Source organism: Chanodichthys erythropterus, chromosome 18, assembly GCF_024489055.1.
Source record: "Chanodichthys erythropterus isolate Z2021 chromosome 18, ASM2448905v1, whole genome shotgun sequence".
Taxonomy (NCBI): domain Eukaryota; kingdom Metazoa; phylum Chordata; class Actinopteri; order Cypriniformes; family Xenocyprididae; genus Chanodichthys; species Chanodichthys erythropterus.
Window position 1 is genome coordinate 2,366,298 of NC_090238.1, and position 136,423 is coordinate 2,502,720.

The 136,423-nt window shown below is 39.4% G+C and overlaps 4 protein-coding genes across 7 annotated transcripts; 1 reads left to right on the forward strand and 3 right to left on the reverse strand.

Moving 5' to 3' along the window:
- Positions 1-51,266: 51,266 nt before the first annotated feature.
- prox2 (prospero homeobox 2) lies at positions 51,267-68,837 on the reverse strand. Its single transcript, XM_067368077.1, has 5 exons — positions 68,821-68,837; positions 66,928-68,230; positions 64,498-64,605; positions 56,776-56,970; positions 51,267-52,126 (listed from the first exon to the last, which is right to left on the reverse strand). The coding sequence occupies exons 2-5, from the start codon at positions 68,191-68,193 to the stop codon at positions 51,959-51,961; spliced, it is 1,737 nt and encodes a 578-aa protein (XP_067224178.1). The 5' UTR covers positions 68,194-68,230; positions 68,821-68,837; the 3' UTR covers positions 51,267-51,958.
- Positions 68,838-69,737: 900 nt separating this feature from the next.
- Positions 69,738-93,012, forward strand: dlst (dihydrolipoamide S-succinyltransferase). Its single transcript, XM_067367074.1, has 15 exons — positions 69,738-69,882; positions 77,444-77,477; positions 77,647-77,689; positions 77,810-77,871; positions 80,211-80,285; positions 80,367-80,422; positions 81,218-81,326; positions 81,764-81,931; positions 82,706-82,782; positions 83,667-83,764; positions 87,046-87,176; positions 88,708-88,781; positions 88,988-89,071; positions 89,537-89,704; positions 92,361-93,012. The coding sequence occupies exons 1-15, from the start codon at positions 69,820-69,822 to the stop codon at positions 92,493-92,495; spliced, it is 1,377 nt and encodes a 458-aa protein (XP_067223175.1). The 5' UTR covers positions 69,738-69,819; the 3' UTR covers positions 92,496-93,012.
- Positions 93,013-96,574: 3,562 nt separating this feature from the next.
- On the reverse strand, positions 96,575-121,648 carry rps6kl1 (ribosomal protein S6 kinase-like 1). Of its 3 annotated transcripts, XM_067367765.1 has the most exons (12): positions 121,496-121,648; positions 114,776-114,842; positions 114,058-114,364; positions 110,039-110,163; positions 108,673-108,765; positions 108,492-108,539; positions 107,687-107,819; positions 102,478-103,713; positions 101,453-101,542; positions 101,259-101,341; positions 98,826-98,921; positions 96,575-98,222 (listed from the first exon to the last, which is right to left on the reverse strand). In XM_067367765.1, exons 3-12 carry the CDS (start codon positions 114,191-114,193, stop codon positions 98,100-98,102), a joined length of 2,163 nt encoding a protein of 720 aa, XP_067223866.1. In that variant the 5' UTR covers positions 114,194-114,364; positions 114,776-114,842; positions 121,496-121,648; the 3' UTR covers positions 96,575-98,099. The 3 variants fall into 3 exon arrangements, with proteins under 3 accessions (XP_067223866.1, XP_067223867.1, XP_067223869.1); XM_067367766.1 differs by lacking the exon at positions 114,776-114,842 and having other exon boundaries at positions 121,496-121,518; XM_067367768.1 differs by lacking the exons at positions 96,575-98,222; positions 98,826-98,921; positions 101,259-101,341; positions 101,453-101,542 and having other exon boundaries at positions 102,333-103,713.
- Positions 121,649-128,075: 6,427 nt separating this feature from the next.
- LOC137006825 (nuclear factor 7, ovary-like) lies at positions 128,076-134,185 on the reverse strand. Of its 2 annotated transcripts, none has more exons than XM_067367913.1 (6): positions 133,571-134,185; positions 132,549-132,644; positions 132,097-132,327; positions 129,354-129,376; positions 129,154-129,272; positions 128,076-128,706 (listed from the first exon to the last, which is right to left on the reverse strand). In XM_067367913.1, exons 1-6 carry the CDS (start codon positions 133,952-133,954, stop codon positions 128,219-128,221), a joined length of 1,341 nt encoding a protein of 446 aa, XP_067224014.1. In that variant the 5' UTR covers positions 133,955-134,185; the 3' UTR covers positions 128,076-128,218. The 2 variants fall into 2 exon arrangements, with proteins under 2 accessions (XP_067224014.1, XP_067224013.1); XM_067367912.1 differs by having other exon boundaries at positions 129,354-129,439.
- Positions 134,186-136,423: the final 2,238 nt, after the last annotated feature.

The window sequence follows — 136,423 nt, forward strand, 5'->3', positions numbered from 1 at the left end:
ATGTGGGTCTACGACAAACGGTGCGGGACGAGTTACGCGCCAAAGTTTTGTTCAGGTGAATAGTAATTACAATACTAGAATGTACATTTCCTGAAGAAAATGTGAATGGTGCTTGCAGTGGCAAAATTCACCATTCGGTTGCTAGGATGCTGTAATTGGTTGCTAGGGCGTGGCCATGAAGTCACTACTTATTGGCGGCGTGATAGGCCGAGTCAAAAGAGCCCAGCCCCAAGTCTCTATGACCTTCTAAACCAAAGATATGATCTCACAGATTTGGCCCCCATGTTAAGTCTATGGGAGTTTTTTCAGCCGTTATTTCGTACGCTGTGCGAACATCGTACACCCGATTGCTTAGAAAAGTCATAGCACACCTCTCCTCAATAAGCCGGTCGATTTGACACCTCATTCGTGGGTCTACGACAAACGGTGCGGGACGAGTTACGCGCCGAAGTTTTGTCTAGGTGAATAGTAATTACAATACTAGAATGTACATTTCCTGAAGAAAATGTGAATGGTGCTTGCAGTGGCAAAACTCGGCACTCTTGATTAGCATGATGCTAACATAATTACCGTCCTGCTAGGATGTTTTTAACAAAATGCTAACATGATTAGCATGTTGCTAGCATGATGCTAACACCCTAAGCATGCTGCTAGCATGTTTTAAACAAAATGCTAGTCATGTTAGCATAATGCTAGCAAAATGCTAACATGATTAGCATAATACTAGCATGATGCTAGCATGATTACCATGTTGCTAGCATTATTTTAACAAGATGCTAATCATGTTAGCATTATGTTAACAACATGCTAACATGATTAGCATGTTGCTAGCATGATGCTAACACCCTTAGCATGCTGTTAGCATGTTTTAAACAAGATGCTAATCATGTTAGCATAATGCTAAGCAAACATGCTAACATGATTAAGATAATGCTAAAGCATGATGCTTGCATGATTACCATGTTGCTAGCATGATTTTAACAAGATGCTAATCATGTTAGCATAATGCTAAGAACATGCTAACATCATTAGCATAATGCTAGCATGATGCTAGCATGATTACCATGTTGTTAGCATGTATTTAACAAGATGCTAACATGATTAGCATGTTTGCTAACATGATGCTAACATGATTATCATGCTACTAGCATCATGCTAACACAATTAACATGCCACTAGCATTATTCTAACACATTTTTACTAGTTTGTGTCATGTTTAAACCTTAAGCTAATCACTATTAGCATGTAGCTATTCACTGCTAGCATGTGTAGCATGGTGGAAGTCCAGTTTGCTAGCATGAGTCAAAAGAGCCAACCGCCATGTCTCTATAATGTTCTGATGCAGAAATATAGGTGTTTCAAAACGGTTGCTAGGGTACTCTGTTTGGTTGCTAGGGAGTGGCTTGGCAGCTGCCAATGATGATACTCCAAAGGCTGCTTGACAATATAAACCAACCCCCATGTCTGTACGATGTTCTGACGCAGAGATATAGATCTTGCAAAATGGTTGCTAGGGTACTCTGTTTGGTTGCTAAGGAGTGGCTTGGCAGCTACCAATGATGATACACCAAAGGCTGCTTGCCAGTATGAATGATATAAACCAACCCCCATGCCTCTATGATATTCAGATTTGAAGATATCTGCCTATGCTTTGGGTTGCTAGGGTGCTCTATATGGTTGCTAAGGCGTGGCTATGATGTCTTTAAGGTGATTTGTGATTGGCGGTTTGCTGCCTCGAGTCAAATGAGCCCACCCTCATGTTTCTATGACACTCCTATCCAAAGATATTCCTTTGATCTTTTTCAATGGAAGTCTATGGAACTTGTTGCTATGGTTCTCTATATGGTTGCTAGGGCGTGGCTTGATAGCTTTACAATGATCCTGAGAGACTGATTGGTTGCCTGAGTAAAATGAGCCCACCCCCTTGTCTCTATGACATTGTGATCCAGAGTTATGTTCAATACAAAATCCCTATGTAATTTCCCATAGTAGGAAAAACACAGTACTTCCTGGTTCATGGGCACGGCTTCACCATAGTATGTCTATGGGGCAACTTTGGGCAGCTCTTGCGCCCCAGGGGTACAACTTACACCCCATTTTGAGGTATGGTCTGAGAGAGCCTATCAGGCTCTTCAAACGTGGTAACCCACATGTTTCTATGAAATTCTCGTTAGGAGCTATTACTCATCAAAGTTTGTCCCAATGCAAAGTCTATGGGATTTTTTTCGCTACTTTTTCGCCCGCCGGACGAACATCGTACACCCGATCGCTTATAAAAGTCATAGCACACCTGTCCTCAATGAGCCGGTCGATTTGACACCTCATTCATGGGTCTATGACAAAAACTGCGGGAGGAGTAGCGCGCAGAAATTGTGTCCAGAAGAAGAAGAAGAAGAATAATAAGTATGCAGAAGAATAAGAATGGAGCTTTGCCTTTGGCAAGCACCATTAATAATAAGTATGCAGAAGAATAAGAATGGAGCTTTGCCTTTGGCAAGCACCATTAATAATAAGTATGCAGAAGAATAAGAATGGAGCTTTGCCTTTGGCAAGCACCATTAATAATAATACACTATGTAGAGCTGTTACCAGTCAATTGAAATTCACTAACAACAAAGTTCATCTTTACACTGCAGAGGTGGAACAGAAGTTGCATCTGAATTGGTACAATTACAAATGCATAAATAATGTTGAGATTAAAGGATTAGTTCACTTTCAAATTAAAATTTCCTGATGTCATCCAAGATGTTCATGTCTTTCTTTCTTCAGTCTTATCTAGAGAAACCATCACTAAATTATTATATTTCAACAACAAATTGGAGAAACAGAAGTTAATGCAAAAACTGCCTTGTGTAATTTACATGTTTACAATACATACATTTTTTATTATTATTTGAATGTTGATGATTATATCTCAAAATAAATAGCAACTGAATTTAATCATTTACGCTCTGTTGTTAATTGTAACCTTTATTATAGTAATGTGCAAGTAAAGGCTCCCTAAAAGTTTAAAGTTTCCTTCAGAAAATTTTAATTATAATTGAATAAATTTAAAGACAAAGACACAGTTGGTTCAGTAAAACATTGTTTAATTAAAAAAAAGAGTTTTTTCTGCTGTAAAGTTGGGCATTTTAACATGCGGGTCTATGGGATTGACTCCCTTTTGGAGCCTGTCTCTAGCGGCCAGTCGATGAATTGTAATTTAATCCATGTTGGTTTCAAGAGAGAGAACGGAGGTTGCCGCTTGGTAAACGCTCTAGACGGACGTGCAGCACCTCGCACATGAGCATCGTGTTTTTAAGACGCAGTGTCAAGAATTTCAGCTTTTACATGTTCCAAAACAGTGGACCAATCAGAAGAACACAGAGGCGGGGCAAGCGTTGGGAGCTTCTGTTTACAGTAGCAAGTTGGCATGGCAACTGTTTTATTTGTTTGTTATTGGCATTATCACATCTCAAAAGCACATCTTGAGACCCTCGCTTTCTGTGCTGCGCTTTTTTTAAAAAACATTCACTCTGTGAACGAGCCCTTAGAGTGAAAAAATGGCATACACCTAATCAGGGCCTAAAACTAACTTTTTGCCACACTTGCCAATGCGCGGTGAATTAAGAAAATTTACCAGCCATAATTATTTTTTATCAGCTATGAACTTATGTGGGTACCAAGGAAAATTCACAATTTTCAAGTACAGAAATTTAATAAAGTAATCAACTGTAAAATAAGTCTTCACTGTATTTATTAAACATAGATCAATCCTTATTAAAGATACAAAAGTTATTCAGTCAAGAGCATTGAGTGATTTTTCTTTGTCTTTTGTTGGTTGGTTAAAGCAGTGGTTCTCAACCTTTTTTCCCAGTGGACTGCAATGGTCCATGTGCAATTCTCACGGGTCGCATATCATTTACATATGACGTCATCAATGAAAACCAACCATATTTAATGTTATGGTATTAGCAGATATTATTATTATACCTAGATGTTGCACACACAGAAGAAGCAGTGTTTTCTGGTGGCACATACAGTATTTTATTACTGTCACACACTGCAAAATCAACAAATACTATAAGAAATTAGTTTTTGTTTCAGTGTGTTGAAATGGCTGGCAGTGTGACTTCTTCATATGAAAGTGAAACTCTCTTGTTCAATAACTCACATTACTAGGGGTGGAGCGATATGCTCAGGTCACGATACGGTACGTATCTCCATACAGAGTTCATGATACGATACGTATCACGATATTTTGAACAAAATGAAACTGAAATTCAAATAAGATTTATTTAAAAAAACTAATTTCAATAATTCTGTACCTTGTTGTACATACAAGATCACATTTCAAGGTTTTATAAAAACCTTCTGTATTCAAATTAACAGCTGAATAGGTCTGTCTGTCACTGAAAAAAAATTTAAATTTAACATGAATTAAGAATCCTAAGGGACGTTCACATATATCGCGTCTAAAAACACGTGCAAGGCGCAGCCACACTGCCTCTCCGCTTGTGCGTTGGTCATTGCTATGCAACCATGAGCTGCGCTCTCCAAGAGGAGTAGGAAGTTTCAGCAAAGGATAAATTGATTTCCAGCCCTTGCATTACCTTTACTACTAGATACATTTATGCATCCTGTACAGCTGATCAGCTGTTCGGCTGAGATTTTTTTTTTGTTACTGAAAGGCTATAGCTGATCGGTTGGTTCTTGTCACATGGCCTGCGGTGCGCTTGCGGCATTCTGAAAAGTTGAGAATTTTTCATCTCGATGCACTTGGAAAAGGCACCACATGCATGTTGCAACTGCGTTGCTTCCATTATGAGCGTGAAAGGTGAAAACACAATGTTCATTATTTGAAGTAACATAAGCAACAAACTCCAGTACTTGTGTCCTGGAGGAACAAAGTCTCCTAATTTTTTGTAATGTTTGACTAAATCTGCAACCAAAGTGTATATCCAGCAGTGGCTCTCAAACTGACATACGAGAACAAAATGCTGAGTTTTGCTGCTCATTTAATTATACTCCACCTAAAATTAACATTAAAACTGAGCATGTATTTCTAGCCTTCTGGGGATGACGATTTGGCGCAGCTGCCTCCTTCGGGAGTGACAACTGTGCCCGATTTGGACCTGGAAATGATGGCTATGCTTCCCCAGGCTGCCAACAGGGTCGGGCTCGTGTGGAATCCTCCACCGTGTCCCGAACCCTCGAGGTTGGATGATTGGTATCTCGGGGTGGAAAGGGCTGGTTCTCAGCCCCCCACCCCAGTGCCATTCTTCCCGGAGGTGCATGAAGAACTCACTGGCACATGGACGGCACCTTTTACTGCCCAAAACCGTGTCGGTGGGTCCTCCTCCCTCACCACCCTTGATGGCGGGGTGGCTAAGGGTTATACGCGCATACCCCCTGTGCTATGCAACTGTGCCTTAACTCCACCTGGCGGGGGGAGCCGTCTCTCCCTTCCCGGGCCTGCACCTATGGCGTTGTTGCAGGTCCATCTGGCCAAGGCACTGAAGGACCTGCACGAGGGTGGTCATGACCCACAAGTTCTTCAGGAACTTTGTGCTGCGACGGAACTCGCGCTTCGTGCGACGAAGGTCACGGCGCTGTCAGTGGGTCATGCGATGTCCACACTTGTGGTCCAGGAGCGCCATCTCTGGCTGTGTCTTGCGGACATGAGGGATACTGACAAAGTCATGTTCCTTAATTCCCGTGTCCCAGACCGGCCTCTTCGGCGACGCGGTCGAGAACACTCTCATCCTCCTCTTCTGTTGTCAGCGGACAGCAGCGAGCTCTCTCTGTCCACCCGTGGAAGAAGGTAAGTCTTGCACAGCACACTGTGACGACGCTTCGGGCCGCCTCGCAGAGAGAGCCTCCCGGGCCGCGTCACTGCGTTCCACCTCGCTGCCCCGCTGCGGGTACGCCTGTGGTCCCTCTGGTCCCGCTGGTGCGGTCTCTGGGAGCCTGGTTAGCGCTCACCAGTCCGTCTTTACAAAGGTCGTGGAGGGAGCCCTTGTTCCCATGAGAGAACAGGGTGTTCGTATTCTCAACTATCTCGACAACTGGCTCATTCTAGCACAGTCTTGGGATCAGTTGTGCGAACACAGGGATTTGGTGCTCAGACACCTCAGCCAGTTGGGGCTTCAGGTCAACTGGGAAAAGAGCAAACTCACCCCGGTGCAGAGGATCTCTTTTCTCGGTATGGAGTTGGATTCGCAGTCTGTGTTGAACTGCCTGAATACATTCAATGGCAGGACAGCGGTCCAACTGAAATTTTTTCAGAGGCTCCTGGGGCATATGGCGGCCGCAGCGGCAGTAATCCCGCTCGGTCTGCTTCATATGAGACCGCTTCAACACTGGCTTCACGGCCGAGTCCCGAGATGGGCGTGGCAACGTGGCACGTTCCGGGTGCCAATCACTCAGGAGTGCCGCCAAGCCTTCAGTCCGTGGTTGGACCCTTTGTTTCTCCGGGCAGGAGTGCCCCTAGAACAAGTGTCCCAGCATGCTGTGGTATTCACAGATGCTTCTGCCACCGGCTGGGGTGCCACGTACAACGGGCATGCAGTGTCAGGGGTTTGGACGGGACCCCATCTGCATTGGCACATCAATTGCCTCGAGTTGCTGGCAGTACATCTTGCTCTGAGCCGCCTCAAAGGGCCGCTACGGGGCAAGCATGTACTGGTCCATACGGACAACACTGCAACTGGCACCCCTCCCTGGCCCATTCCTTTGAGGAAGGACCTTCTTTCTCAGAGACGGGGCACTCTTTGGCACCTGCGTCCAGACCTCTGGAAACTCCATGTCTGGTCCCTGGACGGGACGCGGAGGTTCTAGGTGACTTACCCCCTGAGGTACTTAACACCATCACTTCGGCTCATGCACTGTCTACGAGACGTGCTTATGCCTCAAAGTGGAACCTGTTCATCGAGTGGTGCTCTTCTCGCCGAGAAGCCCCCCGAAGATGCTCGATCGGAGTCGTGCTTTCCTTCTTGCAGCAAGGGTTGGAGCGAAGGCTGTCCACCTCCACCCTCAAAGTCCATACTGCTGCTATCTCCGCTTACCACGACCACATAGATGACAAATCTGTTAGTCAGCACGACCTGGTCATCAGGTTCCTTAGGGGGGAGAGACGGTTAAATCCTCCTCGTCCCCCCTCCATACCCTCTTGGGACCTCGCTCTGGCGCTAAGAGCACTTCAGATTGCTCCCTTTGAGCCTTTGCAATCGGCAGATTTAAAGATTCTGTCTATGAAGACTTTGCTGCTGGTTGCATTGGCCTCCATCAAGAGGGTAGGGGACGAATCGTGCCTGGAGTTCGGGCCGGGTGACAGCCACGTGGTACTGAGACCCCGGCCTGGCTATGTGCCCAAGGTTCCCACCACTCCCTTTAGGGACCAGGTAGTGAGCCTGCAAGGGTTGCCCTCGGAGGAGGCAGACCCAGCCCTGGCTTTGCTCTGTCCAGTCCGTGCCTTGCGACTGTACATAAACAGAACTCGAAGCTTCAGGACCTCAGACCAGCCCTTTTCTGTTACGGAGGCCAGCAGAAGGGAAAGGCTGTCTCCAAGCAGAGGATGGCCCACTGGATAGTGGATGCCATCGCCCTGGCTTACCAAGCTCAGGACGTGGCCTGCCCGCTCAGGTTGCATGCTCACTCCACGAGAGGTCTAGCATCCTCCTGGGCGCTGGCTCATGGCGCTTCGCTAACAGACATTTGTAGAGCTGCGGGCTGGGCGACACCTAACACGTTCGCTAGATACTATAGCCTTCGTGTCGAGCCGGTCTCCTCCCGTGTTCTCGCCTCAGGTCAGAGACACGGAAAGGCCCCGGCTTAGTGTCGGCTTGCTGCGCTACATGCGCGTTCTATTCTCCAGAGAGTCCCGACAGGCAGACCCTTTTGAGTCCTCCGGTTACCCTTCGGCAGCCGACATGGCGTCCGGCGCCAGGCCTAACCGAAGCCTGTGTCTTTCCCTCTGGGAGAACCCATCTCTAACCGAGTTGGAGTCACCCCAGTTCTTCCATATGAAGCACGGCCCTACAGGGTTAGTCCATATGTACTTCTCCATATAACTCCTTTGGGGAAGGATGTGGCGTCCACAGCGTTCCTTTCCTAACGAAAGGTTACGCTTTCCCAGCGTTATCCAATAGTCTCACTGAATGGGTTTAAGAAAAACAGTGATCGACACTCTCTGTGTGTTAGCCCTGTCCCACCGTCCTCAGGCAAGGGGGTTCAGGTGGCTTACAACAGAGCGCTGGAGGAGGGCAGCTCCTGTGGCACTTTGGTAGGGATTCCTATTCGTCGGTCTTTCCGACGTACGTCGAACGTGACCGACTGAATGGGAACGTCTCTGTTACAAAGGTAACCCTCGTTCCCTGAAGGAGGGAACGGAGACGTACGTCCCGTTGCCACAGTCGTTGTCCTGCTGATGCTGCCGCTTGCTTAGTTCGGCTCCTCAGCGAAAACCTGAAGATGCAACGCACCTGCTGCTCATTATCTACCCACGCTGCGAGGCAAGCAGCTGATGCATATGATTGCATGCCAATGTGCATTGGCTCGTTTTAGTTACACTCGAAGTAGATCGGCCTCTCTGGCGAGATTCCTATTCGTCGGTCTGTCCGACGTACGTCTCCGTTCCCTCCTTCAGGGAACGAGGCTTACCTTTGTAACCGAGACGTTTTTAATATTGATCATATTATACCAGCAAGAATGCAATGTTTCCCGAATATCTATACCAGCAGTTCCCAAAGTTTTTTTCCTGCGCACTCCCTTCTATGTCCCAACCGGGTTGGTGCACCCCCAATCCCCACTTCAAAAAAAAAAAAAAAAATCTAACAAAGCTTTGTTTTATCGCCATATAAAGACTCATGTTTAATCATGCGCAAATAACCAGAACATGCATGACAATAACAACATCAACAAAGTTTCAATATAATGCAACAAAAAAAAACGCACAAGCTTCCACTTTTAAGAGGACGAGTGACAGACACAGGCTCAGTAACAGAAAGCACGTTTATTTTCAGCCGCTTAAAAGAAACATTGCAGCAATAGGCTAGGCCTATTAAATGACCGTGGAGCTAGCATCATCATCATCATAACACAATGGTTATGGAAATTAGATTGACAGTACATTGAATTAAATTGCAATGAAGTTACTAACGATACACAACATTAAGAGAATAAGCTCCAAAATAGATAAAATAAATACAAATGAGGATCAATCTGAAACTGTCAGCAGCTGTCTTCTTCTACGTTTCTATCAAAAACTAATAAATTATAGTTATTTTATTTAAAATTAAAGTGATTGCAAAGGAAATGTTAACTGTTCATGTTTTTTTATTGTATGGAAAAATCCCACTTAAAAAAACAGACCGCCATTACATTTTTCCTCTCAAGCACCCCTGGTGGCAGCTCGCATACCCCTGGGGGTACGCGTACCACACTTTGGGAATCCATGATCTACACAATTTCATATGTGACATTGATTTTACACAACAGTTCAACAAACAAAATGGTAATATTAAATCATGTACATTTTAAACAGTATGTAATCAGTATTTTTGCTCTATTTTGCAACGAAAGCCACAGCAGAACTGCAGCACACAAGCTGTGTTTCGTGAAAGAATCTGGCTATGAACGAATAGTCAATGATTCAATGACCCATTTATAAATACAGCCGCTTACTTTGATACTTAATGAATGAATGACTGGATGATTCACTCATAAAAACAATGACTTACCTCCACCTACTAGCGGTTTTAATGTAATATTTAAAAGTATCACTTCTTTTTTATCATCATTGTATTTACTGATTTTTTATTTATTTAAAGCATTATTTATTTTATAAAGTAGGCTATTTATAAAGATTATAAAAAAATGCACTGGAAAAATCAGGGGTGCAGTATACAGTATTTGCATCACTTACATTGTATTATAATAATGATGGTGCTCCATGTTCTAAAAATATAAAGATTCAGAGAGGAAATAAGTTGTTTTATTTTTATTTTAGAGAACCTACCCAACAGCTTGGTGGTAAACACCTGCATTGGGCTAACGCATAGTTTATGAGACCTACAAGCTTCATGGAGCGTACATTGAACTGAAACTTAGAGCCGTGTGGATGTTAGACACTGGATTTTAGTCCTTGAGTATTGCATATTTGTCTAGAAGATTTTTTATTTTATAAAAAACTTGTGCTGTTTCAGTTGGATTGCACATCAGAACAGGTGAGTCTTTTTGTTTGACCTAACCACTTCAAAGGTGCCACTGAATGGCCATTTCACAAGGTGTGATATAAGTCTAAGGTGTCTTCAGAATGTCTCTAAGTTTCAGCTCAAAATACCCCATAGATGTTTTATTATACCATGTTTTAACTGCCCCACCTTGAACTGTCACCTTAACGTGGTGGAGGGGTTTGAGTGCCCGAATGATCCTGGGAGCTATTTTGTCGGGGGCTATATGCTCCTGGTAGGGTCACCCAAGGCAAACAGGTCCTAGGTGACAGGTCAGACTAAGAATGGTTCAAAAAAGCCCCTTATGAAAAGATTTCCACCAAGATCAGTTACGTCGCCCGGTATGGCGCAACCGGGGCCCCACCCTGGAGACAGGCCCGGGGGTTGGGGCTCGCATGCGAGCACCTGGTGGCCGGGTCTTACTCCACGGGGCCCGGTCGGGCTCAGCCCGAAGCAGCGACGTGGGGTTGACCTCCTGTGGGCCCACCACCTGCGGGAGGGATCGTAAGGGGCCGGTGCATTGTGGATTGGGCAGCAGTCGAAGGCGGGGGCCTCGGCGACCCAATCCCCGGACACGGAATCTTGTGCTAGGGACATGGAATGTCACCTCGCTGGGGGGGAAGGAGCCTGAGCTTGTGCGGGAGGCTGAGAGGTACCGACTAGAGATAGTTGGGCTCACCTCCACGCACAGTTTGGGCTCTGGAACCCAACTCCTCGCGAGAGGCTGGACTCTCCACTACTCTGGAGTTGCCCGCAGTGAGAGGCAGCAGGCTGGTGTAGGCTTGCTCATAGCCCCCCAGCTTAGCAGCAATGTGTTGGAGTTTACCCCGGTGAACGAGAGGGTCGCTTCCCTGCGCCTTCGGGCCGGGGATAGGTCTCTCACTGTAATTTGTGCCTATGGGCCGAATTGCAGTGCAGAGTACCCGGCCTTCTTGGAGTCTCTGGGAGGGGTGCTAGAAAGTGCTCCGACTGGGGACTCCGTCGTTCTACTGGGGGATTTCAACACTCAGGTGGGCAATGACAGTGACACATGGAGGGGAGTGATTGGGAGGAATGGCCCCCCTGATCTGAACTCGAGTGGTGTTCTGTTATTGGACTTCTGTGCTAGTCCTTCAATAACATCCGGCTTGCGAATCTCTCTTTGAATGCATTTAGGTTGAAGAAGCAGTCGTCGGTAAAATGATGGGAACACACAGCACAAGGTTTGGGTTCCAAATGTTCCCTGGTCAGACTGTACGACATTTAAGATGAGTTAAAAATGGGCGGGCGCATGAAAACTTGTCCGGAGTTTTACATCAATCCATACACGTTCGGTGACTGTGAGCTGCATTAAACACAGGACTGAAATCGTGGCTAACAAAAGACATCTCTAGGGATAACTTTGATCACAGCTTATCTTGAAAAATGAAGACAATTTGAGAAGTTACACTACAGGACTGTGTGCCAAATCTTCTGACACTGCAAGAATTGGAAAAATTTTATTTCAGCGGTCATTAATCGGCTGTCGGTGAACATGTCAAACTAGCCATCAAAGACTACATATTTTATCCTAGGATTACAGGAATCTCTTAGGATTCTCAAAATTTGTCTTAGATGACCAAATCGTGGCCAAAATTGCACAGTGTGCATGGCTTAAAATATGAAAGACAAAAATGTGACTAAGACTAAAAAGCATTTTCATCTGAAGATAAAGACTAAGACTAAATCAAAAATGGCTGCCAAAATTAACACTGTTTCAGAGTTAACAGCTTGTCAGAAACTGACTCTAATGGTTCAAAGGGGGTCTCAACCTGACCCTCTAGGACTATAGCTAGGTCCCACAAAGGGATCTTTGTGGGACCTACCAGAGTATGCTTTCCCAGTGGTACCCCGTCAATCAAGGCATGGCAAGCCGAAAGAGTGGCCACATAAACCCCAAGAGTGGCATGTGCCTGCTGATAATTTCTCCTGCAGGAAGTCCAGAACTGTAGTAACTGGATCTGTATTGTGTGCAGTACAACACCTTTCAAAGACACCTATTTGTTGACATAACTTTTTCTAGTGAAGGGAGCCCTAGCACTTAAAATAGTTTCAATAACATCAGGTGACATCTCTGGCCAGGGATGAAATATTGTCCCCTGCGCCTGAGACAGAAGGTCCCTTCTATATTATCTCTGAGAACCATATTCCATCAGTAAGAGGCAAGACCCTTGTTGGTAAACTCTGGCTAGAACTCCCAGGAGCAGAGAAACCAGAGGAAATGCATAGTGCATTCTGGGCCATGTATACGCCATTACATCCAGACCCAGGGGGAGCTTGGTGACTCAGGGAGAAGTAGAGGGGACACTGTGCTGACTGTTGGGAGGCAAAGAGGTCCATCTCTGTTTCATAAAATCTTTCCCAGATTTGTTTCACTACCTCTGGTGGAGTTTCTACTCCGTTAGTATTCTCTGTCTGGACTGTAGATCTGCTCCCACATTGATATCTCTGGGAATATAAATCGCCTTGAGAGACAGGATCTTGTCCTGAGCCCAAAGCAGAATGCGCTGCACTAGCCTGTTCAGATGGCACAAATGCAGTCCACCCTGGCGATTTGTATTAGAGGCTACTGCAGTGATGTTCACCTGCACTAGGACATGGTAACCCCTTAACTGGTGGAGAAACTATTTCAGGGCCAGAAATACAGCCATAAATTCGAGGCAATATATGTGCTAATCGAGACGATGACCTTTCAATATCCCTTTGGACTGGACAGCCACCTAAGACCACTCCCCAGCCTGTACGGGAAGCATGTGTTGTAAGCATCTTGCAACGTTTTTTCTGACTGATTTAAGCCCTGCAACTGGACTACCCTAACTGTATGAAAAATACTTATATTTTATTCAGCAGGTAATGCTCAACCTAGAAAAACGTGAGCTGGCACCTAAAATGGAATACTGCCACTATTGTGAACTCAGGAGTGTGAGGAAACCATATAGTTTTGATGCAATTTGTTGTGATTCTGAGACAGACTATTTATGTGCTTAACAATAAGCTGATTTGTTAAAACTAGTTTTTACACATTTTATAAGGAAATGTTTTCAGGACATGAAATGTTGTTGTATTTGGAATTGAATTAAAATAAAACATAAAATTGAATGAATGTACCTTTTATTTGCTTTTTTTCTTAATTTTGTAGTAAAATAGAATAAATTAACTTGCTTAGTACATTGAACTTAAATATACTATGTGTAATAACTACAAAGTAATTAATATTACAAAAAATTTTAAGTTAAATGAACTTGAATTTTTAAGTTCACATTACTTAATCATTATTTAATTTTTTAGGGCAACCAGTTTCCTCAAATTTTTTAAGCAAATTCAACTTATCCGGGCTAACAGTGCATCTTTTTCGAACCGGGAAGTATTGACTGTAGTAGCCTGACTTTCTCTCTGGGTGGGGAACATGTTCTATGATCCCTATGTCCAGAAGTGATGTCCAGAAGCCGTTAAAATTAGGGCGGCAGTGTATTTCTTTTTCTACTGTCTTTAGGACCCAAGGAGAGATACCCTGCAGTAACTTTCACACTGCCAAAGTCTCTTTAAAGGTGTACCAATTTTAATGCTTCCTATTGGGGAGTTAAACCGCTGCCCCCCCAAATCACCAGAGGTGGCGGGGTTGTTACAGTGGTTTTGTGTGGGTGTTGGGTAGAAGCTGATTGATGTATTTTACATGCCCCGTCCCGAAGGGGCACACCCAGGCATCATCTTATAATCACACGCCCTTGCACCCAGGATAGTCGAATAATTTGACATTGAAGGTACAAAGGCACACAAAAAATAAGGTTTTCCTAATGAACGAGTTAACATCATGGAGGTCCTATTTTATTTTGCATACACACACACACACACACACACACACACACACACAGATGGCCATTCTTGTTTCTGTGACCAGTGTATCTGGCCGCTGCATGAGTGACTGCCCAGAGCAGCTCCCTTTCGCTTGGAGATGGGCAAACTCACATTCCATTCCAATGGAAAAACACTTCAGCAGTGCTGTAATGTAGCAAAGTAATAATACACACAAAATGTACACTTTTTTTTTTTGTCATTCTGATTGAAAGATTCGGTGGACTGTTTACATGAGACGTTATCTAATCCGATAAGGTGTTTTCATGTGCCGGCACTTTCAATCAGAATGACTTTGTGACATGCGCACATTAGCCTATGTCCTGTTTGCCACCTTTTATTCCTGTCAACATGGAGTTCCATTATTTCTTATGCGCGCTATTGCTATTGCTATGTAAAGTATTGCTCTTTATCAAGCAACAGTGTGAATGTGTAGCATATTACTGCTAGAAGGTATGAAGAAAAGATGAGCACAGGAAGCTGACTTGTTTGGTGGCTGTGCATCCTTAAGGAGTATCTCAATACTACCCCTCCCTCCTCCGAAGAGCAGACGCGTGTGAATGAAGGTCCGTAGTAATGATACACTGAGTTCCTTCAGTGTATTTAATAAATGTGTTTCATTTTTACTCCAGTTTAATTTTGCTGCCGTCATTTTGCATTCTGATGACCCCTTACCTCTTGACGTGATGAAGTAGACACAAAGTAATCGGTTTAACTTGTTTATATGGCAGACTTTTTATCTTTTTCGGTTTTTAGTAAGGTTTATCCCACCCCTCTCACCTCCCACCGATTACAATTTCATTTGGTTTGGGCATTTTTATTCCGTTTCAGGTGTTTATATGGAGCATTTTCATTCGAATTGGACTTTTAAACCGATTACAATGTTCCATGTAAATGCACCTAATGTGACAAAAACACCAGCTGTTTAATGTCACGATTGTTACCATTCATTTGCATTAGTTTATATCGATTTGTTTGCTGTTATGCATTCGTTATCCAGTGAAGTTGCATATTTAAACTGTATCCACATCATGCAGTGACAGAAACATAAATCAGAAATGTATTAAATTTCATTTCTTTTTTTATCAGCACTGTAACACATATTTTGATTAGATAATCATCAAGTTTTCTAAAATATAGGCAAATATTGTGTGAAAGTATTACATATAATAGACCCATGCTATGCCTTTGTGTGTAAAGATGGAAATTTTTAAGCATGACTGGATTTATATGAAATGCTAAAACTTTAGAGTCCATTTGTAACATTAAATAAGGTTAATAAAAGTATTGTTCATTGTTAATTTCAGCATTTACATTTTAACATTTTAAAGTTGTTTCTTACATTAGTTATAAAGCACTATGAATTAACATGAATGATCAATGTATAATTCATTTATTAGTATTTTATATGTAAAACTTACAATAAACATTTTGCCATTTTTTTATTCAAAGAAAACAAAATGTAAGAAAGAGTTAAAACTAAACACAGTCTTGCTACTCAAACGGTGTATAGAACTATTTTTAAAAATATATATATTTTTTTATTATTTACTTGTACTTTCAATACTTAAGTACGTTTAATATAAAAAAAAATGTTTCATACTTAAGTACAAAAAATGTCACATATTTTAAAACTTTTATTCATATATATATATATATATATATATATATATATATATATATATATATATATATATATATATATGTGTGTGTGTGTTTGTGTGTAAGAAGTAAGTAAGTGTGTGTGATCGCTATTCACTTTTTCTGTACACTGCCTGACAAATCTAACTCCGAACAAAGAGAGAGAAAGAAAGCGCTTGAGCAGAGCTTGTCACACACAAACTTCACAGTATGGCCTCTGAAGACAAAAGACCTGCAGATGCACCTGTGGTTCATCTAATTACAGCCTCTGACACAGCGCATTCTGATGACATCACTATCGAGGCTATCAAATTCTTGGTCAATTTCATTGACGTTTTATACACATATTCGCAGCTGGTCCACCACTAAAGACGTTTCCCATAGTGCTGAATAAAGCGCAGCTCGAGTGTAGCTTTTTGTATGTACTTTTATTTTCATTAAAAGAATGGCTCGTTTAGGCTTGTGTAGGCTCGTTTTGTAAATGTAAGCAATACTGGCAACTATGTGTGTGATTTCAGCCAGTCACAATCAAACAAGTCAAATGTGTGCTCTATGCCTTGAGAACATCACAGCAGGCTCTGAGGACCGGGGTTGCGGTGGGTCTGGGCCTTTAATGCAAAGAGTATCTCTGGGAATTTTAATTAATTTCCCTCCCCCAACCGCTGAATCTGCGGTAATATTCCCCCCAAGGACTTTTATAAATTTCATCATTAATAAAATCGGACATTCAATTAGTCCCAAAATCCAGATTGCCAACTGTTTCATAACAGTTGTGCTATGATTTCCCCTTCTTTGTTATAAGTTATAGAAGGAGGAGAGGTGGGGTGCTGAAAGTTAAAACTAATTTCATTAATCTAATTGTCATCACTTCAAACCATCTCTTAATTAGCACAAATTAATATGATTAATCACAATAATGACAAAGACTCATTCAATTACAGCTTTTGAATGGCGAGGGGGTGTGCTGGGGGTGATACGGCCGGAAAAAAACGGGGGTGGCAGGTGGAATTAGCCGAGCCGGTCAGGATTCGTCCTGATTATTCAAATAACGGACAGGTTATCATTCACCCTCACTCTTTAATAAGTCGAGAAGAGCCACTTTGTCACTCCTGTTTTGTTCTTGGTCTCACAAAAGCTCCATTTTGAGCGTTGAATGTGGCCCATTTGCAGAGAACCGCCTGATTTGACGTGGTGAAACAAAGTGGCGGCTCTACAAGCACTGAACAAACGTTGATATTGTTCACATTTATATTGTGAAATATGTTACTGTCATGACAAACAGATCACAAAAGTCTGCACTTTAATGAGGTGATGCAAGAAGACAAGCATCCTACTCAAAGTTAGTGAGGTGAACAAACTCCTAACTGTTAAACTTTTTTTGACCTTGTAACGTTTGTGCTCCAGAAATGAAGGATCTTCTTTATGTTTAAGGAATGTCAGACAATTTTTCTTCCATGTTTTAAGTTTAACAATAAACCTCTGTTGTGCAGCACTTTGTTTGCCAAGAACAAAAGGAATTGTTTAATTTTCATTTGATTACATTTTTAAAACATTAATTTAATTTAATGTTTTATGCCTTCATTTGATTACCACTGTTTTTTAAAATAAATTTCTATTAATTAATAAACCCAGAAAAAAATTGAATTTCTGAAAAAAATAGAACATTCACAGGGTTCTATTATTGTAAAACTTTAAATAAATGATTCAGTTATATGAATTCAATTGATTAGACATGCTTTTTGATTATTCAAATTTAATTAAACCATTAAAATGGAATCCAGAAAAATTGAAATGGAAAACATGGAATTTGGGAGAAATCATTTTTGTTAAACTTTTGATAATTTGTTGTTAAATTGTAGTTTAACAACAAACTAATCATGTTATATAGCTCAACACTGTAAGTCTTATTGTTTAAATCTTGTTTTCTTGATTTACCGCGAGTACCATGTTTTACCATGACTAATATCGATCTATCTTACTGCAGTGTGTAACAGTGTCTCACAGCAGCCTCCGAGTGAACGCAGAATAGCATTATAACAACTTTCAACACTCAAATGTATCTAATATGATAAACAGAGCTGCGTTACCTCATACTCCTGACCGGAAGAAGCAGAAGCAGCGTCTGTGGCATAATAAAAGCCGTGTGTCGCGCTCGTCTCTCATTATCACTCGCTCCAGCTCCTCGTTCAGCTCCAACAACACTCGGCCCTGCTCTGCTTCATACTACAGTAATGTTAATAATCTCATCCATGAACATGATTTCTGCCCGAATTCATGGGGTCCTACAAATTACTCAAAGACGCTGCACTTAACTAGCGAAGAGTGTATTTCCCGAACCCAACTACAGTCTTAGGTTCCGTCATTACCAACACAATTCAACAGAACTTGCGACCATAGCTGACTAACAATGCTTTTGGGAAATGCACCCCAGGAGGGCAGAAGCATGCCATCATTTGTAATAACAGCGGGTCACACAGATGGGCTCTGGACTAAAATGGGTGCACTGACTCAAGAGACCCACAAACCACGCATGGGTAACATCTGCTGTCCTTCAGTCATTTGGACTTGGTGGTTTAGTGGGAAACGAAGCGACTTAGCTTAAAAACTCAGTTTCTGCTCCCCATTAGTAGTTAGTGTGAAGATCTTTCAAGACACCCTGAGAAAACATTCGTACACAGTGGTTTGCGATCGTGCCCTGCTAATTCCATTTCAGTCGTAATTACTCCTGTCAAGCTTTGATTTCGGAGAGATGCAACAGCAACGCAGTTATTTGATTTTAATTCATAAAGTTCACATGCATTTGCTTCACACACATATTATTGCGTAGTGATTTTAGAGGTTTATGTATAACACTATGATCCCCTGGCTCACCTGTTTTTCAACAAACACGAGGAGTGACCGTCTCCTCTATTCAGTCAGAATATTATTAGGCAGAATTATTTGTTATCCATTATTCGTTTCGAAGCCATTATCCGTGCCTTTCCAAATAAAGTATTCGGCTTCGGGCACACCCCTAGTTGCTGCAATCAGGGAAGAAACTGTGGCTCCCTTATTCCTCCATCATAAATGACTTGCATCTCAGATTAAAAGCTATCATGTTATGCTCCAAGTCTTCTGTGTCTCCAGAGATCCCACCCAGCCTCCCTCTCCCACCTTCTCTTTCAATGACAGCCAGTTCCTTGGCCCCGCCTCCATTGTTTCCCTTCAGCCCCTCATCTCCTCCTCTGACTCTACTCTGGATCTTCCCCAGGTCTTCCAGTTTCCAGCTCCGCCTTGTCAAGAGGATCCCCGTCTCTCCACCTCAGCTCGTCGACCAGTTGGCTTCACCTTGGCTGCTTCCTCCCTCTGCTCCACCTGGGACCAGCCTTATGGCTCCACCTGGCTCCCTTGTCCCTCCGACTACACCTTGGTCATGCCTGCATCATGGACTTCCGGGCCTTCAGCTGCGCTTTATCCCTCGACCCTTTCGGCTCTGTCAAGCTCTGCCTTGGTCCTCAGTCCCACCAGCTCCGCCTCAGTCCTCTTGCACCCTGGCTCCACCTCGGGCACTCGTCGCTACAGCTCCGCCTCAGCCACCAGATCCATTAGTGTCGCTTCGTCTCTTTGGCTCCGCCTGCATCTCCACCTCCATTGGCTCTGTCTCAAGCTGTGTTCAACACCGGCTGTGGCTGGATGCAACCGATCGGCAAGAATAGCCGCATGCAGGCAGGGAGGAGCTGAAAACCGAGAAAGTCAGACACTTTCTGCTTCTCATAGTGACGCTCACAGTGCGTTTGCATACTTTATCACAGCTGAAGTGATATTTGACTAATACACAGACGTTTTAGAGACATTTTCATTCAATACTTTATGTACTGCTTACAGTGTCTCTTTTTACAAGAATACAGTTCAACATAAGCATATATTATTTAAATACCAATGTAGTGCAGTCTACAATTTTTATCAGATTTATTTTGATAAACATGACAATATAACATTGCGACTACATGAAAAGAGCTTTAACTGTTATAAAAATACTGATTTGTGAGCATTAGTGGAATTGAAGGATGACAATCAACACGAAACACGTGATCTCTGTCATGAGGTGAATCTGGCCAATCGTTAAACAGCTGTGTCGCCATCAGAGCTCGTGCTTGAGCTTGAGAAGCTACACTGGCTGACTCAGGCGGCTGATCTCGAATCGCTCTCACAGTACTTTGAAGTCATACACACATACGGCGTACACTCGACGCAGAAGTATAAATCAGCCTTAAGGGACATAGGAAGTTTACTGATCCTCTCACGGTTGCCAAAAGGCTGGGGGGGTGTACATACTGTACATTAGTAATGGAAAGACATGAGGCGTTTCTCAATACCAAAGATGCAACATTACAATTATTATAAAGTATAAGAAGCTATACAATAAGAAATAAAAAAGGTAAACAATTCAGTCAAACATACAAAGTCAGCATAACGGTAAACTGCTTTTAAATCGCAACTTTTTAATCGCACAATTCTGACTTTTTTCTCACAATTGCAAGTTTATATCTCACAATTCAGATTTGCAAGCTATAAACTCAGAATTCTATTCCCCTTTTTTATTTTTTTTTATTTTTTTCATTCTGTGGCAGAAACAAGCTTCCGTAGATTACACTTACCTTGGAAAAGTACCAAAATAATTGTTTTTGTGTGTGGCACTATGGCAGTACCATTACTTTCGCTGAAGTACTGTGGATTAAAAAATTTATTTGGTGTATACAAATTTGAATTATTCAGTACTATGGTGAATAATTAAGAAGGGGAATATTTAAGAAAGGGAAAAGGAGTGAAAATTTTCTCAATATCGCAAATACAATAAAATCCAGCAGAAGGCCAGAAAAAACTCTTTTTCCAATTGTTCATTATAACTAGATATGCATTTATACAAATATAGTATATAGTATGTTGTGCACTAAACAAGAAACATGGTTAAGTGCAGATTTTAAGAGATGCCGATCCAACAGAATTATACAGAATGTGCTTTGGTAGCAAGTAGAAAACATAGTATATTTAATATAGTATATTTACAATAGATTTTTTTTTTTTTTTTTTTTTTTTTAGAGTTACAATTAAAATTGCTCATGCTCATCACAGACTACCAAACTTTCACACACCAGACAAGTTTGCACAATATGCATCATGATATTCCCGCTCTTCTTGCCAAAGTGAACCCAATTTCCATGCTTTCCGGTTTAACTGCCCCCCTCCACTAATAATGTGCTTGAGTGTCCAGTAACTATCTGAGGATGTGATTTATTGATGATGTTCAGGGCAAGAGTAAGTGACAGAGGCTTCAGTGGGTCAATCCTGCCCTCTACTGGCCCATAAACTCATAGTTCAGTTCTGAGCCTGTAACACAAGAGATTAATGCTGTTTTGGGTCCAAAAGAAAGTTGTGGGAACACTAATGTTCTGTCAAAATCATTATTATATGTTTTGTTCTGCCTTAAAACAGAATGCACAGAATAAACTGTATGATAAAAATGAAGATCTGAAACGCACAGACATCTTGTCAGTTGGGAAAGTTTAGAAATAACATTTCTAAATGTAAAATCAAAATTGTGTACTCTCTCTCATGTTGTTCCAAACATAATTTTCTTCTACGAAACACTAAATAAAATAGGCATTTGCAGTCCAAATGTTTCAAGCTCTAAAAAGGACAGAAAGGCAAAGACAACATAAAAGTAACTCAAACAACTCCAGTATGAACAGTGAAATTTAAGTGGTCATTCATTCTCTATCAAATCAAATCATTGATAAAACATACAGAGCTTAAATCAAATAGCCTGTGGCCAGTGGCGCCTCCAGGAAATTTTTATTAGGGTGGCACACTAAAATGTACAATGGAAAAAAAGTGGTAACCTGCATGTGTAATTTATTTCTACTTTATCTAACCCACAAAAATTACTTCTACTTTTATCTAACCCAGAAAATTAAATGAATTTCTTTGATGTAATTTGGTTGATTAGCAGATTAAATTACATTTTGACTTGCATGAAACCTGTTAATTTAGATGTTTTTACATACATTGTTAAGGAATGAACTGTAAAAAAAACAATATTCACTGTTTCTTGCTATTGTAATTCCTGTGTAAATATATTTATACTAGTGATGCACCGAAATGAAAATTCAGGATGCACTCAGCCAAAAACCAAGACCAGAAATAAAAATAATTTTATTATCAATTAATTAAACAAATGTATTACATAATCAACACTCAAATAATACTGGGTTGTATAAACATTTAAATTACACATAAGGCATTTTTTAAATCAACTTTTTTATAACAGAATTATATTTCTACTCCAATTTGTTGGTGAAATGTAAACATTTAAACAGCTTGTTTTCATGACAGATTTATTTAAACATGGGCTAAATAATGAAGTAATCATTACGTTAAGTATAAATATGTGACCCGTGCTGACAAAATTAGTTGGAATGTGCACAGGCTAATTACGAGCTACAGGTGAAAAAGGTGAAAAATGTAATTTTTGGTCAAATTTGAGGTTTTCACAAAAATGAGTTCAGTAAGCCCTCTTCTAGCAATCCCAATACTCCAAATAGCAATTAAACATCTAAAAGTATCTTTATTTGTATGTTTTCTGAGAGGAGTACCTTTCGTTTTTCCATGAAAAATGCTGTTTTTCTCTTCTCACTTCTGGACAACTGGCGCTTCATAGCGGATTCTCAAAGGCATGAGTCTGAACCAATGAAATGTGATTTTCAAACTCATGCTGATGTAAACAAGTGTGCTGCACAAGTCCTGATAAGTGAAGCCAAAGCATTTTGATCGCCCCCAGGTAGCTGGATACAGTATAGCTCATAAACCCCACCCTCTTCATGTAATTTAATGGGACTTGAGACAAACTAAACAATCAAATTATGCTTCAAATAAATTTTTTCCAAAGATGGTTTCTGTCATTTTAGGTAGTTTTTATCACACTTTAAGTAAGTTCAAGTGTTTGGTTTTAGTTATTTGATGCTTTAAAAACTGGAGTGTGACGTCATGATTGACAGCTGAGATTGACAGCTTCTGTAAGTGAAGTAGTCGCTGACTTTTCTCAGGCTTTTCGGGAGGACATTGGAGCTTCAACTTTAGTTTCTACGTTACCAGAACTGTTTATTTCACACGTCATAATGAGTTATTCTGCAGTAAACTGTATTAACCGATTCTGTGGGAGTGTGGGTGGGGCCTTGATACCACGGATCCACTTTGCGCAGACTCTGGCTCTGAGTTCATTACTGCGCAGACCTGAGTTCCAAGATGTCAGCGCCATATTTTTTTTACAATCTATGGATGTAAACAAATCAGTCGTACTCGCACTGACTGACAGATCCGAAGCATCCGCACAAAGACGCCTCAGACAGCGCGTGATCCCTATATACACATATACAAAAGATTTTCAGTATTTCAAAAAATATGTCTTGGTGAGTATTGACGCAAACATTATCTGTTATGTCTTAAGTGAATGTTTTGTTAATTGTTGGGGACAAACATCTGATGTTTAACATTATATTACATCCGTGTGGTACAGTAGGTCTTAATATATAGACTGTCTGTTTCATTAATGTTAACCAAAAAAATTGAGGTATGGAAAAAAAAAAGGTTGAATATGGGCCTATTTGGTTTTGACTTGTGTGCCAAATTAAGTGGTATTACCAGGGATTTTAAGTTATGATTTCCAGGTGATTTTGTTTTGGAACCTTCAGAAAACTGTAACTCGATTTTTCTCAAATTGACTTTGCTGACTCTATCGACTTCAAACAGGTGTAGCTCATTAATTTTTTGTCTGATTCCAACAAATCATACATCATTTATTTTTTTTTTATTAGAGAATGCGAAAATAACTAATTATGGAAAATTGGCTAATTGAGACTCATTTTGCCAGCACGGGTCAAATATATTAAAGTTGCCCTAGAACGTTTTTTCACAAGATGTAATATAAGGCTAAGGTGTCCCCTGAATGTGTCTGTGAAGTTTCAGCTCAAAATACCCCATAGATTTTTTTTATTCATTTTTTTAACTGCCTATTTTGGGGCATCATTAAGTATGCACCAATTCAGGCTGCTTCCCCTTTAAATGAGTATAGTATTTATTTGGATGTTTACCGGGCTAATGCTACACTGTTGGAGAGATTTATAAAGAATGAAGTTGTGTTTATGAATTATACAGACTGCAAGTGTTTAAAAATGAAAATACGACGGCTCTCTTGTCTCCGTGAATACAGTAAAAAACTATGGTAACTTTAACCACATTTAACAGTATTAGCAACATGCTAACGGAACATTTAGAAAGACCATTTACAAATATCACTAAAAATATCATGATATCATGGATCATGTCAGTTATTATTGCTCCATCTGCCATTTTTCACTGTTGTTCTTGCTTGCTTACCTAGTCTGATGATTCAGCTGTGCACAGATCCAGACGTTAATACTGGCTGCCCTTGTGTAATGGCTTGAACATGGGCTGGCATATGCAAATATTGGGGGTGTACATATTAATGATCCCGACTGTTACGTAACAGTCAGTGTTATGTTGAGATTCGCCTGTTTTCTGGAGGCCTTTTAAACAAATGAGATTTACACAAGAAGGAGGAAACAATGGAGTTTGAAACTTAATGTATGTCATTTCCATGTACTGAACTCTTGTTATTCAGCTATGCCAGGGGTTGGCAAGTTCGGTCCTAGAGAGCCGCTGTCCTGCTGAGTTTAGCTTCAATCTTAATCAAACACACCTGAACAAGCTAATCAAGCTCTTCAGGATTACTAAGGCTATAAGCAGCTGAAGGTTTTGTTTTCAGGGTTGGAGCTAAACTCTGCAGGACAGCGGCTCTCTAGGACCGAACTTGCCTACCCCTGAACTATGCCAAGGTAAATTCTGTGCTGAAGCGGTCTCATATGAAGCGGTGTTACTGCTGCTGTGGCTGCCATATGCCCCAGGAGCCTCTGAAATAATTTCAGTTTGACCGCCGTCCTGCCATTGAACGTTTTCAAGCAGTTCAGCACTGACTGAGCACATTGCTCTGTGAGGTGTGCTGCCTGTTTGACTGGATCCAACTCCATACCGAGAAAAGAGGTCCTCTGCACAGGGGAGAGTTTGCTCTTTTCCCAGTTGACCCAAAGATCCAACTGGCTGAGGTGACTGAGCACCAGATCCCTGTGTTTGCATAACTGATCTCGGGACTGTGCTTGTATGAGCCAGTCGTCGAGACAGTTAAGAATGCAAATGCTGTGTTCTCTCATGGTTCTCTCATCGTTGAGACTCGGAGAGACGGACAGGACTTTGTACTGATGTGCTTGACCTTCGAACGCAAAGCGCAGGAATGGCCTGTGTCGAGGGAGAAACGAGACATAAAAGTATATGCATTCTTCAGGTCGATTGCTGTACATGCTCGGATGGCTCTTTTTCCAAGGCGGCCCGCAGTGAGGTCTGAGTGTGCGGTGCAACATCTATCCAGTTGCATGGTTGGGCAGAAGGTGCATGAGAAGGCTTACGTCCTCCAACCACCTTCTGCTGCCTGCTGGCGGAGGCCTGCTTTGATGGAGGCTGCTTTTGTGTTAATATGATTTGTATGCTAAATATGTTTAATAATAAAATATATGTCTGAACTTTGCAGAGAAGCTATATATATATATATTTGCTGAATATAAAATGTGAAATATGGCATGTTAAATGTCACGTGCAATTCAGCCAGTGCTTAATATCATATAATCTTCAAACAATCTTTTCATATTTGCATTAACAATTGATTTCCGGCAAACAAAAATATGTTCTAATAATGTTTTGCTAATGTACCAATTAAGTTATGAGAATGTTATTTCTGAATGTTCTCTTAATGTTCAAAATGTCCAGATTTTAAAAACGGTTAAAAACTGGTTATATGAATGTAAAGGGAACATTCCATTTCATCATTCATGGGAATGTTACTTTTGAATGTTCTGAAACAAGTAGTAACGTTTAAAAAACGTTAGACAAACATCCGACTAAATGTTCCAAATGTGTGCTAACATTTTAAGAACATTATTAAAGACCAGATAACTTTGAACAAATATTTTATTAATGTTACAAGAAGAACGTTTGTTCATAACATGGTGAGAATCTTGCTGGAATGTTGGACAAAGTTCTGAGTTAGCTGGGTTCTTCTGCGTTCTCTTAACAAAGATTCTAGTGTGTTCTCCTGTTTTTAATGGATCCCTGACGCATCATCTCCTTTAAATATCAAGCCAGGGAAGTCTTGCATGCGGCTGAAGACACTACACATGTTGTAAAACACACCACCAGAAGGCAAGAGAAAGATTTTCCCCTTTCGTCTTCATGTGAGTCAGTTGCAAGCGTCCCATTCCCCCCTCTCTCTCTCTCTCTCTCTCTCTCTGCACTCCAGTGATGTGTCGTTACACACTCGGCTAGCTCCTCGTCCATGACAGACTGTTACCTCCTGAAGCGGAAACGCATTTGATTGTTAACATCTGGGCCATTACAATTGCAAACTAGGGCTCTGTACATCAATCAGAAAGTGCTTTCAAAACAAAGAGACCGTCCTCCAATCAATCTATCGGGAAACGGGGGCATTACATGCTCCTGTAATCCTGGCTAATTAGCGGGATAATGGGAATGAGATTTATGAATCCGGTGCTGTTGAGGTGCTGCTGCAAATGAGCAGGGATGCAAGCCAGAGCCGCAATAAATGCAATGAGCTCTTCACCACATTGTTGTTTTTAATCAACTTCTCTCCTCCTTCCATCACTGATGTTCATCCCATCTATCTATCTATCTATCTATCTATCTATCTATCTATCTATCTATCTATCTATCTATCTATCTATCTATCTATCTATCTATCTATCTATCTATCTATCTATCTATCTATCTATCTATCTATCTATCTATCTATCTATCTATCTTAATTAATCTAAATTGATGTGAAAAATGTAAAAACAATTGCAGTGTAAAGCCAGGAAGGCACAAAAATTAGGATGCAACAAAAAATTACTTAAATGTATTGTATTACAGTAATGTAACAAAAAACATATTCAATGTTAATTCCAGCAGACGACCGTACGCATCGATTTGCGGTGGAAGAGAGACCTCTGACCTGACGCATGATGACTGATAAACGCGGAAGCTCAGAGGAGAGAGCAAAACAAAAAAACGGTCATGAATTATAAGTCTAAAATGAGAAATTTTAAAGAGAAAAGTCAGAGGATTTTGATGCAAGAGAAGAGGAGCTTAAATTTGTTGCACAGCTCTATTTGTTTGAACAGCGAGAGGCGTCTGAGCTTACGATACTCCTACATCCTGCGTCATACATCACATCACGGGTTACTCTTGTGGCGCAAGTCGACTTGCACAGTATGCGTACGATCATCTGCTGGAAGCTAGTTATTTTACTTCATAAAGTTTTAAATATGGATATTTTTCCCATCGCTTCACTTCAGAAGGCCTTTATTATATTTATGATGGATTGATTCATTTATTTTGGCCTTCAAAACAGGAGCCAGGATATTTTTAGATATATCTCTGATTGTGTTCGTCTGAAAAAAGATCTACACTCTAAAAAATGCTGGGTTAAAAACAACCCAAGTTGGGTTGAAAATGGACAAACCCAGCAATTGGTTTGTTTTAACCCAGTGGTTGGGTTAAATGTTTGCCCAACGTGCTGGGTAGTTTTATTTAACTCAACTGTTGTATAAAAATGACTGTATTGCTTGCTTAAAATAAACCCAAAATATGCTGGAAATTAACATTTATTAATATGTTTAATAAATGAGCATTTATTAATAAGATAATGAATAATAAACAATAAACATTTATTAAATTGATTATTAAATACTCCTTTTGATTATTATTGTTGCCTCTAGTAATTATGTGTCTGATTTTTAATTTCTCACCTATTTTGGATTCATTTTAAGCCAGCCATATAGTCATTTAGTTGGGTTAAATAAAACTACCCAGCAGGTTGGGCAAACATTTAACCCAACCACTGGGTTAAAACAACCCAATTGCTGGGTTTGTCCATTTTCAACCCAACGTGGGTTGTTTTTAACCAAACATTTTTAGAGTGCACCTAGGATGACTTGAGGGTTTTTATTTTTGTTTGTTTTTTATCATCAGCAGGGGACAATTTTAAACCATCAGCCCCATTACCATGATGTTCCTATTCATCACTGTAAACGTGGTATTTGTAGAAAAAAAAAATATTAGCATCAACTTTCTTACAAACACCTTGAATTGCCGTGACCTTCAGCACAAGCCTGTCGACCCTGTTCGTATATTCATTTCTGTGCTCCTGTAACTAAAGTACAGACAGTCCAGCATGACGCTTGCATCGCCTAGATCATGGGTTTGATTCCCAGGGAATGCATGAACTGATAACATTTAAAATTTCAATGCAATGTAAGTTGCTTTGGATAAAAGGTGTCTGCATAATGCATAAACACAATGCGATGAGATGACACAGTGCCATTTGTTAACACTTAGAACATTTTAAATACAGAAAAAAAAACAAAAATGGAAAAAGCACATTTTTTTTATAGAAAGCCCCCCTTGACAGAGCACTTAAATGCCATCCTATCTGAATGTGGTGATCACTACCATGCTACCACCACAGTACTTTTTTGTAATGGTGTTCCCGTTAAATATACTGTCAGGTTGTCCTCGACAGTTCAGGTCTCAAACTGCTGTCTCTTCATGGCTTGTTGGTTTAATGGGTCTTGTGTAAATTGTCTTTGTGCTGGACTGTGTCTTCTCTGTCCCAACCCCCTCTGTCTAATAAGAGCGTGAACAGGAACAGGTCATGAAAGCCGTAAGAAGGAACAATGACTGGAGTGAACATATGGACACTTCTCAGCTGGCCTGGCAGATGGAGGAGTGTTTCCTCTCTGCTCTTGAGGCTGCTTTAGTTTATCCAGCATCACTAAATAATGGACACACCATCTTTGCCTCTTTTCATACATTTCACATCTGTATTGTTAATATGTTTATTGGCCTTAAATGAAAAGTAATATCCATCCATCCAATTTCCAAACCATTATTCCTGTAGCTCAAACATGGGTTTGATTCCCAGGGAGTGCATGAACCGATTGAGTGAAATGTAAAAGCATCAAACACAAGGATTATATATACAGACAGGGCTAATGAGGGTAACAGGGAAACAAGACAATTAAAGAAAGCCAATCAACTGAGGAACTACAAGGGACTACAAAACTTGCACAGGAAACAGGAAACCAAGATAACAAACTAAGTCCATGTGTGCATTTGGCAGTTTCACCGATGAAACACAAAATGAGCTGCACAAGTGTGAACGAGAGCTGCAGTTTCAGTGAATTACAACTTACAATTACCACATAAAGCTATCATATGACTCCAGAAGGGCTGAGAGTTATTATAATGCACACGTCAGATGGTGTTTTTGAACGTTCACTGTTGTTAGTTTCACTCAAACCATCCTTGTTCACATTATTTAAAAACTCATGTAACTACATGAATGTAGTTTCTACTAAAATGAGTATTGTCGGCTTTACTTCATAAGTGTTTGTTCTGTCAACTTAACATTGCTGAGTGAAATGCACAAATTAATGTTAACATAACTAACTGGAAAGTGGATCCATAGTTCCCAGTAAATTTACGGATTAAATGATATTTTAAATGTTTTTCAGTAAAGGGAAAGGTGTTGTTAGTTTATGTTAGTGTTTAATGTTCAGTTATGTTGGACATTAAGAGGAGTTTCGGTTATACATGTTTAGGATGGAATTCATCCTCTCAGTTTGTTCAATGAGTTATTTTTTTGAGTGCATTTTGTAGAGCAAATAGTTAATTTAGTAAGGTAAATGAAGTTAATAAATGTGCTCACCTTACGTAAAAAACGTAACATTATAAAGTAATCTGCACGTATTAATATTATATAACAGTAACATTTTCAAATGATTCATATTTACTCAAAGAAATTTTGTCAGCTTTACTTGAATTTCTTTTGTTCACACTTCTTTTTTAAGTAATTACAACAATTCATTTTTTGATGCAAGTCACTGTTACACTGTCAGAAAAAAGGAACGGTGCTGTCACTGGGGCTGTACACCAAGGTACAAAGGTAAAAAGGTACTAATATGTATACCTTTAAGGTACTAATATGCACCATTTAGGGGTAAGTAAGGTACAAAGATGTACCTTTTCACTTTTGTACCTTAGGGTACAGCCCCAGTGACAGTGCCATACCTTTTTTTTTTTCTGACAGTGTATTTTAGTATCACTGAGATGTTATTATAGTTTTTTTATAGTTTTTTTTATTTTTGTGTTTTCTATTTCCATTTTAATTTTAGATTTCACTGTAAGTTAATGTTTATTTTATTTCAGGTAAAACATTTTTTTTATGGTTTATGTTTTAGTTAACTATAATACCCATGCTAATTTTGAACCACTAAGAAATTAATTATTGATATATCTGTAACTGCATTTGAATGGCAGATCATTGTGATATTTATTTAGTGATACAATTGCAGATCTCAAGAATTTTTTACTAGTTGAAATTCAATTTTTGATATCAAGAATTCATATTTTACTATAGTGGAAATGTAATTACCGATATCAAAAACAATAATTTTAAATAATGAAATTATAATTGCTGATATCAAAAAGTCACATTGTTATGATATAGACACGGAGGCAGAGATAAAAGCAATCCAGGTGAGTTTATTGGAACAATATGTGGAACACAGAGTGGTAATGGCAGTTATCAGGTTCTTGAGAGATGAATATAAAGTAATACTGTCCTTGTGTGGTTTGTGGATCCAGGAGTTGAGCTGAGATGGAGGGAGACGTTGGAGACACTCACACACACAGATGGGTAAGCACACGAAGGGACCAGGAGACGAAGGAGATGAAGGAGATCGCTGGAGCAGGTAAGTATGTTGAAGGGGAGTCCTTAAGGTAAGCATATACATGGCGTAGTGCAAACGAGACCGGACAGTGAGTGTGTGTGAGAGTGGTGGCTTTGTAGTGCTGGTGATTGCAGAGTGAATGAGGTGCAGGTGGCGGTGATTAATAAGCTGGTGATTGAGTGCGTGGGTACTGTGGTGAGGTGGAGCCTGGCGTGTCTGTGACAGTACCAACCCTCCCACGGCCCGCTCCTGAGGGCCGCGGACCCCGACGTCGTGGTGGTCTTCCCCTGGGTCGTGGGGCAGGTCTGTCTGGATGGTTGGTATGGAAGTTCTGTAACAGAAGAGGATCAAGGATATCGTTCCTGGGAATCCATGAGCGTTCCTCGGGACCATAGTCCTCCCAGTCCACGAGGTATTCGAGTTTACCACCACGGCGCCGGGAATCCAAGATCTCGTGGACCACGTAGGCTGTGCCGTCCTCTAGGAGAAGTGGAAGTGTGGGCTCGGCGGCTGCCACGTCAGGCTCTGTGGAGGGAACAACAGAAGGGTGGTGAGGTTTAAGTAGAGACACGTGAAATGTAGGATGGATTCTACTATACTGTGCCGGGAGTTGGAGACGATAGGTGACGGGGTTGATCTGCCGAAGGATGGTGAACGGGCCAATGAAGCGGGGACTCAGCTTTTTGCAGGGCAGACGCATCCTGATGTCCCGGGTGGACAGCCAGACCTTCTGCCCCGGCTGGTAGACAGGAGCCTCGGAGCGTCGAAGGTCGGCTGCCATCTTGCGTCTGCGCAGGGCCCTCTGCAGCTGGTGGTGAGCTGAGTCCCACACCCTCTCGCTCTCCCGGAACCAGTAGTCGACTGCCGGAACGTTGGAGGGTTCCCCGTCCCAGGGGAACATCGGGGGTTGGTAGCCGAGTACGCACTGGAAGGGTGTTAGTCCCGTTGAGGCTTGGCGGAGAGAGTTTTGTGCGTACTCGGCCCAACCCAGGTACTGGTTCCAGGAGTTCTGGTGGCCGTGACAGAAGGTACGCAGGAAGCGGCCGATCTCCTGGATCTTCCGTTCCGTCTGCCCGTTCGACTGAGGATGGTATCCAGACGATAGGCTGACGGTCACACCCAGGAGGGAGAAGAAGGCTTTCCAGACGTGTGAGACAAACTGGGGTCCTCTGTCGGAGACGATGTCTTCAGGTAATCCATAATAGCGAAAAACATGATTAAACATTAGTTCTGCGGTGGCCATGGCGGTAGGTAGACCCTCCAGGGGTATCAGACGGCAGGACTTTGAGAAGCGGTCCACCACCACCAGGATGCATGTGTGACCGTCAGATTCGGGGAGATCGGTGACGAAGTCCACTCCCAGGTGTGACCAGGGTCTCTCAGGAACGGGCAGAGGAAAGAGCTTGCCGGTGGGAAGATGGCGTGGGCTCTTGGAGATGGCACACTCCCTGCAGCCCTGCACGTACCTCCTGACGTCGTTGGCCATGTTGGGCCACCAGAAGCGTTGTTTGAGCAACGAGAGGGTCTCCTTGACCCCCGGGTGACCAGTGCCAAGTGAAGAGTGAACGTTGTGCAGGAGTGGAGTGCGACGTGTCCGTGTGATGTACTGCAAGCCCGGTGGGCAACCCGGCGGAGTGAGTGTGGAGGCATTGGCGGAGGGAATGGTTTCTTCGGACCACTGGATGGGGCTCATGAAGATGGACTCCGGCAGAATAGTATCAGGTTTTTCGGGCTTTTCCTCAGGAGCATAGAGGCGAGATAAGGCGTCAGCCTTCGTATTCTTTGAACCAGGACGGTAGGAGATGGAGAAGTTGAATCTAGAGAAGAACATAGCCCAGCGAGCTTGGCGAGGATTGAGTCTCTTTGCGGCCTTCAGATATTCGAGATTCTTGTGATCAGTGAGGACTTGAAATGGGTGAGTAGCTCCCTCCAACCAATGCCTCCACTCCTCAAGGGCAAGCTTGACGGCCAGGAGTTCGCGGTCACCGATGTCGTAGTTGACCTCCGCCGGGTTGAGCTTGCGGGAGAAGAAGGCGCATGGATGGAGTCTACTTGGTGTCCCCTGCTGCTGTGAAAGGACCGCTCCCACTCCGGTGGTAGATGCGTCCACCTCTACTATGAACGGGAGGTCCGGGTTAGGGTGGACGAGGAGGGGAGCGGTGGTGAAGGCCTTCTTCAGGGTCTCAAAGGCGTCGGTGGCTAATGGAGACCAGGACAGAGACTTGGGCTGGTGACGGAGGAGGTTGGTGAGTGGACTGACGATTGTGCTGTAGTTTTTGATGAACCGGCGATAGAAATTGGAGAAACCTAGGAATCTTTGGAGTTCTTTGATGGTGGTAGGAGTGGGCCAGGACTGTATGGCGGAGACCTTCCCCTCGTCCATCCGGATGCCACTGTGATCAATCACGTACCCCAGGAACTGGACGGAGGGTTGGTGGAATGAGCATTTTTCAGCCTTGAGGAAGAGATGGAACTGCCGTAAGCGCTGGAGGACCTCCGCAACGTGGTGGCGATGTTCGGCCAAGCTCCGGGAGTAGATGAGGATGTCATCTATATAAACCAGAACGGACTTATGGAGAAACTCCCGGAGCACCTCGTGGATGAAATCCTGGAATACGGAGGGGGCGTTGACCAGGCCATACGGCATCACGAGGTACTCGTAGTGTCCAGTGGGCGTGACGAAGGCGGTCTTCCACTCGTCCCCCTCACGTATCCGGATGAGGTTATACGCGCTGCGGAGGTCCAACTTGGTGAACACAGTGGCACCGCGGAGATGTTCCAGGGCCGCTGGGACGAGGGGAAGTGGGTATCGGAACTTGATGGTGATCTTGTTGAGTGCACGGTAATCGATGCATGGCCTCAAGCCTCCGTCCTTCTTTGCCACGAAGAAGAAGCTTGAAGCAGCAGGGGAAGTAGACGGGCGGATGTAACCTTGTTCGAGTGCCTCCTTGATGTATTCCTCCATGGCCTTCTCCTCCGGTATGGACAGGGGGTATATGCGTCCCCTGGGCACTGGTTCACCCGGCAGCAGATCGATGGCGCAGTCCCATGGCCGGTGTGGAGGAAGCTTGGAGGCGCGTTGCGGGCAGAAGACGTCGCTGAAGGGGCGTAGTCAGGGGGAACATCCACGGAGCGCTTCTCAACAGGGCTCTCGATGGACGTGGCATTCACGAGAAGAGACTTGGAGAGTGGAGGTCTTGGAACAGGAAGCGCTGGGAAGCAGTCTGGGAAGCAGTGATCGCCCCACTTCAGGACTTCGCCCGTGCGCCAGGAGATGTTGGGGTTGTGTTGTTCCAGCCACGGGCGCCCTAGAACCACGTCAGCGGTGGATTCCTCCAGAACCAGCAAATGGATGTGTTCAGTGTGCAGGATACCGATGCTGAGTTGTAGTGGGCCCACGCAGTGACGGATGTGTCTGCGGCTTAGGGGTTTGCCCGTGATGGAGTGGATTTGATAGCTCGTCGGTGAAGGAGAGATCTTAAGGTTGAGTTGTCTACAGAGGGTGCCTGAGATGAAGTTTCCGGCTGACCCTGAATCAAGGAGCGCCACCACTGGAACAGAGATGTTAGCAGCAGTAAGAGTTACAGTTGTAGTGAGTGGTTTCATTTTCTGAATGGAGGGAAATATTGCACTCACCACGGGTCGAGGAGGACGGATTGGGCATGTGGAGAGATTATGCCCCATTGTTCCGCAATAGAGACAGAGATTCAGGGCCAGCCTTCTTTGTCTTTCGTTAGGGGTGAGACGTGAGTGATCAATCTGCATGGGTTCGTTGGCTGGTTCTGGGGAGCTGACGGGTTCGGACCGACGGAGGAGGTTAGTGGTGGATGACTGGCCCTGGTGTTCTTGAATGCACGACTGCATACGGGACCCCACGCGGATGGCGAGTTGGATGAAGCGTTCTAATCCCATGGAGTCCTCGTATGCAGCGAGATGCAGCCGCACGGAGGGTTCCAGCCCCTGACGGAACGTGGTGATGAGGGCTTGCTCGTTCCATCCGCTGGTGGCGGCTAGCGTTCGAAACTGCAAGGCATATTCGTTAACAGATAGGTTTCTTTGCTTTAGATTATAAAGTTTCTCACCAGTCGAGGAATCAGTCAGAGGTTTCCCGAATACTTCCCGGAAGTGGGAGACGAACGCCGAATAGGATTGGACGACTGGGCCTTTCTGGGTCCACAACGAATCTGCCCATTGCAGAGCCTTCCCTTGCAGTTGTGAAATAATGAACGCTATTTTAGCCGTGTCTGTGGTGTAGAGGTGCGGCTGCATCTCCAGGACCAGCTCACATTGGAGAAGAAATCCGCTGCATTCCTCCGCCGATCCAGAGTAGGGCGCCGGTTTGGCCATGGGACTGGCGGTGAATGCAGGTGAAGGAGTGGTGCTGGTGGGTGCGGAGACAGCCGTGTTGTGGGATGACGATGTTGAGGGCTGTGGTGTGAGTGCTCGATGCAGCACGTCCACGAGTTCCTGGAATGGATCGTTTGAACTCATGCCGTTAGTTGTTATGGTCCGGTCTTCTGTTATGATATAGACACGGAGGCAGAGATAAAAGCAATCCAGGTGAGTTTATTGGAACAATATGTGGAACACAGAGTGGTAATGGCAGTTATCAGGTTCTTGAGAGATGAATATAAAGTAATACTGTCCTTGTGTGGTTTGTGGATCCAGGAGTTGAGCTGAGATGGAGGGAGACGTTGGAGACACTCACAAACACAGAAGGGTAAGCACACGAAGGGACCAGGAGACGAAGGAGATGAAGGAGATCGCTGGAGCAGGTAAGTATGTTGAAGGGGAGTCCTTAAGGTAAGCATATACATGGCGTAGTGCAAACGAGACCGGACAGTGAGTGTGTGTGAGAGTGGTGGCTTTGTAGTGCTGGTGATTGCAGAGTGAATGAGGTGCAGGTGGCGGTGATTAATAAGCTGGTGATTGAGTGCGTGGGTACTGTGGTGAGGTGGAGCCTGGCGTGTCTGTGACACACATTCTGTGAATGATTAAAATTCAAAATAGCTTTTTAAAATATTTTTAAAAATCTGGACGTTTTGAACGTTCTGGTAACATTTGGAAACAATGTTTTCAAAACTTAATGGGAACGTTAGCTAAATGAACTTAGAATATATATATATATATATATATATATATATATATATATATATATATATATATATATATATATATATATATATATATATAATTTTGTTAGCTGGAATGATAGTTTACTAAAAAAATGAATTTGTTTTTATTTTGGTATTAATTTTAGTTTAAATTAAAGTTTTAGTAATATTTGTGTTTTTGTCTTTTTATTTATTTATTTATTTTTAAATGTTGATAAAGTTTTTATTTATTTTTTAAATTAGTTTTGTACATCAAGTTAAGCTAAATGAAAATGAGAAATGTTGCTTTAGCAACTAGCTGAAATAAAACAAGTTTAAGTTTGGTTCCTCACATAGTTTGGTGAATTTTAATAATTCATGTCCTGAGAATTATTAAAAGTCAAATCGGCTTGCAATATAAACTCCAATTTCTTCTAGTGAAACTGCAATTACAAATATCAAGAACAATAGTTTTTACTAGTAGAAATGTCATTTGATGTCAGGTGTCATTTAATTCCATATATCAAGAAATGATCATTGTTATTAGTAAAAATTCCATCACTGATATCATGAATAATCAATTTAACTAGCGAAAACTGAATTGCTGGTATCAAAAAATCCTAAGCTGGGAATGATTAAACGCGTAAACGGCTTGCCACAAACAGTGCAGCGACTCTCTGGAGCGTCCGGTGCCCTCGTGTCTCCGTGGACCCTGCGGTCCCTGACCTTGCCTGCCGCCCGGAGGACATCTCACATTAAAGCGCCGCATTCAGATAAGCCCATTTCTTTTCTTGCAGCATCTCTTTAATGTCAGGCCTGAAATATGAAGTCATTAGGCGATATTAAAACAGTGCTGACAAACTAATTAACAGAAGACATTATACGGGATGGGCTCGATTAATCCGCTTTAATTGCTCTTTTAAATGGAGGCCCCAATTAAAATTAATAAAGATTTACCGGTGATCACACAAAACCACGGCGAGGAGTTGCTGTCTGAAGGGCAGGCAGAAGTCAGGCATCTCAGAGCTCAAGTTCTGCTCTCTGCGGCCTCGACGAATCCCATCCTCCAGAGATCAAAACCGTGAGGTCAAAGAAAACACAAACTGGATGACATTAAAGTCTGCACTCATTTAGTCTTTTCTTCCCGTAAGTCCGAGTGAAACGCTTCAGAACAAGAACAAATGTAGGGCGGGGCTTGATTTTGTCTGTGGGGAATTGATTGGATGGTTGTGGTTTGCTATTGGTGGATCTCATGTGAGTGACAGGTTGCCCCGCCCTCATCATCAGAGAAGAGAAGAGATGCAGCAAGAGATTCTGATTCAAGATTATGAGACATTAATTAATAAATAATTTAGTATAAACTACAATATTTCATTAAAAAATAAGAATTGTCCATTTTGATGTCATGGTGACTTTAAATAGGCGGCTGTGCTGTGAATTATTGGCTGCTTGTAATCATAAGTTATTTGTGTTGCCATATTTTAGTTTTATATTCAGGGAATCTGCTAAACTGATGTGTTTGCTCACTTATTCATATCATTCAGAGCAACTATGAATGACAAGAAACGTGTCTATCCGATGCAGATACAGACTGATATTTCATGCAGAATGATGATCCCGCTGTGACATTTACATTGAATTCATAGTCAAGTGTTTCCCTCTTGTGGTCAGAGTTATGAAGCACAAGTTGTTCTTGTATGTATTGGTGTTTGTGTTTATCTGGATCATTTTTGTCTTCTTTATAGGGTCAACTTTCCTTAGCGTGAATATATCAAAACAATATTTAATGTTAATTATATGCGCTGTGTTGCACTTCAGTGATTTGTTTTCAGGTGAAGAGGAACAATGATTTAGTATTTAGTAAAAATATTCCAGGTTCATTGTTTCTATCCCAATTCTAAACCTAACTGATAATAATTTCATAGGTTTTTCCTGTCCTCAAGATCACTCTCTGTAGTCTTAAGACTAACAAAAAGCCTGTTCATGACATCATCCTGCAGGAAGTGAAGTCATTTGGAGGGAAATCAGCAGCACAAGTTTCTGTAAGTAGGCTATCAATGTACTTTATGATTTTTTTTTTTTTTTTCTTCATGTTTTATTATATGCTACAACTCAGGTTGATGATACTAACATTTTCAAAAGCGGGTTAAAATGAACTTCAAGTTGACGTCCTCGTGTAAGTGAACTGTACAATGCCTGACTTCACAGTATCTTTATCAATGTCATTTTCTTGTCATCAATAAAGTCTGAGCTTGATCTGACTGACCAGATTTTTTTTAATGTTTGATAAACCCTTCTATAGAAAAAATAGCTTAAATTACACAAGCATATTTAAAAAAAAAAAATTATATTTTATTTTTGTCAAAATGTTTCGTTTTGGCTTGCTTTCTGTCCTGTGTTAAATACTTTCATTTGTTATATGCGTTTATACAGTCTATTCTTATATGTGTGTGTGCTTCCACATGATGGCGCTATTTTGCTTGTGTAACATCAGTGGCTGTGTTCAAAATGGCACACTAACTTACTGAGTACTGCCCAGTATACAGTGCATACTATTTATCTAAGTATAGTGTGTGAAATAGTATGCAGTAAGTAACAAATAATGTTTTAATAGTATGCTACAGTGTTGTCACATGACAAACAGTAATTCAGCACAGCTGTGCAGGTTGTTATCTTACAAACAAATGTGCCTCCTTTCGACTGTCCTCACCAATGGTTTTGATCTAGATTTTATTTTGCTCAAAAAAAAAAAAAAAAAAAAAATATTTTTAATGTTGACATAAAAATGTGCTTAATGTGGTGAAATGTAAATTAATTGGTTTGACTCAAGTTAAAAATATAATAAGCCAACCATGTTTGAATCAAATTCACTAGGTTAGCTAATTTTAAGGGTTCAGGTAACAATAGTGTGTAGAATACATACTTCAATTATACACATAGGTAAAAAATAACTCATTATAGTTGGGTTTTCCAAAACATCACAAATAATTATCTGAAAGGTGCCGTAGAACGTGTTTTCACAATATGTTATATAAGTCTAAGGTGTCCCCTGAATGTGTCTGTGAAGTTTCAGCTCAAAATACCCCATAGATTTTTTTAAATTATTTTGTTTTATCTGCCTATTTTGGGGCATCATTAACTATACACCGATTCAGGCTGCGGCCCCTTTAAATCGTGTGCTCCCTCCCCCCCGAGCTCTCGACTATAAGTGTAATTATACAGTGGATTTACAAAGTTCACACAGCTAATATAACCCTCAAATGGATCTTTACAGATGTTCGTAAGCATGATGCGTGTATGCATCAGATCATGTGAGTATAGTATTTATTTGAATGTTTACATTTGATTCTGAATGAGTTTGATAGTGCTCCGTGGCTAAAGCTAACATTACACACTGTTGGAGAGATTTATAAAGAATGAAGTTGTGTTTATGAATTATACAGACTGCAAGTGTTTAAAAATGAAAATAGTGACGGCTCTTGTCTCCGTGAATACAGTAATAAACGATGGTAACTTTAACCACATTTAACAGTACATTAGCAACATGCTAACAAAACATTTAGAAAGACAATTTACAAATATCACTAAAAATATCATGATATCATGGATCATGTCAGTTATTATTGCTCCATCTGCCATTTTTTACTGTTGTTCTTGCTTGCTTACCTAGTCTGATGATTCAGCTGTGCACAGATCCAGTTTGAGACTCACTGTATGTCTTTTCCATGTACTGAACTCTTGTTTTTCAACTATGCCAAGATAAATTCAATTTTTAATTCTAGGGCACCTTTAAGATTTATTATGCAAATAGGCTATATTTTGTCTGCATAAAAAAATACCCGGCCAGCGTTGAAAATATAATTTGAAGTTTCAGATAAAGCACATAATTACATTGAAGCACATTTTCCCAAAACAGATTGGTCTTCATTACGAGACCTGTAATTGTTGTGGGAATGTAACAACGTTCTGGTCCAGTATCTTAACTTATAGCCATGAACTACTACGAATACACTTGATCATAAACCATTTCTATTGTTTATTTTGGGACACTTTTGTCTCTAGTTAACATGTATGTGTTCTTATAAAAGTGTAACATGTAAGCAATAGGGTACGAGAGGCTGTGCTGTATCGTGAATAAGTCACGGCTGAAGGGCGTTGTTAGGCACGACGCGAAGTGGAGTAACCCATTCAGCTGTGAATTATTCACGATACAGCACTAGCCTCAAGTACCTCATTGCTTTTACATAACGGTTACCACACAATACAAATATTAAAGCCAGAAATATGTATCAATGCAACTAAACCTTCACTATATAAAGCCTTCCTTCCGCTGGAAAAAATAGTCCCTGCCCATGAACAGCAACAGAAGTTACATTATTACACCATTAGATGGCAGCAAAGACTCTTTATAAGTGTGTCGGTCAGTCTCGAAGACTTTTATATTGAAAAGACTGAATTGTTGTGAACACGGAACAAGACGCAACCGACACATGCTTTGACTCAGTCACAGGAAAACCCCTTAACTGTTAAAAGGAAAAGATAATACATCGGACATTTAAACATAGGACATAGGACTGAGCTGAAGGAAAATGCTAAATCTGAATGTTAATAAACTCGCTCACTTGATGTCTTTCTCACAATGCTCTTCAGTAAACTTCAATGATCAATATCAGCTGAGAAAATACAGTTTACGTTGCTTAAGAGTGGTTGCTAAGGGTGTTGTGTTGTGATACTTATCGTGAATAAAACACAGCTATTGACTAATCAGATTCAAGGACATGAACTAACCGTTTTATAATTATAATTATTCCCCGCCTCCAGTTCACTCACTCACGCCGCACTCTTCACACTGATGAAACGTCACGTGGAGCGCATTGCATTGTGGGAAACGGTATCCCATGCAGTGTCCTCAGATGCATACATCAGATTTCAGAAAATCCAGGAATTCCATGCATACAGAAAATTCACATACTATATACATTGCATTCTGCAGTATAGTAGTTGTTGCATCTCTGTGTGACATTACAAACACAGCTTCCATACTGATTTCAGTGTACTTGAGTTGTATTTAGCAGATTCTGGCAAATATAGTAAGTCATCTGGATATTCCATTCATACAAAGTTTGCATACTACGCACAGTATACATACTGGGTACTGCAGAAATAGTAAGAGTAGTATGATAGTATGCTATTTCGAACACAGCCAGTGTCTCTGTTCTGTGCAAATCAGATCCATGTGTTTTTTTTTTCATCCTGTGTAACCTCTGAACCCTTTTGTTCTACACATACCTCTCATCTTCCTCTGATTTCTCGCCTCTTGTACAGTTCAGTGATTTCAATATCTGTCCTCTAGATTGGCTATGATTTTTGGACCAGGCTGTTAAACAAATGTTTTGCAGTCTAAACTCGTATGGTCTGCATGCACTGGGGAATTGCTAGTAAATTTCACAAATAATTACAAAGAAACTGCAACACATTGAATTAAACTTGAAATTTTGAAGTAGAAAGACTGAAATATTTTCTTGTAAAATGTACTCCAGTAATCTGAAGATCAAATGAAAAATGTTTTTTTTTTACAGTATACTGTACATTTAATCTTATTCTTCATTAGACAGAAACAGACCTGTTGCATCGGTTTCTCAAGTTGGTCTTTATGTGCATGTGAAATACATGATTAATGTTCATATTTCTGGTGATCAGTTGTTCGTTTGAAACTGTCGACTGGCAGATCTTCCTTTTGTTATTGTGTTTTGAGCGCCTGTGGAAAATATGAACGTTGAGAATATGAACTCTTCATAAACGTCTTGCAGTTCACAAAAAAGTCACAACAAATTATTCTGAAAGATACTCCTTGACACAACTGTGTACATTTTAATTGGAAACACAAATCAATTAATGTGTAGTAGATTGATCTAATTGGAAGAGAACGCTGCTTAAATAATTACCACCGTTTGTATTTTGTACTCTTCCTCGCAAACCAATTAAACTAATGTTTTAATTTCTTTAATTTTATCATTTCAGAAGTAATTGCTGCTTGAGTGCCTCGCAGGGCCTCCAGTTTAATGTTCCACTGCCAATATGAATAAAACATGAATGCAAAACATGTAAGCATAAATAAATAAATTAATAGGATTCTTCTGAATGTACATTTTTATTTCGGGGCTAGCTGTCACATTTACTTGACTCCAGTGAATATTCCTCAGGATGAGTCAGTTTTTATACAGACAACATTTTTGCTGATATTAACCAGAAAAAAGAGACACGTTAACATGTTGATGGGGCATGTTGTCACATTATATGTAGGTTGTGTTTGAATCCCCAATAATATCTTATATAATAACCATTTAAAAAAAAAAACACTTAAAAATGCCCCTGTTTATTAGGCACAAACAGGGGCGTAGCAGCCATTTTAAAAGTGGGGGGGACAGCTGTATGGTGATGTGACCCAAAGCTGATATTCATAATAATAAATTCTAAATAGAATACCGATTGGCATTTTACAGCACCCTAGTGGCAATTTTGGGAACATGCCGTGATAGCTTACAGGAACGTATTTTTGTGAAATCATCCTCAAAATTTAAAAATATACTGCAGGACTTTGAGACCAATGTCAGACCATCTATACTTTATTTAGATAAAGATATTTTATGATATTTAAAATATTTCAGTTACACTACATTTGAACAATAACTTTTCTTACTTGTTAATAGTTGTGTTAAATGAGTATACAGATTACATCTACAGTAATTTTATACAGCAAACATTTTATGAAAATATATCAATAGAACCTAAATCAATGTATTTACAAGTTTTTAATATTTTCAAGATCGAAGTGAGATTTTTAATCAAAACTTCCAAACTGAATTATACATTAATTAACATAATTATATTTATACATTAATTAATACAGTAGTTAACACTATTGGAACACACAGCCTTTATACGTAAAACTAATTTTATTTAACAGTTTGAACATAAAATAGAAAATGTTATCTTTTTTTCTAGCGATTATTGTTGATTTGATTACACAGATCCTATTTAAACTGAGCTGACCTAGACAATGACGTCTCTGCATTCAATAATAAAATGCCTTAAACTGGAAATTCAGTGTTTAATCGTGTCATTATAAATTACTCTATTCTCCTATTTGATACTGTTCAGTGCTTTGACACAATCTGTATTATTAAAATCACTAAATAAAGGTGATTGATGGTTGATCTTTTGTTTTAAGGAATTAAATTGATGTGTAATTCCTTAAAATTTTGGCAAGCAGTTCCAATTAAGAAAACACTGCCTTAAAATAGTCAATCTGCTCTTTTTATACAAATCGCACCTGTACACATTCTGGAGAGGTTGAGCAACTGTCCCCTCTCTCTGTCAGTGACGTCACAGCCTGCCTTTCCTACAGACCAGTTAGGACATAAAGTAGAATATTTACATAAAGTATAAAAATATATATATTTTAAATTTGATAAAGTATTTTAAGATATTCGGTGCAAAACAATTTTGATTTATTGTGAAAGGATAATTTTACTCCGCGAGCAGCACGTAGGCAACAAAAGACAGAAGAAACCAATAATTTGTTACGTCTCATTTAGCAGACGCTTTTATACAAAACGACAAGTAGGAGAGCATTTAACACACTGAATCCGGCGCGACGTGACGAGGTCCATACGGGTTCTGTTGTCTTTTGACGTTACAGTAACAGTAACATTTATCGCGTGATTCGTGTCATCGCGACATACTGTAACATACTTACAGTGTGTGTTTGAAAAAAGGATGTAATCGTCCTTTGCTTTTTTCTGGGGTGCATTTTATCCAAGACAGCCTAATAGCAAAGTGAATGAACTAACGAAAACTCACAACAGCAACAAGAGATTTGAAGCTCATAGCAGACGCGCCCAAGAGATGATTCGCTCTGTGATTGGCTGAATGTTAGTTCACTCAAATCTAAGTAACAAATCAGAGAACACTGCCGGTGCCGGAAATATTCACGCTGGATCCAAAAAAATAAAAAATAGCAGGGGTCAGAATCACCTGTTTCTAAAAGTGCGGGGGACGTGTCCCCCCCGTCCCCCCCGGTTGCTACGCCCCTGGGCACAAATGACTTCATTAGTGAAGGTTAAACTAAAGGATTGATGACTTAATATCTGCATTAAGTAGAAGATTGAGCTCACCAAATTTGGTGCAAATTGAACAAACGGTCTAGGACAAGTTTGAAAAAGCAGCGAAAAATCATATGGAAATCTATAAGCATATGACCATGATTCAGCAGAAAGATTTTTATTCTAAATATCATGATTACATTTATTAAAAAAAAAAAAAAAAACATAAACTAGCTTATTATACTGCCACCTTATAGGCAATTCTCAACAACTATATTACACAGCCTCATGTAATTACTTTACATATGCTAAATTTCATAACGATCAGTCATTCACAAAAAGTTAGCTGCTAAAATTTGATTGGCTGCTGGTGGTCATTTTTGTTCAGTTGTACAATTGTTTTTTCAAGGCTTGGTTAGCAATTTTATGCATTAAATTTAATTTTCTTTTATCAAACTTGTACGGAGCCCCGCATATGACGTGCATGAAAAAATATTTGGCTAAATCGTATGCATGCTTTACTGTTTCATTCCCTCAATTCATAATCATCGAGGGAATAAATTTATAAATCATGCAGTCGAGGGAACGAAAAAGTAAATCATGAGCACGATTTAGCAAATCGAGGGAACGAAATAGTAAATTGTGCGCTCGATTTAGTAAATTGAGGGAACGAAATAGTAAATTGTGCGCCCGATTTAGTAAATCGAGGGAACGAAATAGTAAATTGTGCGCTCGATTTAGTAAATCAAGGGAATGAAATAGTAAATTGTGCGCCTGATTTAGTAAATCGAGGGAATGAAATAGTAAATTGTGCGCTCGATTTAGTAAATTGAGGGAACAAAATAGTAAATCGTGCACCTGATTTAGTAAATCGAGGGAACGAAATAGTAAATTGTGCACTCGATTTAGTAAATCGAGGGAACGAAATAGTAAATTGTGCGCTCTATTTAGTAAATTGAGGGAACAAAATAGTAAATCGTGCACCTGATTTAGTGAATCAAGGGAAAGAAATAGAAAATTGTGCGCTCGATTTAGTAAATCGAGGGAAAGAAATAGTAAATTGTGCGCCTGATTTAGTGAATCGAGGGAAAGAAATAGTAAATTGTGCGCTCGATTTTGTAAATCGAGGGAATGAAATAGTAAATTGTGCGCTCTATTTAGTAAATTGAGGGAACAAAATAGTAAATCATGCACCTGATTTAGTGAATCGAGGGAAAGAAATAGTAAATTGTGCGCTCGATTTAGTAAATCGAGGGAATGAAATAGTAAATTGTGCGCCTGATTTAGTGAATCAAGGGAAAGAAATAGTAAATTGTGCGCCTGATTTAGTGAATCGAGGGAAAGAAATAGTAAATTGTGCGCTCGATTTTGTAAATCGAGGGAATGAAATAGTAAATCGTGCGCCCGATTGAGTAAATCGAGGGAAAGAAATAGTAAATTGTGTGCCCGATTTAGTGAATCGAGGGAAAGAAATAGTAAATTGTGTGCCCGATTTAGTAAATCGAGGGAAAGAAATAGTAAATTGTGCGCCTGATTTAGTAAATCGAGGGAATGAAATAGTAAATTGTGTGCTCGATTTAGTTAATCGAGGGAAAGAAATAGTAAATTGTGCACTCGATTTAGTAAATCAAGGGAAAGAAATAGTAAATTGTGCGCCTGATTTAGTAAATCGAGGGAATGAAATAGTAAATTGTGCGCTCGATTTAGTTAATCGAGGGAACTAAATAGTAAATCGTGAGCTCGATTTTTGTAAATCGAGGGAACGAAATAGTAAATCGTGTGCCCGATTTAGAAATAGCAAATCGTACACAAGACTTATAAATCGAGGGAGCAAATCAGTAAATCATGCGCAAGATTTATATATCGAGGGAACGAAATAGTAAATCGTGTGCACAATTTAGCAAATCTAGGGAACGAAATAGTAAATTGTGCACACGATTTAGTAAATCGTGGGAATGAAATAGTAAATTGTGCACTCGATTTAGTAAATCGAGGGAATGAAATAGTAAATTGTGCGCTCGATTTAGTAAATCGAGGGAACGAAATAGTAAATTGTGCACACGATTTAGTAAATCGTGGGAATGAAATAGTAAATTGTGCACACGATTTAGTAAATCGTGGGAATGAAATAGTAAATTGTGCGCTCGATTTAGTAAATCGAGGGAACGAAATAGTAAATCGTGCGCACATTTTAGCAAATCGAGGGAATGAAATAGTAAATTGTGCGCTCGATTTAGTAAATCGAGGGAACGAAATAGTAAATCGTGCGCACAATTTAAAAAATCGAAGGAACGAAATAGTAAATTGTGCGCTCTATTTAGCAAATCGAGGGAACGGAATAGTAAATTGTGCGCACAATTTAGCAAATCGAGGGAACGAAATGGTAAATTGTGCGCTCAATTTAGTAAATCGAGGGAACTAAATAGTAAATCGTGCGCTCGATTTAGTAAATCGAGGGAACGAAATAGTAAATCGTGCACACGATTTAGTAAATCGTGGGAATGAAATAGTAAATTGTGCACACGATTTAGTAAATCGTGGGAATGAAATAGTAAATTGTGCGCTCGATTTAGTAAATCGAGGGAACGAAATAGTAAATTGTGCACACGATTTAGTAAATCGTGGGAATGAAATAGTAAATTGTGCACACGATTTAGTAAATCGTGGGAATGAAATAGTAAATTGTGCGCTCGATTTAGTAAATCGAGGGAACGAAATAGTAAATCGTGCGCACATTTTAGCAAATCGAGGGAATGAAATAGTAAATTGTGCGCTCGATTTAGTAAATCGAGGGAACGAAATAGTAAATCGTGCGCACAATTTAGCAAATCGAAGGAACGAAATAGTAAATTGTGCGCTCTATTTAGCAAATCGAGGGAACGGAATAGTAAATTGTGCGCACAATTTAGCAAATCGAGGGAACGAAATGGTAAATTGTGCGCTCAATTTAGTAAATCGAGGGAACGAAATAGTAAATTGTGCGCTCGATTTTTGTAAATCGAGGGAACGAAATAGTAAATTGTGCGCCTGATTTAGTGAATCAAGGGAACGAAATAGTAAATTGTGCGCCTGATTTAGTGAATCGAGGGAACGAAATAGTAAATTGTGCGCCCGATTTAATAAATCGAGGGAACGAAATCAGTAAATCATGTGACAAGTATATATGAGTCATTGAATCATTCATTCAAGCCAATTTTGTTTTTTAAATAATTCATTCAATTTAAATATCTTAAATGGACTGCAGCAATGAACATTTTGTCAGAACCTCAAGTAAATTATATTTTGATATTCATGATATTTTGTTTAGTTGTCTCTCTTGTCTGTTCAGAATCGTGATCTCTATTTGAAACTAAAGAATCATGATTCACAATTAATTTATCCAAAATTGTGAAGCTCGTAATGGAGGGGATTTGGAACCATCCCGCCAAATTTGAAATGCCTTCCACTAATGGTCTCTTTAGGGCTGGAAAAGAATAATTAATAAAAAAATGTATAATTAATAAGCCAGAGTGTTCCCAAATCCACAGCATTTCCAGATATTAAGCATGCTGAATATTCCACGGGCATCAGTGATGCAATAGGCTTCTCTCAGATCATGCGTGATCGTGGCTATTGTAACTCAAGTTAACGAGCACCGATTTGCCTCCGATTTCGGGCATTTGTCAGCGATTTCCACAACGCTGTCAGTGAGTGAAAACTGGGGATAAACTTGTGCAGTGTGAACCCAGTTTAATTTGCAGCATTTTCAGGACAATTAATAGAATCTGCACTGGCAATGCCAAGGTCATGGGTTCAATTCCCAGGGAATGCATGAACATAAAGTATAGACATTGAATGCAATGTAAGTCACTTTGGATAAAAGCATCTTCCAAAATGCATAAATGTACTAGATGAGCTGAATCAGATGATGTAAATATGAACCAAGTTTCATGTGTTCGTAAGCCAGTGAATGCACCAACAACGGGATGCAGACAGACAGACATGCGCGTCAGACAGGAGTGATGAGTCGACTGCACGGGTGCTTGGAGGAGGAGCAGCTGCGCGGCTGGAATTCTGCAGCGGTTGCAGATCTCTGCTATGAGGTCATGTTGCACATTACTCATGAGGAGAGAATGCATTGTTGTTGTTTTTAAGACACGGCCGTTGCGAGAGCTCGCGTGTCCCTCACAATGAATGCGGCCTTAGAAATGTGCCTTGAATTGGCCACAGGAAACAATGTGAGCAGCATACTTTCCTGCGCAGCCTTTATATCATGGATTAGTTTCACCTTAGTGGCCTGGAATCGGGGAAAGATGTTTTCAATGGAGCTGCACACACTTACATGGGGGATGTCCAGTTAGCAGAACAGGAACACAGCCGTTAGGAGCTTTGAAAGGGTAAAGGAGGCCTAGTGGCATCAGTGTGTCATTGTGCCAAACATGTATGCTGCTATTTGTTCGGTAAAACGCTAAAGGAGAATCTTCACACAGCTCTTTTTCATACAACTATAGTGACCACAACAGTCCGGCTCCAAAAAGGACACGCTCTACAATGCGTTTATACGCACTGAAAGCATTAATAGAACGTTTGTTCAAAGTTAACTGGTCTTTAATAATGTTCTCATAACTTTAGAACAGAAATATTAAATACATTGTTACATTTTTTAATCTGAAACGTTTCGTTTGGACATTCGACTAACATTTTTTTAAATGTTACTGCTTGTTTCAGAACATTCAAAAGTAACGTTCTCATAATCTTTGCAAAATTATAAAATGGAATCTTCCCTTAACATTCACATAACCAAGAAAAAATATTTTCAAAACATAAAAAACTGGACATTTTGAACGTTTCGGAAACATTCAGAAACAATGTTTTCATAACATAATAGGAACATTACCAAAACATTCTTAGAATATATTATATAGCCTATGTAAGCTGGGTTTTTGTCAGTGTGAATAAATTTGCCTTGAAATGCCTTGATATTTTGCGAATATACACACTACGCTTGTGCACAAGGTTCATTTGAATATATGATTCAGAAAGCATTTGAATTCAAATGTTTACATGGCTAATATTTTCCTATTTAAGATCTACACCACTCATTTAAATCAGATTGAAATTCAGATCCAGCTCCTTTGGATCATTTGAGATGTTTTACATTAAGGCTTGGCAGGTCTGGGTCAATTAAAATGGACTCTGGTGAGATTGCTCTGTTAAGTGCAGTTCATTAGAATAAGTGACATCCAAACACTGGTGCACACCAGACAAGCTTCCAATATGAATGTATATGAAATATGAACGCATCAAAGACCAAAGACAATTAAACGAACCAAAAACAGGATGTGATGCCACAAGTCCCTAAAAAGGACTGAATGCTCAAGCACACCTGGTTTTTCTCGTCACATTCGTGAAGTTACAGTTCGGTACAGGTATCGGAAAGGCCGTCTCCTTGCAGATTTTTGTTTGTGTGTGACGGAGTGATTCCTACCACTGTTTTGACTCCTTTACACATTTTATAAACTCTTCACTTGTTTGCAGATGGTAAAAACGCCATCATACGTACGCATATACAATGAACGTATAGTTTTGGATGTTTGGTAAGTTCTATCACAAATTACTTTTTGTTTTTTTTAGGTTCAGTGTTAAAAATGGCACTGTGAATGTTAAGCGAACCAGGACTAAATGTATAATTTTCCTTTTTGGTCAAGAGAACCAAACTACAAGTGTGAACTTTTAAGGCTTCTAAGGCTTTTCAGTCCAACTGAGCCATCAATCTGATTGTTAGGGTGCATGTAGAATTTGCGAATCATTGTATGCATTTTGGTACCAAAGCAAAAAGGCACCATTTTTAAAGGGATAGTTCACCATAAAATGATAATTAAGTTATCATTTACTCACCCTGGTGTTGTTCTATTGCAGTGCAATAGAATAACAGTCGGGGTGTACGCCCCAATATGTGCATATGCCAGCCCATGTTCCCAACATTATGAAGGCATTACACAAGGGCAGCCAGGTATGCAAGCTAGGTAAGCAAGCAAGAACAATAGCGAAAAATGGCAGATGGAGCAATAATAACTGACATGATCCATGATATCATGATATTTTTAGTGATATTTGTAAATTGTCTTTATAAATGTTTCGTTAGCATGTTGCTAATGTACTGTTAAATGTGGTTAAAGTTACCATCGTTTCTTACTGTATTCACGGAGACAAGAGCCGTCACTATTTTAATTTTAAAACACTTGCAGTCTGTATAATTCATAAACACAACTTCATTCTTTATAAATCTCTCCAACAGTGTAGCATTAACCGTTAGCCATGGAGCATAGCCTCAAATTCAGTCAGAATCAAATGTAAACAGCATAACAGTATACTATACTCACATAATCCGACGTATGCATGACAAACACTTTGTAAAGATTCATTTGAGGGTTATATTAGCTGTGTAAACTTTGTTTATGCACTGTTCAAGGCAAGCGCGAGCTCCGTGGGCGTGGAGCACGAGAATTAAAGGGCCAGTAGCCCTGAATTGGCTCATTTATAATGGTGCCCCAAAATGGGCAGTTAAAAAAATTAATAAAAAAAAAATAAATCTATGGGGTATTTTGAGCTGAAACTTCACAGACACATTCAGGGGACACCTTAGACTAATATTACATCTTTTTCAAAAAAGTTCTAGGGCACCTTTAAACGTATCACTGAATGATCCCATGCGACACGTGTCATATATTCAAAGTGTTCTGTGGGTTTATGATAGGGTTTGGTGAAAAACAAACCGAAATTTTATTTATTATTTCTATTTATTAAAATCCTGACCTGGTCCATTGGTCTTCAATGCTCAACTGTGACTATTAGCGCCACAGTTCACTCGACTCGCCCAGAAAAATGTACGTGTGAGAAACATACAAGGGCAATATTTCATTAAATATCCTATCGTATACCTCCAGAACACATGGAATATACAACACGTGTCGCATCAGATCATTCTGTGACTCTTCTGCATCTTTTTTAAAAGCTTCATGCTGGTCGCTATTCACTGCCATTAAATGGATGAGCTTGTGTTTGTGTGTCGACTGCGTTTTTTTTTATTTATTTTTTTTTATTGTAAATAGACTTAGGAATCTGACATTTTTAAAAATTCTCCTTTTGTGGTCTATAAAAGAAAGAAGGGCATTCGGTATTAGAACAACACCATTTGATTTTCATTTTAGGGTGAACTGTCCCTTGAAATCTGAACACAATGGCGAGATTTGAGAGCTGGAAGACTGTCAGTGAATGTCAAAATGTGACTTAAGAAGAGCATAAAACAAAAGAAATGCTGTTATGTTACTTTATGGTGTTTTTTGTTTTTTTGGAGCTTGACAGTCATGGTCACGATGAACATTGCTGTGTGGAAACATGAAGACTCTTTGTTCAGAATATGGTCATTTTTTGCTAGAATAAAATAACAGCATACAGGTTTGGATTGTCAGAATTTATTTTTTTTAGCAAATGAAGTTGAAAGTAAGTCATTATTTCTGAAACCTCAAACAATTAACCCCATATTAACTGCTACAATATGAATCTTTTATTATTAAATGAAAAACCACACACTGCTTGATAATGATAAACAAGAATATGCAAACTAATAAACATGATAAATAAGTATATCGGCAACATTTGAGGGAAATGCTTCTACATGCAATATATTTTAATCTGGGGTCCCACGTAAACAGCAATATTCCACCTTTACTCATATTATACAGCTAAATTATACTTATTTACACCTTTTTTAATAATTATTACAGATGTTTCATGAGATACTTCACAGAAGAAACTTAACAGACGAATCCACATTAAAACACAAATCATAACTGCTTTTCCATTTCATCACCAGGAACATTTGAACTAAAAACACACCACACATTTGTCTACAGTGGCATTATAAAAGCTAAAAATATATTACACTGAAACCCAAACTCCAAACTATTATTAAACAAGCCTATTCCACAGACAAAAATGAAACAAACACGCTTTTCAGTCAACAGCAAAATATTTAGAATATATATTTAGATTTGTTTATAAAGCTGACAGTTCACTTATAAAAAGAAACATTTGTGACTGACACTCATGATAAATAAAGGGCGTGCGGCCACACATAAAGAGTCCTTTAGGTGGCGCTCTGTTTACAGGTAGGAAGGTGATTTGAAGTCCTCTGGAACGTCACTGTCTAGTTTGCAGATAACCTTGTAGATGGCTTTTTTCCAGGAGGGATCGGAGTCTTTGGACAGGGAGATGGCGCTGTAGAACTCCTGAAGTGTGATTTCAGCCACCTCCAAGAATCTGTCAGGAACCTGAGGACAAATGTTTGAAACAGACCTCGGTCAGCATACAGCGTCACAAACACTGACTCAAGCCATACGTACTGCCATGCCTGCTGATTAGTGCTGTTAGTTACACTGAGTGTGTTTGTGCTACAGTCATCAGGGATTCACCCAGAACTACAATACAAGCACATAGAAACCACCCTAGCATCCTAGCGACCACTTAACAACCACCAAAAATATTCCTTGGGAACCACCTTGAACACACTAGCCTTGAAACCACCTAACAATGCCTTAGCAACCACCCAAAATACCCTAGCAATGACCTAAAATGACTAAGCAACCACACAGAACACACTAGGCTTGAAACCATGTACTGTAGCAATGCCTTAGCAACCACTCAGAATGCCCTGGTAACCACCCAGAACCAAGCACCTAGCAGAACACCCTAACAATTACTTAACAAGCATCCAGAATGCCCTATCAACAACCTAAATTGCCTTTGCAACCACCCAGAACACAACAGCCTAGAAACAACCTAACAATACCTTATCAACCCCAGAATTTCCTGACAACCACACAGAAATACAATGCCAGCACTTATCAACCATCCCAAATGCTCTAGTAACAACTTAAAATGCCTAAACAACCACTCAGTGCATCCTAGCACCTAACAACCACTCAAAATACCCTAGCAACAACATAAAATCCTGTGGGAACCACTCAGAACACACTAGCCTTGAAACCACCAAAAATACCCTAGCAATGACCTAAAATGACTAAGCAACCACACAGAACACACTAGGCTTGAAACCACGTAGCAGTGCCTTGGCAACCACTCAGAATGCCCTGGCAACCACCCAGAACCACAATGGAAGCACTTAGCATCCACTCAGAACACCCTAGCAACTACTTAACAAGCATCCAGAATGCCCTATCAACAACCTAAATTGTCTTAGCAACCACCCAGAACACAACAGTCTAGGAACACCCTAACAATCACCTTAGCAACACCAGAATTTCCTGGCAACCACACAGAACTACAATGCAAGCACTTAGCAACCACCCGAAATGCTCTAGTAACAACTTAAAATGTCTTAGCAACCATCCAGAACACCCTATCCTATAAACCACCTAACAACATCACAAAATATCCCAGAAACAACCTAAAATGCCCTAGAAACCACCCAAAACACACATCTAAAACCACTTAACAATGCCATAGCAACCACCCACAACACCCTTGCAACCACCTAGCAACCACTCAAAGCACCGTAGCACCTAACAACCACCCAAAATACCCTAGTGTAAAAACATCAAATCCATTGGGAACCACCCACTTGAAACCACCTAACAATGCCTTAGCAACCACCCAAAATAGCCTAGCAATGACCTAAAACGACTAAGTAACCACACAGAACACACTAGGCTTGAAACCATGTCCCAATGCCTTGGCAACCACTCAGAATGCCCTGGCAACCACCCAGAACCACAATGCAAGCACCTAGCATCCACTCAGAACACCCTAGCAACTACTTAACAAGCATCCAGAATGCTCTATCAACAACCTAAATTGTCTTAGCGACCACCCAAAACACAGCCTAGGAACACCCTAGCAACAACCTTAGCAACACCAGAATTTCCTGGCAACCACACAGAACTACAATGCAAGCACTTAGCAACCATCCAAAATGCTCTAGTAACAACCTAAAATGCCCTAGCAACCATCAAGATCACCTAACAATGCCTGAGCAACCACTCAGAATGCTCTGGCAACCACCCAGAACCACAATGCAAGCACCTAGCAACCACCTAACAACCACCCAAAATACCCTAGTAAGAACTTAAAATGCCTTGGCAACCACCTAGAACACCCTAGCCTATAAACCACCCCAAATACCCCACAACAACCCAAAATGCCTAAGCAACCACCTACAAATCACCCTGTATGTCCTGGCAACCATAGAGAACCAACATGCAAGCACCTAACAACCATCCAGAATACACTAATAACAACTTAAAATGCCTTAGCAACCACCAAGAACATCTAGCCTATAAACAACCACCCAAAATACCCTAGCGACAACCTAAAATGCCTTGGCAACCATACAGAACACACTAGCCTTGAAACCACTTAGCAATGCCTTAGCAACCACCCAAAATTCAATGACAACCACCCAGAACCACCATGCAAATACCCGGGCAACTACTCAAAACATCCTAGCAACAACCTAAAATGCCTTAGCAACCATCCAGAACACACAAGCCTTGAAACCACCTAGCAATGCCTTAGCAACCACCCAAAATTCCCTGGCAACCACTCAGAACCAAAATGCAAGCACCTGGCAACTACTCAAAACACCCTAGCAACCACCGAGGATACACTCAGTAACAACATAAAATGCCTTAGCCAGCACCCAGAACACCCTAGCCTATAAACCACCTAACAACCACCCACATCACTGCAGCAACCGCACAATGTGTCAAAAACCAGCCAGAACACCTTAGCAAATGCATAGCAGTGCCCTGGCAACCGGGCACAACCACCCTAGCAACTTGATGGCAAGTTTGCAGGTCAAGTCTTGATGGTCTAACCCAACCGCAAGTTCAAGTCATGCAGCTCAAGGTCAGTGTCAGAATCAATGCGACCGATGTTAAAGAGCAACTGAACTCTGAGTCAACACCGTCAGCCCTTGATCTTCACGCAGCATCTTTAGTGTTCTCATTTTAAAGCGCAGTGGCAATGAACCAAATACAGTGTCAGAATCATTAGGTGAGCAGTGTGGATGGACGCTTTGATTTCCTGCAGCCTGTTGCTTCGAACTTAACTGCTCGGAAAATGCATGAAAGGACCCCGTTCCCATCGCAGGAATTCAGGCGGCGCATCACTTTGAAGGACTCAGCTTGTGTATGAGGGTGGGAAGAAGGTGGATCTATCCGGCGGCATTATTTCCCGAAGAGTAGCTCCGCTCACTGTTGACAGTTTTGTTTCTCGTGCATCTCCAGACACAAAAGCAGGCCCTGGGAAAGGAATGTCTTGGTGCTGAGGTAAAGACAACTGTCTCCGCTCGTTCCCATCGGGCGGCCCATCACTCTTGGGATTTCTGGCTTCTTTCGCATCAGTAGCAATCCAAACGGCAGTCAGGCGTGGCCGGGGCATAATCTCAAGTTGTTTTAGCAGATGCTGCAGCTTCCTCTTCCCACAGTTTGATGCAGCAGCGCTGGGCTCTGGGATCATGGCCGTCTACAGCCTCACAGCTACAGGTGCGGCTCGATGCGCGGGTCACAGCGAGGACACTCGACTGAAAGGACCGGCTTAGACCAGCATGAATCTCTCTGCTGGTTTATGCTGCAGATCAGCGTCCAAAACACAACATACTATACGCTGGTGAGCAGTAATGCTGGTCTTTAAATCTCTGATGTGCTTTTAACAGAAACTAAACTTTATTTAGCAAACAATCTATGGGTCATTCCGTGTCAACTCAACCAGGCTCAAATTTTTGATTTTGTAAATATTTTTTCTGTAGAATAACAAACATAAATAGTGATGTAAGGCAAAATATTAAATGTCACACAGATGTATTTACTGAGTAATCCACTATTTTATAGAGGGGGTCAAAACGACAATTTTCACCTGAGACTTGGAGGCAATTTTTAGGGGTGTAAAAATGACTTTATAAAGATGGCAGCATCATTATTTTATTTTTACACAGAGATTGGTAGATATATTTGTAAAATCTGTTGACTTTAGCAATCTTTGTCTCGTTATTTGCCAACAGTGACATCTCAAAAATGGGAAAAAAGCACTTCTTGTGCTTTTTTGCCTCAATTTTGCATGCCTGTAACTCAAGAAGTATTAAAGATATCTTAATATCCTTTCAGATTCTGATTCTTAACAAACTTTCCTTTTGGTATCTTCATTTTAAAGGTTCTCAATGGTTCAATCCCAGAGACATGAAGATCTTAATGTGGCTCAGTGAGGTAAATTGTAAACATTTTCAGTGGTCAAAAACCAAATGTGGAAAGTGGGGAAAAATGGCTTATGAACCATTTCTGTTTAAAGTAATATCCTGTTTTACTACTTCACCACCGTAAATCCTAAAACAAATGTAAAAAATTATGATTTAACTCTATTAGACAATAATGTAGAGGCTGTAGTCCATATATTGGTGCCTTCTGCAATGCAAAAAAAAATGTCTTCCTTAGTATTTTTGTCATATTCTAGTACAAATATCTAAACATTTTAAATTGAGATACATTTACTTGAGAGGCAAAATACTTGAGATATTTCTTCTGAAAATTGTATCTAAGATTTTGAGTTTTTGCTCAAAAAAAAAAATGTATTTATTTTTATATTTATTTTTCTGACCCCACTGGCAGATATTGCTTCTTGCTTGTTCTTTTCTTCAGAGCTCAAACAATACACAGGATTTACAGAAACAGAAGAATTAATGAAAACTATAACCTTCACGTTTCTGCTTTTAAAGCCTCCAATAGTTGACCTCATCGTGTCATGCCAAGACTGTAGTTACTCTCAGATGTTTTACATCCATTCCAATGATTTCTGCAGATTTTTCCCTAAATCCAGTGCAGTATCTGCTTCAACTGGTCTACTTAGTTTTAGCAAACATCAAACATTACGTGTGAAGATGTGAAGACTGGTGTAAAGGCGTAAGTACCTGGAAGTCATTGGCTTTGTTGTAGTGCATGTTGAGGGCGCGGAACAGCTCGGACTCTCTGGTGATGGATATGTCTTTCACATCGTTAACGCCGTCTATGATGGCCTGACGAGCAAACTTCTCCATCTGGATGTAGTAGAACTCTCTGAAGTTACTGAACCACTTGATCAGCTGGGACGTGATGCAGCGATTGAACTAAAACAGGGAAATATTCAGAGTGTCAAATGAAGAGGGACAGAACAATGTCAATGAATGATATTGTGTGACGTGTATATGCTGTTTGCATTAATGTAATATATTTTTAGGCTGATTTGCCTTATCTTTCTAACAGCTCTCATCAGTGTCAAAATGATTAAGATGACCAATCATATTAAAGAAGGCGGGGCTTTACTGTTCACAGAACCCGAACATGAATTCCTGCGCAACGCTTCAGGTTTAACGGTGAAAGAGTGCAAGGAAAGATACAGTATCTAAAGAGTTAAAATCTGACAACGGTTTATGATACAAACTACTCAACCTTTTTTCTTTTTTTGCCATTTTGAATTTAAAATATATAATTGACAATAATTCGTAATTGGATGTTACCAGAAAAGAAAGGGTTAGTTCACCCAAACTTATTTATTCATTAATTACTCACCTTCACGTTCCACACCTGTAAGACCTTCATTCATCTTTAGAACACAAATTAAGACATTTTTGATGAAATCCGATGGCTCAGTGAGGCCTCTATAGACAGCAATGACATTTCCTCTCTCAAGATCCATTAATGTACTAAAAACATATTTAAATCAGTTCATGTGAGTACAGTGGTTCAATATTAATATTATAAAGCCACGAGAATATTTTGTGCACCAAAAAAACAAAATAACGTCTTTTTAACAATATCCAGTGATGGCTGATTTCAAAACACGGCTTCATGAAGCTTCAGAGCTTTATGAATCAAATCAGTGGTTCGGAGCGCTAAAGTCACGTGATTTCAGCAGTTTGGCAGTTTGATACGTGATCCGAATCACTGATTCAACACAAAAAATGGCGCACAAAAAATATTCTCGTCGTTTTGTAATATTAAGGTAGAACCACTGTACTCACATGAACTGATTTAAATATGTTTTTAGTACATTAATGGATCTTGAGAGAGAAAATGTCATTGCTGGCTATGCAGGCCTCACTGAGCCATCCGATTTCATCAAAAATATCTTAATTTGTGTTCTGAAGATGAACGAAGGTCTTACAGGTGTGGAACGACATGAGGGTGAGTAATTAATGACAATATTTTCATTTTTGGGTGAACTAACCCTTTAACCGTTTCAGCATATTTTGATTAAGAGTGAATAGTACATATTTTAAAATAAAAATATTATTTGCAAATATTTCAAATGCATTAATTCACAATAAATTCTAGTTCATTTACTGTTTTCTTACTTTTTCTAGATTTCCTTTAAAATACATAAACAAACGTGTCAAATCAGATGACAATATCAATTACTCGATTTCGATCTCTTTATTTTGATGAACCAATATTGATTCTTAAATCCCAAGATTCGATCTTTAAGTCTGTGCTGTTCTCAGGTGATGAATCGAACAAAACTTCACTAAACATTATTTGTAACTCCTGCCATCCAATCACAATAATCTTCTAAAAATGTTCTTCGATACATCGTTCCATCATGAAATTCAAACAATGAATTCAAGTTTTTAGTACAGCCACCGATTAAAGGTTTATCTTTCAACAACGAATTGGAGTAGAAAAATAATTAAAACATTAAAAAGTTAATATAGCAACTGCCTTGTGTGCAATTTAAATGTTTGTATATAGTGTTGATTATTATATCTAAAAATAAATAGCAATTGAATTTAATAGTTTGGACTTGTTGTTCATTTTAGCCTTTAATATCATACTAATGTACCAAATGACAGGGCTCCCTGTGTAGTTTTTGACATGGACTTTACCTGATATTTATCCAAACTATTCGAATTGAATCAAATCAAGAGTTTGTGAATAAATTTGTGAAATCTGTGTCAATATCCAGTGCTAGCTCTTGGATTTGTGATTAAAAAAAAAAAAAGGTAAAAAAAAAAAAAAAACACAGACACACACTGAAGGAGCGGGTCTGGATCTGAGATTGCTTGAACTTGGTGGGACAGACTTGATTCAATTCACGATTCATCATAGGTTTCTGATGGAATTCAAAGGCAATTTTGCAAATTCAGAATGATTCACTTTGAATCGTAACGAAACTGTATTAGATTCAAATAAAAATAATTTAAAGGATTTTTATTACTGCATCTTGAGCAAGAAAAACAAGAAAAACTGGTACTTTATTGCACCAAAAGAAACAGTTAGGCTAAATTTGAGGTCATGAGTTTATCCTTGCAGAATCTGCAAAATGTTAATAATAATAAAAATAATAATAATAATTAGAGGGATCATGAAAATTGCATTTTGTTTTATTTAGTACTGCTATTTAAAAAAAGAGAGCTATTTTACACAACAGAAGTTTACTTATAGACCACATGACTATAATAATAACTGAAATTACACAATGTTTATATAGGCTTCATTCTAAATACTGTGTGTCATTACCTGGATGATCAAAAGCTTCTTGAGCATCAATGAATATATCAATATCACATAGTCACTGCTGGAAAGGGTTAGTGATGGATTTTTCAGTTGAACTTCTCAGGACAAAAAAGGGACTCATGAACAACTATCACAAAACTTACAAACAGCACAAAGAATTAAAGGTATGAAACTTTCATTTGTGTGAATTCAGTTGGTTATTTTGTCTTATGGACTGTGAAATAGCTTATTCAGGGCAGTATTACATAAAAAACAACATGCAATTTATGATCCCTCTTAGTTTTTTAAAATATTCAACATTTTGCAGATTCTGTCCTCAACTACCCATAAAGGCTATTTTGAAAAAAAAAAGAAAAGAGTACAATATGCTGATGAAATATTTTAGAGCTAAGCAAAACCATTTCACTTGAAAAATTACATATTTTTTAATTTTTTCCCACAAATTTTCATGGCCCACTATTTTAAAATTGCCTGATGTTTTGAGGTTTGTTGTGAGAGAGAGAGAGAGAGAGAGAGAGAGAGAGAGAGAGAGAGAGCTGTCATGAGCTCATATAGTGAGTGTCTGTCCTGAGAAGTGATCGGAAGACACCGGAAAACTGCTCATGAGTTATGGATGGAGAGCAGGTGCAATCCCGTAAGGAACACGTGACAAAAAGTGCATTGTACACACTGTCAGGAACCTAGAATCATGACAGTACTCGTTTCCTAAAAGTTTTGTTTGTTGTTGTTATTCTGGAGCTGCTTTCCAAACTATTTTCAGCGACGCAGTCTGTTTAATCGGCTGTAGTCACAACTCGTCTTTCCCAGCCGATGTCTTGCACATAGAATAACATCTATCCAAACAGCAGACGAAACCCTGCCTTCACATTAGCCCTGTTATTATAACTGCTGATCCGATAACAGAGGCGCAAAAAGAGCAAAAACCTGCCCAAGGGCTCAAAGACGCTTCTTTTCGTGGAGTGTGAGAAAGGGGTCAGAAGGAAACTTCCTTCTGATTGACTTCAGCTGACGGGAATGGAATCGGACACTGGGATTAGCCCAGCCTTTGTTTGCTGAGACTTCCCACATCAGGACAGGGAGGAGTTCGGCCGTGACTCTGTGACCCTGTGACGGTCTGGACGGACGCACCAGATACAGTGTCCAGCTGAGCTGCAGCGAAGTGTCCAGATGGTCACTTTTCCAGTGATCTTGATTTTCTGGGCCATTTTTCTGCTTTCTGTGTGTATCATTTGCTTCTTTAAAGTCACCATGAAATTAAACTCGTACTCTTAAACAAGGGCGGGGCAACCTGTCACTCACATGAGATCCACCAATAGCAAACCACAACCATCCAATCAATTCCCCACTGACAAAATCAAGCCCCGCCCTACATTTGTTCTTGTTCCAGAAGCAGCTTCACTCGGATATACGTCACAATAGGGAAGAAAAGACTAACGCAACTTCCGTTTCATGCCAACTTAAAATTTGTCACATGCTGTAGAGCACATATTTGCTGCTACTGTTGGGTGAAGAAATGACTTGACTTATTAATGATATAATCAAACATCACTTTCAAAACCTTACTGAATAATGTTATCAGACAAGCTTTGACGCTTTCCTAATGCTAGTCTGTGGAGGATCTGTGTATTCGGATTATTTAAAACAGAATTTTATAGAAATGACCTAGATACACTTTATCTAGCTGACATTATATATTTAACATTGTCAAATCTGTTTGACCACATGACTCAAACTGAAGTAGATTCTCTTATCTCTCATCAATGTTTCATGTTCAGATTTATATCAGTGATTCAATCACAACCACACAATGTTTTCCTAACACCAACATATTGTTGTGATGTGGTTTAGCAGTGAATTAGGTGACTTTCAACAATGAAACAGGGTTTTACAAAGATAATTTTTTTCTTCAATTATGTGCAATTTATTACAAGGAAAAAAACTGAACTTTATTTAATAATATATAATATAGTACTATCTATGTAATAATGTTTCACTTAAGGGTTTGGCTTATGGTTATTAATTATAACTAATGGCACTTAGGAAGGCTGAAAGCACATATTTAGGACTGTGGATAATATTTTAACCTGTCACTCGCATTTTAGAACGTAGACGTGAAAATGCACACACATTCATTTGAAGCTGATAAACTGTGACGTGAGACTTTGTACCAAAAACAGCCACTAGGTGATGCCCACAGATTATTGATTTTTTTTTACATGTTTTCCTGTCACAAATCAATACATTTTTGTCACAATATCACTTCTATAACAACAGCAACACATAAAATAGTGAAGTCAATTTTGTGATATGAAACTTGGCACCGCCTACAAGGGGGAGGAGCTTGCCAAAAGGTATATAGGGCCAGATTTACTAAATGGCAAAAAAGGCGATGATGGCAGTGGAAAGCTCTGCGCGTGATCTACTGACGACGCTCAAATTAAGAACACAGACGCAGCCGGATCATTTCCACAATAACCAACGCAATCTACCAAGTACAGCGCAAATTAGCGTCTGCTTTTTTGGGCGGTAAATAATGGCACAAATACCAGTAAATTGACTAGCGCAAACCTTAGTAAATCACCTTGCATGATTCATTTAAATACTCTCCTCCCATAAATTTTGCATCTGAAAGGGAAACTCCTACAAATGCATATGCAGAAAGATCAGCAGCAAAAATAACCCTGTCCACGCCTTTTCAGTACTAATTTTTCACTGACAGTAGTTTTTTAATGCCAAAAGAGGGTTTGCGCTAGCCCAAGCATACCATAAAGTACCATTTCATTGGTGTCCAATTTCAAAACGGATTAATACTAAAATATGTGATGGGGAAAAAAGCAGCAGAACAGCAGGATATTTGAAGGATGTGTCATATATATATATATATATATATATATATATATATATATATATATATATATATATATATATATATATATATATATATATATATATATATATATATATATATATATATATATTTTTTATTTATTTATTTATTTTTTCAAAATGATTAAAACATTTTTTTCTTTCTGAAATATGCAAGCACAAATGGAACAGTTTCCTGTCAATATGCCTGACTGCTAACACTGAATATATGTAGTGTCTTTACAGGCATTAATGTGCCATCTGAGGGAGTGAGACGATTGAGAACCAACGAGAGAGTCATGCAATAACAACACACAAGCTTTTTCCTGTTGTGTTGACTCATCACAACACTTGTGCCTCAGGACACGTTACACACTCACAGGATATGCCGCTAGACACACACACACACACACAGCCTGAACTGCCCTCACTATCCGCGGCTCAGCGCTCTTCTATTGTTGTGTGGTGAAAGCTCACAGCTGAAGGGTTAACGCTGAATAGAGGAGGTTGTGCTCCTCTCCACCGCCTCTTTTGTCTCCTTTTGCTGACTTGAGAAACTCTTCTTTTAACTTTGTCAAAGTTAAACCAGCAGTTCAGGAATTGCCACCCCAACATACAGGAATATTTGCTCAAGCGTCTAATTTTGTGTTAATATTCTGTATTTTTGCTAAAGCAACAGAATGTTCTTTTCTTTTATGACTTGATGTGATTTTTTTTTAATGTGTAACTGATCATTAGGATAAATATAGATTAAGATAAAAGAGATAAAAGCTATAAAAATGTATAAAATAAATAACTGATTTACTCTAAGGTTCATGGGACTCAATTTAAAAAAAAAATAAATAAAAAATTAAAAAAAGGTTCTATATGGAACCATAAGGGTTCTGTCAGGAACCTTCCACCATGGGATCGTTTTATGAATTTAGTTTTGAACTTTTTAATTCATTTTTAAGTTTAATAAAATTTTATGAATTAGGCAGCTCATAAGCATACTTTATCACTAGAAAATGTTTTAAATAGCACGTTAAACATGAGAGCATTATGCAATCATGTAAGACATTTCTCCTTACAGTATATAGAACCTTTTTGGCATTTTTTAAAATTGAGTCATGAACCCTAGAGTTCTATTTAGAACCCCAGTTTTCTAATTATGATCACAATATATAGTAATTAACATTAAAAGCACATTCACACCAAGAACGATTGCCAGGTTGCCAGGTTTTCACAACAAAACCCACCCAATTGATACTCAAAATGATCCCAATCGCATTCCAGGGGGGGTCCCCGGTAAAAATCGCGCTCTCGGAGATAAAATCTGCGTTTCTGGCAGGGTTCCCCTAGTAAAATTCACATTCCAGGGACTGAATATCATGTTATTTGGGGTCACTTCAAGTGTTAAAGTAGCCCAATTCTGAGGCAAAAACAGTGGTCTTGGCAACACTGAAGAGTAAAGAAATAGTTCTAAAAATTGTTCTAAATATAAAAGAATAGCAATGTCCACACCACAACTATAACGATATAGAGAAACGATATCAATGGGATCACTTTCAGAATTATGTTTTCCAGCAATTGAACGATAAAACACTTACAACCAATCAGAATCCATCCTAACTTAAGGGCTCGCGCATTTAAAATGGCAGATGATATTGTGGAGAAGTTAATCGCTGAGGTCCAGAAAAATCCACCACTGTTTGACAAGTAAAACCCCCTTTTCAAGCATACGTTAAAGAAAATGGACATATGGAAAACAATCAGTCATACCCTCAGAATAAATAGTGAGAAGTATTAACGATGAGATCATTATGTCAGGCTAGCAAACAGTGTAACATAACATTACCTCAGGGATCCAGCACTAGTTTCAGCAACATTGTCTTGATTCCTCTGAAGTTTCAGTGAAAAAGACTAGGTGTTGCTTTTATTCCACTATATTGACTTCGTCAGCTAAATTCACCGTTAGATTAGATCGATTACACTAGCTATTCACTCCAAACATAGCATGCTGAGGACATCTGCTGGTTAAAGCCATGTGAATGCAACAAGAACAGCAAAAACATGTTGAACACACTTTTGCACTTAGCATTAACAGACTGTTATCGTTCACTGGTGTGGATGCAAATATAGTTATCTTTATAGTTATCGTTCTTGGTGTGAACGGGCCTCAAGAGAGGCATTACTGACCCATAATTTGGGTATAATGATAATTTTGTAAATTAATGTGCATTGTCCCTTTCAAAATAAAATAGACATATTGAGCCATAATTTGGTGAAACACATACCTTGACATCAGGGAAGAAGTTCTTGAGTAAGTTCGAGCTTGGGTAGCGTGTGTAGAAGAACATCAGTTTGGCTTTCTTCAGATGGTTCGGGGTCAGACCTTCCTGAATGTGAAGAGAGTTAAGGCCTCAAAAACCTCACGATAAATGGAGATCTGCCAAATATGACACGGTGACCTAAGCCCTTGATGTGTAGATGAACTTGTGCATTTTCAGACAGCACTGCACATTAACACACCCCCAAACAAATAAGCATCAATTTGCCCTATTCATCGCTCCAAATGAATTAACAGCTCTGTATTGACCAGAGAGAGAGTCGATTAAGCATGTGCTAACTAGAAAAAGAGCCAAACTAATTAGATTAAGAGACCTCCAATCCAAGCCGTTTGCTCCACGTCTGCACATAGTAATTGCTTTGCTGCGAAACACAGAGATGAAATTGTCTCAGTGAGGATGAAGAGGATCGGCTTACGTCCTTTTTTACATTGTGAAATAATCCATGAGAGTTTCTTTTTAATACACATTGTTTAGCACAAAGAAACATGTTGCTTCTTTACGTAAAGCAAAAACAGCTGCTATTATTAAACAATCACTTCGAAACAGACAATCACAGTTCGGCCTCAAAAAGGAGCCGCAATATTGTATAATATAAATCTAATGATGTTTAAAAGCGAAGCGTTCTGCATGCTGCGGTGTATTATATATATATATATATGACACTCTGGCCATTGATGATGGTGTATAATGATGGCTGAGAGCTTGCTTTTCACAAACAACCAAAAGTGACCTCTCTCATCCACTCCAATCACATTGAGAGTGCAGAAACATATTCCGCACCTTTTCAAGTCCGAGGGGGAAAAAAAATCAGAGAATTTCCAGAAGAGAAACTGTTGCTTTTTCTGCCTTTGAAAATTGGCTTTTGTTCCTAACAATTCTTATCAAAGCCTTGTATTCCTTTTTATTTGTCTTTTCCTGGACTTAAAGTCATTACTGAGCCCAGATTAAAGAAGATGCTACAATTTTCTTTGGGGTTACCGAGATCAAAGCAAAAATTCTCCTTGAAGTCTGCGTTAGTGGAACTGCTCACCGCTGCACTCAATTCAACGATTGTTCGCCGAGCTCGAGAGCTGGTCGTTTGTTCAGCAATATCTCAATGTTAACTACTCTATATTAAATAAAAACAGTCAACTAAACAAAGAGAGGGCTTTTTCAAAAGCAGCTGAAGCTAAACAAAGAACATCATCCAGAGATAAAAACGACTCCTGCAACATGAAACGTATTTCTTTTAACACATTTGTTGCGCATCCACTATAAACTATGAAACTGCAAACATACGAAGAGAAAAATCAGCAGTGAGATTTCTTGAATATCTCAGTCTAGGCAGCAACAAGATTAAATCTGTGAAGTTTCTCCTGAAATATCTCAATAAGATTTGTTTGACAACTTTTGACTCTATTTTTATGAAAACACTTTACATTAAGGTAATTTGTTAACATAAATGAGTTACAAACAATGACCAACACTTCTACAGTTGATGTCAACATTTACTTATGTGTTTTTAAAATCAAAAGTTGTATCTGTTAACATTTGTTAATTCATGATGAATTAACACAAATGATTGTTTTTTATTATCAAGCACTAATAAATGCTCTCAAAACGTTCTTATTTTATGTCAGATAATGCATGTTGACAAAATAGACCTTATTGTAAAGTGTTGCCATTTTATTAAATCGAATGAATTTCAGAGAGAGAAAAAACACACTTCAAACTCAACAACATCCAAGCAACACGATTTTCTTTTCACACATCCTAAGAAGAAAAGGTTCTATTACGGAACTTTAAATGGTTCCGTCAGGTGCTTCATCTTATATAGAACCTTTCTGTCATGAAGGGTTCTTTAAAGATGACTCTAGAGTTCTAAAATAGAACCTTTTTTCTAAAGAGTGTCTGAAAGAGAGATTATTTTACTCTGATATATAGTTCTGCTTTGGCATTAAAGGAATAGTTCACCCAAATGGTTTGGTCCAATGCATGCACTAATAAAAAAATAACACTAATGAATTTCACAGAGAGAAAAAACACACTTCAAACTCAACAACATTCACACTCTCTTAGAAGAAAAGGTTCTATTACGGAACTTTAAATGGGTCCTTCAGGTGCTTCGTCTTATATAGAACCTTTTTGTCGTGAAGGGTTCTTTAAAGATGACTCTAGAGTTCTAAAATAGAACCTTTTTTCTAAAGAGTGTCTGAGAGAGAGATTGGCATTATTGGCATTAAAGGAATAGTTCACCCAAATGTATGGCTTTCTTTCTTCTGAGCAACACTGGATATAGTCGCTATCCGAACCCTTTTGGTTTGGTCCAATGCATTGGACTAATAAAAGGAAGAACAATCCCTTTAAAGAGCTACAGACGCAGCATTCAAAGGATATATTGAGGGACATGAAGGAGCTTCTCTCAGCCATGCTCTGCAGATCTCCACACTCCATCTTGACGTGCGGGATGCAGAGCGCATCGACAGCGACTAGTCCGGGAGGTCCGGCGCGATGGTGCTGCTGAGCCAGATGCCCCTTGGATCTCATGGCCACGCTTTCCCACGAATGATCCATGGAGTCTGGCGTCGACCTCTCCAGGGAAGCAGGCAGACAGGGCAGTCCGGAGAAGGCCGAGTGCGGTCCGTACTTCAAAAGGTGCTCCAGGATCTGGCTGTCGTGCAGGGGAGCGTTGTAGCCGAACTGGAATGGACTCTGGTGGAGCGGGTAGGGTCTCTTTACACCCGGGATTAGCTGGGTTGGGGAAGGTTTACGGACTACTAAGGACAAGGCTTCGGTTTGGTGTTCTGGGCTCTCGAAGTGAGACTTGGCGATTTCCTCCGAGTCCGACAGCTCTGAAGGGGAATCGTCTTGGCTTGGCTTCTGGGTTTCTGAGGACTCTGGACTCTGAGGCGATTGATTCGGTAGGGTCGTCGAGAGTTTCTTGAAGACCATATCGATGCTTTCGCTCACAGTCCTGGTCAGCTCGCACTTAAGAGTCTCCTGGAGGTTCTTCACCGCCCTGTCGCTGCTTTCCACTTTAACCTGGTGGTGGATCTCGCTCAAACTCGGTTGCTCTGATCCGCCTCGTTCCTCGTTCTCCGAGTAATTCTGGTCGTACACATGGGAGATCTTCTCCTGGAGCTGATGCAGGAGTCGCTGCATGCTTTGGAGCTGCTCCTTGAGTTTGTGACACTCTTCGTCTTTGCTGGTCTTGGGTCGGACGTCGGGTTCCTGGTGCAACGGGAGCCTCTGCTTGCGTTTGTCTCGTCTAGAGCGAGCGGCTTCGCAGTCCCTCTCCGCCTCTCCTTGCGACCCTGCCATGCCTCGTATGATGTTCTCCACACGGGCACGTTTGGCCTGGAGGTGTTCGCTCATCGGCCGCTCGACGTCTGCGCTCGCCGACAGATCCTCGCTGCTGCTCTGGTCCTCTTGAGAGAAATCATCCGTCGCGTTGGACTCGGAGGGCAGGTACAGGAGGTTGCTGTCGAGGGAGGTCAGTTTGTTGTGAATGGTTTTACGCAGGAGGTGAGATATAATGGAGCCGTTGTGGTAGGAAGCGAGAGGCTCGTCGTACGTGCTTCTGCGAAAGCAAGGGAGCAAGTGCTCGGATTTGTTGCCGTCGCTCGGCTTGTGCATGCTTTGTTCAGGTGGACTCAGATTCATGTTTTTCTGCAGGACTTTCCGTGTGAGCCTTGAAAATCTGTAATATTTTATAAATGAAATTAGGCATTGCATATATACCACGCACTTCTTATATTATTATAAACTGCATTACACATCTTATCCTTAAATACACACAAAACTATTGTTTTATTCAATGAATTCTGGTTTTAAAGAATTGTGAGTATTGTTTATTATATTATTGTCACTTTTTCATATGTTATTAATACAGAACAGAGAAAAAACATAATATTAAATTATAATATTAGATTAAGAGCAAATTCAGTCCATTTCATATTAGTCTAGATTTAATTTAGATTCAAGTAAACCTTCTATTTGTGGCATTCATGCACCATTTTCTATATGCAAATCTGAATATATCTATATTTTCGCACTCTTTTCATGCTTTGAACGTAAATATTCAATGCAAACCCGTGTAATAATTATGAATAATACACATACGTGAGATATGACTATATGCATTTCAAAGCAATATTATAATGAAGAATTACAACGCTCATATTGCAGTTTTTTCACACAAAAAAAGGTAAAAGTTAAGCCGATAAAAGCGCCAGTGTAATGAGAGAAACTTCCGCGCATGATGAGAGAGAGGAGAGAGCGCGCGCTTACCTGTTGCTCTGGAGACGCTTGACTGACAGTGTGTGCTCGCGGCACGCGCTCTGATCTGGCTCCAGTGAAGTGGGCGGGGCCAGAGCCGCCCTTAATCAACATGCCGGCCAATCAGAAACTAGACACACAGCCAAGTATGTAAACAACCGCCTTTCTGTCGTTTCGTGGATTTTATTAAAACTTTTCACTTTTGGTGAATTTCATGTACATAGAATAAAAATGTAGCATATCTAACCCATGTTTCATACTTTGTTTAAATAAGTTTGATTATGAAATGTACTATTTTTAGCTAATAATTGATTTTTAGTAAAGGAAATTATGTCACTTAAGTTATTTTATTTACTATTTTATTATTATTTTATCTTGTTATAGTCAGAACATATTTTTTGTTAATTAATATTACTGGAACTGCTGAAATGACAGACTATTTGACTTTTTTAACTATTTGAGTTTGATATGTGTACTTTGAAGTGGATTTGTACGGTTTTTGCATTTCATAAGAAAAAAATAATAACAACAAATATCTACAAAATAAAAATAATATAAATGGGATCGAAATAAATATTGTAATTTCGTATGGGCGTTTATAACGTTTAATTTATAATACGGAGGAGTATAATTAAGAGTATAATACGGTTATGTGTTACAGATGTTGCAGTGAAAAGAGGAAATTAGTAAAAATGATAAACATTATGTATAACTTTTTTTATTACTATTTGTATTTTATTTCGTGTACTAATAATCCCATTAACAATAAAAACTGTAAAACAGTACACAATATGCATGGTTCACAATTCTATTGCGCATTTATTGTTATAAATCCAGATTGAATTAAAATGAAAAAAAAAAAAGAGTGACAAATAAATGGTACATTCCGTCCTCGCTCACCTCTCTCTGACTCGTGATGGTACGTTCCGCACTCTTTCCGGCTTGTGGCGGCGCTGTTTCCGGTGCTGTGCTGTGAGAGCTGCTGCAGTGCGCGCGGTCCACACCGAAGACATGTTATCCCATTCCCGCTGTCTCACCCGGAGCCTCGGGCGCTCGATCACCGCCCTGCGGCAGGTACGTGTGTCTTTCACCCGTATGTGTCTCGCAGAATGACCGAATGACGGTTAACTGAGCGCGATGACCGTTATGATGACGGCAGCGGTAGGCCGCGCGCAGGCCCAAGGGCAGCAGGACACTCGCGCACAAACACACCGCAGAAGAACAAACACCTTCACATCACATTAATGACACTCACACGGGCTCTTAATGCGTTATGTGGTGCGTTCATCAAACTTTAAATCAATACTGTAGATCACAGGTCATTTGAGAATCGTCTGCTGTCAAAGTTCCCATGTGATCAAGCTGTCACCTCCCTTATGATAGCGCGACACGCGCAAAACCTGTTAATGTTCATGTTTGTTATGATAATGTATTTGTGTTGTCTCTGCTGTTTCTGGGCATCTGTTTTTCTCTTCTTTTGTCGTCATCTTCTGAAGTGACTGCACAAATGCCACATTAATTGTTGATATCTGCCATAATTCGGTCATATGTATCTGCAATATAGCACCCCTTCCCAAATGAACAGAAGTAGTCAATTCATTGTGTGTCAGTTTTTAAGGTCATTTTTAATTTTAGTAATATTTGAGGAAACCTGTTAAAGGATTAGTCCACTTTTAAATAAACTTTTCCTGATAATTTACTCACCTCCATGTCATTCAAGATGTTCATGTCTGTCTTTCATCAGTCGAAAAGAAATGTTTTTGATGAAAACATTCCAGGATTTTTCTCCATATTGTGGACTTCAATGGGGACCAAATTGTTGAAGGTCAAAATGTCAGTTTCATTGCAGCTTCAAAGAGCTCTACATGATCCCAGATGAGGAATAAGAGTCTTATCTAGAGAAACAATTGGTCGTTTTCTGAAAAAAATACAACTGTATATACTTTATACACACAAAATATCGCCTTGAACGTACTTCCGGTTTCTGCATTCTTCAAAACGCTTGTTGAATGTCCTACGCCTTCCCTATTCTACTTAAGGAAAAAAGCGAAACTGGCGCCGCGTTCGTTCTAAACTGGCAATGCCAGTTTAGTTTATTCCGTAAGTATATAAAGCATATACAGTTGAATTGTTTTTTTAGAAAATGAACGATGGTTTCTCTAGATAAGACTCTTATTCCTCGTCTGGGATCATGTAGAGCTCTTTGAAGCTGCACTGAAACTGACATTTGGACCTTCAACCCGTTGAACCCCAGTGAAGTCCACTATATGGAGAAAAATCCTGGAATGTTTTCCTCAACCTTCATTTCTTTTCCACGGAAGAAAGACATGAACATCTTGGTGAGTAAATTATTAGGAAAATTTAATTCTGAAGTGAACTAATCCTTTAAATAAGTGTTTAATTTCAGATTGTGCAAACATCTTATTTGCAGTAATTATGTATCAATATTTATCAGTCCTTTAAAGTAGGCATGGAGCTAAAGTAGCATTTATCTTCTCTATTGTGCCGTATATATGAGTGAAACGCTTCTGGAACAAGAACAAATGTAGGGCGGGGTTTGATTTTGTCTGTGGAGAATTGATTGGATGGTTGTGGTTTGCTATTGGTGGATCTCATGTGAGTGACAGGTTGCCCCGCCCTTGTCATCAGAGAAGAGAAGATGCAAGAGGGAGGAGAAAATATTCTGATTCAAGATTACGAGGAACATGAATAATGATGAGCGCCGATAAATCATTTAATATAAATTAGGGATGTCCCGATCACGTTTTTTTGCCCTCGAGTCCGAGTCATTTGATTTTGAGTATCTGCCGATACAGAGTCCCGATCCGATACTTGATAGCCTACATAAAAAAGAATAAAGAAGAGCGAAAAAAAAACAGATCCAGGAACAGTGCTTTTCAGGTTTTTCAGGTATTCGGTTTTCAAATAGTAATCAAATATAAAATATCACTGCATATTATCTTTACTGTATAAAATAAATAAAGATTAATCATTATTGAAGTTACAAAAACTATTCAGTCAAGAGCAGTGAGTGATTTCTTTGTTGTTTGTTGTTTGATTTAACATTAAATACAGGCAGCAGGAATAGTTGATGTCCCTTTAAGACATGCACGATCCAGTACATATAGCCTACTGTTCCACATGCGCTGTCTTTCTCGACTAATATACGTTCACATAAGACATAACCGACTATGTTTGCTAGGATACTAGCTAGGACGGGCATGTTGACATAATTTTTGTATGAATGTGGCCGCCGAAGCGCAAGGCGTGAAAGAGAACTCAGTATTTGCGCGCTGACTGGAATAAGCGTGTGCGCGCTTCGGATGAGCGCACACAAATCTTCTCACAGCGCGTGCGAGTTCTCTTTCGCGTCTTGTTCTTTAAGGTTTAAATCAGCAAGGCTTAAACGAGTTAGTTTAAATACAGACAGCAACGTGTATCAACACCCGGGTGATTACGGCGTAAATGACTGGACATGAGAGCAGACGGCACTCGCAGTTAACAGTTTACAAAGAGTGACTGTTTTGTCCACGCTTTCTGATTATCGTTGTTGTAACGTTTTGCGCATCCATCGACTGAAACATACATTATCTGAACTCTGTCTGTTTTCCACGTTGCTATTTTAAACAAACCATATTAACACTCTGAGGTCTGACGGTATCGCCGGCGATACCACCGTGGTTTTTTTCTTATCAGTGTGAAAGAGACTCAAAATACTCCGTCAATGTTGCACATACAATTAAGAGTTATACACCATTTTAATCTGTGGAATATCTTCTTTCATTTGTGTACACTCAGAGTAAAAACAGAATTTTGTGCTTTTTGTAAAATAAAGAAAACTAACATGATGCGTGATTTCTCCTCTCCCTCTGAACGAACTCCAATCTGATAGTTCTCAGAAAATGAACTGTAACTTAGTGAATACTAATGACAAAAAAATTACACTTATGTCTAAAAAAACGTTAAGATGTCAGGTTTTAAATCATGTAAGTCAAATCGAAAACAAACCTTCTTTGTTTATGTAATCTGTATGAAAAGAGAGCCATGTCAGAAATCCGTGATTCAGCTCATTATCTGCTAATGCGGCCACGCCCACGGAGCCAGCGCTATTCAGACGCTAATTCAGTCAATACATGCATTTATTATCTCAATCGTGTATTTATTGTCTTGAAAAGTGTTTATCTGGATGTAAAAGTCATGGTTAGCGATCTCTAGAAGACATGCAGTTACTTCCTGTTTACTTGTCTTCTACAGATGAAGTTTAGATGAGTTTTTGTTTCTTTAGCGCCCTCCTGCTGCTGTATGTATTGGAAACTCCATTCATGGAATAGCCTCTTCTTCTTTTAGATGAATTTGTGGACTAAAATGCACAGAGCGCCCTCCGACTTCAAGGATGAATTGAAAACACCAGCGCTCATAGTAATGACAGTGAATATTAAATAAAAATAACTCCTCTGTATAGAAAATTGACATAAGCATATGAGAATCCAATATTTCTCCAAATGTGCATGCTTTTAAACTAAAAGCCTATATTCAGACTCTTTGCATCACAGAAATACATTATATTTTAAAGTATAATATAAAACCATTACTTTATATTGTAATAATATTTTTCTGTATGTTTCATATATCATAATGAGCTTGAGACATCACAGAAGGTTTTTTTTCACAGCCTACCTGACTGAAATGCCTCATTAATATGCAAGTCATTTCAGCTCATTACTATCCAATTCTTTTGTCTTCTCAGGTGAGAATGGCCCATTTTCAGTGGTGATTCACGCCTCCTCGCATACTGTGTTTCTTGGCAAAAAGTGTCTTACAAAAACTAAATCAATATATTGTTTTATATGAAGGAGTAGGCAGCATAATTTTTACATAATTTTGAAGCAAAAACTCTAGTCTACAACCTCCAATACCCTAAAGTCTTATGAACACAGATTTATTATACTTTTTTTGGCCTTATTTCAGTGACTTAAGTTTTTTGTTTTTTCAACAACCACGCATAAATGTTATTCCTTCAAAAACACAAACATGTACATACATGTTCCTCACATATTATTGTAGCCTAGTTTGTGCTGAATACAGTGTAATGACACTTTTTCCATTAATATGTTTATGAACAACTGAAAAAAGCACAAATGTCAGGGCATGTCAAAAGTTCTCCAGGCCCCAAATCAGCCTCAGACTCCAGAGGGTTAACCAATAGATGCGTCGTCATTCGAGATGGACCGCGGTGCAAGTGCGGTCCGTAAGTGGAGAACCGTTGCACCCCTAATACATATATATCCGAGTCCTGATCGGGAGGTAATGTCCGATTCCGATCGAGTCTGAAACCACATGATCGGGCCCGATTTCCGATCATGTGATCGGATCTGGACATCCCTAATATAAATACTGCAATATTCCATAAAAGATGGAAAAATTGATTTCATGGTGACTTGAAAGACTGGAAAATCCCAAAATTTGTCGGTAATTTACCAAAATTCTAAGAGCATTGATAATTTATTCATCTGCTTCATTTTGTAGATGTCAAAGTCCTTCCAGCCGCAGCATTGGTCGTTCTCACTATGACCCTGTGACATAGATGGATCACATGACTCACATGTGTGCCTGACTGTCACTCCAGCCTTTGCTGTTTAATGGCCTGTCAGACGCAGTGATGTATCGGCGCTCGTGTTTGTGGCCTGAAGTTTTTCCATAACTTGTTTTGTTCGTTTGCTCTGGCACAAAGTGTGATCAGATTAGTAGATTGTCATGTCATCATCAACATGTTAAGCTCCTCCCTTTTTATGAGTTATTTATATATTAGACTTTCCACCAAATCTTTAATCAAATGATGATAAAATGAGTAATTTACAATGTTCTTAATCAAAAACAGTCATTCGAACATGGCGTGTTATCCACACACACACTACAAAAGACTCTATCAGGGGTGGGACGGTCCAGATTTCTCACGGTTTGGTTTGTATCTCGGTTTTAGTGTCACGGTTTCGGTACAGTTCGTTCAGCAAAAAATAGGACAATTGTCAAATAAAATAAAGAGAATTAAAACAAGTAATTAACTACAAGCACAAATGAATACATGAGAGCTAAGATAAATGATGCTTTACAGGTTTTTCAGGTATCTAACCACTTTCAGGTACAGAAAGTGAATAAAGTAATCAAATAAAAAATAACATTGCATATAAACTTCTTTGAATAGTTAAATAAAGATAAAACATTATTGAAGTTACGAAAGCATGATTTCTTCATCTTTTGTCGTACGATTAACATTAAAACAGAGAGCAGGAATATTAGACCGCTGTCCCTTTAAGACATAATTCAGAGATCCAGTTCACTGATACACATGCGCTGTCTGACTCGTTTTTCTCAAGACATAACCTACTATGTTTGTTAGGATACTCGCTAAGATGGGCATGTTGACATAATTTTTGTGTGAATTTGTCTAGTACCTGTACTTCAGTATCAAGTTGGTACTGAAATTTTGAAAATGTGACACTATCGCATTTCTGTAATACCGAGAATCCGGGTATATTCGGTACCCGCTGATAGGACTGTGGCAGTATTTACGTGAATATGACACGAGTGAAGAACAAAGCTTTGTTTACAAAAGAAATAATAGCTAGGTTAGCAATTAAATGTGACATCGCAGCCATGGAAACATTTGGATCCGTGCTGAATTAATGAGAGAGATACGTGAGTCCATACATTTAAGCTTTGTCGGGTTTGTATTCTGTTTTGCGAATCACGATCTGGTCTCCTGATTATCAGAGAAGATAAAACTTGATCTTCAGACCTTTTACAACAAGTGTCAGTTGCTTGTTGTAACATCAGGAGATAACATGAAGATATTATTAAAGAGAAATGGTCTCTTTCCTGCTCGTGTCCCACATCCCTCTCAAAGCGCAGAGTGGCTATATGAAGCATCTTTGTGGAAATAAAAACTATTTTTTTTAAATATTTAACCTTCTTATGATTATTTAGGTCACCATTATTTACTGATATTTATTTAATAGTTTTACAGGCTGTAGTGTCATTTCACTGAAGGAATAGCTAAAATAAACATGCACGTCTGTTTCAAAATGGATGTTTGAGCATTTGTTTATTTTTGTATTTATTTCATTGAGGTATATATATATACACACACACACACACAAGCTGAAATATTAAATATGATGGTAATAATACATATGAATATGTTTTTAAAATAGTCTATATAAAATAATAAAATAGTTCCAACAGATTTTGCTGTGGTACCGAAATTGGTACAGAGAACCATAAACATTTTTTGGTATTGGTACCGACTACTGGAATTTTGGTACCGTGACAACACTACTTGAAACAGAATTTGCACGAGAGTATTTGTGCGCTGTGATGCGGCTTCGGATGAGTACACACACATCTCCTCACAGCGTGTGCGAGTTCTTTCGCGTCAAGGTTTAAATGAGTTTATTTTAAACACAGATAGCGATGTGAGATGTTCAGATCTCATTCGTTTTAGAGCATTTGGCATGTCATTGAACATTTCTTTACGACGATTGACTGTTTTGTCCATGTTCTTTTGATCATCGCTGTTGTAACGTATTGGGAAACTAGAATGCGTATCCTTCGACTGAAACATACATTAGCCGAATTCGTCTGTCTGTTTTGAACGTTGTTTTCAACAAACCCTATTATGGATGCGTCGTCAGATTTGGGATGAACCGCAGTGCAAGCGCGTGCCATGGGTGGAGAACTGAATGGTTCGATTTTTACATTGAACCGTCCCACTACTGGATTTGGACTGTGAGCCCAGTAATGACAATAAATGCCAAGAAATAGTTTGTAATATTAACTTGTCCTTTTTATTTATGAAATAAAAATGGCGCTGGAAAGCGTCTGTAATATTAACGTGGGTTCTAAAGCGCTTGCTCAATCATAAACCTTCATTGCAGTGATATTCTTTTGAGCTCTTTTGTATTCTCTCATTTCTCTTTCTGCAGTTTTTCTTCAAATCTCTCTCTTGCTCGTTCTGTCTCCTCAACCGCCATACGCCCCTAATGCTGATTGGTTAGACGTTTGTTGTTGGTGTCAGCCTGACTAACTTCCAAACAGTGTTTTTGAAAAACTACTTACCGCACCTTTCATCGGGCGTGTCATGTGGTTGGATCATGTTCGCCATTTTAAGTGGGTTGATCAGATTCTGACTGACTTACACATCTGATTGGCCATTGCGTTCACACACTCAACAGATATGTCTGTGATTGGCTACAAAAGTGCGACACTGCAAAAACACAGTGTGAATAGAAACATTTGATGCTTACACGAACACTCATGTGAGCGTTTTAAAGCAGAAGACTATCAGCAGGTACCAGTATTGCAGAACACCAGGTGTCGTCACATTAAATGATCAAATAAATCTTTGGCACGACAAAGATGAATTTTGACATCCGCCAAAATATTTTCCCATGCACAAGACTGAGGTTGGTTATGACAGGCGCTCCACTGCACAACAAGCCAGATGTTATGTTGTTTGTCAAAGTCTGGCTAGACGAGATTATCTTGTTCTTTGTTGAACGTTGTCCCTGCTGTTTGATTTGCATAGTTCGGTGCTGTTAGTGCTCATTGATGGATTGGTGTCGTCTTGTTCTTCTAGGGAAACGGTGTTCTCGCGAGACGAGCTACGTCAGGTGAGTTCTGACCCACTCTATCTTATGATTGTTGGTGATATTTCCTCTGTATTGCATGACATGGGTGGTGTTTTTGTAAAGGTACAGGTTTTAACAGTCTTGTATCTTTCTTTTTCTGACAGTGCAAACAAACATGATTAGATGTTCCTGTGTCTCCTTTTTCCTTCAGGTATATCATCAGCTAGTCAGTGCATCAGCTTCAAGAACAGCCCGTAAGTATAAGGCATTTCACTGATCCCAGAGGATTTATTTGGGAAGGCAGATCCGTGGTCACCGTGTGACCCACAGATACCAAATAAAAGATCTCACTGGATTGTGCTGTTGGTTTTCAGGAGGTGTGAGACCCGGTCAAGCGTCTATCAAATCAGATACTTCAAAACCACAGCCGCTCACAGTACGTATCAGCTCATGCGCTGGTTCTTTAAAGTAAGGTTAAAGTTGCTAAAACGTGTTGCTCAGCATCATTAGCTATGTTTCCATCCACCTATTTTTATGCACATTTTGGGATATCACATGAAAAATGCTTGATGGGAACGCATAAAAATGTACATGCTTAATTCAGGCAGATAATTTTTTTATCCGATAAGTCAAAGTCTGTCATCAAAATGATTTGGTTTAATTCCCTCAAGAAGCGTCACACACGATTGTGAATGCAAGAGAACATGACAGCGCCAATCGATTTTGTTCTCTTGAACACATGGGATGGAAATGGTGGTCTATTTCCAAATGATTTATGCAAAATTCCAATTTTGTACTTAAGTTAAATTCACAACTTTGGATGGAAACTTAGCTAATGTACATTTTGCCTTGGTTTTTGGTCATGATGAACTGTTTCCATTGCCTTCAGAGTTTTGTGTTTATGTCATACAATGTCAACACACATTCTTTCACTCATTTATGGCCACGTGTCTGTTGAAGGTCAAGGTCATCTGACACACTAAAGTCTCCATTTCTGAGGTCGGTTACACTTTATTTTAAGGCGTCCTTGTTACAGTGTATTATTAGAGTCAAGAAAAACCTGGAAAAGTCTTGCAATTTTAAAATGGCAATTTCCAGGCCTGGAAAAGATTTGTAAATGCAAAACATTTTGGAAAAGTCATGGAAATTTGTTTCACAAATATCTGTACATTGAAATATGTTTAACATGAATTTATGTAACCGTCTTTTCTGGTGTGCCGGCGTTTATCAAATACATGTTTATTTTGTGTTAAACCGCATTGCTTGTTGTCATTAATTTTAGTTAAAATATGCTGTGGTAAATATGAACATGGATTTTATTATACATAGATGTTTCATGGAATGGTAGGTCATGAATATTGCCTCAAAAGTCATGGAAATTTATTAAAATGGTATGAACCCTCAATTATACATTTAAGTACTGAGTAATATTAATTAACAACATATACTTACTTAGGGCTGCACGATATATCGCATGAGATTGTCACGCGCAATTCATCAATAAAGCCGGTTCCCTGATTACCGCTAAATCGCCATCACCTGCTTTCAAATGGAGCGGCATTTAATAGACAGAGCCGTAGTTCAATGAAAAGCCACGCAATATCGCGTTCATATCGCAGATGAATCGCCTTCGATAATGAACGCGATATTGCGTGGCTTTTCAGTGATCTACGGCTCTGTCTATTAAATGCCGCTCCATTTGAAAGCAGGTGATGGAGATTTAACGGTAATCAGGGAACCGGCTTTACTGACGAAATGCGCGTGACAATCTCATGCGATATATCGTGCAGCCCTATACTTACTATAGGGATAGGGTTTGGTTTAGGGTTAGTTGCATTTAATTATGCATAATTTGCTGTATGTAACAAGGACACTAAAATAAAGTGTTACCCTGAGCTCATAAGTGATTTTGATTGCCCTGTCACTGTTGATAATATTGCTGAAATAACTGAATCTGCTGCTTATTTCAAGTTCAGAATTAGATCAGTTTTTTTTTTAATAAAGAATAAAAAATGCCTTGTTTGAACATTTTCAAAAAGTTGAAAATACTACAAACCTTCAGAAAAAGTAACATTTGAGTCAACTCAACATTTAAAGTGCATATGAATAGATGCAGCCTTTCTATTTCTCATCAGCCGTGAGATCAAAAATGGTTTTGAAATATTTAGCATTATTACACGTCTCTGGAATATTTGATTCTAATTCATCAATCTCAGCATTCAGTGGCCTGATGTTTATTTTCTAGTTTGTCTTGGCTGAAAACTGCGTGCTAGGAACTGTTGTCTTACAAAAACGTTGAGCTAATGAAAGATTTAACGTTAATTAAATCAATATTTTGTGTAAAGTAATAAGCAGAGTAATATACAGGCACAGTGTTGCCGTGGACGCTGATAAATATTTCATATGTGAGGAATCATGTTGCATATATGATGCTAGAATACAAAACATGATGCCTGGCCAAACCTGAAATGTTGGTTTCATTTAGTGATGTTTATTTGCTCTTAATTATTCACCTTACCTGTGATAAACTCTGCTCAATCAAGGCTGCTGCAGACGCACTTACTCGCAGCTGAAGTGTTTGTGTCCACTGCTCTTTTTTTAGTCTAGTTACCTGGTGAAACAAATCAATTTTGTTTTAAATCACACAACCACTTTTAGGCAGGCTTGTCTTTCTGTACAGTCATGTCTTCAGTGGTGTGAACAGTATGGATATATCTCTAGTGGTTAACACATTTTTACATGCCACGCCACATGACATGTCTGGTGTGATTGCAGGGAATGAAGTTATTACAGTAAAAACCCCAGCGTTTGCCGAGTCTGTCACAGAGGGAGACGTCAGGTGGGAGAAAGGTAAGATGTGTTGATCATATGTGCATTACAGACGGTTCACCTTGATTGGACCTTGTTCACCTTGTTTTGTGTCTCTTTTAGCTGTTGGAGACACAGTCTCTGAGGACGAGGTCGTCTGTGAAATTGAGACTGATAAGGTAAGAAGCGTTGATGAAACTCCATTAAAACAATGGGCTGCAACTAATAACTCTTTTAATAATTGATTAATCTTATTTTTCATGCCATTGCAATCAAACAGTGTGCACAATTGAAATCTGCATGCTAAAAATTATTATACAAAAAAGGCAATATAATATAAACTGATTTTGAAAAACTACTCAGTCTGAATACTGCAGAACGGTTGCAAACCACAAACTAAGAAGTGGTTTTGCTCTGAACACAGTGAAATGTATTTTTCAGTACTACAGTTACATTTCATATGCAGACATCAGTTTTTGCTTTGTTTTTTTGCTTACATTTAAATTTTCAAATCAGTTTTAAACCTAAATTTGATGTTTAGCAATAAATGTTTTGATTTAAATGTTTTAATTGAGGTTATGACTAATCAAGGATAATAATCAGAATTTTTCCCACTAATTGTTTATTAGCATTTTTAATTAGTTGTTGTAGGGCTAGATAAATCCTTAAACTATGTGCAAACTCAACAGAAATAATATACCATGTGCAAAATGTAAATTGTTTTCCTGTTATACATCAGGCTGTGTAAGTGTCAAGTCAGATTTATTTCTATAGCGCTTTATACAATACAGATTGTTTCAGCTTTACAGGGATAAACGGGAAAGTAATAATTAATGATGCAGAAAGAATTAAATTCTGCTCTGAAGCAGCTCTAAAAAAGACAATGGTGTCCTTATTCAGCTGAAGTCAGTAGTTTTATTCAGTTTGTGTGAGTGCAGTGTTGGAGTAAAGTGTGTGTTGTGCCCGTCCTGTAGACGTCGGTGCAGGTTCCCTCTCCAGCCGCAGGAGTCATCGAGGAGCTGCTGGTTCCTGATGGCGGGAAAGTGGAAGGAGGCACTCCTCTGTTCAGACTCAAGAAAGGAGGTCAGCCACATTTCTTTTTGCTAATAGCAAAAATGGTCTTGTCACAGGCTGTAATCATTGCCTGCCATGTTCATTTTGTCATGATAATAACCCACATAACTTGTTATATTATAGTTGTATATTACAGCCATATGGACATTACTTTGACTCATGCATTTCTAATAGTAATATTGAAACATGCATTTTCTGTATATATTGAAATAAAATGAATTAAACTTCTTCTAAAACTTTACTTCTAGACATGTAAACTAACTTTTGAAATCTTTATTAGGGCAAAGTATATATATATGTGTAACCACACTTAAAATTTCCATCTTCATAATAACCACAATCAGAAATAAAGTATCAGGTCTTTCTGTCCTAGGAAGTGGTTATTATTGTAAGTGAGTGATGCTCTGCTGCAGTGGTTTCAGCTCTGACTCAATGAAATGTTTCAGCTGGAGCTGCTAAGACAGCGGCTGCACCTCCTCCTGCAGCAGAGACGCCTGCGGCCGCTGCTGCACCACCTCCCCCTGCTGCTCCTGCTCCTGCTGCTGCGGGTCCCATCCCCTCCACCATGCCCCCTGTACCCCCTGTGCCAGCCCAGCCCATCCAGTCCAAACCAGGTTAGTCCCCTTTAGCAGGAGTGTTACTCTGTTAACATGATCAAACCTCACCATAGATTTAAAATGTCATTTCTTTTGTTCTATGGTGCGTATTGTTTTTATTGTGACATTAACTTTGGTTGGTAAATCTAGCACCAATACTCAAGGTCCGTACGGCTCCTTAAAAAATCTCAAATTAAGTTTTATCAAATTTAAGGCCTTTAATGGTATAAGAAAAGTCTTAATTATTTCAAGAGGTCTTAAAATTGGTGACAGAAAAACAGGAATCGCGATATGGCTTAATGTGATTGATTATTAAACTTCAGAAGGCGATAATTTAATCCTGAGCATTGCATGTTTAGAAGTAAAAATGAAAAAAAAAAAAAAAAAAGCAGTTCACAGTCAGTGATTGCTGCACATTATGCCAAACAATGTTTTATTGATCTATTGTTGATGAATTGACATTGTTTACCTTATGGTGTTTATATCATTCCTTCAAACTAGTCACAGATGCTTTGTATACAGGGTTTACCAGGGTAACCGCTATATTTCTGTTGTTCTGTAATCACCATTTTGCCCTGTACAGATGTTTAAATCATCGTTTACAGTTGTTTAATGGTTTAGGATGTTACCATAGACATTGCTCTACCTCATCCATATGGTATTCATTTTATTTGTACAGGTCTTAAAAAGCCTTAAATGTTATTTTAAAAACCCTGCAGATAGCCTGCTTTTGTTAGTAAACATTGCAGACTAAACCATCCTAAAACTCTCTTCTCTTGTGTCTGTTGACAGTTTCAGCCATCAAACCCACTGCTGCTGCTCCTGCTGCTGTTGACACTGGAGTCAAAGCCGCCCGCTCAGAGCACAGGGTAAGACATCCATTAACACAGCAAACCTGCTGTCTGATGAACTCACAGTGCAGCTTATATACTGTATGTCGCCAAGTTTACTATAGAACTACTACTATAGAATGTATTTTTCATACCCCAGTTTGAAAGGCCTTGCTGCGTATGACCCTACTGTGCTCATTCTGTTAGGATCTTTCTTGGGACTAATTACTTTAAAGAAGACTGACTAATTTAGGACTAGTTAGACTGTGTCACAGCATTTCTTCAGTCACTTGTGCAGCTGTTGTGTTTTAGCATGATCATGTTAGACCATAAAATGTCAATGCTTTTAGTTTCGCCTGTGTCTGTGATGTGGCTCAAATTATACCTTGACATTTTTCATCTGTGACGATATTCAGTAAGTAGTCTGTATTTGATTTTGAATGACTTAAGGTAATTTTTCTCTTTTCTTTTTCTTTTCTTGTCTTTTCTCAAAAATAAAAAAGTAGAGCCTGTTGAATTGCTGCCTTTTGATTGAAAATGTTTAATGCAAGGGTACAAATAGTGAAAATAACCAATGCATCTTTTTCATCAAATGAAATGCTCTATTTATGTGTAACAGTGTTAAATGCCATTTGGAGATTTCCATGAACATTTTTTCAGGCCAAATTGTTGAAACAGTTCACAAGAAATAATTTCCGAAATAAACACGATCATCATTTTTATTGCTGAGGTTTAAATCAGAGTTGCTGTTATAAAAACTTTGTCTTTGCTTATTAAAAAAAAACAAAAAACTAATAGCCAAAGAAAAAGGTGCATTAAAAACATTGTTATATTAACATATGAATGTTATCAAAAATGAAACATACTGAAAATGGCATGAATTCAGCTTGAAAATGCTTAGCCCTTCTGTGGTTTTGTTGCAGGTGAAGATGAACCGCATGAGACTGCGAATCGCTCAGCGGCTGAAGGAAGCGCAGAACACCTGTGCCATGTTGACAACCTTCAATGAAGTTGATATGAGGTTTGTTCCTGTGACTTCAGCCTACATATCTTGTTTGCTTGTCTGAAAGTTTAAAATAACTTTTGAAAAGCTTGAAGTTTGAAGATTTTACTTGGACAATAAAATGTTATTAACATGTTCTAGCACATTGCTAACATGTTTTAGCAAGTTGTTAGAATATTTAAACACCTTGTTTTAGCAAGTTACTAACATGTTTTAACATGATTTACCATGTTGCACGCATGTTTCTATCATGAATTATCACATTGTTAACATGGGCCAACATGTTCCCCACATTTTAACTTATCATGATTTAACAGTGTTTCTACCATGATTTAACGCATTGATAACATGTTTCTGTATGTTGTTAAATTGATAGATAGATATATGGTGGATGTAGGTTAAATACTCAGCAAGTTTAAAAGTTTTGGGATTTTTCATAGATTTGTTCATCCTTTTACGCATACTGAAAGTCCGATCAGTTAGAAAAGATACAGCAACCCGAGTCAGAACAGTCTGAAGGTCTGTTTGGTTCTAGCTTGAAAACTCTTGGAGGAGATGCTGTTTAAAATGTAGTCTCAGAAGAAGCAGCAGCATATATAGAATTGCATTATTTGAAAGTGTATGCGCACACTTTATATTTGTGTACAAAACTGATTTCAAGCATTCAGTGAAGTGTGTCCAGACTTGTGCCTGCCAGTGTTCAGAACAGACCACTGACACATAGGAAAGTCTGTCGATGGCCTGTGAAAATTTTGCTTATTGCCCAAACCTGATTAGAAGCTCCGCAATGCCCGTCCAAATGGTTATAGATTGGAATCTGGCCTACAGGAAGAGATTTCTGAAACCGAATCGCCACTTAAAGCACGGAATGTAAATATTTGGTCCTAATGTTTGTCAAAACAAAGATAAGAAGGGTAAAATGGGCTTTATTAATTTACAAGGAAACGTTAATGTCCACAGCCTCCCTCGCTAACCCCTGAAGATGACACTTTGAGGATTTCTCCCCAGCGCAAATGGCCGTATTGCCTTTCAGCTGCTCAGGGTTCGTGTTCTGCCGCTAATCTCGTTGGCATTGATGGGATGGAGGAAGACTCTGCCGGTCTGGAGTCGAAGGAGCATGCTCGTCTGCGGCCTGTGAGCATCTGCCCCGGACGTCCCCTGAGACGGGCCTTCGGAGGGAGCGTGCGAGACGCCCGGAACGTTATGGGTTATTATGACAAGCCAATAAGATTTGAAGGCTTTGGAAAGTGAAGATTTTTATCGCGTCTTCTCTCCTTTCTCTGAGAGCGCGTGTCTTGGGACAGTCCTAATTCCGTTAGCGGAGAAACCGGAGAGGCTAAACGGTGTTAGAGACAGGAAAATGGAGAATTACAGTCTCGTCCCTTTTCACTCAAAACCTGGGCAGACTGTTGTCCACAACATCCTTGATTGGGTTTTTAGTAAGGAAAGTTAACCTTAAATGCCACAGACCACACAAACGGAGGATTTTGGTTGTTGCAGATCATTGCTGAAGAGTTATTAGTGGGATTATTTGCATTGGATTGTGCTTTTACATTTCAAGGAATTTTAAATCAAAATTAGGGGTGCTCATTTTTGTGGGTATGCATGTCGTCAAATATTCCAATTATATTCTGTAATGTCGGGCATTGCCGTTTTAGCTGTTGATGAAAATGTGATGAGAAAAATAACACATGCATTAGATCATTAAAAAAGTATCATCAGTGTTTTTGAAAAAGAAACATCTGTTTCAAATATTCCAATCATAATTTGAATAAATTATTGTTTGATCTGCGTGAGCTAAAGCTGAAGAGTGAATGAACACCGATAAACTGAAGTGCCTATGAGATGCCATAGTGTATCCAAAATCACAGCCAATCAGAAGAGTGTGTGGGCGGAGTCTCTCTGCAAACACAATGCACTCGCAAACAAATCAATCCAAAATCACAGCCAATCAGAAGAGCTTGTGGGCGGAGTCTCTCTGTAAGCGCACTGCACTCGCAACCAGATCAATCCAAAATCACAGCCAATCAGAAGAGCTTGTGGGCGGAGTCTCTCTGTAAACGCACTGCACTCGCAACCAGATCAATCCAAAATCACAGCCAATCAGAAGAGCTTGTGGGCGGAGTCTCTCTGTAAACACACTGCACTCGCAACCAGATCAATCCAAAATCACAGCCAATCAGAAGAGCTTGTGGGCGGAGTCTCTCTGTAAGCGCACTGCACTCGCAACCAAATCAATCCAAAATCACAGCCAATCAGAACAGCTTGTGGGTGGAGTCTCTCTGTAAACGCACTGCACTCGCAACCAGATCAATCCAAAATCACAGCCAATCAGAAGAGCTTGTGGGCGGAGTCTCTCTGTAAACGCACTGCACTCGCAACCAAATCAATCCAAAATCACAGCCAATCAGAACAGCTTGTGGGCGGAGTCTCTCTGTAAGCGCACTGCACTCGCAACCAAATCGATCCAAATTTACAGCCAATCAGAAGAGTGTGTGGGCAGAGTCTGCGATGTCACAGAAATAGAAACTGTTTCTAAAATAGCATTGTTGCAGCTGTTTTGGACAAATACTCTGATTAACATGAAAAAGACAGCTTTGATCATGTGTCTCAGCGTTGCGTCTGGTTAAGACACGGTGAAATATTAACTTCTATCTACAGAAAATTACACAGGCTGTGAATGTGCTCTTTATTTTCCTCAATTTCATTATCAAAGTGTTAGTCTTAATGCTAACCAATCAGATCATCAAGATACCATCCAAAATGCCGCCATAACCAGAAAAAGAAATAAAAATATTTAATTTTCAATCATCGTTTTCGTGCTTTATACTCATGCCTAACCCTAATCAAAATCCTGTTACTTGTACACTGTTTGTGTTTCAAACCTATTTGACTTTTTTCCTGTGGACCACAAAAGGGTTTTTATTCTTCATGCAGTTCTTCCCATACAGTGAGTGAAGTCACATGTATTTCTATAGCGCTTTATACAGTACACATGGTTTCAAAGCAGCTTCACATTAATAAACAGGAAAATTACCACTGTTATGTTCTAAAATTCACCTTAAAATTCAGTCTGTTTCTCACACAAACCTATCATATGACTTCAGAAGACCCGGGAAACGATTCACATGGGTATGTTTTATGATAGTTTGACAGTGTAAATCATTCTGCTGAACTTCTGCTTCAGTATTTCATGGTTGAAAGTCATACGGGTTTGGAATGACATGAGGTTGAGCAACTATTCCTTGTAAATGGTCATTTGCAGATGTCTTACATGTTTCCTTGTTCCTCCATGACAGCAACATTACAGAGATGAGGAAACAATACAAAGATGCTTTCCTGAAGAAACACGGTATCAAACTGGGCTTCATGTCTGCGTTTGTGAAAGCTGCTGCCTACGCTTTGACAGACCAGCCTGCCGTTAACGCTGGTACGTGTCTACACACACACACACACACACAAACACACACACACACTTTTGAGCCTTGCTAGTTCAGCATCTGACCACTTCAGATTAAGCCACTGCTAAGCGTGTGTGGTTATGTGGTTGTCTGTTCGAGTCTAAAGAACATTTTTACAGATTACCTTTCAGTCGCCCCCTCCTCTCTTTCCTTCCAAACCTCATTGGCTTGGCCTACATAGACAGCCTCGTTTAACACGGTTTCATCAGGCCAGTGTGTGTCTATATTTGCCCAGAGTCACACCATTTCATGTTCTTCATTGGATACTTACATGTACCTGCTGGTGAGGCTGTCGTATCTGACCGAATGCTGAAACAGACACCTGTAGGGTTGTCACGATCTGGGTTATTATTGTTCACTAAAACTAAAACTATGAACTTCTGTTACTTGAAAGAAACTTTAACTGAAATAAAATGTATATAAATGTGGCATTTAGTTTAACTTGATGTACTAAAATAACTAAGACTAAAATACATATTAAAAAATAATAAATATATTATAGACTAATAAACTAATAAAAATTAAACTCAAACACACAAGAAAAATATAAAAATAAACACAAATTCCAAATATTCATTAAAACTGAAATAAAATATTAAAAAAAATTGTTTAACTTGAAATACTAAAATAAGTAAAACTGAAATAAAAACATTTTAAAAAACAAAATCTAATAAAAATACAAAAACACACAACAAAATTACTAACAATTAAAAGGAATTCAAAATATTAATACAAAAAAAATATAAAAAACTTATTTCAGCAGTTATCAAGGCAACATTTCTCATTTGCATTTAGATTAACTTGATTTACTAAGAAAAAAACTAAAATAAAAATGTATTTAAAAATTACAAAAACTCACAACATTTCTAACAACAAAATGATTTGAAATAAAATATAACAAAACATTAAACTAAAACTGAAATAAAAACATTTAAAAACAAAACAAAACTAATTCAAAATATTAATAAAATAAAATATAAAAAAACTTGTCAGCAGTTACCAAGTTAACATTTCTCATTTGCATTTAGATTAACTAAATTTAGATTAATTTAGATTAGATTTACTAAAAAAAATGAAATTAAAAAATGTATTTTAAAAACAAAATTACTAACAATTAAAATGATTCAAAAATGATTTAAAAACTGAAATAAAATAAAATAAAATAAAATAACACACATAGTTCATTTTAGTATATTTTTGTACACTCGATGTGCTAAAATAACTAAAGCTGAAATAAAACGTATTTAAAAATGACAAAAAAACACAACAAAATTACTAAAAATGAAAATGAAAACCAAAAATATAAAAATAACAGCTAATACACACACTAATATGCTTGAGGATTTAAAAAGGCAATTATTCAAATAAGTGTGAAATTTATTATAAATAATAAACTAGTGACATTTATTCAAAGGAAAATAATTAATCGAGTAAACGTTAAAGAACAGGTCAAATATACTGCATACTGAAAGCTGTTAATGGGTATTTTTATCTGTGCAGTCATTGATGACACAACCAAAGAGATCGTGTATCGGGAATATGTGGATATCAGTGTGGCCGTCGCAACACCAAAGGTAATTCCTACAGATTTATTCCTCTTATAAAGCCTCCGAAAGCGTGAATCTCATGAGACCCACCGTTCAGAAGTTTAGGCTCAGTATTTTTTTTCTTATGCTCTTTATTCTTAATCTTATGGCAGTAGAGTGATTGTTGCTGTGTTACTGTGCAGCTGATCTTCAGCGTCTCTGTTTCTCATCGCTGTCTCTGTCTCGTCTCACAGGGTCTCGTGGTTCCAGTGATCAGAGGCGTGGAGGGAATGAACTTCGCCGACATTGAGAAAACCATCAACGAGCTGGGAGAAAAGGTGAGACAGATGGATGCGTCTGATTTGTGCTGCTGTCTGAAGACATGGTTATTTAGCTGCAAATGGAGCAACTAACCAGAAATCTTTATTTAGGTAAATATGTTACATGACCTAAAAAAACAGCGGTGGTGTCACTGGTAGAGCTGATGTCAAGTGATGGGAAAAATCAAACCATGTAATTTCTGAAAAATACTGCGGTTTATTCCTCTAATGACTCGGTCCGGTTTAAAGAGTGTTCATCAGAGCACCTTTTACTTTCATGCTTTTAGCAGATGTTTTTATCCACAGCGACTTACAAAAGAGGAACAAAAGCAAAGTGTCGACAATATTCAGAATATATATAATGCCAGGTTTATTAGACAACTAGATGAGGGAGAAATGCAAAGAAAAAAAAAACTTATTAAAAGTGTCAGATTGAATGTTTCTGGGGGATTTCTGACTTATTTTTTTCTGGATTTCCCACAGGCTCGTAAGAATGAACTTGCTGTGGAGGACATGGACGGTGGCACGTTCACCATCAGTAACGGAGGGGTGTTCGGCTCCATGTTTGGGACACCGATCATCAACCCGCCACAGTCTGCCATTCTGGGCATGCATGGCATCTTTGACCGGCCCGTGGCCATTGCTGGGAAGGTTAGATGTGAACATTTTGTGTCTTAGAGCAGTTGTGTTTGTGAAGCAAAAACTCCATTTTCTTCATAGAGGAATTTAATTTTAACAACTTAAAAACTGTTAAAGACCTACTAAGAGTTCAGAGGATGTTAATCGAATGTTGAAGCCATCCATTCACATTATTTCAATTAGTACAATGTAACAGTGGAATTTGGGCTGAAAAATTACAATTTCCATGATGCTGTACAGAAAATTCCACCAATCAGAGAATTGCACCAGACTTTAGCTCCGCCCACTCCCATTGAGCACCACAAAGAATTGAGTCTCGCTGCACTCTAAAAAATAATGTGTTGGCTCTACAAAAAAAAAATTAACATCAGTTTTTTCAAGTTTTGACAACTTTGAGTGAATTTATGTTCAATCAACAAGCTACATTGAGTTAGAGGAACTTAATTTGCAGCATAGCATAAACACAAATTAAGTTGACCATTAAAAAAAAATTAAGTCGCTCCAACTACCAGATTTGTAGGCCTGGAACCAATTAGTCTTATCTATTTCAGTTCAAATCCACAGCTATCACAGCACATGCTTGCATAACTTATTTAACATGTATATTTCATGAACATATAAGATATTACTTGTCACTGGCATTAGCATTAGCGCAGTCATTGATTATAGAGTCAATGTAGTGTTTGCCTTCATTTATCTACTCTTCAGCACAATGGTAAAAATTACAGAAACTCTTTTAAATGTCAAACATAACAGCATTAAACACTAACAGGTCTTTACCTTCACGAAAAACAAATTAACACTTAATTTCAACATTTATTCTCCTTATCCAGTCCTATACAAAGCATGCTGGGAACTAGAAATCCACTGCCAAATTTCTGAAGTTATCAAGACTAATTTTTTTAAAAAGCCATTTAATGCAGAAATTTGCGCTTAAATTACAGACAATATTAAGTTGATGTAACGATCAACATTATGTCAGAAGAACTCAACAAATTAATGTTTGCAACTTGAAAGGTTTAATTAACCATAAATTAGAATTTTTAACTTGCAACCATGCATTTAAGTAAGCTGTGGTAACAGGTCCCCTGAGCTACTTATTAGGATGTGTGCTGTCTAAATACTTCAAATTGTTGAGAGTGCAATTTGCAATAACACAGAATAGACTTTACTTGTGTGAGGACATACTATTTAAAAAGCCAATTATGCATTTAAATAAGTGTGAGATTTGTTATAAATCAATAAACTAGTGACATTTATTCAAAGGAAGTCCACAATGTTTTCAATTAATGAATTGAGTAAACCGTAAAGATCATGTCAAATATATATTGAAAGCTGTTAACACAACACAACCAAAGAGCTTAGGGAAACTGATTTTTAATGATAAATTATAAAGTCAGCCCTACTGTGAGCTCTGAGGTTAATCAATTATTCAGTATATGCTTTTGTTGAAGCCATGTGTTCATCATTCAAACCTATTTTTAAAACTGCCATGTTAAAGGGTTAGTTTACCCAAAAAATGAAATTGTCATTAATTCCTCACCCTCATGTCGTTCCACACCCGTAAGACCTTCGTTTATCTTCAGAACACAAATTAAGATATTTTTGATTAAAATCTGAGATTTTTTTTTTTAATCTCCCATCGAAAGAAACGAAATTAACACATTTAAGGTCCAGAAAAGTAGTAAAAACATCACTAAAATAGTATTTTCATGACTTCATAACACTAAGGCTGAACCACTGGAGTCATGTTGACTTTGTGTGTGCAAAAACAAAACAAAAATAATGACTTTATTCTATAGTATTATTTCTATACAGCTGAAAAACAGTGTATGAGTCTGACGGGAGAGACGAAATTGTTATATAAAGTTATTTTTGTTTTGTTTTTTGTGCACACAAAGTATTCTCGTCTCTTCATAACATTAAGGTTGAACCACTGCAGTCACATGACTGCTTTAACAATGTCTTTAGTACCTTTCTGGACCTTGAATGTGGTAATTACATTGCTTTTGATGGAGGATTTAAAAAAAAAACTCTTGGATTTCATCAAAAATATCTTTGTTCTGAAGATGAATGAAGGTCTTTCGGGTGTGGAACGAGAAATTTCATTTTTGGGTGAACTAACCCTTTAACAGTGCAATTTGTGGAGAAAAACTACAGTACCCATGATGCTTTGCAGAAATTCCACCAATCAGTGTCACGGCATGCAAATCATGCCAGAAGAGCTCTTTAGCTCCGCCCACTTCCATGAAGCACCACAAATGACTGAATAGAGTTGATCCAGATGTGCTCTCAAAATACTTTTTAAATATGTGCATATTTTGCATTAAAATATATTGTTTCTATAGATATAATCTACTTTAAAAGAGTACGAATTGGATTATGCTGTTTGCAATGCTTCATGGGATTGTAGGTCTCTCCCTCACTAAAGCCGTTAAGTTCACAGTCTTTGTCTGTTTGTTCAATTTTCAAATACTTTTCTGCTTCAAATCAAAGATTGTGATGGTGTGATTCTCCTCGGTTCATGGATTAGGAAGCGTTAACAAAGACTTTATTTTGAAGTCCTTATGGGAAAAATGTATGGAAAAACCAACAGCGCAGAAAAAGTGCACTCGTGCTCTTCTTTGCTCATTCTCAGACGTTGTGTGTGTTTTCTGGCTTTGTTCAGGTGGAGATCAGGCCGATGATGTACGTGGCTCTGACGTACGACCACCGTTTGATTGACGGCAGAGAGGCGGTGACCTTCCTGAGGAAGATCAAATCTGTGGTGGAGGACCCTCGGGTGCTGCTGCTGGACATGTGAACGCACTCAAAAGAGCCGCAACTCGCACAGAACGGTCATCACCACCCGTCTGACACACTAGGGGAAGACGCGTCACTGTTAGAGTAATTGATGGCAGCAGGTGATTGGAGTGGATTCGCATTGATTAGCTTCATGTCGAGTTGTTTTACCATGTAAATGTCCGCTGGGTTTTCAGAATATTATGGAGTTTGTCGCCCTCGCAGGAAAGCCGTCGCGCTGTCCTGTCCTTCTATGTACAATTCAACACACAAACCATGACCTGTGCAATTATTTGTTTCTAAATGACGAATAAAATATTAGTAATATACAGTATGTCATATTTAATCTCTTCAGTGTAAAAAAAGCTTCGAACAGATAAGAACAGTTCATCAGAAACACTATGTTCCAGTGTGTCGCAGGTGTTTTGTTTTTTCACCCGCACAACTCCAGACGATCAGATTCTGTCTGCCCGTGTAAAGAACCAAAACTATGAGATTTTAAACAATAAAATGAATGAAATGCTCCAGCTTTGTCTTTTTGGCTTTATTATTCAGAAACAGAAGTGTGTCTGTGCACAGCTGAGGTCAGTCTGATCGCCTTCAGTGATGCCTGTAGCCTTAATACATCAGAATCCACCGTTTTAAAGAGCTTGAACATTTAAAGTGACATGATAAAACTGCAGTGCTTATAATAAACTGAGGGATATCATCCGCTGGTGTGGACACTAATGTAGTAATCGTTATACTTATTGTTCTTAGTGTGAACGGCCTTTAGTGACAATCACAGTACATATCAACATGAAGCATACATAAAATATTCTGTTCAAGTGGTAAGTTGCATTGTTCCATCTTAAGCTAAATAAGTCATTTTCTGGCAATCCGTGTTTTCACTGTTATATGGTAGGGGGCACTATTATGGCCCCTTTTACAAGATGTAAAATAAGTCTCTGATGTCCCCAGAGTGTGTATGTGAAGTTTTAGCTCAAATTACCTCGCAGATAATTTTTTATAGCATGTTAAAATTGCCAATTTTGGGGGGTGAGCAAAAACACGCCGTTTCAGTGTGTGTCCCTTTAAATCCAAATGAGCTGCTTCTCTCGGCCTAAGAGGGCGGAGCTTCAAGAGCTCGTTCTCACCTGTCAGGATTTAGTCAGGATGCACAATAATGACAGAAACTGAATATTTGCTGCATGGAGATAGAACAGGTATAGTTTAGTTCAATTACGGTTATAACTTATATTGTGGTCTTGTTTTTATCCACTAGATTAGTGCAAGCCAGTTTACCAATGAGTTTTATGACATTTATTATACTTCACACAAAAGATGAAGTGTCTGTTTTAATTTTTAATAGCTTAATAAAACACTGCAAGTGTGCATTAAAATACTATCCATAAACTCTCTCTCTTGCATTATCATCAACATACACAGCGAATTACACAGAAACACTCGTTACAACTAACAGTACACAAATATATAAAGACCTCATGCCTTTTCAGGTGGTGCTTAATAAACTGTTAAACTTTATATCTGTAAATTAACTCCGATGAACTGTAATAAAGTGCTCTCGCCTTCATTACTGCCGTATCCAGTATCACTTTGGAGACTGTATGTTTTGTATTGTCTCTTTGTACTGACATTCGTTCACAAAGCACTCCGGTGTGAAATGATTCACGCAGACATAAACAAATTTCGGTAGAGTTTAAGGAGCATTTTCTTTGAAAACAAAATGAATCCATTCCGTTTTCAGCAGCTCAGATTTGGGGAGTAAATGGAGAGAGATGTGTGGATTAATCCATCCAGCTACAGAACACCTAAAACGCTCGGGAGACGTTCTCTTCAGTGCAGCAATGGTGGACTGTGTACAACTCGCTGTGAACTCGCTCAGTGCGGTTCTATGTTCAAACATCAGTGTCTGTCAACATTCGTGGGCGGGGCCTGTGGCTAATGTGACGTCACACTGCCAGGGATCTGGAAATGGCTTGTTCTGAGACACTGCTTATGATTTTTGGGGATTAAAAAAAGGAGTGGTTGGATTTTTATCACTATAGGGTGGTTGTGTACACACACTGCCAACACACATTTATGTCCAAACACCATGCAAAAGTGAATTTTGCATAATAGGTCCCCTTTAAAGAGTAAAGAATCTCCATACAGAATCAAAACACAGGTGAAGAAGAAGCAGAAAGAAGTGATAGAACGAATTGCTGATGCACTTGCAGTGTTGGCTACTTTATCTCTGTTGCCAGGGGTTGTTTTTCATGTCTCGGGTTGAAGTATATAAATAACATGATCTTTAGCCCCTGGAATGCGAATTTTACCAGGGAAACCCTGCCAGAAACGCAGATTTTACCCTGCCATCTTGATTTTTACTGGAGTTTTGAGTAACAATTGGGTGGATTTTGTTATGAAAACATGTGAAATAATGCGATTATTAAATGGTATATACATCAATACTGCTTACCTTTACTGAATCAAATGATGAACCCATGAAGAGGAAACACTGAAGCTTTGAGGTGTTGATGGACTTGATCTACTCTATCTGTGCTGAAGATGGAGTAGATTCTGAATCCCATCCGGACAAAGATTTTGACAAAAATACAATTTTCTCAGCTTTTAATGTTGCTTTTTGTATGAAATTTACCCATCTAGCATGAAGCTAGAATATTTTTTTAAAGCAGAGGCTCTGGTCTTCTTTTGATATATTACATGTTAAGATATTAATACAACAAAATATTCTTGGGGCCATGAAAGTTTTGTGAAAATGATGAAACATGCTGGCGCTGGCTGGCAACTTTAAAAATAAATAAATAAATAAAGGGGGGGGGGGGGTGTATGATTATTAGGATTGATGGATGACATGGTTATTTTCGTCTTATTGATATACTATTGTTTTTAATATTTTCAATTAGATTTTAATTTTATATTTTCTGATTTCATTTTAATTTAAAAGTATTACTAATTTGTTGGCAATTTTATTATTATTATTTTTTTTTATTTTTTTTTTTTTAGGAGGTACATTTTGATGAGCCCAGAACATCCTAATGTTGAATAAAGAGGGATACATATTCCACATTTTTTCATCATATTTTTCATTAAAATGAGGAACATTGATTGCGGGGGGGACTTCAGGTTTGTAATGTGTTCAACATAAGAAAGTTTTTCTCTTTGTTAGCATATGTATATTAAAGAATTAGTTTAGCTAAAAATGAAATTTCCGTCATTTATTACTCACCCTCATGTCGTTCCACACCTGTAAGACCTTCATTCACCTTCAGAACGCAAATTAAAGTATTTTTGATGAAATCCGAGAGGTTTCTGACCTCCCTATACACAGAAATGTCATAACAAATTTGAAGGCCCACAAAGGTATTAAAGACATATTTAAAACAGTCATGTGACTGCAGTCGATCAACCTTAATGTTATGAAGAGACTAATTTGTGCACAATAACTTAATTTGTGTTCTGAAGATGAACAAAGGTCTTACGGGTGTGGAACGACATGAGAGTGGGTAATTAATGACAGAATTTTCATTTTTGGGTGAACTAACCCTTAAAGAGCCCAAAAGACGGCTGTTGGTAGAAGGCTCGTGATGCAGATGATGCTCTGATGAAGCGTGTTCAGACACACGGGACTGATGCTGCTGCTGCTGGACACATATTACTAATTACAGATGAGGTTTACCCTTCAGAGTCTGTGTGTATGTTTGTGTGTTTGTGGTTGTGTTTTACACGCACAAGGCTTCTGGAGAATATGAAAGTAAGTTACAGTGCAGAGTCTCGTCCATGTCTTCATGCGCAGGGCCGGATGTGGTCACAAGCGCTCAGAGTTTGGTCACATGCTAAAGATGCTTTGAGGTCACTTGGTTTGTTATTCTCACGCCTAAAAATATTAAAAACCATAAACGCCTCTGCTTTACACTTCCACAAACACGTGAGGTTATTGATGCTTTTTGACAAAAAAAAAAAAAAAAAAATTAAAAAGATCACATTAATGAAATAAGCTTCCAATCAGACTCAGGCATGCTAATATATTTGCTGTGACATTTGTGTTCGTATTTCAGAATAATTCACAACTAGTAAGAAATGAGTGGTTTTATTCGATGCAATCACGTGAGGTCAAGAAAAGACATTCAGTCGAAAATGGAGAGAACAGTACACATGATTAGATGTTTGGTGTTCAGTAATATTGCATTTTATCTGCAGAACAGCAAATACAAAGTTTCAATGCCCCGAATCAACCTTTTGCTTCATGCAGGGCCCTTTCTGTGAGAAGTGTGTGAGAACTGTCATTTCAACTCATTTTCCAGACATTGAGCATGATTCAATGGAGCCCATTTCTGTCACATAAAGAAAAAAATCATGCTTTGGCAAATATAATTATGAGATTAAAAAGATCAAAAAAATAATTTTGGTTGTCATGATTCAGACTTTCTATATCATAATTACTTTTTATGTCTGGATTTTGAATTCTGTCAGAATTTGGACTTCAAGTCATAATGTTGACACAACTTTCACAATTTTGACTTTTAATCTATTAAATATGACTTAGTATCTCTTAATTTAGACTTTTCATCTCTGAAATGAGCATCACCATTTTTACTTTTTCTCATAATTATGATATAAAAAGTCATAATGACAAGTCAAAATTGACATACTAAGCCATAATTATGAAAGTTAAATTGAAATAAAGTCAAAAATTTGACTTTCTATATCATTATGACTTTTTATGTGAATTTTGTATTTATTTTTTTTTGTCAGAATTTACACTTTAAGTCACAATGTTGACTAAGTATAATTTTGTCATAATTATGACTTTCAGAATTTTGACTTTTCATCTATTAAATATGACATAGAAAATCTGACATAAAAAGCCAAAATTATGACATACTACTTTTAAGTCATAATGTCAACTTGGTATGTCAGTTTATATATATATATATGTGTGTGTGTGTGTGTGTGTGTGTCCTAATTATTACACACACTGACTTTTCATCTTTTAGATATAACTTGGTATGTCATAATTTTGACTTTTCATGTCATAATTAAAAAAGCATGATTTTTTTTTTTTTTTTCTTATATGGCAGAAATGGGCTTCCCTGCAATCCAGTTGCTTTCACTGCAGGTCTGTGATGTGATGTAGAAAACTGCTGATGTGGAGTAATAACTCCTGGTGCCACCAGATGGTGGTAAAAGTAAATGTTGAACCCATAAATCCTGATCCACTTCAGAGCTTCAGTAAAGATTCACCCTCATTCACGGTTTCTGCTGGTCAAATAAAAGCATACTGAGGTGTTTCCACTCTCAATGCTTTACATAACCAAGAAAAAACATTTTTTAAAACATTTTAAAAAATTGGACGTTTTGAATATTCTAAGAACATTCAGAAATAACGTTTTCATAACTTAAAGGGAACGTTAGAAAAACATCCTTAGAATGTATTTTTGTTAGCTGGGTAGATGAGGTCAAATAAAGATTTGCAACATTGTGTAGTAATTATTTTCAAGGGGAAATACAACTGGAAACTTGTAATGAATATTGTGCATCTGTGCTCAACACACAGGGTCTTTAATATCTGGAGGTGTAACAGGCAGAAACAAATGGAGAGGGTGAATACTTTCAGAAGGCACTACGGCGTCAGTGACCTGCTGAGTGTGAGCCACGGGACCGAGGTAAAAAACGGATGGCACTTGATGTCGCTCACGCCGCCGCCTCCTGATCCCAGACGATAACATGCGTCATACTGGAGCAGCTGCGGGAAACATGAAGAGTAAACGTTTGCATGCAGGAAACTGTCAAGTCTGACAAATTTAATGGAGAAAATACAAAGATAGAAGAGAAAAGAGTTTATATATCAATATGAAATGCATTAGAACAAGATGGTCTTGCACCACAAACACATTTATGAGTACAGATAATGTGCATGCGGATAATTGACAAGTACAGTTTACACTGCTTTCATGTTCTTACTATTCCATGCCATATCTGTGTGTTTTAAGATATATTTATGAACATATGTTTATGATAATTTTAGGTTGTTCGAAGGAAACCCTAATTCAGACTATTCAGAAACCACTAGTTCATTTTGTTGCTTTTTATCATTTAAATGCCAAACAATCCATCAATAGCTGTGTTTCCATCCATCCAGTGTTTTATTTGCAAATTATTTATGCAATATTCCAATTTTGTGCACAAATTAAATTCTCAACTTTGAATGGAAACATAGCTAATTTGATTAAGTCCTAAACAGAATGACATTTACAAAAAACAAAAAACCTTACAAAAATGTCTGAGGAGCTTCAACACTCAAGCACTGCACACACTGTCTATCAGTTTGTATTGAGAGAGCAGTTACCTCAGTGAGAAGCGAGGCAGCCGCAGTACTGAGGAACTCTGGGATATGGAGGGGAGTGTGAGGGTGAATGCCTGTAGGGTGGCACTGCCACAGCGGCTGGAGAGAAACAAAGTTGAACAAATGAAAACAAGTCTCAACACATTCAAGACCAAGGAGATTTGCTGTTCCCTTTCGAGTTCAGTTCACTCAATATTGGATCAGTAGCTGACAACTAAGCTTTGTGGGACATGTTCTACCTGCGGAGGACCTCTAAAAGACGAGGATCACCACAATAGCTGTGTTCTCTGTCTGGGTCACACCCAGGTGAATGTGGTTTCACCATGTGCAACATGTTCCTGAATCAACATCTTTCTTGATCCTGGAGCAACATTCAAATCAACCAGATTTGAGGGACAAGTTTACAGTTTATGTCAAGTTTAGGCTTACAACCAGGGTTAGATGCTTCTACATCAGTGTTAATCACCTATCATTTCCCTCTGATTTTAGGGATAACTAATGGGTAGGGTTAGGTTTAGAGGTGGGGATTTGGCTAGGACTAAATTTTCAGACAGGAATTTAGCGGAGACAGCACCGGGTGGCTCGGACTGCCCCCACTGTCCGCATGATAGTCTGTTCTCTCCGCACTCGGCTTGCTCTCATGATGGGAGATGAAACTTCTGAAGCTCGGAAGCTTTGTAAGAAGCAGATTCGCCCGGGAGGGAGTAACTAGCTCCCATCGGCTCAATGCCTGAGCCATCGTCCATCTGAGCCATCTTCTTGTATTTTAGGGTATTTTTGTGTATTTTAAGGAAGCTAGCATTTGCCCCTCCCCTGGAGCCCACAATGTAGTATCTTTTGGCACCCTCAAGCTTCGGTTTACAAGACCGACTCTCTAACCATTAGGCCACAACTGCCTGCTTAGAGGGCAGATGCGCACCTTCCACACTCAGTATATGTGGCAGTGATTACGGTGTATGACCAATGGATAAACACAGGTAAATGTGATTTGGTGATAAGGTTTCTGAGAGGTGCTAGGTGGATGAATCCCCCTCGGCCACCCATTGTACCAATCTGGGACCTGTCACTTATATTGAGAGCTCTGACAAGACCTACTTTTGAGCCGATACAGTAAACTAATCTGCAAGCGCTCTCTCTGAAGACACTCTTGCTGGTATTAGTTTCAGTAAAGAGTGTGGGGAATCTGCAAGTGCTGTCAATAGAAGCGTCTTGCTTAGAGTTCAGACCCAGGGATTGTAGGGTCAACCTAAATCCTAGGAAGGTATATTTCCCAAAAATGCTTTCAACCCCTTTCAGAGCCCAGATCATAATGCTGTCGGCTTTCCCTCCAGAGGCGGGGTCTGCAGGTGAGCACTCCCCATCTCAGCCGCTTTGCCCAGTTCAAGCGCTACGTATATGCATTGAGTGCTTGAAGAACTCTTCGTCTGTTGTGGTGGACTTGCAAAGAGGCAGCCAGTATCAAAGCAGTGGCTTTCAATCTGGATTGTGGACTCAATTGCACTGGCATATGAATCTCAGGGAGTGGACTGCCCTATTGGCGTCAAGGCTCACTCTACTAGTGGACTGGCATCTTCATAGGCTTGGACAAAAGGGGTGTCAAATTCAAGATATTTGTATGGAGGTGGGATGGGCCATGCCAAACACATTCGCCAGGTTTTACAAATTGGATGTATCCTCGTTTTGTCAGTGCAGGAGGATTTAGTTTTCAAAGAAGGGGTACAGGTGCTCTCATCTTACGACTTCAGTCAGGGTGTATATTTCTTATTCTGAGTTTGGGCAGTGCCAGCACCACCACAGCCTTTCTGCCTTCATGCTTATAGTGCTTAAGCTTGACTAGTTGTGCTCGACTAAACAGAGCACTTGTGACGTTGCCCATGATGTCAGTATTGCCCTCCCCCTGTAGTACTGTGGAAGGTTTTAACTATGTTTGTTAACAGAAGACTGCCTTAACACTCTTCCTGCTGTTGATTTATTAGCTCAGGGTTATTGCACCACACTCATGGTATTCTGGTGGTTATCTATTGACTCCTCGCTATTACTATGGCATGATTTTATACAATCCCCATAGCGTCAGCTACTGGCGCAATGCCGAGTGAACCGAACTCGAAAGGGAACGTTTTTGGTTACTCGTGTAACCCTGGTTCCCTGAGAGAAGGGAACGAGACATTGTATTAGCAGCCGTATTAATCACTCAGAGTCTTAAGATAACCTGTCCTGTTCAGTCGAATAATGTAAATAACATTTTGATACAGCATATAATTGAAGTAGATTTTGTTCAAAGGTGACTCTATACGTGACAAAACACAGAATAAATTGACTTTCACTAACAAATACATAGTTAAGATGTCTCATCCAACACTCCAACATTTGCAGTCATTCTTGGGTTAATTTTAAATTCTTTATTTTTAAAACAGATATAAAAAGAACTTTGCTTACCATGCCGGTAAGAAGCTCATATAACAAAGCTCCAAGACTCCACCAATCACATGCCTCTGTGATTTTCGACACGCCTCCAATTTCTGCTCCAAGTTAGTAAAAAAAATCTAGTTATTACATCTCAAGAGAACAGAATGTGTGTTAGAAATGTTGCAGTTTGAGGTAATTGTGAAAAACCAATTGAAATGTTTTACCTGGTGCACAGTACATCTCTTCCATTGCTTTAGGGTTAATTTCAGGCTGAACTTCTGTCCACTGTCCAAAGTACGTAAGACATGCCTCACCTGTGTGCAATATATTTGAACAACTGTTTTAAAATACTAGAATGACATTTTAAACCTGTTGTCTTTCTTTCGTGAAACACAAAAAGAGAAGTTAGACCGAATGTCTGAGCTGCTCTTTTCCATACAATGAATATAAAAGATAATAAACCCTATATTCCAAGTCTTCTGAAGTCATAAGATGTTTGTGTGTGGAACAGACTGAAATTTAATTCATTAATCACTGATAATTTCCCTCTCCGCTGCACCTCTCGAGTTCCATTTGCTGTCACGTATATTCAAACAAAGCCATCACAATCCAATGATGATGAACCAATGCTGTTTGGTAACAATGATGTCAAACCTTGTGTGACGCATCTAAACTCTCCAGTAACTTTCTAGTAATCCTGAAGATCATGATTAGGTTGTTCAGGTGTGTTTAATTAGGGTTAGAGCTAAACTCTGCTGGACAGTAGTGATGTTCTTTTAAGCAGGTAACCAGTCGAGCTGGTTCACAGAATCAAACTGAATCCAAGTTTATTTCTGGGTTGATGATGCAAGGTGCACATCCAAAGTAGCATGCACACTCCTTTTGCAGCATGTCCAGATGGGTTATTGAACCAAAGAACTGATTCAAAATGAATGAATCAAAAAGAAATGACTCAACCAGCTGGTTATCCTCTGAGAACTTTGACAGCTCATTCGGTTCTTTTTCAGTCGGACATCACAGAAAAGCTGATATTCATCTCTGCCTGTAGGTTTGATTCATTCATTTCTGGATATACTTATTGGCTTATTCGGTGCTGCGCCAGGAGTCTGTGTGCTTCTTCGGATGTGCATCTTGCGTCATCAACCAGGACCTTAAAATAAGGATTAGTTCATGAATCAAACATATCTACTGGACAGTGGCCCACAGAATCAGCATTCAAAGGCTAAAGACATGGCATTAGAAAACATACCACTGCTGCGAAGTAGAACATTTCTTGGGTTGAGGTCCTGACACATGATGCCCTGCTCGTGAAGACTTTCCAAGGCCAACAGAATCTGAGCCCCCCACAGTCGCACCTTGTCCTCGGGGAGTCCCTGTCTACCCCACTTCCATTTGGCACTGAAATTCTTAGCCTTAATTTGGGTATGATGGCCCAATCCATCAACCTTCACCAGTTGTTCCATCTGAGGGTCTTCTAGTTTAGTCTCACTCCAACAGGAGCTGTTTGTAGTAGGTGCTGATGGGAAGGATATCATGCCAACTTGTGGTTGTTTATATGAAGGGCTGAATATACGCCAGTTTTCCATGTCCTCATTCCCAACCTCCCTCACCATATCAACAGTGTTAACCCGGGAAGTCATCTTTGTGCAGTCTAAAGAGATACCCTCTTGCTTTTGAGTTGTACATTCAAATGGATTGTGATGAGAACTGACTTTGCTCAATTCAGCCACAAACTGTGAAAGCTGTCCATTTTCACTGAGTTTACAGTTAGTGACACCCTGTTCATGAGGAAATCCATCATGTGCTTGGTTTCGTGGAGGTAAATGTGATGTGTTGGGAACTATCCGAACTCTCTGTGGAAGTACATCAACTGTGTTGCAAAGGGTTGGTTGTGCGTTTTCACCAAATAAAGAGGCTGAAGTAATCTGAGCTGCACTGCTGAATCCTAGAATATCCGAGTTTGATCCTGGAACAGTGAAATTTTTACAATCCTGAGCAGGTTCTAAAGAATTCCAAGCTTTGTTTAGATCTATGCAAGAGTCAATCCGCTCAATGCGGACATCATTTCCTAGAAGGTCAGAAGTGACATCAAGAGGATCCCGAGTGTCCACAATCACACAGGGATGAACGGGAAGAGGGACATTATCCTGAGGTAAAGAATTAAGAACATTGTGTGAACCATCAGAAGGAAGCGCATTATCTGTCCTCATTGCACACAAGCCTGGAGAACCCCCCTGTTGGTGCCCCGTATCTTCACAGTAGGAACGGGTTCTACAGTTCTCAAGACAATGATCAGCTGGGCACCCTGCCCTCTCAAGAGGTGTAGTTCTCTCACAGTTCTCATTGAGGTAAATCTCCTGGTGGAGAGAAGGGAGGGTGTAGCTGTTCTTCAGGTAGATCTTGTGCTGGTTGGGGCTGAAGCACTCTGGATACTCCCTGACTGCTTCACTTCTGACCCTGTGAAGTCTGGAAAAGAGTCTTCCACCTGTAGAAAAGCAAAGCTGTCAAACTATATGTCATTGTGGGCAGGTGTATTTCAGAAACTTTTAACAGGCTGGATGAACAGTACACCATCTCTCCTTGCCTCACTTATGTAGAGAAAGAATAAGACTTCAGTCTGCATATAACATGCTGTCAACTACGCAGGAAGAGAAGAGGTTGTGGTAAAAACCTGTCATACATTTTACAAATTTGGGGACAAAGCCAGTAAATGACTAGCTTTTCAGTCTCGTCAATCAAATAATTTGAAAATGATTACTCATATTAAGTCTCCATCTGGACCCATTGCATATACTCTACTAGATATTAATGACATCTTTGTCCATTTTTACTTAAAGCTATACTCTTCAGAGTAATCTAATGATTCTGCAATTTTAGACTCCTTAAAAAAAAATAATTTAGCAACTATTCATTTTGACCTTAACTCTGACCTGGTCAGTAGAAGTTTCAGAGGCTATTGCGGCAATGCAGAGCAGTAAAGCTCCGGGACCTGACGGTTTCCCAATAGAGTTTTATAAGAAGTTTGCAGCTTTACTGAGCCTGCTTCTTGTGGCAGTTTATAATTAATCTTTTAATACAGGAACTCTTCCTTTAACGCTTACACAAGCCTCAATTTCTCTTATCCCAAAGGAAGGCAAGGATCCTACTCATTGCAAATTATACAGGCCAGCCTTGCTTCTGAATGTGGTTTTCAAAATTTTATCCTAAATTCTTGCGTTACACCTGGAACCCATTCTCCCTACTATAATTTCAAATGTTTTATTCGAGGCCTAACCCCTTCAATAATTTACGACGCCTATACACAAATTTTCCCCCAGGTGAACATGAAGCAGTAATGTCTCTCAACGCTTAAAAGGCATTCGATAGAGTAGAGTGGGAATAGCTTTTTAACACACTTAAACAGTTTGGTTTTCCAGCAGAACTAATCTCATGGATTAGACTGTTATATACAGTACCTCCCGTTTGCTTCAGTGTTCACAAACAACGTACACTCGGAATATTTCACCTCTCTCCCTTGTTATTCGCCATATCAATTGAACCCTTGGCTGCTGCACTCTGTCAGTCTTCTAATTTTAAAGGTATTACAAGGCATGGTACAGAGCATAAAATTTAATTTTGCATATTTATTTTCAAATATTCCTATTTTTATCAGGAACATTTTTTTTCTAATCTGGACAGTCTAATCACCTCCTTCCTGTGAGAGAATAAGACCCCTCACATTAGGAACATTTTTTTTTTTTTTTTTACAGAGATTAAAATATCAAGGAGGGATGGCGCTACCAAAGCTTTTATTTTATTATTGGGCAAGTAACTTTCTGAAAATAATCTATAATCTATACCCCTCTGTGGGTGCAAGGGGAACAATCATGTAGTAACTTCAAACTTAGCTCCCTAGTTTGCTATCCACTCCCTCTGGTGGGGAAAAATTATATCTCCTTTCCTAATCCTGTACTGACACACACACTAAAATTTGGGCCCAATTTAGAAGACATTTTGGTTTACTGTCAGCTTTCATTCTTCTTCTGTTTCTAACTATCTATTCCCACCATCCTATGTGGACTGCTTTTTGTGTCTGGGTGGAAAGGGGGATTAGGCTCCTAACAGATTTATATTTAGATAGTACTTCTTGCTCTTTTGAAGAGCTTAGAAATAATTTTGCTTTACCTTTTTTTAGATTCTTGCAGATTAGGAGTTTCGTAAAGAAGATGTTTGCCTTCTTCCCAGGAATACCACCCACCTCAACTATTGAGATATTGCTTGATCTGAACCCACATAACAGGGGACTTATTTCAAGCATATACTCTATTATAACATACATAGATCCACAGAACCTGTATGATATTCGTAAAGCCTGGTAAAGTGATTTGGGCAGAGAATTTACATGGAAAATGGGAAGATGCATTAAATCAGGTGCACTCCTCCTCACCCTGTGCAAGACAAGGCTTAATTCAATTTAAGGTTCTTCATAGGCTTCATTTCACTAACCCGCCAAGATTTACCCGAATCTTAGCCCTGCATGCAATAGTTGTTCGCAATCACCTGCCACAACCTGCTCATATGTTCTGGCTGTGTCCTGGGCTGTAAGAGTTTTGGAGGGGGATTTTCTGACCCTGACCACTTAATGGGTATTTTTGGTGTTGCACCCGAGGGTATAGAACTCAGAAAAGACATTTGCTCTGTTATCGCCTTCACTACACTACTGGCGAGGCGCTTAATATTATTTCAGCGGAAAAGGGCAGACCCTCCAACACATAGCATCTGGATAAAAGAAGTAATGTCTTACATTCAGTTGGAAAAGATTAAATACATGATTCGAGGTTCGAAACGTAAGGCATATGGTCCCCCTTATTTTGATATTTTGAAGAGCTCCCCTGCCTCTAAGATAGAGTTACCTACCTCAATTTCCCCATCTTTCTAAATCATCTTTCCATATTCTGCTTTATTTATACATATTTTTTTAAAGTTTATTAATGTATCACTTATATTAGTTCCTTATAATTAGTTATGTTTTCTGGACCATCATTCTCACAGTGTGTACTTGTGTATTTTTATGAAGGTGTGTCTCTTCTTCTGGGAGTCTCTAACTTTTTTTGCTTATTGCCATATTATACTGATTACTCATATGTTTCCTAGCTGCTGTCAAGCCTTTCAAGTCTAAAGACAACTTATAGACTGAACAAACATGGAACACTTGAATCCCTCACAGTCAATACTGAAACTCTGGCATGTGTTTTAGAATGTGTTTTTCGTTTGGTCTCATGCACTTTGGCTTCAGGAGATTCTCCAGTTTGGTTGTTTTTGAGCAACCGAAGCATGAGCTTTTAAAGCTCTGCCCTCTTCTGGAAAGTGGGCTGGGAGCAGCAGCTCATTTGCATTTAAAGAGACACAAACAAGCTATGACAAGCTATAATAAATGATCTGTGGGGTATTTTGAGTTGAAACTTCACAGACACATCCTGGAGACACCAGAGACTTGTATTACATCTTGTAAAAGGGGCATTATAGGTCCCCTATAATAGAACTTACAAAAGGAAGAGCATGTAGAGTCATATATGGATCCTAAGCTCTGAAAAAGCCTTCTGGGTGATGTTTGAGACACAGGCCGTTTACACCTGGTATTAAGATCGGATCACAAGTGGATGAGAGAAACACATACCCGTCTATACTTGGTGTTTTAATCCATATCTTTTGTCCACTTTCAATCGATTCTGTTCTGATTTCTTTGAGGGGAGGGTAAATGTATGGGCTTCTTCAGAAGTTTTGATTTCTTAGGCAATATAATTACGTGCAATTTACATATGAACGTGCTGGGAAACTACGGGAAAACATCTAGAGAGCATCAGCCTTCGTTTCTGCTCTGACAGCAGCGAGACCGCGCTGAACACGGTAAGTTCATGTTAGAAAACAGAAATGTTTAGAGAACACTGTGCTTAGTACGTTTTTCATTTTCAAACCAAACTTATGGCTTCAGCTGGCAAAGTTTAAATCCCGTCTGGCTAGAGCGCTTCCCATAATGTTTATTGTGTCAAGTAAGCAGAAAGTAGGCGGTCTTTAGCAGCTGTTTGAACACATTTGACCACTTGAGTGTCTACACCACGAATGCATTTTCGACTACCCCTGGAAGTGGACAAGCTCAAAACGTTTTACACCCCGTTTACACCTGTATTTAGTGTCATCCACTTGTGATTCGATCGACCAACATGCATCTTAATACCAGGTGTAAACAGGCCCACAGACACACTCAGCTTAAATGAACCCCATCTGAAAACCATCTGTTCAACCAAGACGATTCTCATATTCATTGTATAAGATGGTTGGGTTCCCCTTGGTTCCTTCCAGGTTTTCTTCCTCATCAACATCTTGTGAAGTTTTTCCTTGCCATTGTCACATTTGTCTTGTGGGGATATACGATGTTGAACTGCTTTGAAACAATATACAACATGAGAAGTGCTACTCACCTTGAACATGTTCTAGATGAAGGAACACAGTGTCTTCACTGACATAGTATTTTAGCAGCTTCACCATGAAGGGCACTCCCTGAGGAATGATGGTCGACCTCTCACGACTCTCCCAGCTCGACTTGGGTAAACTCTGTCCAGCAAGCAGAATTTTTCACACCAGAATTAGGCCCTTTTTTCAAAACCTAGTAAAACTGTCTCTTGAGACAGCCTTTAAGAAAAAGCCTGTTCCAAAAGGAAGGCAGCATGGGCATGCTTGTTTCATACAAACAGAACCTGCTCTCCCTGAGCATAACCACAAGGACTTATGGAAAAAAAAAAGAAAAAGAAAAGAAAAAAGTCACTTTGGATAAAGGTATCTGCCAAATGTATAAATGTAACAGACCTGTGGCACTATACAGAAAATAATGTGATTTCTGGATTACTATGTTGAGTATTTATTTTAATAAAAAATCTCCTTTTCATTAATGTAATGCAGAAAAATAATGATATATTATTACAATTGTAAATTATTTGACCAGCATGGTAGTATTTATTGTATTTCCTTTAGTGTTTGCTGGTTTCAAATGACTTTTTTGTTTTGTCCACCTGTCTCTGTCCGATTATAATATCTCAAGTGTCTGGTTTCAGTAACCCGAGACGAGTTTGTACTCAGATTCAGACAGCAGCTTTTAACAGGATCAATCCAAGCAGACGTGCAGTAATAACAGAAGACGCAAGGTATTCCCAGAGACTGGATGGCCTGATTCCAGCTCATTTCTGAAATGAACCCATACATTAGAATACCTATGTTTCAAATGCCTACCTTAACAATAAATGTCTCCTTGCTTATCAGACTTTCAACCGTCAGCACCTGTGGAAGACACACATTTATAACTGTTATAACTATTGCACTTCCAATGACTTTAACTTCCTGGCCTACAGAGAAATGACTGACTGGCTGTAAACCATGAAGAGCATGAGAGGAGCAGATATTTCACACATACCTTATCAATGATTCCAACGACTTTGCACATCGCCAGATTCTCCACTGGCGAACTTAGATGTCTGATCGACCGAAACCGTAAGCTACTATAACCCTGATGAGCAGGAAAAGAACACGAGTCAGAGAAACAATAAATGGACCACGGCCTGTATGTTATACCTAGCCTCACAAAGTCAGAATATTAATTAATAGCAAAAGTCTGATTCATATTGCATCTGGCCAAGAAATGCCCACTTAAGACGTGTTAACTCCAAGGACGATAACTATAATGATAATTATAAAGATTTTATAATCGCTCTAAGTCTAAGAGAAGTCCACACCACAACTACAACAATAACAACAACACAGAGGAACGACATCGTTTGAATCACTTTCAGTGATTTTTGTCCACCTGATAAACAATGAAAACATCAACAGCCAATCAGAATCCATCCTGCTTTAAAGAGTTTGAGCATTTAAAGCAGCAGATGATAAAACTTATAATAAACAGAATGATATCAGCATTTGGTGTGGTGTGGGATTCCGTATTTTTTTTTTTTTCCATTTAAATTTTTTTGGATTCCGTTTAATTGATTGAAATAATGAAACTTATTAAACAATTTATTAACTTTAACTTAACTTTTTTTAGAGCCCTATGAAATCCATTTCATGTTTCCCAAAATTCTGTTATATGCAGTATATATATATATATATATATATATATATATATATATATATATATATATATATATATATTTATATATATATATATATACTGTCTGTATATATTTTTTTCTGGATTCATTTTAATAATCAAAATGCATGTCTAATCAATTGAATTCATAGAACTTAAACTTTATTTACTTATTTATTTATTTTGTAAAGTAGGGCCCCAAGAATTGCTTTATCTTTTCAGAAATTGTGTATTTACTGTTAAAATAAAATGGCAGAAACGGAAGAAAAATAAAGTTTTAATTTTATTATTACTATTATTATTATTACTTTGATAAGTACATTCTACTTTATAACAGTAATATATTTATGTTACAATTTCTTCATGTTAAACTGAACTATAAATAAGTGAATAAAGTTACTTATCTACATTAAATTGCAGGAGTATGGCCATAAAAGTAAAAAACTCACATCCAAAAGAGAAAATAATGTTCAGTTGGGAGCCTGAACAGGGAGGTATTCCAGAAAGCAGGTTATGTGACATACCCGGGTATGTTTAAGAGTAAGTAAGCGGATAACCTCAACTTTCGGTTCCAAAAACGGAGGTAAAAACTTCAGCTTCTGTTCCAGGGTTAGTTTTCTTAAGAGGTATAAGACTTAAGACTTGCCTTCTGGAATACCCCCCAGATATCTCATCATGCACACTTGTCACCTACTCCTAAATGAGTGGATCCTTTAGAGATGTTGTCCTGTAAGTAAGAGATGAAGATCTCCTCGGCTCTCTTCAGATATTGAGTGGTCTTCCGCTTCACGGCTTCACGTCTCTCTTTATTTGGATCCACTGTAAGACACGGAAGAATCTACATTAGCATGGAGATCTATGGTTTACCCTTTGAATGTTCAGATCTTATGTACAGATTAACCTACATTTGCTTCTTTTCTCTTTACAGTGAAACTTCTTTTCATGGGATATTATATTGTTCTGTTTTCAAAACTGTGGATGGCAACAGGTGGAATCCAACCATATATGCAAATAATATTTTGCCTTATAAACAAATGCTCACTAATGAAACTAATATCTTCAACTCTGATATACAGAGATGACATTTTTCCACAACAATCAATAACAAAATAATGTCTAAGGACACAAATGCACATGGTCCACACATGAACGCCAGGTAGAGTTGTGTTTGTGAATTCAGTTAATTTTTGTAAAACTCATAATTGTAACAGTTATGTTTAGTTTCATTGTGTTATGGTTCTGTTTTGTACCTGTTCCCTGACATTTGTACGCTGACCTAGGCTGAGTTCAAATTCGCCCCCTGTACCCTCATTGACTATTCCCTACATTAGTCCACTAACATAGTCCACTTGAGGGAGTGACTGAAAACGAGTGAGTGAATTCGGACACTGAGGAGACACAAGGGCTGCTTCTTTAACATAGTTTGTGCTTGCTGTTTAATCATTTGAAACAGTCAGCTCCAGTAGTAAGATGAACAGATTTATCCTGAAATCTGTCATGGAAACTATGTGTAAACTTTAATTAAACAATTTAATAATCACATAAAAAGGAATTTATACTTTTATATTATGCTGTAGCCTCTTTTACCAGCAGTTGGAAAATGGATAGATGGATGATTCAGCTGCGGGCGCCATCTTCTGGTCAGACGCAGGAATTCATTCGGTGCGAGACTCTCACAATAGCCTACATTATGGGTATTCTCTAGCCGTTGAGAGTACATTGATTGTACACTCGTTATTGCGGTGCATTGTGGGATTGAATGAGTGCGCCTGATAATGTTCACTATGGTTTCGGACAACACTACAAATGGCTGTTCCCTCAAACAGTGCACTATTTAAGGTTATAGGGGGCGATTGTGGACACAGCCCGTTTCCTAGTGTCTGCCAGTTAGTCACTAATTTCATTCACCTGTTGTTCATTTAGTTTCCTCGTTTACCCGTGTATTTAAACCCTGAGTTCTGTCTTGGTTCCATGTAGGCAACGATGTACTAAAAATGGAAGTTTTTTCTTTGTACAGATGACAACGTTATCAAAACTATCCCCGTTCACATGGCTCCGTGAAGATGACTAAAAACTGTATTACACATGCTAGACAAGTAGTTGGCAATGACACTTCGTAAAGATAGACTACATGTGTGTGCATACACATTCTTTTACAGGGCACTCGCCCCAAACGCACATGCCTATCCACCTCATTATTTCATATTTACTGCACTTTGATATTCTTCTCATTATTTCCCTATAGCGGTTAATAAATCGGAAGTCTCACACATTCACAGAAATACCTTAATTCTGCGTTGACAAATAAGGTGGACAGACTAAACACATAATATGCATGTGCATGCATCACTGTTTTCAAAGATTCACGTTTTTGCAGTTTATGTGGAGATGATAACGGTATAGTTTTCAAAATGTTTTTACTTGAAAACAGTGTCATGTAAAGAGCCCCTCAGAGTGTGCTCATGCTCATTTGTATTCTCCTGTGAGCTCCTGTGTTTTGGTTTACTAATTAAACACTTTGATTTAGTACTTCTTTGTGTGTTTTGACTAGAACACACCAGACCGCTGACAATAATATAACATAACATATCTGTGGATGTCATTCTTTTTGTTTGTGAATTTAAGTTCTCTAGATTTATTTGTGGACCGTAATCTATTTATTATGGAAATACACAACAATTCTAACCTCATAAATCAGAGGAATTTTGATTACCTCCGAGTATTGGTATTGCAGAACCACCAGTTTTTATTTTAAGTATTTTTATAGTTTTGTTAGTTCATGTCAGCTCAGGTCCATTAAATAATATTAACAGAAACAACTTTTGATTTTAGTGATGTATTAGTAAATGTTGAAAATGATATTAACTGAGATTAAGAAATGTTCTAAAAGTATTTTTCATTGTTAGTGTTAACTAATGTTAACAAATGAAATGTTACCAAAACCATTAAAATCTCAGCTCAGGATGTTCCTCGCTCATTCGAAGAAAACCTGATCTCTAGTTCACATTACAGTGTATATGTTCATATTGCACATTCTTGTTCCTTGATGACCAAGATGATCAAGACTGTCCACGTTTAGGATCAATTTACAATGGGAAGGATTTGAGTCAAGCAACCTCCACTGAAACACTTGAGATTTACCCTGAACACGATGTAATTAAGAGACTGATTGTGAAGTACAGAGCGCTTTATTGATTATAACAGGAGTTTTCGCAAGAGTGCAAAATAAAGGTAGCACTCTCTGCCTGCTTTCTGTTTATAACCCGTTTTTATTTTTCATGCTGCTAAAGTTTAGGGAGTGACATCCCCCCCAAAACTGCAATGATTGACATTGTGATAATACCCATAGCAATGAATGGATGAAAAAAAATCTGATATGTCAAAAAACCCTTTCAAAGCAATGCTTCTTTAACTGAAAAATATTTGAAGGAAACATGCTGTTTTAATTTTGTCATGTATCTGCCGTTGTACCTGTCTTTGATTTCCTGTGGTTTAGTTTCTGTTTTCACGGTTGCCTTGATTTCTAAGTATTTTCTTAACCCTCAGTTACTGATTCTCCACACCTGCGACTTCTTTAGTTCCTCATTTACTCTGTCTATTCATAGCTCTGTGTTTCATTTCACTCCTGTCTATGCTTGTCTTTGCTCACTGTTATGCTTGGGTTCCCATCAGACTGTTCATCTTCTTGGATTTTTTTCTCGTTTAAACGCAGCCAAAATGAGGATTGTCAGTAACGGTGTTCAGCCTTACATTGTTCAAACCGGAGTCGACACTGATGGAGAGACTCAGGAAGAAGTTACAACTTTTAGACGTTTCTGAATGGTTAGTGGATAAATTGATGTAGTTGCTGTGGAGTTGATTCAACTCATCCACTAGCATGTGTCGTCATGTTCATCTTTTGTGTTGAATTGACCCTCGTTTGTGAAGCAGTCCGGCGTAAAATGACGGCATGACAACAACACTCTACTACAACACTCTACTCTAAAGCAGCCCAACATGGCCCCGCCCCCTTTGTTGAGTGTTCTCGGGGGCGGGGTTTATGTAAATTTTAGGGTTAGTGATGTCACCAACCCAGGAAGAAGCTCATTGTAGTCCCTACCAGCCATTTGTTGTAGTCCTTAAAAATGTATTTCTGTAAAAGAAAATATCTCCCTTTGTATTGAACTTTGAGCATCATAACTTTGCAGATGTTGTTTATGATCAAACAGCAACATTACACACTAACTAACATTAAAAAAGTTCAATCATAATCAACCACCCCTTTAAAATCAGATCCTCACTTCAACTACTCCTTCCACCACAGCATGACAAATGTATTATTTACTTGTAATTTTGATTATCAGCATAAACATTTAATTACATTTTTTTTAGTTTCCAAATAGTTACATTTAATTATATCCAATTGATTTCTGGTACTGAATTGATACATAAAATTTTACTTGGATTGATAATGTCTACTGAAAGTTTGGTGACTGACAACAGTAAGGATAAGTAAAGAATAATCGCTTTTTGGTAAATAAGACTTCTGTTTACCTTGACTTATAAAGTGCAAAATCATGGCCTTGATTCAGTCAACAACTTAGATTTGCAGTGCAGTTGAGGCCAAAAGTGTTTTTCAGCATCACTAAACCACTGCCAGTAATTTTCAATCACCATATCATTTGACAAGCTCTTTTAGCAGCCATAAAGCCAAACAGTAAAGTGTACACTCACCTTGAACTCCATTGAGCAGCAGATCAACTCCATTCTTATAGTAGCTGAAGGCCGCCTCATAATCTTCATTGACTTCTCGGTCCAGCGCCATTCGAATCTGTTGGGCTGCATCTAGCAGATAGTCTTTCTTTGCCATATTTGTCTATCAGCTATGAAGGGCAAATGTCCACAGGAACCAGAACCAGACGACGGATCTGTAGTTGTGAAAACACTTCTGAAGTGGCACATTTCTGGTCGTTAAAAACCCTCGAGAAGTCCACCGGTCTCTCTTGCCTTAACACACATGTGGAGCGCGGTCAGTGTCCGCCTGTATGACACACAGAGAAAAAAAAATATATCCATTAGTTCAAGTGGTATTATTTATCAAGTACTGTATGCACAAACTGGTATAGACTCTGCAATTCTGTTTATAACATGGTTTATCTGTGGGCAGGACTGGTTTATGCTATTTACATACAGTGATGTGAAAGTACAAAGCAGGATCTGTCCAAAACGAGGAACAACTTGTAAATAAGAGGTTAATTCAAAGCAGAATTATTTGTTTACAGCTAATGAGCACCATGAGCACGAGTCAGACTGATGAGCGTTACAGGTGTGTGTATGCCAGTCATTTCACATCCAATCAGAATCTAGAGTCTGAACTATCTGTTTATGAGTAATAGTCTAGTCATAGTATAATATAGAGAGTTTGTAAAAATAAACACAATGCACGACTCACCTTTGTGACCCCTGAGTTCTGTCACATAAAACAGCCGTGTGTTTCCATCTGATCATCTGGCTTTATCCTGTATAAAACCAAACGCACAAGTTCATATTCACTCTATACTGCAGAAGAACAGTTATCTATGGAAGCTTGTTTCCGCCACTAAATAAAAAAAAATTAAAAAGGTAATTGCAACTTTATAACTTGCAATTCTGACTTTATATCACACAATTCTGACTTTGAACATAATTCAAACTTTATAACTTGCAACTGTGAGAAAAAAGTCAGAATTGTGAGATAAAAAGTCGCAATTACCTTTTTTATTTCTTGGCAGAAACAAGCTTCCAAAGTTATCTGATGAAGAATGACTGTGATCCTGTAATGTTTATTCTCCTAACAAAGCATCAAACCAATTTTATTTACAGCTCTTTTCACGATACACAAAGCAGCTTAAAATACTGCAGCATTACTGTAAGTGCTCATTAGGACCCAAGTTTAGGGACGAACTGCCAAAACGTCTCAGGTTACGTATGTAACCATGGTTCCCTGACTGCACTGACTGCGCTATGGGGAACGTCCTCCGTGACCCGTGCTCGAAATGCCAAAAATCACCACACTCCAATCCTATTGGCCGGCGACAGCCTATCACGTCAAACAGCCCGAACCGTGACGTATAAAGGGAGTGCCTGGGGAAACAGCCGACATCTTCTTGCGACTGTAGCAGGCATCCCGCAGCATGACATGAAAGCGCAGAGTCTCGTTCCCTGTTCTCAGGGAACCATGGTTACATACGTAACCTGAGACTTTCCCTTTGAAAGGGAACTCCACTCTGCGCTGACTGCGCTATGGGGAACGATATACCCACGCCGCCATGCTAGAGGAGAATGCCAGTCCAATCCGGCAGTTCCAGGGAAAAACCGGGGGCAGAACTCCAAGGCTGTCAGTGACAGCATTCCCTACGGCCAACAGCCCAAGCTGAGCCTAAAAGAGGCCTTCCGAAAAAAGCCTACCAAGGCTGCTTGAGCATCTGGAACCAACAGCCCGAGAGGGGGTGGTCCCTTTAAGGGAATGTGGCTAAGGAACCAAAGGAACCTCGGCCAGTCACTCGGGGGGAAAAAATCCATCCCGCTACCACCAAGGAGGCCTAGCCAGATCCAGCGAAGCTAAATCTGGCCTAGCCAACCTTGTCTGATATACAGAATCTCCAAGCGCAAACTCCAGAGAGGAGAGCAGGAAAGAGCGACTGCGAAAAGGCAGTAAGCAACTCAAACCCACACGCAGAGATGGGCATCCTGGAGAGCGGAACTCAGCTAAACGCTCTGGACCCTCGTATGAGGGGAGTACAACCACTCATCCAAGGATCTATTCAGCCATTAACAAGGTGCTGAGGAGGCTGTGCGCTAAAGACCCCTGACCCAGGGGAGCACAAACCAGCCTGGGGGCCGGTCTAACGGGAGACTTCATAGAAGTCTACAACCATACCAGCTTAGGGAGCTAAGCACAATTACGCAGTTAACCCCGAGGGGAAGTACAAAGCTCAACCTAACAGACAGACTGTAAGGCGGGCACATAGTCATGGAGGCCGGGAAAAGGGCCTACAACATAACCAGAGTTCACCAGAGAACTAGAACTGAAAGCAGACGGCGGTAGCCCAGGATGGCCTGTAGGGCCACACCCTATTGCATATCAAGGTGGAGCAAACACCAAGACATAACAGCTGCAAGTGCCCACGAGACAGCCCGTCCAACACAAACCAACGAGCAGTGCACTCGGTGAAGTACCTTCTACTCTTTAAGCAAGAGGAGTACAACATAGCTCGTGGCAGTGTTATCAGGGTTCAAGCTAAACAGACCGACTACACAGGAGGTCATAGTCAACCTGAGACCCGGCCAGCCGGCGAAACCATCCCTTTTTGTTTGTCAAAAGGTCAGCATGCTCCACAGGAGGCCTTTACGGCCTACCTGTCACACGCGACATCAGCCAGCGGCCACTAAAGTTCTAGGAGCAAAAATAGAACCTGTTAGATAGACAGAAAATATTTTAGCTCGACTAGAGCTAAAGGGAATAAACGCACAATTTACTCAGTAAAAACATTTTTTTTTTTTTACTCTCAGCGAGAGGAGTACCAAGCTAAACTCTGACATGCTAGCAAAGGAAGGCCTAAAAATGGCCTGTAACCTTAAAAGCGCGCGGTGATAGCTAGTGCGTTTATACAACACCCAAGAGATACAGAAACCCATACAAGCTGTGCCAACATGCTAGGTAAGACATGAAAGGAGGCCTCAACGGGGGCCAACGACTTCCATAAACATCTGGCAACAACAGAGTAACGTATGACTCATCATGCAATGATGCCCGTACACGACCAGCATAGCTGGGCCAACAGGAAGCCATATAAGAGAGGCCTGGAAAGGCCTGCTACTCAAAGAACCATGTGGCACCAGCCCGTGGTCATGACAGGGCCCTAGCTAAAAGGAAGGGCCAGTATAACCTAAAATTATAATTTTAAGGGAACTAGCTACACAACCTGAGCCTAGGTATACACATTCCAGCAGGCAATGTTAATATGCTAAACAGCATGAGCGTAACCAGCATCGTAGACCAACAGCGCTGTATCAAAACAAGCTGCATACAGAGAGGCTAAAAAAGGTAAATAGCCAACAATCAAACAGCAATGAACCCCAGATGCTGTGGTGCAAACGACCGGGAGAAGTCGGTAAACAAAATTCCCAACACTCATCCTGAGTGTGCGATCCAACAGGTGATGCACTCAGTGAAACACAAACCCTAACCAGGGAGTACAACAACACCGTATTCATATATAGAGGCCGGATAAAGCCTGCTATCATAGAAAACAGGTGTAACCTGTGGCAGCACAAACACGCTCACATAACACACCTGCATAAACATATGAAGGGGAAATATGGGCAAAAAACGGCCAGCAACTTCCTCAGAAGAAGGCCAGAACTAGGAACTATACAACCGCAGGGGGATAGTCATTATAGGGGGATGTAAACAAACATACACGTAACCTATTTCTAGCCTAGCCGCTAGCTAAGGACTGTATGTAGACCACGCTACACTCTGGCTACAAATTCCCAAACACACGGAGAAAGCAGCACGAGCGACAGCATTAGGTGGCCGAAAAACCGGCCAACACATAACTGACAATAGCGAAAGCTAGTTCTAGCTATATACATTATCAGCCGAGAAACTACACCAACGCTAAACAACAAAGCGGCCATAAAGGGCCTGCCTGTAACAGTCAGCCTAACATACAGTTATTTGCCCAAATAACCCCTTAAAAACATGAACAGATGACAACTATATGCACAGGAAGCTATACAGGCAAAGCAAGGTCTACATAACGAAAGAAAAATGGACCTGGCTTACCTCCTGCGGCTCGTAGAACGCAGATTACTCCCCGATACGTCACACGGAGGGGAAAATCCAGAGTTCCAAAGCCCAAAAGCACTTTCACTATCAAGCCAGACGGCGGGCCGTCAGAAAAATATTCATCACAGGCCCACTACATCAGCCCGACTGTAAAGCCCGCAGCATATAGATCTCACAAAACGCTACCGGGAGGCGAAGGAAGAGCGAGGACAAGAAAAAGCCCTCGCAAGAGAGGGGATCAATTACCGGCGCTGCTGGCGCTGCTCCTCAATCACCTCCCTCAGATCTTGCTTCTTCGTCCTAGCGTCTCGCCATCTCTGTGACTTATTCCGAGGAGGAGGAGGCACGCGAGCGGCGACGCTTTCCCTCTGGGCCTACCTCTGAGCCTCGGCTCGAGAAGGCCCGGGACCTCCCGGCTGTCTGGGCCCAGAGCTGGATCTGAGTGGGATGCAAGACCTTTACGCCGCGGAGCGCGTCTTCGCCTCCCTGAACTTCTCAACCACCGCCTGCACGGAGGTGCCAAAAAGTTCAGTGGGCGAAACCAGGGCATCGAGGAGAATATGTTTCTCTTTCTCCCCGATGTCCGCACAGTTGAGCCACAGATGCCGCTCAGTGGCCACCATGCCCGCCATAGATCGACCGATCGAGGCGGCAGTTTGTTTAGTGGCCCTCAGAGCGAGATCCGTGGTCCGACGCAACTCCGCGACCGCCTCAGCAGAAAGACCTTGACCCTGATCAAAATCCGTAAGCAGATCAGCCTGATACGCCAACTACGAGCCCCATGATTTCAATCGCCGCTGAGCCTCAGCACGAGCGGGGCCGGAACCACCAGGCAGCGGTGATGGCACCTCTCCCCTCGAGAAGAGGGCCAAACGAGAACGTTCTCATAGGAAAACGCTCACAGTTAGCACAGGCAGCACCCTCGAGTACTGTTCGTGCGTGCCCCTCGCCCAGACAGTAAACGCACAAGTTCTGTGTGTCCTCCAGTGTCAGAAACCTGGGATCAGCACACTTCCAGAACGATTTAGCAGACATACTAACTTTGGCAGAGTGAAAAAGGCACGAGCAAAAGCAGTCGCGAAAAGACAAGAGGATGTCGGCTGTTTCCCCAGGCGCTCCCTTTATACGTCACGGTTCGCGCTGTGACGTGATAGGCTGTCGCCGGCCAATAGGATTGGAGTGTGGTGATTTTTGGCATTTCGAGCACGGGTCACGGAGGACGTTCCCCATAGTGCAGTCAGCGCAGAGTGGAGTTCCCTTTCGAAAGGGAACACTATACATGACCAACACACACACAAATGTGCAAGAACAGTATAAGATCAAAGCAAGTATTATTTGTAACTATACAGTAACTTACCCAGGTAAAATGCCACAAAAATAAATTCATGCTACTTGCTAGGGTACTCATTGTGGTTGCTAGTGTGTTGCTATGCAGTTTCTACTAGGGAATTCTCAGTAGTTGCTAGGGTGTTGCTAAGCACTTGAAAGGGTACAGTGTACAACAACATATTATAAAATTCACATGTCCGGTATTGTATGAACAGTTATTAATGTTAACTAAAAATAAAACCATAGAAAAAAAAAAAATTTCATTACCTGAAATAAAACATTGAAAGAAAATATTTTTCATTTTATTCAGTTTAAAGGTACAATATGTAATATTTTTGTCCGCTAGAGGTCACTAGAGGCCAATTCAAAACAAAGCTGTAGCTTAATGACGCCAAGTTTGAGTGCAGAATCTTGGGACATGTGGTCTCCATCTCACAGCCGGAGCAAAAGAATAGGGACTGGAGTCAGAAAGAAATCATGTTCATGGATGTGATTATTAACGTTACTGTAGTATGAAGCAGAGCAGGAGCGAGTGTTGTGGAGCTGAACGAGGAGCTGGAGCGATTGATCAACACACGCCTCACGAGCAGCGGGACTTTTATCATGACACAGTCGTCGGCGCCGCTTCCGCTTTTCCGGTCATGAGTATGAGGAAACGCAGCTCTGTTTATCATATTAGATACATTTGAGAGTGTTGAAAATGATGTTATAACGTTACTCTGTGCGTTCGCTCGGCGGCTGCTGTGAGACACTGTTACACACTGCAGTAAGATAGATCCATTTTACAATATCAGATTAAATGCTGGATGATTGTGTTGATAACTGGCATGCAATTCGTTTTAAAACATATTGTATGATGGAGAAAATGCTGTATTACTATTAATAAAAATAAAGCTGCATCTGATTATGCTATACTTCACAAAATATTGTTTTTCTCTGAGGCATGGTAAAGCATGGTACTCACATCAAGAAAACTAGATTTAAACAATAAGACTAAATGTGTTGAGCTATATAACAATTATTAATTTTCTGTCTATAAATATATCATAACAGTTGATCCCTTGTCTATTAAAACATGTAAATATTAAAGCGTCTTTGGTGTTTCCATGGTTTCTACAAAATAAAACCGGAAACCGAGGGTAACGCGGGTATGACGCCATTGACAGGCGACTCCTCACACGTCCCAGAGCCTTGGGTAAAATTGCAATTTTCTCACGATTTACAAATAGCTGCAAACATTTGGGATATTGTAAGTACTCAAGTGAACAAAATATATAACACTGGCCTAGTGGTGTTTGGATATTTTACTGCAAAAATATTACATATTGCACCCTTAAGATGAAGTACTAAATAACGAAAACACTAAAACTTTAATTATAAGAATAAAATCTAATTTAAAGTAAGAAAAACTTTAGCCTAATAGTAGCCTAAATATTAATGATACTAAAATAACAGTGCATATTAACTGGCAAATAATGACCAAAAATATGACGAGGTGTGGCAAAACACCTATCAAGTTGTGTTTTAAACCGGTTCATTCAGCTTTTTTTGCCAAATGAAAGTGAAAGACAGAATGGCAGGGGAAAAAAATTGAAGTTACCTTAACATAATTTACCATGGCAATCGTAATAGTTTCTGCACAAATACTATAATTACTGCAATACATTACTGTCACAGTTAGGCTTGAGTTATTACCACATAAGCTTAATATAAACAAAACAACTGAAAGACTCTTACACAGGGCACATTTACATAACTGTGGTATTGTATGTTAATATTCTGTACAGGTTCAGTCAGACACACCATCACCATCACACAGTGTGACGTCACGCGCGACCCTCTTATCTCACTGTGATGATGACGATGACCTTAAACACTATTAACGCTAGGCCTATACTATTACAATATTATAATATTGAAGTATTTGAAGCAGAACCTCATGCCGATGACACAGCAGTTAGTTATTATCCACCATGCGCTGTCATGTTACAGAACAAACAGAAAACGAACCTTGCGCGAGATCCTCATCCTCATCCTCAGCATCCGCTCCTGCAGCGCAGTCTTCAACATCAGGAAGCAGAACAACACACGCTTTCTATTGGCGGATCATGATCTCACCCAGTGACGTCACCACGCTACTGGTCTGTCCTGGATGCAGTGATATGAACCCATAAACAAATGCTGTAAATATTGAGGATTTGACATAAAAATCTGACAACATGCCCCAATCTGGCATTAATGGAGAATACACTTGTCAAGGCAATTCAAGCTTTCCATTCAGATCTGCCTTCATCATATAGTGACTCTTTCTATCACTGAGAGAACAGGAATGACTGTCTCTGATGCATTTTGGAGAGGGAACAAAAAGTTATATAGGCTATACAGCCAACTATGAAATTATGGCACCCCTCAAAAAAAAAAAAAAAAAAAAAAAAAAAAAATACACAAAAAAGAGAGTTATAAAATAAACCCTACATAGCCTATATTATTTCAAATCTTCCTCACTTCCATGTCTTTGCTCGCTGTTATGCTTGGGTTCCCATCAGACTGCTCATCTTCTTCTTCTTGCGAGGACTTCAGAAGACACAATCATCTGGATCAACATCCACATTCCCAAATTTCTATATATCCTAATTATTGTTAATATGTAATTCATTTTTCCAGGAGCTCATTGCTTCTACCTTCAGTTAAACTGCTAACAGTGATTGTAAATTAATTGCCTAAATTATTACATTATTTGTTAACTGCATTCTCTAAATTGTAATGTTGACATGCATTCTCTGTAAAGCTGCTTTGAAATGATATGTATCATGAAAAGCGCTATACAAATAAATGTGAATGAATTGAATTGAATTATTTAATGCTGGCCTATAATGCCTCTTTCACAAGATGTAATATAAGTCTCTGGTGTCTCCAGAATGTGTCTGTGAAGTTTCAGCTCAAAATCCCCCACAGATCATTTATTATAGCTTGTCAAATTCGTCCCTATTTGGGTGTGAGCAAAAACACGCCATTTTTGTGTGTGTCCCTTTAAATGCAAATGAGCTGCTGCTCGCGCCCCCTTTCCAGAAGAGGGCGGAGCTTTAACAGCTCAACAACAACAAAGCTGGAGAATCTCACGCAGCCAAATTATGTTTACATAAAGCGTTATGACTGAATGAATTTCTTTTTTTTTAATAATTATTATTAAATTCTGAATAAAAAAAATTGGCAACAAAATGCTTCCTTGTGTCTCTTTCTAACACAATGTTCAGGTTTGACTGGAATCAACTAATCAACAAACTAACACTTCAAATCACTATTTCTAACAAAAAAATATCTAAAATTTGACAAAAAGTATACTTATATATATATATATTCAAATCTTCCACCTAATAAAAATATGTAATTAAGTCTAAAAACAACTAGGCAATTCACAAGCTGCTTTATAGAGAGCTATACAGGCCACTAGTGGTTACACCATGATATTACATGCTTTCTTTCTATATTCTCAACAGATGGCGCTAATCTGCCTTCAAAAAATTGGATTTTAAAGGACTGGTTAAAGTCCTTTACCCTGAAATACTGCAGAAATTGGAAAAATATACATATTTTCTATGGGGAAAATGGATATTAATTACTGCATAAATATTAATTATTACCACAAAACCCTCTCAAAATGCAAGAAGAAAAAATATTATTAAACAAAAATGAATTAGAATGATTTTACTGAAAAAATAAGGTTACGTTACAGGTGTCCGGTCACTTTTGACCGTGAGGACGATGAGTGTGATTCACAAATAAGGAGCACCAGAGGTTCAATTATTATGTGATCTTCTTCAATGCTTTCAGAATCTTTACTTTTTTTAAATGATTTTGTTTCTGTATTTTTAAAATGAACATATTTTAATAACAGTATGTTTATTGAACAAAAATGAATTCTTTTATTTATCAAAATAAAAACAGAAAATAGTACAAACTTTGCTAAAGTGTCTGTTTTAAACAAGTATTAAATTAGACATTATTAAAAAAACATTATTTTAGCTGAAGTGTTTGTATCATTACTGTGTGTCTTCTGCCTCATGCTGGTTTTGCTCCGTGTGTCTGTGGGGTAAAAGACCCTCTCACCACCTCATACAGATTTTAAACATAATAAACCACTTTTAATCTTAATAAACATCTAGCAGCTCCACACAATGTTGTAAGAACTAAATTAAGCAGTAAGTAGATGACGTGAAACGAACTTACTACCTGTAATGATTGTTAGATGTGATCTGATAGGAACTATTTTACACCAAAGAAAGACTCTGTGATTTATAAACAAAGGATGAGATCAGCGAATCACATGATTATGACATCATCACATAACACATTCAGAGGTACTGCATCATTCACACATCAGAAATGGTGACAATCAAAAGCTTAATGCTGCAATGCATGCTGGGTGCCAGCATACAAAACTCCCAGCATGCACTGCGGCATGAAGCTTTTGATTGTCATTGTTGAGATTCATGCGCTGATTCTCAATGTCTGTCTGAATGATGCTGTAGTTCAAAACTTTTAAAACTAGAGATCATCAGATTCTGTTCTGAAGCTCAGTCTTTGTCAGATTTCAGTGAATCACAGAAACTTTGACTTTTTGTTTTTTAAAATTAGATACATAAATGCTGTTAATCAAGAGTTTCTAAGTGTTCATCATTTACATGTATTTTAGTGAACACATGATCATTCAAACTGAAACAAACAATTATTCATTTACAAATACACTGAAACTCTAATTAAATAAACGTTGTTTATTGATTTGTTGATGTGAAATATGAGAGAGTGAGTGTTGCTGTAGTGCTGGGCTGCGTTCAGCCCTGACAAAACGTTGCAAAGCGTTTTTTAAACGGAAACGGTGGTGCGTTGAACACCCCGGCCCGTTCTGATGACGCAAAAGTTGCAACTATGGCAGCTGAGAAGGACATTCTTTGTGTTCTTTTTGAAGAATTTTCAGAGCCTGATGAAGATGGTATTTATAGGTGTTTAATACTGCAACATACGCTCGATGTTACAGTCACTGCCCTTGCCGTTCAGAATAAAAGAGAACATCCCAATCCAGTGAAAGGATTTGTGGAAACTTCTAATTATTGTGATACAACACTTGCCTTGCATTTCAGGATGAAAAGACAAACATTTCAGGTGAAGGATAATCCACTTCTTACCTTTAAGACTGTGTTATGATCTATATTATTTTTATTGTTTGTATTAATTAGGCTTATCATTAATGCTGATCACTGTTGTTTTGCTTTGATATTGTAATATTTACCATTATATAATCAGAGGAGTATAGAAAAGTTTATTAAAGTGTCACTTCTCAATACAACAGCAAAATATAGAAGTATAGTATTTTTATATTACATTAATACTCATTGTGTGAGCTGTCTCTTTAATCCCGCGTGGTTTATATACATCTTGCCGCTGATTGGGCTGACATTTCTGACACCCACCAAATAAGAAAAAATGCATCTCAAACCCGTTGCACACCGTTTCCAGGAAACATGTCGTTCAACCCGGATAACGTAGCAAAACGTTGCGCACCGGTTTGAGCTTGAACGTGCCCCAGATATCAGTCATGTGATCATCACGGCCCAATCACAGCCATCATACTGATGTTCATATGGAAGTAAATTAATGCCGAATGTTTTTGAAATAAAAAGCTTGTTGAATTGCTCTAACTGAAAACAAATATGCACTACATTAGCTGTACTTGCATTTAGATGCACTGTATTTTTAAGGCTTGCATTTTTATGGGATGAAATTCAACATGGTCGTATATTTAAGCTGTGAATATTTCAATTAAAAATATTTCACACACATTTTCATTATTAAAAATTCAATAATTCATATTCACATTTCAAATTTCACTTCCAAGATATTTATTCTGTTTAAAAATACAACCTATAAAATTCAACTAGCAATTTTCAGTCCATTTTATTTCGCTTTACAAATTCGCTTCCACAAATTCAGTGGTTCAAATTCGGCAGAAAATTCAACATTTCACATCCGGGAACTGCAGGAAGAGCAGTAGAGTGCCGATGCATCATCTCTATCTGCTGTTAGTCTGCTTCACCAGCAGGTGCCGCTAGCGGCTGTTTAGGAAGACCAAAGCAACGCTAGTAAATCATCATTCATTCATAAAAACGGATTTACAGAATTAGAGCAAGCATAAGTGAATATGTGATGATTATCAGGGCCAGTATAAATGCAGAAAAGCTGATAAAGACACAAAAGCTGCATTTATGTTTAATTCAGTGTATTTACGCTTACTTTCCCAGTGTAGCTACAGCTTTCTCTCCAGTGAACAAGATAACGTTATTGCCCGATGCTGGTGTACAGATCAAACGTTAAATCTGAGATAGACATATATTTCTCTCTGTTGTTTAGTTTCCTTAACTTTATATCGCGGCGCTGTGTTGAAATACTTCCCTCATCCGTCATAGGATTACCCTGCCATCAGGACAAAAACTCTTAACACAGCTTAATGGACTCGTACAGTGATATAAAAGACCAAACTCGCACCTCATTTGTGATGTAGGTTAGACTATATAGGCTCCAAGAAAGCAGATACTGGCATAAAGTTGATTTGACGCTGAACGTTTGATTATGATACTCGCAAATTTAGGGACCGTCTCTAAAGTTACGACATTTGGTATTCACGTTTCTACCTTCTACCAAACTCTTGTAGACACACATGCACATATACATATTCAAACACACCTCACTCAAAGTACATGCATATATATATACTATTTATTTATTTATTTTTTTTACACGTTCATCACACTATTATTTTTTACTTTGTTCATTTTTTATTTTACCTGATCATAGATTATCCTGCTTATACAAATTTTAAATAAAATTTAGAAATAAAATTAACTAAGTAGAACTAATTGTGTGATGAATGTGTAAAAAAAAGAAAAAGTATATGTGCATGTACTTTGAGTTGAGTGTGTTTGAATATGTGTGTGTGTGTGTGTGTGTGTGTGTGTGAGAGAGAGAGAGAGAGAGAGAGAGAGAGAGAGAGAGAAGGGTGCATCACTCTTTGACCTGGCACCTATAGATGAACACTTCACAGGTAGTTTTGGTGACTAAATCATTCTCATCATATGCTATTGAGCTTTAAGTTTTGTATAATCCAATACAGTAGTGAAATACATAGCAATCTTTACATATTACTTGACACTTTATTTGGAACCACTTTACAGTAAGGTTCATAAAGTATTAACTAATGTGAACTATCCATGAGCAACACATTTGTTGTTGTATTTGTTAATCTTTGTTAACGTTAATAAAAATACAGCAGTTCATTGTTCATGTTACTTCACTGTGCATTAACTAAAGTTGACAAATACAACTCTTGGTTTTAGTAATGTATTATTAAATGCTGGAATTAACAAAGATTAGTAAGTGCTGTAGAAGTGCAGTTCATTGTTCGTTCATATCAACTATTTAATATAAAGTGTTACCTTTTATTATAATAAACATCAAAAATCTAAAAGGTTTGCATTATACCTGACAGCTAGATGAACAATTTACAGTTGGTTTTGTGACTAAGTCATTCTCTTTAAATACAATTGAAGGTAGAAACGTGAATACAGAATGTCGTAACTTTAGAGACGGTCCCTAAATTTGCGAGTATCATAATCAAACGTTCAGCGTCAAATCAACTTTATGCCAGTATCTGCTTTCTTGGAGCCTATATAGTCTAACCTACATCACAAATGAGGTGCGAGTTTGGTCTTTTATATCACTGTACGAGTCCATTAAGCTGTGTTAAGAGTTTATATGTCCTGATGGCAGGGCAATCCTATGACGGATGAGGGAAGCCCTAGTATTACAACACAGCGCCGCGATATAAAGTTAAGGAAACTAAACAACAGAGAGAAATATATGTCTATCTCAGATTTAACGTTTGATCTGTACACCAGCATCGGGCAATAACGTTATCTTGTTCACTGTACAGAAAGCTGTAGCTACGCTGGGAAAGTAAGCGTAAATACACTGAATTAAACATAAATGCAGTTTTTGTGTCTTTATCAGCTTTTCTGCATTTATACTGGCCCTGATAATCATCACATATTCACTTATGCTTGCTCTAATTCTGTAAATCCGTTTTTATGAATGAATGATGACTTACTAGCCGTTGCTCGTCTTTGTAAACAGCCGCTAGCGGCACCTGCTGGTGAAGCAGACTAACAGCAGATAGAGATGATGCATCGGCACTCTACTGCTCTTCCTGCAGTTCCCGGATGTGAAATGTTGAATTTTCTGCCGAATTTGAACCACTGAATTTGTGGGAGCGAATTTGTAAAGCGAAATAAAATGGACTGAAAATTGCTAGTCGAATTTTATAGGTTGTATTTTTAAACAGAATGAATATTTTGGAAGTGAAATTTGAAAGGTGAATATGAATTATTGAATTTTTAATAATGAAAATGTGTGTGAAATATTTTTAATTGAATATACGATTGTGTTGAATTTCATCCCATAAACATGCAAGCCTTAAAAATACAGTGCATCTAAATGCAAGCACAGCTAATGTAATGCATATTTTTTTCAAATAGTGCAATTCAACAAGCTTTTTATTTCAAAAACATTTGGCATTATCTTACTTCCATATGTTCAGATCAACAGCACTCTTACTCATGTGATCTGGATTAAATATTGGAAACATGATGAAAGCAGGAAGATCCAGACCTACAGGAGTAACGATTACTGAATACTGACCGGTAAGATCCTGAGGGAGGGAAAACAATAGAAGAGTGGAAATAGTGTGTGAGTGAAGGTGTGTGTGAATGTGTGTAGATGTGTGTTAGTTACAGGATCAGAGAATGACACCGTTCCTCTGTCATAGTCCAGATTCACTCTCACACGATCAAGCTTCTGTTTGACACAAAAACCAGAACCTGGATTCCATCTGTACGACACACTCCAGACATCAGTGTTGAAGAAACCCAATCCCTTCCTCTGGTTTGATGCTGTAGTTACTCCAAGAGTCCAGAATTGACTCTCTTTAACCTCCACATCCCAGCAGTGTGTTCCTGAGTTAAAACCCTCTGAACCCAGAACACAGATACACCGGTCAAATCTCTCTGGATTATCAGGAAGAGGTTGTTTGTTCTCGCTGAATCTCACACTGGTCAGATCATCAGACAGGACGAGACGTGGATTCGCAGTGTTTGGATCCAGAATCACAGGAGCTGATGAGACACAATCAACAGATGCTTTTATTGTTCATATAATGATCAAAGAGTGACCCAACACAGATTATTATGAATTATGACACTGTTGATCAAACACATGTTCCTCTGATCACTGTCAGTGCTGTTATTAGTTTCACACTCATTTGATCATCAACTACAAACATTAAATGTGTGATTCAGACATTTGTGTCCATCAATTAAAATCACAATAAATCAATGAGATCTGTTGAGATTTCTGCTGTAGATGAAAAACTGTAAGTGTGTGTCTGATCTTCAGCAGCATCTGATCATCTTCATGTTATAGTCTGTTGAGTTTCACTAACTGATTATGTTGGATTGAGAAAATATTGGTGGAGCGTGTCAATTTTCTTTCTTTCTTTCTTTCTTTCTTTCTTTCTTTCTTTCTTTCTTTCTTTCTTTCTTTCTTTCTGCAGTCAGACTCACCGTTTTGGACGTTGTCCTGCATCTTCTTCCAGACTCTGAACGGCAGGTTGCCCAAGTAACGCGGCACATATATCAAAGCTCCAGAAGTCATCTGTGGATCCGGCCTGGAGCTCTGGACTCTGGAAGAACATTCAGGAGTCAAAACTGCAGTGGCTTTGGATCAGAACCAGAGAGACCAGAGACAGGAGCAGATTACTCACCTTTCCTTTGAAACTGGAAACTCCTGCAGAACAAACACACCATTTATCATCAAGAACGTCTCGGTTACAAAGGTAACCCTCGTTCCCTGAAGGAGGGAACAGAGACGTACGTCGGACAGACCGATGAATAGGAATCTCGCTAGAGAGGCCAATCTACTTCGAGTGTAACTACAACGAGCCAATGCACATTGGCATGCATCCTTCAGGGAACGAGGGTTACCTTTGTAACCGAGACGTTCCCATTCAGTCGGTCACGTTCGACGTACGTCAGACAGACCGACGAATAGGAATCCCTACCAAAGTGCCACAATAGCTGCCCTCTTCCAGCGCTCTGTTGTAAGCCACCTGAACCCCCTTGCCTGCGGATGGTGGGAGAGGGCTAACACACAGAGAGGATCGATCACTGTTGTTCCTAAACCCATTCAGTGAGATTATTGGATAACGCTGGGAAAGTGTAACCTTTCGTTAGAAATGGAATGCTGCGGAAGCCAAATCCTTCCCCGAAGGAGTTATGTGGAGAAGTACATATGGACTAACCTTGTAGGTTGTACAACATATGGAAGAACTGGGGTGACTCCAACTCGATGAGAGATGACGTTCTCCCAGAGGGAAAGACACGGGCTTCGTTTAGGAGCAACGGTGGAAAAAAACATATGGGATCCCCGTAGGATCACACATATGGAACCCAGCCTAAATCCGGTTCTCAAGAATGCAACAGAGTATAGGCCTGGCGCCAGACGCTCCGCCACGTTGGCTGCCGAAGGGTAACCGGAGGACTCAACAGGGTCTGCCCGTAGGGACTCTCTGGAGCAAAGAGAGCGCATGTAGCGCAGCAAGCCGACACTAAGCTGGGGCCTCTCCGTGCCTCTGACCTGAGGCGAGAACACGGGAGGAGACCAGCTTGACACAAAGGCTATAGTATCTAGCGAACGTGTTAGGTGTCGCCCAGCCCGCAGCTCTACAAATGTCTGTTAGCGAAGCGCCACGAGCCAGCGCCCAGGAGGATGCTACACCTCTCGTGAAGTGAGCATGCAACCTGAGCGGGCAGCGCACGCCCTGAGCTTGGTAAGCCAGGGCGATGGCATCCACTATCCAGTGGGCCATCCTCTGCTTGGAGACAGCCTTTCCCTTCTGCTGGCCTCCGTAACAGACAAAGAGCTGGTCTGAGGTCCTGAAGCTTTGACTGGACAGAGCAAAGCCAGGGCTGGGTCTGCCTCCTCCGAGGACAGCGCTTGCAGGCTCACTACCTGGTCCCTGAAGGGAGTGGTAGGAACCTTGGGCACATAGCCAGGCCGAGGTCTCAGTACCACGTGGCCGTCACCCAGCCCGAACTCTAGGCACGATTCGTCGACCGAAAATGACTGCAGGTCCCCTACCCTCTTGATGGAGGCCAATGCAACCAGCAGCAAAGTCTTTAGAGACAGAATCTTTAAGTCTGCTGATTGCAAGGGCTCAAAGGGAGCAATCTGAAGTGCTTGAAGCACCAGAGCAAGGTCCCAAGAGGGTATGGAGGGAGGTCGAGGAGGATTTAACCGTCTCGCCCCCCTAAGGAACCTGATGACCAGGTTGTGCTGACCAACAGTTTTGCCATCTATGTGGTCGTGCTAAGCGGAGATAGCAGCAATGTGGACTTTGAGGGTGGAGGGGGACAGCCTACGCTCCAACCTTTGCTGCAAGAAGGACAGCACGACTCTGATCGAGCATCTTCAGGGGTCTTCTTGGTGAGAAGAACACCACTCGACGAACAGGTTACACCTCGAGGCGTAAGCACGTCTTGTAGATGGTGCATGTGCCGAAGTGATGGTGTTAATTACCCTGGGGGGGTAAGTCACCTAGAACCTCTGCGTCCTGTCCAGGGACCAGACATGGAGTTTCCAGAGGTCTGGACGCAGATGACAAAGAGTGCCCCAGAGGGGACTCAAGCTTCCCTTTTGGAGAAAGAAGTGTTACGACCGGCATGTCGATGTAATCATGTTCTCATATGAAAACATGAATCACCCACGAGCATCGCTTCAGCACGCACCCAGACAAGTGAAACAATGTTCGTGGCGGTCAGTGAGGACAGGAAACGACCGCAACCAGAAGCACACAGGTAGAATGTCTTCTTTTAAAAGACGCAGACTTGTGTAAGCTCTTTCAGGGACTACTCTTTTAGGTGCCGAAGCACGCAGGGGAATGACCGCTGCAGCACAGACAGGGGATAGTGCAGCCTGTCGTGTGCACTCTCTCCTTGTAGCCGCCCTCTTACCAGCTGTGAGAACAGCTCTTAAGCGCTCAAAAGCGCACCGTTCACCAGTCTTGAGAACGGCTTTTTACAACTGAGGCTTTGCTCTCTCAAAAAGGCAAAACAAAAGAAAGAGACAATAAAGAAGAGAGATCGGTCCCGCTGCAGTGCTGTCCACCTGCACCAACACAAAGAGCAGATTTTCCAAAAAAGCTGACTCGTTGAAGACAAACACTCACTCGTAGACACCACTGTTTGTTACAGACGGTTCGGCTCCGAAGCGAAAAGCTGAAGATGCAACACACCTGCTGCTCATTATATACCCGTGCTGCGAGGCGAGCAGCTGATGCATATGATTGCTTGCCAATGTGCATTGGCTCGTTGTAGTTACACTCGAAGAAGATTGGCCTCTCTAGCGAGATTCCTATTCGTCGGTCTGTCCGACGTACGTTGAACGTGACCGACTGAATGGGAACTCAATCAATGAACCAATGATCAACCGATAATCTGAAATCAGACCTTCAGAAAGCAGACGTCATTGGCTTTCATCATCTCCTCCATGTCTTTGATTGTGTGTGAAAGAGCTGAGATGTGTCTGTTCATCTCCTCCAGCTTCTTCTTCATCATCTGCTTCTTCTGCTCCTCTTCCTCCCTCAGTGCAGTGATTGTAGCTTCTTCTTCATCTCTGAGAAACTGATGAAGCTTCTCAAACTGCTGTTTAATCTGACGCTCTGTGAGCTCAGCTTGAGACTGAAATCAAATCACATTCACTTCAATCATCTCAATCGACACATCAACACTTCACATCATTCATATCAGAGATAAACTCGATACCGACATATAACGGATCCAGAAGCAGATTATTACAGAAATAATAAACTGGAATCCATTATATTAAATATATCAGATCATAACTGTATATAGTGATCCTACAGCTGTAATGAAAATGACTCTCGATTCTGTTTCCTTACCTTGATGTGTTGAACTGTTTTCTCAAACTCTCCTTTCATTTTTTCATTCTGTTGAAGTTTCTCTTGTAAGGACTTTAGTGCTGTATTGAGCTCCTCCTAGAATTGAACAAAAACACATAAAACACCAGATTACAGTGAAGAAAAGAAGAGAATACAGTGATATGATCATATAATGCTGTGAAAAAGTATTTCTTCTGTTTTTGTGAACATCTGATACTAAATTGATTCAGAAATTAAAACAAAGGCAGCCTGAGAAAACACAAAGTACAGTTTGTAAAAGACAATGTCATTTATTAAAGCAAAACAAAAAGGTTATCTAATATTATCTGTACCTGCGTGAAAATGTATAAATGTATTAGCAGAAGTTATTGCTGATAAAGGGGGGTCGATTCTCAATACCGTCAGGAAATGATTGAGGTGCCCTTGGGCCTTAAATAATTATAAAATGTTGCATTAAAATGGACCTACATTTGATCTTACGATCATTTCTCAGATGTGCGTACATGTGATTCATAGAATAAACGTACACACAGAAAACGAGCATTCGCCTCTCTTTCAGATGTGAAATCTATAAATCGCAAATGATCTTGTATAAGTGAGACGTATAAGTAATGTCATTTACATTTGAAAAACAAATCACCAGTCATTGTCCAAATCCTTTAATTAAGAATGGTGAGCTGCAAAATTATCTTAGATTTCCAAAAACCTGCAGTAATCTGACAAGAAAAAGTGTCTGTTCAGACCCTGATGTGGCTCTAAGCACTTTTCCATGTCACAGATGAATTTATAAATATGAGCGTTGGTGTGGATTTATGCGTATGCACATTCTAAGATCAAATCTGTACGTACGCACGCTTTATAAATGAGGCCCCTTGAGCAAGACATTAAACCCCCAATCACTCCCCGTGCGCCACAGTGAATTGGTTTGTAGTGTGTGTGTTCACTACTCACTGCTCTCCTACTCCCTACTTGGCCCTCATGTCACTTTCACTTACATGTGAAACAAGAGACATTTGTCTTACCTTATATGATGAAACCACTTCACTGATGGGTCTGAATGTGTGACTGATGTGTTTTTGTGAATTAATACACACTAAACACGCAGGCTGTTTGTCCTCCAGACAGAAGAGTTTGAGTTTCTCACTGTGTAAACTGCAGATCTCCTCAGACCTTCTCTCTGTCAGGAACGACTCACACAAATTTTTTAACACAAGATTAATTGGAGGATGTTCTTTTGAGGATCTTCTCCTGCAGACTGGACACTCCTGAGTTTTCTTGGTTCTCCAGAACTGTTGAAGACACTCTTTACAGACACTGTGACTACATGATAAAATAACAGGAGTCTTGAAGATTTCACAGCACACGGGACAAGAAAGCTCTTCAGCAGAAACATTTAGTGAAGCCATTTTCACTGTTTGAGCTCCAGCAATATAAACTTTACTTTCACTTTCTGAACAACGGTTTTAAAAATGAATCATCTTGAGAATCATAACGATCTGCTGTCTGTTCAGAAACAAATGTCTCAAAAATCCTTCTTGAAAGTGTTTCTCTTCATTCTCCACTGATCGCTGATTCTTTATTGCTTTTGTCAAGAGAGAAGAGAGTCAGTATGACAGAAAAGAGAAATAAGAAGTCAGTCTCTTCCTGGTAAGTGTTGGAAGAGGGTGGAGTTTATGATAAGGTTTTGTTCACAGAACAACATCAGGAAATCTTCAGGGTAAAGTTTTAAGTTACAAAACTTGCATTAAAACTTTAGTATAATGCTATAAACCTTGAATCAATCACTGAAGATCAATGAAACAAAGCAAATATTGACAATAAAAATACAATTTTATTTATTGCTCTTTATTTGTACATAGTTTATTTGTTCAAGCATCCAAGACAAGGCAATTTTATTTGTATAGCACATTTCATACACAATGGTAATTCAAAGTGCTTTACATAAGGATGAATAATAAAAATAGAACATAAGGAATAGAAATAACAGTAAAAACAGAGAATTTTGCTATCTGGATGGAAGAGCTAGGAAGTCTTAGTGAGTTTTTTGTTGTTGTTGTCCGTCAGAGTGGATCTACACGGATCTATCCATCAGAGCGGATCTAAATGGATCTTCTTCACACGACAGGACTGCTGTCTAGCTCTACCTGCTAAGGCACTTCAAACTGATAAAAAAAATGTTCGATCTCCCCTTTTGCCAAGACACCTCAAACTGTGCACACAGCCCCAATCCCCCTTCCGGAGATATCTTATCTAAGCAGCGCAGTTCAAATTTCCTCTTTGGAAATTTCCCCCTTTGGAAAGTGTAATCCAGAGATATCTTAACCATGCACCACAGCTCAAATTTCCCCATGGTTTGTCCCCTAAATTTTAACTTTAAAATGCATTAAAAGCCAGAAATAACAAGATGATACATAAAAGATATAAAATACTTTAAAAATGAAATAAAAACAGGGAAAGGAATTTAAAATAAAATGCAAACAGTTCGGACATAGCACAGTGCTCAATCAGCAAATGCATAGATAAAACGATATGTTTTGAGTCTGGATTTGAATGTGGCTACTGTTGGAGCACACCTGATCTCTTCTGGAAGCTGGTTCCAGCTGCGGCTGGCATAACAGCTAAAAGCAGACTCTCCTTGCTTTGAGTGAACCCTTGGTATTTCTAAATGACTTGATCCTGATGATCTGAGCGATCTGTTATATTCTATGAGCATATCTGCAATGTACTGAGGATCTAGCCCATTGAGTGATTTATAAACTTTATACTTTAATAAATAATACTTTACTTTATAAACTTTAAATTTATAAATATTTATAAAGTAACAGTACTTTCAAATCAATTCTAAATACAACTGGAAGCCAGTGCAAGGACCTGCGGACTGGTGTGATGTGTTCATGTTTTCTGGTTCTGCTCAGAATCCTGGCAGCAGCGTTCTGTACGAGCTGCAGCTGTCTTATGATCTTTTTGGGAAGACCAGTGAGGAGTCCATTACAATAATCCACTCTGCTGGTGATGAAAGCATGGACAAGTTTTTTAGTTATTGATTTAGTTATTGTCTTTACATGGCTACTGAATCTCAGGTCTGACTCCAAAATCACACCAAGTTTCGACATGATTTTTAGTTGTTTGACCCCTAGAGTGAAGGTACGTGTTCACTTTGAGAACTTCATCTTTGTTTCCAAACACAATGTCTTCAGTTTTGTCTTTGTTTAACTGAAGGAAGTTTAGGCACATCCAATTTTTAATTTCATCAATGCACTGGCACAGGGAGTCAATGGGGCTGTAGTCGTTAGGTGATAGGGCTAGGTAAATCTGGGTGTCATCTGCATAGCTGTGATATGCAATTTGGTTCTTTCTCATTATTTGGCTCAGTGGCAGCATATATAGGTTGAACAGGAGGGGTGCAAGTATTGAACCTTGAGGGACTCCGCATGTCATGGATGTCCACTCAGACTTATGGTCACCGATACTCACAAAATAACCTCTCCCTTCTAAGTATGACTTGAACCATTTAAGAACCATCCCAGAAAGCCCAACCCAGTTTTCCAGCCTTTCAAGAAGAATGTTGTGATCGACAGTGTCAAATGCAGCACAGGGATCAAGTAGAACCAGCACTGATAATTTACCTGAATCTGTGTTTAGGCGAATATCATTTATTATCTTTATGAGTGCTGTCTCTGTGCTGTGATGTGGTCGGAAACCAGATTGAAAATTGTCAAAATATCCATTCAAGCTTAAGAACTTGTTCTGCTGGGGATCACGTGAACCATTGACAGCGAAGCCAGCATAGTTTTCGGTTATTTTTCGATAATCCTTTAACATACTTCAAATACTTCGACATCTATCTCATCATGAATCCTTCCCCAAACAAAGAA

What these genes read in the sequence shown, in the direction of transcription:
- dlst (XM_067367074.1), top strand. Translation starts at nt 69,820, where the DNA reads ATGTTATCCCATTCCCGCTGTCTCACCCGGAGCCTCGGGCGCTCGATC. An exon ending in ATCAGCTTCAAGAACAGCCC is followed by an intron (nt 77,690 to 77,809) that starts GTAAGTATAAGG and finishes GTTGGTTTTCAG; the next exon opens with GAGGTGTGAGACCCGGTCAA. An exon ending in CCGTGGCCATTGCTGGGAAG is followed by an intron (nt 89,705 to 92,360) that starts GTTAGATGTGAA and finishes GGCTTTGTTCAG; the next exon opens with GTGGAGATCAGGCCGATGAT.
- LOC137006825 (XM_067367912.1), bottom strand. Translation starts at nt 133,954, where the DNA reads ATGGCTTCACTAAATGTTTCTGCTGAAGAGCTTTCTTGTCCCGTGTGC. An exon ending in AAGTGGTTTCATCATATAAG is followed by an intron (nt 132,645 to 133,570) that starts GTAAGACAAATG and finishes GTTCAATTCTAG; the next exon opens with GAGGAGCTCAATACAGCACT. An exon ending in ATGACGTCTGCTTTCTGAAG is followed by an intron (nt 129,440 to 132,096) that starts GTCTGATTTCAG and finishes TCCCTCCTTCAG; the next exon opens with GGAACGAGGGTTACCTTTGT.
- rps6kl1 (XM_067367765.1), bottom strand. Translation starts at nt 114,193, where the DNA reads ATGGCAAAGAAAGACTATCTGCTAGATGCAGCCCAACAGATTCGAATG. An exon ending in AAGGATCCACTCATTTAGGA is followed by an intron (nt 108,766 to 110,038) that starts GTAGGTGACAAG and finishes CCTGCTCATCAG; the next exon opens with GGTTATAGTAGCTTACGGTT. An exon ending in TCGTTGGAATCATTGATAAG is followed by an intron (nt 108,540 to 108,672) that starts GTATGTGTGAAA and finishes TGTCTTCCACAG; the next exon opens with GTGCTGACGGTTGAAAGTCT.
- prox2 (XM_067368077.1), bottom strand. Translation starts at nt 68,193, where the DNA reads ATGAATCTGAGTCCACCTGAACAAAGCATGCACAAGCCGAGCGACGGC. An exon ending in ACTTCTTCCCTGATGTCAAG is followed by an intron (nt 56,971 to 64,497) that starts GTATGTGTTTCA and finishes TCCCTGTTTTAG; the next exon opens with TTCAATCGCTGCATCACGTC. An exon ending in ACAAAGCCAATGACTTCCAG is followed by an intron (nt 52,127 to 56,775) that starts GTACTTACGCCT and finishes ATTTGTCCTCAG; the next exon opens with GTTCCTGACAGATTCTTGGA.